The 139,787-nt window shown below is 40.8% G+C and overlaps 8 protein-coding genes and 1 long non-coding RNA gene across 31 annotated transcripts; 7 read left to right on the top strand and 2 right to left on the bottom strand.

The window, feature by feature from the left end:
* The first annotated feature begins 1,903 nt into the window (after window positions 1-1,903).
* IL21R (interleukin 21 receptor) lies at window positions 1,904-22,079 on the top strand. 12 transcript variants are annotated; one of them, XM_050317327.1, is made up of 11 exons: window positions 1,904-2,523; window positions 2,913-3,003; window positions 6,456-6,490; window positions 9,357-9,431; window positions 12,545-12,650; window positions 13,263-13,459; window positions 15,070-15,221; window positions 15,639-15,816; window positions 17,106-17,202; window positions 17,980-18,061; window positions 21,088-22,079. In XM_050317327.1, the coding sequence occupies exons 3-11, from the start codon at window positions 6,478-6,480 to the stop codon at window positions 22,000-22,002; spliced, it is 1,815 nt and encodes a 604-aa protein (XP_050173284.1). In that variant the 5' UTR covers window positions 1,904-2,523; window positions 2,913-3,003; window positions 6,456-6,477; the 3' UTR covers window positions 22,003-22,079. The 12 variants fall into 12 exon arrangements, with proteins under 12 accessions (XP_050173284.1, XP_050173283.1, XP_050173281.1 ...); XM_050317326.1 differs by having other exon boundaries at window positions 1,904-2,582; window positions 2,692-3,003; XM_050317324.1 differs by having other exon boundaries at window positions 1,904-2,752.
* A 136-nt stretch (window positions 22,080-22,215) lies between these two features.
* LOC126641028 (interleukin-9 receptor-like) lies at window positions 22,216-36,769 on the top strand. Of its 3 annotated transcripts, XM_050317337.1 has the most exons (10): window positions 22,216-23,265; window positions 28,803-28,858; window positions 29,741-29,831; window positions 30,231-30,339; window positions 32,124-32,317; window positions 33,022-33,167; window positions 33,500-33,674; window positions 33,911-34,022; window positions 35,237-35,321; window positions 35,799-36,769. In XM_050317337.1, exons 3-10 carry the CDS (start codon window positions 29,753-29,755, stop codon window positions 36,336-36,338), a joined length of 1,440 nt encoding a protein of 479 aa, XP_050173294.1. In that variant the 5' UTR covers window positions 22,216-23,265; window positions 28,803-28,858; window positions 29,741-29,752; the 3' UTR covers window positions 36,339-36,769. The 3 variants fall into 3 exon arrangements, with proteins under 3 accessions (XP_050173294.1, XP_050173296.1, XP_050173295.1); XM_050317339.1 differs by lacking the exon at window positions 30,231-30,339; XM_050317338.1 differs by lacking the exons at window positions 22,216-23,265; window positions 28,803-28,858 and having other exon boundaries at window positions 28,864-29,831.
* Window positions 36,770-38,629: 1,860 nt separating this feature from the next.
* On the top strand, window positions 38,630-69,539 carry PDPK1 (3-phosphoinositide dependent protein kinase 1). Of its 5 annotated transcripts, none has more exons than XM_050317515.1 (15): window positions 38,631-38,770; window positions 50,815-50,874; window positions 50,992-51,084; window positions 52,770-52,812; window positions 53,011-53,148; window positions 54,304-54,448; window positions 56,852-56,949; window positions 57,710-57,785; window positions 59,322-59,390; window positions 59,872-59,968; window positions 61,149-61,322; window positions 61,693-61,910; window positions 62,561-62,618; window positions 63,515-63,667; window positions 64,261-69,539. In XM_050317515.1, the coding sequence occupies exons 1-15, from the start codon at window positions 38,747-38,749 to the stop codon at window positions 64,366-64,368; spliced, it is 1,554 nt and encodes a 517-aa protein (XP_050173472.1). In that variant the 5' UTR covers window positions 38,631-38,746; the 3' UTR covers window positions 64,369-69,539. The 5 variants fall into 5 exon arrangements, with proteins under 5 accessions (XP_050173470.1, XP_050173472.1, XP_050173469.1 ...); XM_050317514.1 differs by having other exon boundaries at window positions 38,707-38,836; XM_050317516.1 differs by lacking the exon at window positions 38,631-38,770 and adding an exon at window positions 44,523-44,555.
* Window positions 69,540-69,608: 69 nt separating this feature from the next.
* LOC126641129 (BTB/POZ domain-containing protein KCTD5) lies at window positions 69,609-101,158 on the top strand. Of its 2 annotated transcripts, XM_050317521.1 has the most exons (7): window positions 69,609-69,952; window positions 77,315-77,423; window positions 78,521-78,612; window positions 79,422-79,517; window positions 82,555-82,671; window positions 88,518-88,643; window positions 95,027-101,158. In XM_050317521.1, exons 1-7 carry the CDS (start codon window positions 69,719-69,721, stop codon window positions 95,054-95,056), a joined length of 804 nt encoding a protein of 267 aa, XP_050173478.1. In that variant the 5' UTR covers window positions 69,609-69,718; the 3' UTR covers window positions 95,057-101,158. The 2 variants fall into 2 exon arrangements, with proteins under 2 accessions (XP_050173478.1, XP_050173480.1); XM_050317523.1 differs by lacking the exon at window positions 82,555-82,671.
* LOC126641132 (uncharacterized) lies at window positions 89,255-105,414 on the bottom strand. Its single transcript, XR_007629204.1, has 3 exons — window positions 105,217-105,414; window positions 89,762-92,802; window positions 89,255-89,455 (listed from the first exon to the last, which is right to left on the bottom strand). It is a non-coding gene; the product is annotated as an uncharacterized LOC126641132 (long non-coding RNA).
* UBE2I (ubiquitin conjugating enzyme E2 I) lies at window positions 105,389-118,440 on the top strand. Of its 3 annotated transcripts, none has more exons than XM_050317525.1 (7): window positions 105,389-105,407; window positions 109,318-109,396; window positions 109,632-109,715; window positions 113,042-113,114; window positions 114,630-114,739; window positions 114,911-114,990; window positions 117,786-118,440. In XM_050317525.1, exons 2-7 carry the CDS (start codon window positions 109,331-109,333, stop codon window positions 117,847-117,849), a joined length of 477 nt encoding a protein of 158 aa, XP_050173482.1. In that variant the 5' UTR covers window positions 105,389-105,407; window positions 109,318-109,330; the 3' UTR covers window positions 117,850-118,440. The 3 variants fall into 3 exon arrangements, with proteins under 3 accessions (XP_050173482.1, XP_050173481.1, XP_050173483.1); XM_050317524.1 differs by lacking the exon at window positions 105,389-105,407 and adding an exon at window positions 105,421-105,552; XM_050317526.1 differs by lacking the exon at window positions 105,389-105,407 and adding an exon at window positions 105,650-105,768.
* Window positions 118,441-120,246: 1,806 nt separating this feature from the next.
* TSR3 (TSR3 ribosome maturation factor) lies at window positions 120,247-124,631 on the bottom strand. The gene is given in 7 exon segments (XM_050317520.1): window positions 120,247-120,575; window positions 120,577-120,691; window positions 120,770-120,833; window positions 122,029-122,202; window positions 122,997-123,190; window positions 123,978-124,194; window positions 124,291-124,631. Coding segments are annotated over 7 exon segments (888 nt in total). The 5' UTR covers window positions 124,373-124,631; the 3' UTR covers window positions 120,247-120,533.
* On the top strand, window positions 124,095-132,001 carry GNPTG (N-acetylglucosamine-1-phosphate transferase subunit gamma). 3 transcript variants are annotated; one of them, XM_050317518.1, is made up of 11 exons: window positions 124,095-124,189; window positions 124,554-124,608; window positions 124,825-124,892; window positions 125,219-125,273; window positions 125,373-125,456; window positions 126,454-126,547; window positions 127,801-127,915; window positions 128,457-128,539; window positions 128,814-128,942; window positions 130,321-130,402; window positions 131,529-132,001. In XM_050317518.1, the coding sequence occupies exons 2-11, from the start codon at window positions 124,577-124,579 to the stop codon at window positions 131,648-131,650; spliced, it is 864 nt and encodes a 287-aa protein (XP_050173475.1). In that variant the 5' UTR covers window positions 124,095-124,189; window positions 124,554-124,576; the 3' UTR covers window positions 131,651-132,001. The 3 variants fall into 3 exon arrangements, with proteins under 3 accessions (XP_050173475.1, XP_050173474.1, XP_050173476.1); XM_050317517.1 differs by lacking the exon at window positions 124,095-124,189 and adding an exon at window positions 124,411-124,477; XM_050317519.1 differs by lacking the exons at window positions 124,095-124,189; window positions 124,554-124,608; window positions 124,825-124,892 and adding an exon at window positions 124,643-124,755.
* A 285-nt stretch (window positions 132,002-132,286) lies between these two features.
* LOC126641131 (protein CCSMST1) lies at window positions 132,287-134,143 on the top strand. Its single transcript, XM_050317527.1, has 2 exons — window positions 132,287-132,403; window positions 132,477-134,143. The coding sequence occupies exons 1-2, from the start codon at window positions 132,378-132,380 to the stop codon at window positions 132,829-132,831; spliced, it is 381 nt and encodes a 126-aa protein (XP_050173484.1). The 5' UTR covers window positions 132,287-132,377; the 3' UTR covers window positions 132,832-134,143.
* Window positions 134,144-139,787: the final 5,644 nt, after the last annotated feature.

The raw sequence follows: 139,787 nt of genomic DNA, 5'->3' as shown, positions 1-139,787 counted from the left end.
TTATCTAAGAAAACCGGTTCTTTTTAAGTGTTGCAGTGATAGGGCCAAAAGAACAAAGTGTTAAGAGAATCAAATGAGAGGGTTGTGACATCCAAAATGCTGTTCCCTAAGGTTTATCTCTGATGGTGGAATCGTGTCAAAACTCCTTAGTGAATAGAGGCTGAGAGGACAGTTTTCATTCTCCTAGCCATGTCTTTTCTGTAGAAAACCCCTTAGGGAACATGGCAAAACCATGACACTTGTGCAGTTTGTGTTCTAGCCCTGACAGAGGTGCTTCTAAAGTGTGTTGCTTTCAGAAGACATACATGTTTTTTACTAATATTGGGGGAACTGTGTGTGTGCAATGCCCAGGCACGTGTGGACATGCACAAATACACACATGGATCATTTCCCACCTGTGCAGATTGCTGAGTACAAGGTCTGCCCCAGGCTCCCATGTGATGATGTATCATGATCTCGCATTACTTGGAATTTGGTTTTTTTTCACCACTCTGCTGTGACTGAGCCATGTTGTGCTGTCAGTGTCTCATCAGCCCTTGCAGCCACATCCACAGCCCTCAAGGCCCCTCCAACTGCGCTGCAGTGACGAGGTCGGAAGCCAAGCAACAGCTCAGCAGGAACTTGCTGGCAGTCACAGCAGAGAGACCAGTGAACTGGTCTGGTTTGCAGGTGCAGGACTGTCATCTCTCAAAGCAGATTGTTCCGAAGCAAAGGAAAAACAGGTGAGGAAGAGAGCACTTTCCAGGTACCTCACTAACACAACAGAGTTAAAGCTTACTGAATTGCCATACCTCAGAGTGTTTTCCCAGAGTGTCTAATAACAGCTGTCAGCAGCACCACTGGTTTGCTAAGTCCTGAGCATTCTCATTCCTTGTGACAAGCGGAGAAAGCAACACTGAGGGGAGCTTTGCATCTCAAGGTGCTTTTCTCTTTTTGTCCCTTTTGCTGTCCTGTTTTTCTATAACATGGAAATTTCCATACCACTGACTGTCTACCCCTCCAGCAAGCCTACAGGATGAAAGTGAAAAAAAAAAAACGGCTGCAGCCTTAGATCAACAGAATGGGGAACTGGCTGCTGTGGCACATTTAGTTGAATGATGGGAGAAGCAGCTGTTTACTTCTTTTTTAGCTCTTAGCAAGAATACTCCCTGTAAAACTCTGACCATATGTACAGGAGACCTAAGTTCCTGTATTCTGAATGCAAAGTGGCAATTGTCGTGGTGAAAGTTGTTACAGTGAGCCACTGCCTTTCTTTGGTAGAAAGATGACGGTGCTAGACCTGCCCCAGTCCATGGAGTGTGACAGGCATCCAGAGGGGCTCCTGTCCCAGTTCAGTGATGGATCAGCTGCTTCCTTCATCATGCTCCGTTGTATAAGAGTAGGGCATTCGTAGCAGGATGATGTTTGTCCTCTGCTTGAAGTTTACTGAATTGGTGACTAATACGTAGCACTGGGACTTTCCTACTTGCTGCTGTTTCCCCAGCTCTTAGACATGGGGAAATTTGCTGTAAGCTGAAGAGTTTGAGGTTGGCTGCTTTTCCCCAGCTCAGCTACTGCTGGTTTCACTTGCAGTGAGCCACCCACACAGCAGAAAGAACTATAATGAGGTGAGAAAGCACTAGACTGTGTTCTGGGGGTAGAATTTCCACATCTGGCTCAGGGTTATAACCACTCCCCAGTTCTTGTCTTGATACCGTAGAGTTGCTGTGAGGACCACAAATGCACTGGCCATGGAGGCAGTGCCTGTGGTGAGTAGCCAGCTGAGGTCTAGAGGAGCTGGCTCATACTGTGCTGCAAATGCTGACCAGTGCATGTGTCTGGGAGGCCCTGGGCTTGAAGGTTGTGCAGGGCAGTTTGCTGCTAGGTGGTCTGTCCCCTCTGCTGCCTGGCTGAGGTGCTCCAAAAGCACATAGTGTGCTCCTACACAACACGACAGGGGCAATGAAGCCATGATGTGCCTTGTTTCCTTCACTAGAGCAGGAATTAGGACCCACAGTTTGGCGTGTGCTGCCTATTTTGTGGCCTCATTCTGAGCTGTGCTGGGCCCCCTGCTACAGACAGCAGGGGTGTCCAGAAGCATCATGGATTCTTCCCACTTCTGGTCAAGTCACCTTTCTTGTTCCTATGACTTGAAAACCTTCAGCTGTGCTCCTATATTGGGTTTCCATAGCAAGATTTTGTAGCAGAGGGGGTCTACAGTGATGGCTTTTCTGAGAAGTAACCACCTTCTCACCTTTTCTTCTACAGACACTGTATACTGCTGCCAGTAACATGAGAAGTCACCAATTGTGTCAGGACTGTGTGTTCTGTGGTTTAGGGACACAGCCAGCCATCCCCTGCAGCTTGCTGTGTGCCGTGTGATCTCTTTGCTTTGCTTAAATGTGCTGCCACAGTCAGAGGTTGAAGACAGCTGGTGTGTTTCTCTCCCTGTAAGAGATACCAGAAGCCACCCGAGGCACACTCCACTGCTGCATCCAGCCCCAGGTGTGGAAGAGCTGCTGTGAAGCTTTGCAGCCAGGCACCGTAAGTGGGACATGCTGATTTTTGACAGCTCTGGTAAACTAAAGCTCCATTGGATCCAGGTGAGGCTCTTGCCATAAATAGCTATGTGGCAGCAGTAGAGCTCTGGTCTTGGTGCACCCTTGTTTGCAGAGATCTGGAGACAAACATGATAGATGTTGCTTCTAACAGGGTCAGGCTCTGCCAACGTGCATGAACAGAGAAAGGAGTTCTGCCAGCTCTGCTGACTCGGGTGAGCTCTGTGGGAATGCATGACAGCCTTGCTGACCTCGTGCAGAGATGTTTTGCATGGTGCAGGGAGTTGGGTTTGAGCCTGAACAGAGCTGTAGGTTTCTGTTCCAGATGGTCAGAGTGAGTTCACAGGCACAGTCATTCCTGTTTCTGTTTACCAGAATGTGTCTGGTGATTTCCTAAGAGAAGATACAAGCCTCTGTGCAATCTCCTCCATGCGTGCAAGACATACATAATCACAGCTCTGTGAAGGTAAGCTTTTTTTTCTCTGTCAGAAGCCAAAGTGATGTCCTCTTACTACAACCTTCATGCAGAATTCATGCAGGTTCAGACTTGATGGATATTGGGGAAAACAAGAGACTGAGCCCAGTGTTGGCAGCTACAGAAAACTGGCAAAGGCAGAAGGGAGGCAGGAGGGCAGGGTGCTGAGGTCTCTGCAGATGGCACTCAGCATTCCCCAGACTGAAAGCAATGCACTTCTCCCTCCCCTGCAGCATCCTGTGTCAGCTCACAGCCACCACCTGGGTAGCTTCGGTGTTTTTCAACCTGCTGCTTTGCTGACTAACACCTCCGCTTTCTGCCTGGCTCATTCATATTTTAGCCCATTTCCTGAGCTTTGAGGTGGTTTCTTCTGTTGCTTTCCCTTCCACTAGAACACTGTTACTCATATCTCAGCTGTTCTCCTGCTATTTTTCACCTATTGTAATGTATGATTATCTTCCTCCTAAATGTCACCAACCAGTAAAGGTGCCTTTGACCCTAGAGTTATGCCAGGTCTGTATCTTTGATGGTGCTGAGGATACTGGTTTAACTCCATTGTGACAGGAAGAAAATACAGAGGTAGTACTGCGTGTGGGGAGTTTTTTCCCCATATCATGAACTTGATAACTGCGAGTGTGACTAGTTCCCTCTCCTACAGAAAGGAATTGTCAGCTCTGATTGTTATTTTCTCTGCATGTATTCTTGCTGATAAATACCTACAGATACCTACCCTTCTTCCAGTCACAGCAAAATGTTTTTGGGTCATGAATAACTCTAGCAGAATCTACAAAGCCTTCCCTGGTGTGCCCTTCCCACTTGCTTCTTGGTGAATATTGCCACTGCAAGTTGGGCTGAGATTACACTTTTAGTGAGTTAAGTTTGAGAAAAACAGGCATTTAGGTGCAATGTATTTAAATTTATAAAGCTATTCGTCTTAGAGTGCCATCAGTGGTTTTGTTTTAAAAATTATCTCTAATATCAAATGCATATAATTGCATGGTTTAAAAGCAGTGTGGTTTGTGCCAGCCAGATTGTCACTCTTTAGGCTGATCACATACCTTTCCCTCCTTCCTCTGCATAAATAACAGTACTGGTACACCTTGGAGAGTCCTGTGTAATCAGGGAGTAAAAACTAGTCCACTGTCCTGGTCTGCTATCCTCACAACAGAAAGGTATTACTAACTGCCTAGGGAATGTCTAGCTTAGCTGCTCAGCCTCACTGACCCTATGCTGTCCCACACTGCACCCAACAGTGGTGACAATCTCCATGACCCACAGGCAGCATCAGCTAAGGCAAGTCTTTTCTAGAAGCTTGGGCCTGACGCTGTGCCTGTAAGTGATTCATAAAGCATACAGAAGGGAGAGCTAGTCTCTTATAGAGACTGCTCCAAAACACTGTGAGGAGTAGCTTCTGCACTAAGTCATGGGATCTTCTGTATGCATATCCTAACAGCACAACCAGCCCAGCTACCAGCAACTACCAGGAAAACATGGTCAAGAGCCACTTGCCCTGGACTGAAAGGTCTAAAACATCTGTTTTTCCCAGATGGGGAAAAAGAGTGGGTCATAGGCATGGAGGGCTGAATGTGGAGCCCCCTCATCCTTCACCCTGCTGCTTTGTGCCAGCTTTACTGCTGCAGTCTTCTTGGGTTATTCCAGCTCCTTGTTCTGTACCCTCCTACCACCACACTATGCTGTGTGTGCCAAATCCCTCCATAGTGCTGCTCATTTCCCTCTTGGCCGAGGACACAAGTGTGCATGGGCTCCTTGCAGCCCCTTTTAAGGTAGGTGTAGGTGAGTTGGCTGGACCTCCCTCAGTGTCAGCCTTGCAACCCACAGAGCCCCAGCCCAAACAAAAGCTGTAGGCATGAGGTACGGCAGGGGTGAGCCCCTCACCTGTGTAGGAGCCAGACCACATCACTGTCAGTCATCTGAGGATTGGTGGTGTTGCCCTGGTCCTGGGGCCATTTTGGGGATGGATGGAAGCTGAGCACAGTGGTGCTTGGCAGTCTCCAATGTGGCACATGCTGTGCTATGCAGTTTGGCTTAGCCCTCTAATACCATGACACTGATGCCTCCACTCTGCAAGGGTCTTATTCCACCAGCCCCTCTATGACCTTTTAGCTATGTGAGTTTTTATTGTCTCTCCCACCCTTTTCTCATGTAAGAGATCAGAGCAGTACAGTAATAAATATTGCGTGGGTGTTTGGACCTGAATTCATCACCTCCCCTCACCACATCCTTCTGTCAGCACAGTAATACTGATACAGTAGTGACGTCAATCCCCATTTATCGCTGTGTATTCCAACACACAACAGCCCTTGGTTGTTCACAAGTAGGCTTTGCTCTTAGTGCTGATGAGACCCCCCTTCACCCCAGCTCCTGCGCAAGTGGGGTCTGCAGTCACAGTAATGATTTAGCCAGGCCGGCCATGGAAGTGTTGGAGGGCTGAAATGCACAGGACAGGGCAGGTAATGTCCATGTTTCCACCAGTTTTCCCTGCTGCCAGTTTATTGCTGCTTGATATCTGCAACTTCACTGTAAATCTTTCTTATAGCTGACATACCCTTTGTGGCCTGCCTGTCATTGCTGTTGGCCTCTACTGAACAGCCAGAGCATTCCCCTGTCTCCCTATTGCTTCAGCTTTGTGATTAGATGACAGTGTATATTGATAAGGAATTTTTTCAAGAAGAGAGCTTGTTTGGGCATATAACTGGTGGACTGTGTCTTCCACTCTTTTTGAGCTTGGGTGTAGCAAAACTCATTTTCTCCTGCTTGGAAATATCCTCTTTTATTTTTTCTTTTTTACCGAAATTGAGTTTTTAATTAGTTTTGGTTTGGATTGTTTTGGGACTTTTTTGTGCGTTTTGTTTGTTTGCTTGTTTGCTTGGGGAGGGGGTTGTTTGCTTCTGTTTTTGGGTTTTGGAGGGTGTTTGTTTGTTTTGGGTTTTTTGTTTTGTTTTGTTTTTTGGAAGTTTTGTAAGTGCACACATTTCCTGAAAATACTTCAAATTGACAGCTTAAACTGCATCCCTCTTTGGCAGCTTATAGTATTGTATTTCTATATGCTTAACAAAAAATAATCTTCATAAATGTCTGTGTCTGTATTGATCCTATTTCCTATTCTCTAGTGTATTAAAACCTTGTAGCATCATTTATATATGCATATCTATATGAATGCTGATCAGTTCTATTGCTGTGGTCTTGCACACTGTGCCCTAGGATACTACAGAGTTAGCAGCAGTGGCACTCAGCAGCTGTACAATGCTTGATGTTTTATAAGAATTAAGTGACTATGTTTCAAGGCTGCGTGAAGCTGACTTGGAGTCCCCATTTCATAGACAGAGATGGTCTGAATGAGGTGGTAGAAAGGACTTTTCTAATGCCAGACTGGGAACAAGCTCCTACCTCTGCTCATTGCCCGTTGCCGTTCCTCCTTCCAGGTGAACAATCATGTGCTGACAGATGGAAGCAAATGGTAAGCGTGTAACAAATGGAGGGGTGTAGGAAAGGTGGGGATCTCCATCACAGACTGCGATTGAGGTTTGCAGGGGGCCTGACTGGAGGAAGCTTCAGAACAAGGGCAGCTGTACATCTCCATTGAAATAATGAGGTTTTTCAGAAACTGAAGTTCACAAAGACACTTCTGCAGAGCTGCAGCTTTCCCAGCTCGTCTGCCCATGTGTCGTCTGCCCATGTCTCGTCACAACCTGGAGCACATCCAGATCAGACGCAGCATTGACACTGTCTATGGTGCTCTCAGAGATTGCAGTCCTTTCCCACCACAATGAGGTTGGAGAACTCTGCAAGAGGAGGAGATAAGTGTTGTACTAATCTGTGGGCACTGGCAAGGGTAAGACATGGTAAAGTGAAGTCCCAAGTGAGGAAGTGTTGTCTCCTTGCTTTACCTATGTTAGCAGATCCTACTGCTTTTATTTTTATTTTTATTTTTCCACTGTGTTCTTATTCAGGAACCTCCCTTCTAGATTACAATGCTGTCTGTTAATCTCCATAAAACATCTTCCCAATGAGCTACTTGTGTTTCTTGCTTTGAATTTTCCCTGTTCAGTCCTTCCTGTCTCATTGGGTTGATGGTACTGCTCTCTGAGGAGTGGAAGGAAAGTAGGGGAGACACTTGAAAGAAACCATAGTCCACTAGGTAAAAGCAGCAGACCTTCCTTCATTGCTCTGTTCATTTAGGCAAGATTGGGGGTAAAACGAGGGAGGTACAGCAATCTCATGAATATAAAGTGGCAGAGGCCCTGCCAATTGGATTCTGAAACAAGTAGTGGCTCTGCCGACCTCTCTGAGGACCCAGCCCTTCCTTCCTTCCTCTGCTGAAGAAGAGGCAGCAAGTTGCCTTTCTTGGCCTTCCAGGGTGGCCAAGACTGTGGAGTATGACAGTCACAAAACAAAGTGATACCGAGATGGGCTCATAGTACAGCCAGTCTTGGCATGAGGTTGGATGAGCAGGTTTCAGATGGCAGGATAACAACACGTCTTCCTCAAAGGAATGGGGATTTGGAGCAGAGCAGTGGAAGGATGAGTGGGAGTACAAGGTGGGGTTAGACAGTGGGCTGTATCTCAGCGACCAGAAAGTGCACCCCCAGAAGTACTGGTAACAGCAAGACTTATTATACAGAGGAAACTTGGAGAGCTGGGACCAGAGGGGTCAAGAAAAGGTGTTTCCTTGAGGTGATGTACGATGCAGAAAGAAAGACTGGAGTGTGGGGGAAGAGAGTTTCTGTCCTGCCACTGGCAGCAGGTGAGGGAGGCTGGCAGGATGCCTGGGGCTCCTTGCTGAGCTGGAGCAGTGCTTCCTGGGCAGAATATGTTTGGCAGGAGAGGAGGGGCAACAGCCGCACCCTGCAACTGCTCCCACTGCAGGGCTGAGTGCTGCAGCCACTGAGAATGTCTGTGGCACCTCCAGAATGAGTCTCGCTGATCTGCTCTGGCACCTGGGGAGCACATCCCTGAGCTCACTCAGGGCTGCAGGGGCTTTCTGCTGGCTGCTAAATTTATTTGCTTTCATTATTTGAGTAAACCTGGGAAATTTTTTAACACCACAGATGTTCCCCACGTGGTAAAGGCCTCACTGGCTTCTCTCTGCTGAGTGACTGTTTGGGTGTTTGCTGCTGGTGGTAGAGGCAGCACAGGTACCCAAGGACCTGGATACCTGCAATCCCCCCATATCAGTACAGGCTGAGGGATAAATGGATCAAGAGCAGCCTTGCTGAGAAGGACTTGTGGGTGCTGGAGGACAAAAAGCTGGATATAAGCCATCCATGTGCACTGGTAGCCCAGAAACCACCTGTGTCCTGGGCTGCATCCCCAGCAGTGTGGACAGCAGGTTGAGGAAGGGGATTCTTCCCCTCTACTCTGCTCTTGTGAGACCCCCACCTGAAGTTCTGCCTGGAGCCCTGGGACTCCCAACATGAGAAGGAACATGGAGCAGCTGTACTGAGTCCAGAGGAGACCATGGAGGTGCTCCAAGGACTGGAGAGGCTACAGACAGGTTGAGAGAGCTGGAGTTGTTCAGCCCGGAGAAGAAAAGGTTCTAGGGAGTCCTTATTGCAGCCTTTCAGTATTTAAAGGGAGCTGGTAAGATACGGACAGAGTTTTTAGCAGAATCTGTTGTAATAGGACAAGGGGTGATGGTTTTAAATTAAAAGAGAGTACATCAGACTATGTGGCATGGCACCAAAGTGCACCAACACAGCTATTTCCTGCAGTCAGTGCTGTACATTGTTCTCTTTTGTGCCACCTGGGAGGTGGGGGTTTTTTCTGGTATGTCTTCCTGGAGTCCCTTAACTAAATATTTCATGTTTATTTAACCATGGGTAGTCCAGATCAATGACTTCTCACCAGCCTTGCTCATACAGATCTACAATGACCCTCAGACTCTTTTTGACTAATTCACTGCACAGATGTTTAACCCTCAGCAATGTCGCTTCTCATAGTGGCAAGCCATTTCTAGTTGCAGGAAACTAATTAATGAAAAAATGGGTTAGCACTTAACCCAAGAGCCTTTCCTCTTGCATGGATAGCCTAAGGCTGCAGTCACTGCTGCTTTCTCTGTGCACATGCTGGCAAGGAACAAGGATTTCGCTGACCTCACTTGTGGCCAGTTGGCAGGGCTGTTGGTCATCCCTTCCTTAGCCCGTGAAATAGATACATGACACAAGAGAGCTGAAATTACTCGCCTAAATAAAGGACTTTTAGACAATGAAAGCAAGATTACTTCTGCCTCAGCCTTCATTGTATTAGTAGATGTCTGAGCTGAGCTTTTAATTGATTGTGGGGGTTTTGTTTGTGTTTTTCTTTTTTTCTTCCTTCCCCCCCAGGCTATCCAGTCAGAACCAACATGAGGAACAAACGGTGGCTCCAGAATATTTCGTTCTTCCTTTTATTTCAATACAGTAAGTTCTCAGATATTTCTTCCAGGCTGTACACCTACAGGATTTATCTTGGTGACAATTGTTGCCAACTCTGATGAGATGTGCATGAGACAAGGTTGCCATGGGACAGCAAGTACAAGATAAGGTGGCAGGGGAGAGAGTTCCATGGGATAAGGAGTGGAGTACAGGCATAGGAAGGTGCACAACTGGGCAGAGCTCAGCCAGGCTGCAGACTGCTGTGGGGAGCAGCACCAGCAGGGAGAGTGCAGAGATAGTGCTTGGCTTGCACTGAAATGTCTCCTAGTGACATTAGAGTAGGATTTCCCCCACCAAAAAAAACCTTTGCTGTAGCAAAGATTCTGGTGGCCAAGACCACAGCTTATGGTTGCTGTTGGCAGGCCTGCCAGGGACAGTGGAGTGAACCTCTCCTGGCCTGAGCCCCTTAGCTCAGGACTGGACTGTGCAGAAGGTCACCCACCCTTTTTTGATGGTTCCTACCCACACTGCAAACTCCATATGACTCAGAGCTGACTCTCTGAACGGGTCAGCTGGACAGGAAAAGGCAGTGACAACCGTGTCTGCAGGGAAATTTACTATCTTACATGCTGCTTCTAGGCAGAGCATTGGACCTGCTCCACTTAAACCTAAGTTAACAGAAAAGATGCATTCAGAGTTATATCTTCCTGCCATATGGGACCATTGTGATGTTTGGTCTGAATGTTTTGTGATGCAAGCCAGGGAATTACTGTGTACTAATTTCAGTTTGGATCAATCTAGATCTTACTGTTAGAAGTATTTGAATTTTGTTTCTGAAGCTGTCAAGGACAGACATTTCATCCTAGATATAACTGTGTTTAGGACACTTAATTATTTCTTTCCCAGTAAAAAGTTGTCCTCTTAATTTTGTTAACAGGTTCTTGACTAGACACGCTTGCAGCTTACCAGCTACCTAGGAATGGTAGTGCATTTGACTAATTAACATAATAGCATAGAAGAATGCTAATTACTAATGCTAACAGCTTATTAGTACTTGCTGCCCTCTCTAAAGGAAAACAAGAGATTTCTAACCCCATTTTTGTAGGAGAGTAAAGTTAGGCTAAAGGAGAAAAACTATGTTGCTCAGGACTTTGGACCAAACAGTGCTTGGACCAGGACCCTCAGAAAAATCTATCCAGGGCTCAAAATGAAAAGAGAAAAATTAATGAAAATTTTAGAACAAAATTCTGAAGTCAGTGTGAAATGAAAAAGTCAAAATGAAAAAAAGTGACACCCATATCATTTGAATAATTTACAGTTTAAAAAAACATATGTACATCCTTGGGGCCTCTCTGTTGCAAATATCCCCAAATTTCTTCTGTCCCTATCCTAACTCTTTGGAGAAATGGGTCTTGTATACAACTCTGAGTACTGCCCTGAGCTCACATATGGAGAGCAGGGGGACTGGGAAGTAAATGTTGTGATGGGTTACATCAGCAAGGAAAAGTTGGACTTTGTTTTCCTTTGAACTTACCCTGGCCTAGAAGTAGGCTGCTCCCTCCACTGGACACCCCTACTGTGCATTGGGACTGTAAATGCAGAGACAGCTTGTTTATGGGGACAGTCACTTGATCTGGAGGGTGGAACAGGTGGTTTTGGTCCATCAGTGCACATGCTGCCTGCATTCCATGTTGTTGGTGGTTCTCTGCATACAGCTTCAGCTGTAAAATTGGGCATTGTGATTGTTGAGCATATTGTATCAGTCTGCTTTCATCATCTGCAAACAACACTGAATACAAAGCATGTTGCAAAGGGAAAGGAGGAAGCAGGGAGTGCAGCTTCTCTAACCGAACAAGCAGCAGAATGACAATGAGAGGAGAGCTTGCAGCATGATCAGCTTCAGAGGATTTGGGTGCCTGATGGCTGTGAAGTAACAACATATTCCCATGAGTCTGGGGGCAGCCCTGATGGTAGGGGAGGACCTATGCTTGATTTAATCATGGATGTTACAAACTTGAGTCTCATTCTAGCTGACAACAGTTTTATTCCCATCCAAAAGGGGTGATACTGTACATGTCAGAGATGAACAGTCACTGCAGGAGGCATGGTTTGCACCAGCATGGCATGCTGCGTATCCTGCAGGCCTTTCCTCACTTAGCCATTCCAAGGGTACTGGTGATAGTTTCAGTCAGTCCAGGGTGCTGTCAGGAAAGGATTCATCAATGCAGACACTTCTCATTGTGCTGCGTCTTCCCTGCCTTGAAATCCAGGGAGATAAGTGAAGTGTGTTATGCATAGGATGGTGCTTTTGTACAGCACATGTCGGATACTGATCTGTGAGCAGAGCTCCTGCAGAACAATTATAAGAGCATAAATGCTGCTTTGTGACCACTTTCAAATGATTTAATTTTCTTAATGACCAGTGTAAATTCTACAATTGCCTCTGAAGTTCTCTTTAGAAGTAAGTAATTAAATTGTGCCTATCAGAATGATTTACAGAAATTATAATAATTATAAATTTGCAATTTTTCTCCAAAATTTCGTGAAAAACATCAAACCTCTGGAGCTGGACATGAGACGTATTGATGCTGCAGGTATCATGCTGTAGCAAATAGATAGGCAATGAAAGAATTGCACATTTAAAAAAAAAGGTTGTATTTTCGTGAAGTGCCATGAAGATGTTATACAATAAAAACTAGACTAACAAAGAATAGTACTCAATTTAGGAAGTGGGATCATAAAAATGTTTGAATATGGTACTGCTTCTTGCTCGGGTATCATGCCTATTCTATGTGCCATATAAGTGAAGATCCTTGCCAAATAAGTGACTCTGCTGTAGTGAGTGTATGAGAAGGGACAGGGATAAATCTGAAAATTCAGTCACAATTAGAGCACTTTCTGATTTTGGCTGCCACAGTATTTTTAATAGATTTTTGTTTGACACTTACCTTGCTGTCAATGATTTGTCATCCTGTAGAGCTGGAACACATCTTACACCCCAAGACTAGAAATTTTTGTAAGGGCAGGAGGAGAGCTGTCACAGAGTGATCTGTTCCCTTCAGATTTAGTGAGAACCCTGGGACTGCATATGTTGATATGAAGTTCTGCTTGCTTTATCATGGAAGTTGATATTGTGTTTTGTCTTTCCAAATCTACAGCTGTGTGTGGTGAAAACCTCACTTGTTTTGTGGACTACGTACAGACCCTGTCCTGTATCTTGAGAAATGACTTGGGTGCTGGTTCATACAACCTCACTGCAACATGGTATGTCTTGGTAGGATGAGCAAAGTCCAGTTAGGAGGAACCTCTTCATGGCCATAGCACAATGGTGACTTTCTGTCCCCTTTGTTGGGTAGAAATCCTGTTCTTGCTGATATGCTGGTTTTTCACTTGGTATTTCACACTTCAGCTACCAACTGACTTCTCCCATAGCAAAGGACCCTTGGTTCCTGTCTCCACTGGCTGCTTTGCTGACTCCAGCTTCCTTAGCGTTGCCTGCTCTCTTGCCATGGGAATACCTTGCCCTTTGCTGCTGTTAACAGTGAATTTTCACCCATGTACATTGGCAGGGCTCATGCAGGTTGTTCAATCGCATATGGCTGCTGTTCTTCCCCAGCAAGGGAGTGGATGCATTCCTGGATTGTGCAGCCCTGAGGAGCATCTTTCATTTTGACAAATACTTTTCTACTTCTCTCAAAGATACTAAGCTGAGCAAATAGAAAGGGGAAAACATCTGTCAAAGTTAAAAGACAAATTATTATTTGAACATGTTGATTTTTTTTTTTTAATCAATTTCTATGCCTGATGGTTCAGCAACAAATTAATACAACTACAGCATGTGGTAGATGTGGACTTATCTCTTCTGGATTTTTTTAGGATTCCTGAGGAAGATCCAGAAAATACTATGGCTGTGTGCAGTCTCCTGGAATTGTCCAGGAACACCAGTCACACAGAGTACACATGCACTGTGGACATGACTGAACTCCTAGGAGATACCAAAGTCCAGGTGGAGGTTACAGAGGTAGCTGATAGACAGCAAGTGATTTCCAAAGACTTTTATTTGTCAGACAACAGTAAGTACAAAAATGGTGGATTTGATAAATGCTATCTGACTTTGTGCCAGGATAGTCTGGGCAAAGAGTGACCATGGCAGCAAGTAGTGGGGGCTACATTTGGTGTACACTCATTTACACAGAGCACTGTGCTCTTATTGCCACTATTATGCTTGAGGCTGAGCTTAGAGCTGGCTTAGTCCATGCCTTTCATAGAGAAATTCATGAAGCAGTAGGTGATAAATTTCCACTTAGACCAGTCTCATACCTAGATTATTATGCAGGAATTTGTTCTTGGCTGGATTCTAAAGGGCAAGAGGAATTGTTTTATTGCAAATGTCACCAATCATAGAATCCTTAAAATGGTTTGGGCTGAAGGAACCTTAAAGATCATGAAGTTCCAACACCATGCCACGGGCAGGGACACCTTCCATTAGAGCAGATTGCTCCAAGCCCTGTCCAACCCAGCCTTCAACACTTCCAGGGACGGGGCAGCCACAGCTTCTCTGGGCAATCTGTGCCTCACCACCCTCACAGCCAAGAATTTCTCCCCAATATACAATCTTACCCTGCTCTCTGTCAGTGTGAAGCCACTCCCTTTTGTCCTATCAGTACAAGCCCTTGTCAAAAGTCCTTTTCCAGTTCTCTTCTAATCTCAAAGAAGTTCCAGAAGGTTCTTGCAGTGGACATCTGACCTAGCATGACATTATTTTGGGTGGCACAAGGTGTCCCAGATGAAATGGATGTAGCAGTTCCCCTTTATGGGGCAATTCCTAATCATCTTTCCTGCATGACAGGAAGATTGAATGCAATCATGTAGCTGACTTGGAATGCTGATATGTTCTGGTTGTGTAGCAAACTGAAGAAAAGTGGTTAGTCAGGCAGATGAGTACTGTGCAGGCATATGAAAAGGATTTTTCTACTTGGATTCTTCTGAAATGAAACTTTACTTGAGAAGTGTTTTCTTTTTGACAAATGCCATAACATTTCAGGAAGCCCCCTTGACTCCACTGACAGACTACAGATTGGGCAGTAGTGCTTTGCATACCTCCTGAAGGTCCCCATCCAGAGGCATTGTAGCTCAGTGGTAGGCCCTGCTGGAGTTTTGCGTTACTGCTTTTCCATACATGAACATGCCCTGCAGGGATATAAAAGCTTGGGTTTTGGGCACTTAGGACAAAAGGAATTACGCTGAGTTTATGCAGTGTCCCCTTGCCCTCAGCTCTTCCTGATGCCTGTTACATTGAGGGGTATTTCCCCAATTTTTCAAGTGATCATGACCTCATTGAGTCCTCTTATGTCATGAGAAAAACAAGGTGCTCTACTTTTTACATCTGCCGGGAGTTATTATCCCCTCTACTATCTTCTCCTGCTCCTTAAGCAATGAGGAGGTTCAGAGACAGGCAGAAGGTATATTCAGTGAAAACCTGGGCCTGACTTCATTATGCTGCTCAAGTGTGAGGTTCTGTGCATGGCTGAGGGGCAGGAATGCTGTGGATGTTCTCCTGTATGAGGAAGGCCCACCTGTGCCAGGGCAGTTTTGCTCCCTACTCGCTCTGCATTGCTGATACCAAGCTGGGCCATCTTGTCTGTAGTAATGTTACAAAAGGTAACACCATCCTGTCTTCCAGTCAAACCACAGCCTCCATTCAACCTGACCACTTTGTTCTCAGAGGGTTACAATATTTCTTGGGAAACCACCTACCAGAAATCTCCCTTCCACTTTTTGAATGAGGAGCTGGAATATCAGCTGCGTTATAAGAGAAGAACCGATACCTGGGAGGTAAGTGAGATGTCAGTTTACCATCAAGTAGGATGTACCAGAAAAGAGGAGGCCAGCACAACCAGGATGGCAGCACTGGTGTGGAAGAAGTGTTTTCATGGTTTAGAAAAGATGTGTTTTTTCTGTTTGACTGGACTGAAAACAGGCAAACCCAAAAATGAATCAAGAAGCAGAATTTGTGTGAGAAGTACTAGTTCTATTCCACTAGTAAGGAGAGTGATAATTCATTTGATTCTCGTGCTGTGCTGTATGGAAGGCTCCCCAGTGGCCGCATGCAAGACCAGCCAGAGCATGGCCTTGAAGAAACAACATAAAAGCAGGGGAGGTTACTTTGCAGGGCTCCTCACTGTGCAGCAGTGAGGGGAAAGTGAGAACAGTCACTCTAATCCTGAGCGTTTGGTGTTTAATCATTCACAGACTCAGAAGACTAAAGCTGTTCATGAAGATAAACGGACACTGGTGATCCTACCATGGGAACTCCAGGTGAACACTGAGTACGAGTTCCAAGTGAGAGCCAGACCCCGGGAAGACAGTGGCTACCGTGGGTTTTGGAGTGAATGGAGTCTTCCACTGTCACTGAAAACCAGCCCTGCCGGTACATGCTAACTAGCTGTCCTTGCCCTTCCAGTTAGTCCAGTGTCAGAATGCTTTCAGAACTCTAATCAAATCTAAATAATCAGAACAAATTCTAAATAGTCTAGACAGGTATGTTAGCTTTCTTGCTGAGTACAGGAACCCCAGGCCTGGGCTGTCAGTATTGATGTTCTTCCCTGGAAAAGGATTTGGTGGGCTTGGCTGTAGGTTTGGGTGCCACAGCAAGAGTGTAGCCTCTAGCTTCAGTGTCAAATGTCCAGGGTCCTGCTTGAAGCTTTCAGAAATGAGGGAGATCTCCTTCTACTGGGGCTTAGTGTTGTCTTCAGCTGAGGGGAGGGAGATCCTGCTCTCAAGTCTGAGTTCTGGGTCTGGACTCTAATGGTTGGTCATGCTGGCCATGGGTTTTGTTTAGTAGCCACCACTCCGCAGCACCATTTCACAGTACCTTATGCACAGAAGTACACTGATGTTTATCGCCATGGAACAAAGGCTATGAAAACAGGGAGTCTTTGCTCCAAGAGCAGGGCAAGATGACTGCAGTCAATGTCAGCAGCATGCACTGAACTTCCCTGCTCTCATTTATCTGCAGCTCAAACTGAAATATTACAGGGTTTACATGGTGCTGTGGCAGCAGGGCCAAGCTCTATTTGCTCCGTTTCCAGATATCCAGAAGGGATTGGATCTTAAAGGTGCACCTTTTCACCACAGGTGGAGAGCAGCCACCAAGCAGTCAGTCAACACCATTTCTTCACATGTTTCTGACCAACTGCTCTCTTCACTTCATGGGTCATCTTTGAGGTGTCCCTAAACAAGGAGTCAGAAACACCAGTCTTTGTGGAAGAGCTGTCCTACCCCAAATTTTTTGGCTGTCTGTGTGTGGTGCAGCCAGGCCATGGGGCAGCTGATGCATTGCTTCTTTCATTGGTGCAGTCTCCTCTGAGCATTCTCGTTCAGACCTCATGTCTGGATACTGGGGCCCAGGTAACAGCCTCAATGTCCATATGAGAGAAATTGAGTAGGGGTAGAAATTGAGAGTGTCTCAGAATCATTTATGTTGGAAAAGACCTCCAAGATCATCAGGTCCAACCTGTGACTGATCATCATCTTGTCAACCAGAGCACATCCAGTCATTCCTTGAACACCTCCAGGGATGGTGACTCCCCTGGGCAGACCCTTCCAGTACCTGACAAGCCCTTGCATTGCAAATACCCTTTTTCTCCTCACCATCTCCTGCTTATTGACCAGAGGATAAATACAAGGTGAGCCTGAATGACCCTTCTCTTTCTTCAGCAGTAACACAAACAGCAGGCATGGGATGGCTGCTGCTGTTTGGTGTTGTTGTGTCAATCATGGCTTCAATCGCAACCTTTCTGGCCAAACAACAGAGGTAAGAATGCTTCAGGAAGCGTGAGTAAATGCTCTTATTCTATCTTGATAAAGATGGGGGTGTTCACAGGCAGACTTCTTTGTATGGGGAGCATGGGCTGCTATGGTCTTGTGAGGACCAGCCGGGTATGGTCTCTAGCTGATGTCCTGCTGGGAACGAGCTGCTTTTCTCTGGGGCTCTGCTGCCATTCAGCTGGCTGGGACAAGACAGTGGCAGATAGGGATGCAGCAAGGGCCACCCAGCCTCCTGAGCTGTTCTCCTGGTCTTGTCTGTGCTCTGCAGCTGCAAGATGGAGCAGTAGCCAGGACTGGCCTGCCCCTTTTCAACATAGGCCTCTCAATGCTGGCTGGGGGCTTCTCTTCCTTTTGGGGTGCTGACACAGAGGGCTGGGCTTGTGCAGCAACAGGGCTAGCACAGCCCGGGTCCACAAAAGAATTGCATAGGGCAGAGACCTGATGTGTAGACCACTAGCCAACTCAGCCTGAGGGGAAAATGCATTTCCAGCACTTGCTGTTTTTCCAGGAAGAAAAAAATTGGAATCTCTTTCCATAGCATGAATATATGTGTGTGCAAGTGCTGAGGTCTCACCTCCTGTGAGGTTCACAAGAAAGGCCATTAGATGGCTCTGGCAGCACAAGGCATCCTTGGATCCTCAGCCACTTGTTAACTCATGAGGCTGGGCAGGTGATTTCAGTTGCTTGAATGGATCTAGAGATGCCTTGCTTTGCATGGGTAACATGCTTAACACCAAAGCCTTTCTTTTTTTTCCTCTTCCAGCTTTTGGAAGAAGATGGCTTGCATCCCAGACCCTGCTCCCTTTTTCAAACCTCTTTACCTGGCGCATAACGGAGATTTCAAGGTATAATTGGGCTACATAAGAACGTGTGGAGTGGAGTGGAGCACATGACAAACTTACAGGCCATTGTGCTATCCTGGGCAAGGGATTCTCTTTAGGGCACTAGGAGGGGAAATCTATCTCAAAGGAATGCCAGAAGGCTCTAGATATAGGGACCAGGGCTCTCCAGTGTCTGTTCTGTGCCATGAAGACTTTTATATCATGTCTGTACTGCTTATTCTCTGTAGGTGCTGTCTCAGTGTATGAGCTGAGTTCATGTCATTTGTGAAGACTGGGATCCTGATGGGAGTCAAATACCCTGGGATTTTTCCAAAGCTCCAGTCCCATGGAGACATAAAGGCCATGGAACAGACTTAATTGTAAAGCCCAGATTTCCCACTCCAGGCTCTGATGTGACAAAAGCTCAACATTAAGCATTATACTTCTCTCTGAAGAGTCACTCATGTAGGCAACATTATGCATATTGTCCTGAAAGGATGTCCAGAGCTTTGGGGGGAAATCGCTGTGATAGTACAGTGGAGCTTGACTTCCTATGAAGGAATTGTCTTTGAGTAACTTTGCCTAGCCCTCCCAAATTGTCTTCTCACCAGCCAAACTTGCTTTTGTAACAAAATAGTTTGCAAAAGCTGCAGAGTTTTCTGGAGTCCTCAGGATGCAAAAGTAAAAGTACATTGAGCATCCATAAATAATTATTTTATTAAGCTGAAGAGCAGCTCACAGTCCTGTTATCAAACTGTAAAAGTGCTGGCATATGAGTGCAGATATCACTGCCTCTTTCTGAACAAGTTCCTGTTGTTACAGCAGAACTGATCAGAGACACTTCAGTGTCTGCTTTTTCTGTCTACTTTTTCTTAGACATTCTGGGAGATGGCCCTAATGATCTTCATGTACTTACTTTCCCACCGCTGCAAGGCTGATGTTTGTAATTAGGTTAAACAAGTAGTCTTGGAGGGGTGCTATTCAGCCTGAAGCCAGTAATGACTGTCTCCCTTCTTTCCTTCCTCTTTCAGGCCTGTTATGCCTTCCTATATCTGCACCAGAGGGGTACTTGCATCCTCTGGTGAGGCAGCTGGTACTAGTTGCTCTCAGGGGAAGGACCAGGTGGACCCAGTGTGTGAATTCCTGAGCGTCATGGGCTAGTGCTCACGGTTAAAATGAAAGCTCCCTGCTATACCAAGAGCCATGCTCCTCTAAGGTGAAGCCTTGGGCTTCTCTGTTCTGTAGGAATTATATTCTAGTTTCTACATAGGTTGTTCAGTGCTGCGGGGAAGGGAAGGAGTCTCAGTTGCTAAAGCTGAGTTACTTCCTAGGAAATTTGCAGATCAAAGCAGCAGTTGCTCACACAGCCACAGCACAAGATGCACAGGCAGGGGTATCAAGAGAATGTGGTGACATCACCAAAAAGTGAATGGACTTGTCATTTTTGGCCAACAAAAACCCAGTTGATGTAGGTCTTATTCAACTGCATCCTACCTGCATCAAAGAAACGCAGGTTTTGTTACGTTACGTCTTGTGAATAATGTTTGGAAATTACAGTAGTAATGCTCTGCTGACAGCACTCTTGGATTGGGTAGAAAGCAGCGAAAATGTTAGAGAAAAATTTGAAACATAGAAAGGAAAGCTAAGGAACGTTGTTGTATGTATGTGAGTTCTTAGGCTCATATGGAGTGGGAATTTGCAAAGAACTGTCAAGAGGGAATAAGAAATATTCTGCCCACTCAATTCTAAGAAAAGGATTTTCTACTGTTTCTCCAAAAACCCTTTTGCACCTCAGATGCCTTCCTGTCCATTATAGCTTTAATACTAAGTTCTCTTTAGCTTACATTAAAAATTAATTAAAATAGACTTAGTGCTTCCTGCTGTAATGAAGATTTTTCTCCCCATGCTCTCTGTCAGAGGGTAATAAACTCTGTCAAGCTGTTCTCTTCCCAAATATTTTGCTCATGTACAGTTATGCTGAGTGCAGTTTGGGACAGGGGGCCAGTAAGATTAAGGCAGTCTGACAGATGTGGCAGCACTCAGTCAGAAGCCTTCATAGTGTTTATGAAGTGCAGTGTTCTTACCTATTTTATACACAGCAGAAAGCAATACACTTAGAAGAGCCTTGACACAGCTCAGCCATTAGGTAAGTGGAAGACAGGGAGCAGAACCAAGTCTTGAGTCTGTGCTGTGCCTAGCCTCAGGACTGCAGAATCCTCAAGTAGGACTTGCTGGCATTCATTAGCGGGACATGTCTAAAATTTGCTTTGATCTGAATGTCTGATTCAGGGACTTCTTCAAAAGGAACATAAACTTTTACTGTTTTCTTAAACCAGAGAAATCCAGGAGTGCCTTTACTCTCAGATGTGACTGAAGGCAAGGGATGTGTGATGTAGGGAGAATACCTGGGACAGGGCACAGTGTGATGCTAATGGTGATACAGAAGGGCAAGATTCAATGTGTGGCACTCCTAATAATCTGAATAAGTATTGCAGGTGGTGGCTACAGTTCTGCGAGGACTCCAACCCCTGCCTACTGCTTCCTTCTTTTTACTGTGAAAGAAAAGGCTGTTCTGGTGCCTACAGCAGATCAGAGAAGCCTTGTCCTGACCCCATTCCCAGGAAACTGAGGCAGGGGAAGTGAGAGAGCAGGACTATGTGTGTGTTGGTTGCAAGTGCAATACACGGGGAGAAGCTGACCATCCTCCCCAAGAGAAGCAGTGTCCAGGATGAGAGGGTAGGGGCAGCTTAGTGGCTTGGCCTGGGACTTCAGGCTGATTGATGACAGAATGCTGCTATGGGCAGTGGCATCCTTTGCAACATAGAGAAAATTGCAAAGCCATGCAAACCTCTCAGAGCTAATTATTTTCGACTACTTCAGTCAGTTCTCCTGCAGCTGTGTCTGGTAATAACAGCATCTCCTACCCTGTTCTATTGGAGGAGTCAGTGCTTTTAGAGTTTGCCTCTAAAAGCATAAGAACTTTGGTCATTTTTGTGGAACCCCAAAACTTGTGATACTAACCTCTCTCTCCCGTTTGCCCTTTTCTGCAGAAGTGGGTTGGTGCATCCCATACGAAAATGACCTTTGATTTCTTTGAATGGGGAATAGTCCTTCCAGAAGTCCTCGAAGTTTACACCATGCATCCTTCCAACAGCACCTCACGGGAAGAGCTGCATGAGCTGAGAAAGAATCTGCCTTGCAAGACCTGTGTGTCTTGCCTGACTGCTCCAGGCCACGATAGCCAGTCCCTGTGGTCTAGTGTAAACAGCAGTGGTGGGACTGAGGAGCAGTCATACGGGCATTTGTCCATTGATACGGTTACTGTGGCTGATGAATTTACATCCTGTAACTGCCAGTGCAGCTGTAACCATGTGTATAGGGAACACGAGCATACCAATGAGGAAGATGATGGTACTGGAGGACCTGGTTACCCCAAGGTTAACATTGATGAGGAAGACAGAAAGATATCCCATGACTTGCATCTGGCTGACCTGAGCACGCAGGACAAAATACTTGCTTCAGGTTCCGTGTCCACAGACCACTTGAGGAGCACAAGTGTCCCAGCCCACCAGCAAGTAGAAAGGTCTTTAGAAGCAGGAGTGGGGAGCATCCTAGAAGCCCTTTGCTTGCAGCCTCTTCGGTGGGATTTGGAAAATCCAGGTTCTCTACCTTCTCCTGATGGTGACAGTGTTTCCTACAGTGAAGGCTCCTACGACTTCTTCCCTCACAGTACTAAGCCTGGTGACAGTTACCCTATGATCTGCATTGATTTGGACACTATTGACAGTGGCTTTGTAGACTCAGACTGTGGAAGTCCTCTTGACTGTGAATTTGGGCAAAACAGTCAGACCAACTGTGGGCCCATCTCTCTTGAGCAGGAGGGGCAGGACTTTCCACGGAGCTACGTCAAGCAGTGGGTCTCCTGTCGCTCTGACAGCCCTGTCAGTGGGACACAGGCGAACTGAAGACTTGATGTTGCTTGGTAGAGCGTGGGGCCTTTCCTTACTGTGCCAGGAGCAAAGTGTTAGCAAAATTCAGAAGAGAAACAGTTTACTTTGTGTAAGCTTTCTTGCCTACAACTGAAAACTGTTAGGTCCACAGAAATACATGCCTATTTCTATTGCCACTTATCCTATTAATGTCTCAAATTTGTTATGATTGATTGTTTCTGGGTTTTGTTGCTTGCTTTTTCTCTTTTTTTTTATTTTTTTTTTTAAATTTTTTTTAGAGTTCTAAGTACCTTGAAAATTATCCTTTGGGTTATGTAGATGTGCAATTTTTTTTACAGTAACCTTTTGAAGATTACAGAACTTTATTTTCTCTGGTATTCTCACATGACTTGGGAGTTTGGCTGTACATGCACTCTTAGAAGCATAACCCATGGCAAGCATGTTTGCTACATTAAAGCACCCCTACCTATTCCAAATAACTTGGTATTACTTTTCCTACTAGTGTCTTTTGGGTCTTTAAACCCAGCTGTAGTAGTTTATTAGTTATGGAGGTCCCAGACCTGTCCATGGGATATGATCAAAACGAATTCTTATGTAATCATCATAGAAATCTATGTCCAAGAGAACAAACACAATTCAGGTTTCAGAAAGACTTTGCCTTTCCAGATGGAGTCTGCAAATGAAAAGTCTTCAAAACATATAATTCCAGACAAACTCTTTCTACTAGGCTACTGAGTCAGCTTATCTCTCAGCACTTTTCAAGCACGTTAATTGAGCAGCTTTAGAACTATTTCAAAATTTCAGAAATGTTGTCCTAGCTGGATGTGTCTGCAACTTCTGCCTTGGACTTGCTCTACTACTGTTAACAGGTCGATAGCACAGATTTTGAGCAATTTCAGCTAGCCATTAAAGCCAACTATGAATCTGCAATTTCTACTGTAATTGTCAGTCTGTTTCCCTCTGACATCTCTATCTCTGATTTGTTTAGGATAATTGTCTTTAAAAGTTACTGCAATACTGAAAGTGAATATGAAGACCTACATCTTATGTAAGCATAGCGCTACTAACCTAGAGGCTGCTTGGCTGTAGGAGGTCCTATCCTGAGAGAACCTTTGTGGTGAATGAGGTTTGTTTCCAGTGCAGTAATAACCTGTTGTTGCTGTGATACCAATAAACTCTCTTCCCTCTTCTCCATCTCTTAACTGACACTATAGGCAACTCCACAGCTCCCTAAACAGAAGGGAGTACTGTAATGAAGAGAAGCTCTTTCTTTCACAGGTGAGTGCTGTGACTGTACTGCTATGCATCCACCTCCCTGGTTTGATTGTTCAGAGCAACCATGGTATCTGCTATGTTGATTTTGGACCTACATGGCTTAGTTTTGCCCATGTTGTTATTACTCTCTCAGTATACCCCTAGATCAGTGGCTTCCTGGGCATTGCTCTAAGATATTAAGCTTTTTGGTTCCTTCCCTCCTCATTTTCCATTTTTCTTGTCATGAGCTTTCGTAAATTGTGGGAGGTCTTCACATGCTGATACATCCTCCCTGCTGCACAACCAGTCCCTCGCGTGTCCTCCATGAACTGCAGAGGATCACCCCAATGCCCTGATGAGATGAGCCTGCCCCACACTGTCCTACAAGAGCTCTTGCATCATGCTCATGTCAATGCAAATGTGTACTAGGCAGAAGTATTTCTGATGGTTTCAACACAGTCTTCTACAGCTTCGTCTACAGCTTTGTTCTACAGCTATTTTCACTTCAGAAACTACATTGTGGTAACTGACTCCAGCTGCTTAAGGGAAGAGGAGAAACTTGCCTGTCTTTCTATGGCCCTTTACATCTCAGTTCTTCATGCTCTTTGTCTCTATTTGTATCACTGGCCCCAGAACTGCTGAAGGGGCTGTTTCTATTACTGCAACACTATCAGGCCGTACATCTGGTAGAAGGTGGTGGTTTGGTGCTATGTTGGGCTAGAAATTACTTCTGGTCACCCTAGGAGGCAAATTTTGTGGGCAGGTACCTAGCATAAGGGTATTAAAATAAGGGAAGGCCAATCCCTTTGAAGCAAGCTGTAACAATTGCCCTTTGCCCAATGAATTGTTGTCACTGTGAATGTGGAGGGGTTCGAGGCGGGAGTTTTCCAGTCTCTTAGGAGCAAACTGCAAATGTCCCTTAGCTAGCAGTATCTCATTTGGAAAAATTATGTTTTCCCAGGAATGCTAAGGCCAAAAAGCAGATACTAGGAGAAGCACCATAATTCGTTCCAATTTGGAAATGTCCATCTCCATTTCTGCATGGCCTCTGCCTCCTTGTCTCTTGGCCCCAGAAGCTGATACTGACAGACCGTTACTCAGTCAATTCTTTGACTGCTTCTCTCTCCCCCTTCTTGGCACTAGACCCATGTACAGGACTGACTTGATGGATCCTGGCTGTAACACTGCCATTGCAGCTGGGCATGGGAAGATCTGTTCCTCATACACTCTGGGATCAGGACACAGAAACACTACAATGCTTATTTGCCTTTGCTTCCAGAATTGCCCTTTGAGCACAGTGCAGCAGTTGGCTGTGGGGGAAGTGCAGGACAGGGCAGCTCAGGGTGCTCCAGGAATCTGAGCATAGTTGGGCAGAGGACTTGGATGGAAGCAGTTTTGCCTCACATCCAGACAGGGCTAGAAAATGGCTTTAGATCACTTAGAAACCTCTTCTGTTGGCCTTTTTTTATATAAAAGTTGCAAGCAGATACTTTTATATTCAGCAAATTGCCTGGCCTTTTAAATGTTAACCCTTTAGCAGAAATTCCTCAGTTTCTCCATGACTAATGAGTAATTGCAGATACAGCTACTTTAACTCAATCTGATAATCTGAGCAGTTTTTCATTGGTTCTTGAGATTATCTTTAAAATCGGGCACAGTATGCTCTGCTTTATTATGCCACTGCTGCTACTGCATGATCATCAAACCACAAAGCCCAAACTATCAAAGGACAGAAGCAGTGCGAAAAGTGACATTTTCTTTGAGCTGGTAAGACAGTTTAACATATTTCTGTTTCATGCATGCCAGTATCTAATGTTAGGATACATCTACTAAGCTAAGATGTTGAAAAATATATTCTTTACCTAAATGTGGAATTATATATTGTTTCTTGTACTCGAAACCTAGAACAAAAGAATCATGAGAAGGGTCTCTGTGCTTTTGTTCTACTAGTTTGCTGAGCACAAAACAACACTCTTGCATTAATTCTGATGGATTGTGCTCAAAAGAAGGACCACCTTGAAGAAATTATTTTTTAGGTACTCCTCTCTGACTGCAAGAGATTAAGGTAAAGGAATCCAGCCAAAATAGTCCTCAGTATTTGAGACTTTGCAGGCAAAAATATACTTTTTTAACGTATGTGTGTGTGTGTGGATATTGCTTTATTGCAGTAGTTGTCCTTTGTAGCAGGTTTTTCTCTCAGATCCAAGCATGTCAAATCTAAAAGTGCAAGGCTCTCCAAAGATGAAGGGAGAAAAAGACTGGTTATATGGGGTTCTCTCTGATAATCTCTGTAGCTGAGAAATCCAACCCCTTTTTCCTTATTCCGCAGCAGTTGGCATTCTGATCATGTGAGTCTGCTGTGTGCACTTGATGTGCTTCTGTCAGGCATGTGCTCAGAGGCCTAGGTATTAAGAAAGTAGATAATTTATGGCTAATTTTTCTTAAAGGACCTACAAAAGTCTTTCCTTATAGGCAGAGAGGGTTGTTCATAATGGGTATCCCTCTAATCACACCTAGTAGGATAAAGGTGAATGTACACTTACGTTAGCCCTAATCGATGGATGGATGGATGTACCTGTTGGTACAGACGTGCTACTGCTTATCATTGTTTTATCATTTCATGGGTGCCAGTCAGTGTCCTGCTTTTCTGTAGTGCCTGTTAGTGCTTCCTCTGGAAGAGATGTAAGCAAAGGAAGGGATTATGGCCAAGGGAGAGCAGGTCATTTATCACTAATTACTAAGATGTAATGAATAGAAGCAGTGTTCAAGGGTCCAGGTCTGCTGTGTCTGCTCCCACTGTGCATCACGCATTGTATCATAGAATCCTAGAACAGTGTGTGTTGGAAGGGATCCCTGCCATGGGCTTATGCACACATCTTCATGTCAAATTCTTGCTCATGCTCTTATATGACACTTCATGTTTTGTCAGGCCTTTGTAAAACTAACCTTGTCTTACCTATAATCATCCAAAAGTCAGAGATGCAAAGGTCCTATTTTGTGTCTGTCCCTTTGAACCTATTACACTTGTTTACACAATTCTTCTATTTCTCTTTCTCTATCTCATCAAACATAAGCTTCTTGTCCCCCACTCCCAAAGTCACTGGCAGCCTCTCCTTGTCCTGTTGTCATCTCTCCTTTCCCCATCAAGAAGGGAACTCTATGATGTCAGTTTCCACCTCCCACTAGATTGTTAAATCACCTCCTCCTAATTATCCTTTATGCTACTGCTTACATACTGAAGGTACTGCCTAGAATTCGCCTGGGCTACCTCATTCTTCAGGTCTTCCTGTAAAGCTCTGCTTTACTGAGTTGCTAAAACCAAGATGATATCTAGGCTACCCACATGCTGGGACTGTGTTGTCACCTTCTTGTTCTACTTCCCCTCCCAGTGTTATCTATCAAATAATTTATTTTTCCTTATAAATTCTTAAAAGAAAATCTTTTTATTGTGTATTCAGCTGGACCCCAAATGTGGGGGTGAATCTGTGAATATGAATTCCTGGTAATAGATCTACCAATAAGAGTCAATGATGTGCCTTTCTGTCAGTAAGCAGCTGAGAGCATTTAAAAGCAGGCAACCTGGCTAAAAAGTTGATTTATCTTCCAGTGCTGGCAGCTGCTGTAACAGCGCCTGGGCTGCTGGCACTGGGTTTCCATCTGAGCTAAGGAGATTTTGTATTATTTTTTAAGGTACTTAAGAAAGATGTATAGACTACAAGTCTTGCATCATATGTTTAGGCAAGAGGTTCCAGCAATAAAGGTAGTTCCACTTTGTACAAATTCTGCACTTTGTTTCTGTCTAATTGTATCTACCTTCAGTGTCCAACAAGTGCATTCTTTCCATCTTTCTCTAGGATATTAAAAAAAAAATAAAAAAAAAAAGATTTTTCTCTTATGTGAAATCACCTTGCCATGTAAGATACTTATGGCTGGTGTGAAATTACTATTTAGTGTTTCCTTTGGTTAAGTTAAATAGATTTAGTTGGTCTTTAATTGTTGATTTCTGAGGAAAGTTATCCAAGGTGATATCATTCTTATAGCCCTTTTCAGAACCATTTTCATATTGACAGCAACTCTCTTTTAAAGTATGGATCCCAGCAGAAGAAATTATTCAATGCTACATGTAGCTACAGTAACATTTCTTTTAACTCATATGCTCCCACAATCTGTGTGTTAGCTCCTCTAATTGCATTAATGTACTGCAGAATCTTGTTCATCTGGTTATGTGCTATTTTCTGAAATAATTTTCTGATAAGCCTTTCAGAATTCAGTGTTCCATGACCTACTTATGACTAACATTCATGGCTTCTAACACAAAAATTTGCATTTAAATATGCTGTATTTGTTTCCAGGTGAGCTAGAGAGCAAGAAATGTCTGACACATTTCAAACATTGCAGAACTGAACAAAGAACTTCTTGTGTGGGGTGGGGAGAGTTTATAAAATTAATAGCAATTACCTGGAAACGTTCTGTCCTGGTTTTCTTATCTTGACCTATGTTTGTTTATTTGTTTGTGTGCCTGAACAAGTTCTTGCAAGCACATGTATAATTCTACTTAATGCAGCTCTCTCTATATCATATTTAGTCACTATTACTGTATCTATCTCAGGGATCACATGCAACCCTGATCAGAACGATAAGCAGGAGAGGCTTCATGCCTCCCAGCCTCCTGCAGCTAAAATCAGCTAATGGTGACACTTCCTCTTGACAACCCGCACTCTGAAGAAGGTCTGCAGCAAAACAGAGTGCTTACCAAAAACCCACAGATGAAGGGGTGGGGAAGTGGTAGCCAGAAAGATTCCTTTTCTCTTGATAAGTTTCTAAAACATTGTAATTATTTTGCTATTCGGTTCAGAAAAGGGACACCATAAGCACGCACAATCACAGGCAAGAAGTTTTATGTGGATGCTGCTATCTAGCTTTGTGAAATTCCTGACTGGAGAAACTGGTCATGGAGTCCAGTTCTTGTTGTTGTAGCCATCAGATCACTTTATTCCTTCAGTAAAACAATCCTAATGATTTAAATGTCACAATCCTTGCTAAGCATAGGCTTTTCTCGCTCACTTCTATTCAAGATTACTTCAGAGCCTTTGTTGGTTAGAAATCACGATCTTATTCTATAGCCAGGCTATATTTGTTTGGTCCTGTGCTAACACTGTACTTAGTGTTTCTCCTGTGCTGACACACTCTCCCTTTTCCCCAGCTTTTTCTGAGAGATCATAATAATCTCTGGCAAATTTTGGTTCATAGTTTTTGGTTTGGTTGGGTTTTTTGTTTGTTTGGTTGGTTTGGTTTGGTTTTGGGTTTTGTTTTTGTGTTTTTGTTGTTTTGGCTTTTTTTTTTTTTTTTTTTTTAAATAATAACTATCCCAAGCTCTTTTAAGACAGAAAATTCTCACACCCTTATGTTAGCCCAGCCCTAGAGCTCAGTTCAGTGTATGTGCTAGGCAAGGAGTGCAAAGTGTTCCTCCAAAATTCTTTTAATTTTTCAAGAAAGTGGTTTTGTTTATACTTATTAGTGCTCTCTGTCTACAGACTCATTCTATGTTTTCTGGATTTCAGGCTCCTTGGAGCATCACACTCCTTGCAGCGGTGCTGGGCTCATTTGCTGTGTTCAGGTAACAGCAAGTATTGCAAACCAGAAACACCTTTTAAAAACACCATGTATTGCTAAGTAGATCAGGTCCACATCTTCATTAAAATTTGCTGTAAAAATATCAAATCAGAAGCTTTCAGTGAAAAAGTATAGTTTTAAATTAAAACTTCATCGGGAGAGAATTCACAGAACGTAATTTCTGATTAAAAAAAAAAAGAGTGAGTCCAGCATAACACTGTACAAAGGTAGTGTTCCATATTGCAGAATATACACTTCAAACATCCTTACACGACCCTTCAGTGAACTGGGGTAATGACTAGGCCCTAAATATTCTATATTTCTCAATGAGTGCTTTGACCAGGAGCATATCACTTATTCTTTGTTTCTCTTCTCTGAATATGCAGAAATTATGTCTGCTTCAGGAGGCCCCTGAGCTACAAATGTCTGAAGGCTGAGAATGTTTTCAGAGAAGAATATGTATGCTCTATTGCTATGATTTTCTCTAAGCAGCTGGTTTTGGTTACTGTCAGACATGGGATACAGGGAAACACGAACATTTTTTCCAACCCACTGTGGCTCTCTGATGCTCTTAAATTGTCATAAACCAGATGCCAAAAATGCAGGAATAAGGAAAGATGGAACACTCACCCTTTCACCCACCCTTGATCAAATTGCAGGAATTAAAGATTTCCTTTAATGCAGTTTGTGCTTTAGATTCCTGTACAAAGTACTATTTATTGCCATGAGAAGACCAGTTTCTGTAGAAGAAATTATAGCTGAGTTGGTGCCCTCTCTAACAGATTCAAGATAAGCTTGTGTCACACTGACAGAAGCAAGTAGGTAAAGCTTCAACCTGCTGGTACAAATACTGACAAAACCGCTCCTAAAAATTGTTCTGTTTTAGATATTATCTGGAATGGGAAGAGTTGTGTGGCAGCTGGGCCTCCAGCTGTGTATTACTGCTGTGCTGCTCTTTGGTGGAGGAAGAGGGAGAGGTAAGAGGAGATCTGGAATAGGTTCACTGTAGGAAAACAAGCACATACCTGTGCTCATTTTTCTTTCACAGACCCTTAAATATGCAACCCAAGATCTTGACCTTTCCCAGGTCCCAAGAACTGGTACAGCTGGCTAGCAATGCCAAGCCTAGGGAACTGAGCACATAGTGGACAAGCTAGGCAGCAGAAAAAGCGTAGCCACTGCCCAAGGCCCCTGCCCTAAGATCTTACACTCATCTCATGCAGTGAAGTATGGTACAAGAGAGGAAGAACGTAATGGGGAAGATTAGATGCAGTGTCAGTAAAGGAAGCGCTAGCAAGTAATGCATTTATTTAATGTACTGAGCAAGGCCTCATCCAGTGATACATGAATCCAGCTCTGGTCTCCTTTCTCTGCAGAGCTCTCTGGCAGCCTGAGCTGCTTGAATAACTACATGACTACCGTGAGCTGCATGTGGGTGACAGAGAAGCCCATGGGCAATGGACCTTTCCACCTGCATTTCACCAAGTAAGGGCCAGATACCGAGAGCTGCCTGTGGCAGCCCCAGCCCTGGCATGGGCAGGACAGCATGGAAAAGCAGAGGTAGGGTCCAGCTGTGGGCTTTGCTCCCTCCACAGCAGGAGGAGACCTGTGGCACAGCTACCTTCGCCAGCCCATCACCCCAGACCTGGGCTACCTCAGAAGCTGCTCCTTTTTGTGGGCCCACAGCCTCAGCTGGGATAGCAGAGGTCCAGTGCACACAGCTGCATGTTCTCCTGCCAGCTCTGGGCAGTCTGTCCACCCAGTGAACCCTTCTGGCAGGTGCCTCAGCACAGGGAGCCTTTCCTTCCTGGCCTTCAGTCCCTGTGATCTGGGAACTTCCAGAGCCCATCCTCCATGAAGCTACCTAATCAACTGCTAATAATTTCTTGTCTTTTTGCCTAGAAAGTAAACCACTAGTGGTTTAATCTGTATTAGTTAGTATATATATACAAGTCCAGTAAGTTATAAGCTTTAATAACAAATTTACACAGTGCTGATGAGGCCACACCTCAAGTGCTGTGTCCAGTTCTGGGCCCTTCAGTTCAGGAAGGACATTGAGGGGGTGGAGCAGGTCCAGAGAAGACCAGCCAGGCTGGTGAAGGGACTTGAGCACAAGTCCTGTGAGGAGAGGATGAGGGAGCTGGGTTTGTTTAGCCTAGAGGAGGCTCAGGGGAGACCTCATCACTCTACATTGACTTGAAAGGAGGTTATAGCCAGGTGGCCATCGGTCTCTTCTCCCAGGTAACCAGCAGTAGGACAAGAGGGCACTGTTTTAGGCTGTGCCAGGGGAGGTTTAGGTTGAATATTAGGAAAAAATTTTTTGCACAGAGAGTAATCAGACACTGGAATGGGCTGCCCAGGGAGGTAGTGGATTCACTGTCCCTGGAGGTTTTTAAGATGAGATTGGATGTGGCATCAGTGCCATGGTCTGGTAACCACAGCAGTGTTGGATCAAGGGTTGGACTTGATGATCTTGGAGGTCTTTTCCGACCTGGTCAATGCTGTTATTCTGTGAATTAGAATATTATCTGAATATCTCTTATGGAAAAAATAGGGTGAATAGTTTGCTACGTGATAGGATAATTCGAGATGAATGTGTTTAGATTATGCAATAACATTGTCTTGACCACCAGTAACTATTACATGAGGGTAAGCCACGCTGACATTAGATGCCTCATATTCTGGTAGGGTTAAGTCAAAAATAGCCTAGCTTTAAATAATACTGGGGTTTACATCTACGAAGAAATGCGAAGCTGATAAACTGTGATATCCTTGTTTCTTGTGGGATCACATGCAAAGTGAAAAATTTGCTAATAAATGGCCAAATCACAAAACAACAAACCAACTTCCAACATGTTTTGCTCTCAGCACTGGTGTTTGTTCCTAGCAAGAGACCTTAATGTACAGCTTGTTGCTTCTGTGCTGTGCACTTATAACTAACTGTCCGCCCACTTCTTCCCCCCTACCCAGCTGCTTTCCTGGCAATGGCATACAGCCCTCTCACTTTCAGAGGGAGCAGATAATGGGCTCTGTATGCAACTCCTGGAGGTCTTGTGCTCTCAGCAGTGAGGTTATGAAGGCATCTCCTTCCCCCCTATTCAACCCTACTATCCGGCCAGCTTTAGGATTGCTTTCCGTGCTCTCTGCACTAAAGATGTTCATGGTCTTCCAGAGTGTGGTGCTGTGCTAAGCTGCCACGTTTTTCACGAATTGAAAAAACACTTCTTTGTATGACTTAAAAGAAACTTTCAGCGTTTTTATTCTTCTAGCCTCTGGTCAAAGGGCCACAACGCCAGCTGCAAACTGACTGCCACAGAGAGCATGCAGAATCAGTACCACTGCACAATTCATTTAGCCAGCCAAATCTTGGAAACAGATGGTTATAGAGTCTCACTCCAAGGAAACTTCTTTGGACGTAATCACAAACACGTTACCTTTCCAGTGTACAATCCCCGCAAGCACAGTAAGTACGAACGAGGACAGTCATGAGCTGTGGCTCTGCCCAGCAGCTTTGCGGTAGGTCTGATATGCTCTCTAACAAAGGGTGTCTCAAAGACAGCAAGTGGAAACAATGAAAACAAGCCAGACTGCCCATCCCTGGACAGTGTGCTGTGTGGACTGTAGTAGTGAGGAGGCAATCCCTGAGTCTCTCCATTCTGACCTTATCAGGACTTTAGAGAGTGCTGATTCAACAATACATGATGCATTTGCATCATGTTTTCTTGTGCCATAGATAATTTACAGTTATATTGTCACAATTGTTTATTTGCTTTGTTGTTTTACTTTTCCCTGAGAAATTATGTAATGAGAAATCAAAGTAATGGATTTAATTGAATGTCCCATGGCCTGGTACTTCAGAGAAATGCTCTAGTATCTGAAATCTCAGAGCCTGTCTATATCAGTGGTATGTTGTTAATGCAGAATGTGACACCCAGAGTGGTTCTTCGCTTGCAAGATTATCCCCAGAGACTGCTGGAGTTATCATTAATTTATCTCAGTTCTGAAGCTGCTCTGATCCAACCTGTAAACTAATTTGGTTTACTTCTGGTCTTAGTATCACTCTTTGGACCCAGCTTTATCTTCCAAGACTTTAGTCAGTCTGGTATCATGCATCTCCTTTTGTGATGTTCCAAATATTGTGAAAAAACCTGCCTCTTCTATTTACAGTAAAACTTGATCCACCTTTGAACCTCCAGAGCAATGCCACTGCCAGCAAGTGTCAGATATGGTGGAGTGTGTGGAATGTGCCTTGGTACCTCGTTGAAATCCTCCAATATGAATTGCAGTATAAGGAGTACAGCATGTCCTGGGAGGTAACTGGCTGAGACACACAGTGATGCTGCCTTGCTCTCTGGGCACTACAGCCTTGCCAATCAACTCAGGGCTCTCTGCCAGCTGACTCTTTTAAGCTGGCCTTTCTGGTTTCCCATATCAAGTCTGAAAGATTTTATATAAATCAGTTCTGGAGATCAATAACTCTTCTCATGACCCCTACATTCATAAGTCACCCATCCTCATGCAGGTCCTCTTCTTGCATCTAAGAAAAGAGGATTTGGAAAAGGGAAAAAAAATAACAAAAAAAGTATTTGAAAGACCATCCCTCTGCCCAGCCTCGTCAACAGAAATGCTTTGTAATACTTTGCAGGTTGCATTGAACAAGACACCATCCAGTTCACTGCCACAGATAGAAATTGAAGCCACAGAACTTCGCAGTGGCATTGCTTACATTGCAAGAGTTCGCTGCAAAGTTTCCGAAAATGAGAATTCCTACCACAGTCAGTGGAGTGAGTGGAGCCAGACAACAGTGTTTCAAAGAGCAGGTACAAAGAATGTTGTTTTTATCTTAATTCATTTCATGTCCACGTTCCAGAAAAAGGAAGATATGTGGTAAAATGGAGCTTTTCAAAACCAAACTAGCTTTCTTCAAGTATTCATAGCCAAATTACTTTCCTTGGGGACTTTAGCAGCCTGTTTCATTTACATTGCTTGGTTATTTGGAGTTCTATCTTGATTTCCAGACTTTTGTTAAAAATTTTTGTGCTGACTCTTTTCCCAGATTTACCAAAACTGTCTGAGAAGACTCTAAATACCACTATGCAGCTCTTGTTCATTCCTCTGAGTTTTGGCACTCTACTCTATTTATTCTGGAACTGTAAGCTTTCTTCAAGGTATGTGATAGTTTTTCATTAAGTTCCCCTTGATCTTTATGGCTTGAAGAGGATAAATCAAGAGTTTGTTATATCCCTTTTCCTTCCTGTTTCTCCTGCACAAGCTCAGTCATTTTCAAAAGCTCTTTTGACAATCGTGGGACATGACATATTCCTTGGCTGATGATAGTTAATGACTCACTATACAGTCCTTAAGGAGACCAAAGTATCTTTGTGACTCCCAAACTCAGCTCAAACTCATGGATGAGGGTCTCTTGGAGTTAAAGAAATTTAAAGCCATGGAAATTTTTTGTTAAGCTTCATGCAGATACATTAAAAGTGCAAGTACACAGCAATCCATAAAGGTGGTTAAACTGATGTCAATGTTAAGCTACTTGTGACATACCTGGCAGCAGTCAGTACATAAAATACCAATGTAGGCAAGCTAGACTGACTCAGATTCAGTTGAGATCAAGCTTACAGAGAACAAAGTGGTTTAGAACCTTGGTTCAACCATCTTCTGCCATGTTTTATGCTGCCACAGCAAATCTCCTACCTCTTTTTTTTTCTGCCTTGACATACATTATTATGCTCCATACACACATTGTTCTTAGAGAAACAGAATATTTGACAAAACGTGATAAAGTATTTTACAGGATAGGCATTAATAAATGGCAAGAATGTCTGGCAGAATTTCTCTGTCTTCTTTCTTCTTCTTTTGAGAACACACACAGGATCACTCTCGAGGAGAAAAGACAGCGCAGAAAGAATCGCATCTTGTCGATATCACCTAGGGAGTCTTTCTGGTGTGCCTTTTGCAACTGGACTTGTCTATCTTGCATTAGTCTTTTTAGCCATCAGTGCGCTTGTAGCAAGCGTGGGTAGAGCCCTTCTCCAATCTTAGTTTGCGAAGCCCAGCCATGAAAAAAAAATCAAAGAATTCTCTAAAACGCTTCCAGAAACAGTGGTTTAGATCAAGGAAGTTGATAAACAAATATTTCAACAGCTTGCTGCATATAACGAATAATAGACCAGTAATAAGTTTGTGGATATTCCTAAGAAACTTTTAAGACTGCTTCAGGTAAAAACATTAAATGCATGCACAGGTAGCAGACAAACGATTGCATGAGATGTCAGAAATCATGATAAGTGTGAGGGTTGCATCCAATCAGTAACATGGATACAGAATACAGAAAAATTTTCTGGGTTTTTTAAGAGTTGTTTTCTCACTTTAGGGCAAAAAGTCTCACCTGCTTTAACATTCCCACGCCAGCTGCTTTCTTTCAGCCACTCTATAGTTTGCACAATGGGAACTTCAAGGTAAGAAATAAGTTTAATTTCTTTCTTATGATCCTCAGTTCATGATGGGAGGATTTTTTTTCCTGGGATTAATCATTCTAGCTCCTGAGTAGAGCTATTGACAGGTGGTTCTGGTCTTCCTGAGAATTTACAGTTTCTCAATTTCTTGCTTCCACATACTAGCTGACCAGCAGAGCTCCTGTCCAACTTCTTACTCCTTAGAAGTAGAACCCCTCTAGTCACTTTGAACTCTGGCTGAACCTAAAAGGTGCATCCTGTCCTTTCAAAGCCAAAACAATACAAGTAGCTCGTATTATATTTTGGAGGTGAAATCTTGTAAAGCTTTGTGAAATTAGCAGCTAGATTCTCTACCCTATTGCTCTAACTTGGCCTGTTAGATTTGCACTAAACCTCTGGATTATTTTGCCAAAGCCATATACACAGAATATTTTGGAATAACTATGAAAAATGACCCAAACTTGTTGATCCCTTCACTAGGACTGGGTTGGACCTAATGAGGCTTGTAGCCAACTTGGAAGAGAAGAGGCCAGCAATTCAGGCAAAGTGACTGCAGATAGAGTTTCTGATCTAAACACCCAGGAACTGATTTCCCAGATCTCCTGGAAACCTATGGAAAGCACAAATCTGGTTGCTGCAGAAGAGAAACTTGTATTTGCCCCAGGTCCAAGCCAGCAATATGTCCCCAGCAGATACGTAAGAGCTGAAGAGATAGAAGTGAGGCCAGGACTATTGTTTGCACCAAACCATGCTGATGACATAGTTGGCCTGAAAATCTCTGAAATAATTAAAGACAACTTTGAGAGCCCTTGCATGGGAAGGAATTATTTCTCTCACTCACAGCATGGAAAGGGTGGCTTTCCTATGCTTCATGAATCTTTGGAGATAGAAGATGTGTCCTTCAGTGCTAGTGACTATTGCACCTTGTGTGACAATGATACCACAGGAGGTCTGATTCCTGCTGAATTACTGAAGCTCTCCGATGGAAATAGTCTTGTCAAACATCAGAATGATCAGTGACCTTCCCTGAGGAATACTGCCTACAAAGATTCTTGTGCTCTTCTCTCACTTCCCAACATTGTCTTCCCAAGTGGCTTAAATGGTGACTGTGCAGAAAATTGCAAACATGTATAATTTTAAAAATCTTCAATTTCTGTATTCAGAAAAAGATTGTGAACGAGCTCTCTGGCTAGCAAATACTACCCCTACAGGCATGGCAAAGCCTGACTCCAGCAACATCTGTTGCCTCATAGACACATTACTATGCCCTTCCCTAAATTAACCTCCTGGCAGCAGAGGTCCAGTAACCCCCTGGTCTAAGGAGGCAGCAGCAGACCTGCTGTTTTTCCTCAGGAAGAGCTATCGGAATTGTATGCTTCTTGGAAGCAGCAATATTTGCAATGTGATGAACCACAATTTAAACTCCATCATTTTTTAAAACTGTGCCTAATTCCTCATAGAATAATAATAAACTATTTTTGCTAAAGGTGTAATTTTGCTTCTTAATGCACTGATGACTTCAAGAGGTTCCTGATTTGATCAGAATTTGTAATTGCTCTATTTAAAGATCATCAGACAGTGGACCTTGGTGTTTATTATCGTGAATGGCTGTAACTTTTTATTTTGCAAAAACTAAGCCTCATGTACTGCTTTGATTTTAACAAAAATTTATCTCAAGGTTAAGTAGCTAGGCTGATCTAATGGAGAAAGATGAAAAGCAAGAACAGCACACGAGGCTTACTTAATTACAATACAGGCCAGGCCTGCTGGCTCTCCAGGGTGATGAGTCCTTTGTCTAACTGCACAACAGGTACAGCCTTTCTGAGCTGTATATCTAGAGATTTACTTTCTGTCCTAGACACAGAAAATCCTATACATGTTGCTTCCTTTCTTTGCATTGACGACTCTATGTCGTGTAATGTTTAAAATAGCTGTAAACTTAGCTCTGTGCAATTCATACATTTTACTAGTTCTATGATGAGCCTGATACTTTTTGAGCCTTATAAAAATATGCAAGGACATAAACAAACATAAATCCAACTGGTCAATCTGCTGTGTGTTGCGGTCGAGGCAGGAAGGCGACAGGGTTTCAGGATACTAGCTTGCTTTATTGCAACAGTGTATCTACCTTTATACAGTTCTGGGTAACACATGTACACACAGCATTGGTTTACCACTAACATAACAACTCATGACTGGACACACAGCCACATGTCTTAACACAACAGGTTAACATTCCTAACAGGAAACCCACTCTGTGTCACAGTCCTACTGTCCGTGGTTAACCCTCTGCCAGGTGTAAGAAGTTCCATCTTCGGTATCTCAGTTTACAGAGAGCCCAGAACCAGCTGGGCTCCCCCACAGCTGTGTGGACCATGATGATATTATCTAGTCGGAGCCAAAATAGGAGAAAAAATTTTTGCCAGACGAAATGTTAAAGAATCTGCCTTTTGACCAGGAGGATCTCTTTGAGGAGCAGCGTTCAGTAGCCACAAATTTTACAATTACAGCATTAACGCCCTAAGCTACACAAAAGCTTTTTGCTACTTGGCAGAGTTTCTCTGAGAGGCCTAAAATGTAACTACAGTTTGAAAATGAGGGAAGGTAGGCTTACAATAAATAATAAACTACACACCCCTACTGACTCACGCGTCCAACCTATTAGAAGATTACTATCAGTTGTTCTACTCATCTGCTGAAGAAAAGGACGAGAAAATTATACAGGAAAGCTGATCTAAGCTGGCTCTTGTCCTTTTCTGCCTCATCCTTTTGAGTAATGCCTCACAATGCTATGAACTCCCTGACAAATTCAAATTGTCCACTGCAATGGCGTGCTCGGCGGGGTGCCCACTAGGTCCGGCGGGCTCGGGCCGGGGCGACGCTCACACATGGCCTGACAGGGCGCCGTTTAAAGGGCCCCGCGAGCTCGTGGGGGCCACGGGACACACAAAGACCTGTAGGAACCGCCGCGGGAGGGAACTCCAGTTCCCAGAGCGAAGGCCCGCCCCGGAGCCGCCGCGGCGACGCCCCCAGCCTCGGGCTGCGCTCCCGGGGCCCCGCCCGCGAGGTTACGTCACCGCCAACCCCTCCCTTGGTGTCGTGGCAAGAAGCCGGATGTGAGCGCACGGGCGAGGGGCGGCCCCGCCCTCTTCCGCCCTCACCTAGCGCTACGTCTGACAGCGTCCCCCCTACAACTGCGCATGCTCAATCCGGGTCGGGCGCGGAGGCTGCCGGGGCTGCCCTGTCTCGGCCTGCGCGTGAGCAGCAGCTGCGGCCCCCAGTGAGCGCATGGGGCGCGCGGAAGTCCCGCCCGCGGGGGGATTGTTGTGGTGACGTCACGGGCGGGGGACGCGGGTGCCCCTTTGGCTTGGGCTGGGCTGAGCGCCGGGCGCGGAACGGGCGGGGAGCGACCCCGGGCCGGGCGGGCCATGGCCAGCACCGGCAGCCCCCTGGTGAGTCCGGGCGTGGGGGGCGGCTCGCAGGCCGGGCGGGCCATGGCCGGCACCGGCAGCCCTTTGGTGAGTCCGCCCGGGGCCGCGGCCCGAGGGGTGCTGGCGGAATAAGTAGGCCGAGGCGCCGGGGCCGGCCCGTGAGCGGTGGCCGCCCGTGCCCGGCGCTCTGCCGGCGGCGAGCCGCGGTGGAGTTTCGCGGGCGGCCCCGCCGCCTGCGGCCGCTGGAGCGAGGCGGGCGGGCGCTGCCCCTGTGGGGCCGGTCTCGGCGCTGCTGCTTCCAGTCCTCCTTCCGTCCCCCGCTCGTAGGTCGCCGTGGGCCTTGCGTGAGGGCCCCGCTCCCCCTCAACCCCCCGAGCTCGGTCCTTTGGAGGCGAGGCCTTGGCCGAGGGTGAAGGGGCCGCCCCGCGGCCTCTCGCGGAGCTCCGTTGCCGGTTCCGGGTATGGGCCGTCTACCACAGGGAGAGCCGGGGGTGTTGGCCTAAGGGAGGCAGCTGTTACTCTGCAATCGATTTCTTTTGTAGTGGGAACAAACGCGTGAGGAAGATCGTGAGGGTCACAGTAGGACGCCGTTTCACACACAGTTGTTTACGTTAGTCTGACACTGAAACTGTGACATTTTGTGTGCACTTACTAATATAAGGTGGAGTTGTAGCCGGTATACAGGTGCGGTAATGGTAAATCTTAATTCATGTTGTAGGTTGTACAGTTTACTTAGTATAGACCTTCCTTCGTGAAAAGAAAAATAACCCCCAGCTTTCACTGATGCTGGTGTAACTTAACTGGCAGTACTTTGTTCCTCATCCTTGTGTGCGTGCTGCTGTGCTTTTGGGTCATGTGTTCTTTCTGTCAGTTCCAAGCCGCCAAGCTCCACTCTGCAGCACTGTTCTGTGTGCAGACTGGTATAGCCATAGTGATTGTTGACATCGTGTTTCATTGTGCTCTCCTCTTCACGCTCAGTGATTTTTTTCATTAGGGTGTTGCACATAATCATATTTGTTGACTGAAGAATAGAAGTATTGGAATAACCCTGCAGAGCTCATGAGATACTACATCAAGGACTATGAAGCGAAGCAGTGTTTGGTTATTAAAAGCATTAATTTTGCTACTTGATACAGCTCTATATTGCTGTTTCTTAGCATCAGAAATGATTTCTGTTTACTTGAACTCTTAAACAGGGAGTATGCTTCCCCTTGTGCTTCTGCCCTTGCTTATTGCCTGTCTTTTGAGGTTTTTCCTCTCCAAAGTACTTGCATTTCTGTTCCTTTTCTATATACAGTTGCCCTTAAGAGAAACATGCAGAGGGGGAAAAATTAAGAACAAAGTTGACAACCATTTTTGTAAAAATTAAAAGATTTTTTTCCAGGGTAACTAATTCCGTCTCTTCCCTTTTATTTAATATTTCTCTGGTCACGTGAGTGTACTGACAGGCAGCACCAGATAGAGGTGGCTCGATTCAGCCATTTTTTTTAATGCAGATGATATCACACATGGGAGATGTGGTATTTCTGTGGCTCTGAGCAAGTTAATGTTTGTGTGATGGATTTAATGATTACTGTGATGAAGTTCCATGATTTTTTTTATCGTAAATGCATAACAGTGAATGGGAGGGAGGGGAATAGAGTGCAGCTTTGACAGGAACATTCCTGCAATTCTCTGCCAAACCAGTTAATTTCTATATTTTTGTACGTGAGGACAATTGCAAAAACATTCTACTATTTTCTGAAGACGTGGTGAAAAAGGAGGGAATTGTACTTTTAAGAGGGAAACAGTTGTAGTGCTGCTTTAGTTGCAGAGATGAGTGTGGTATTAGTTATTTGCTGTTAATGCTTTCATTGTAAGTATATTGTGTGTCAAATCAAGAAGTGCCCTTTCTCTCAAAATGAAGAGTCTGGAAGTATGGTAATTTATGTCTTTTGCAGCACATCTTCACTGGAATGATTAGCTGCCCTAGCAATTATTAGATACTACCAGTGTTTCTGACCTGATAAAACCTATAGTGTAGTCATGGATCTGTCCAAACAAAAGTGCTAGCTGCCTTTTTTTTTTTCCCCAGTGGAACTAATATGAACTACACTTTTCCAGTAACTGGCTTCTCAATAGAGTAAGTTCTGCATCTATGCTAAGAATTAGATTAGACTATGTTAAGAGTTATGTTTGTGGTTATTTGTAGTTGTAAAATTTCCAGATAGGCTTGAGGGGTTTTCCCTACATACCTATCTACTTAATATATCTTCTCTTGGGTTTTCATCATAAAGCTATGACTAGTCCTTATCACTCATGCACAGGCTAAAAAATTGGGATAACTTTTCTGTAAATCTCTTACCAAACCAGGCTGCAGGAATAGAAAATAGTAAAAGATCTGGATGTTGAAGAGGTACTCAAAAGTTAAAAACCTGAAAATTTTAAGAGGAGCAGTTTTATATACATTCATATTTCCAATGTAAGAAGTGCATGTAGCCCTTAGAAAGGAGATGATCCTCAGAATAATCTGGGTATATTAGCGATGTTCAACTAAACAATGATTCCACTGTGTGGGTAGGCTGTTTTCTTTAAAGCAAATTGTTCTTTGGGTTATTGATCCATTACTTACAGTGCCAGAAATAATGTCTGTTTCATGTAGCTCTTGAAACTCTATAATTAGATTGCTGTAGCTTGCCGTTGTAAGACACCCAGCAGTCTTGGGCTCACTGCGCTTCCCTAACGCAGATCAGCTGGAAGGCAGCAGTGCAGGAAAAACTTGGAAAGGGATGCTGACTATTGAAAGTCTTGCTGGAATTTTTGTACACAAGGCATGAAACCAGGGGGACAATCATTTTGTTGGACTGAAAAATGTAGTAAACTGGCAAAGTAATAAAAATAAGTTTGGTCTATGAAGATGTGAAATATTTTAGTAACCCTTGCTCTTTTACAGTAAACTTGTATTTTATATAGTTTTTTTTTCTCTAGAAAAACTGTAGGGATTGCTGTAGAACTAGTACATCTCTGGCATCAGAAGATATGCAAGTGAATTTAAAGTATGTTTGAAAGATAAAATCCTTTCCCAAGTTGTTCTTGTTGGAGCTGTCTGAAGAATATGTATGAAGCCAAGGAATCGCTGTTTCTGGTATTTCAAATAGGAAAATCTTTCTTCGCAAGTGGCCAGGTTAGATTATCTGTATGTAATAAAGAAACAATAAAGGGGAAGGAGATGATTGTCCTCCCTCCTCACTTCTCTTTCTACCATCTTACTTGCAGGTAAGCTTGTGGAATGTTACCACAGTCTAAAGTGTCTGAAAGGACTGAACACAACATGAAGTTAGCTGTTTGGTCTAGAACCTTATTTTTGACATCTTATGGACTCTACTTAACAGTGCTGGAGGAAATAACTCTTTTGCTGCATGACTAAATACTGAACTTGAGAGTTGCTTTCTGCTTTAAAAAACAAGCTGTAGATACTTCACATGGCAGATACTTTATAATTCTTTATGGTGAAAAATTACAAACTTACCTTGTTTGGTGTTTGGTTCTTTAGTAATCCTGCAGAAATTTAATTTACAGTTTTTGACTGTGCTATGGATCCTTTACAAACTCTATCTATATACTACCACCTCTGTGTGGCTTCTTCTCTGTTCTTCACCCCAAACTGTTCTCTTTGCTTCCTCAAGCTTCTGACGAGGAGCCTCGTATTAGAAGTCCTTCTGTGTGTTAGTGAGCCCCATCCCTGCTGTGCAGCACCCGAACATCCTGGTGCCTCGGGAGGTAGCTGCTGGTGTAGCCTGGGATCTATAGACTACTGTGATCACAGATAGCTTTTGTTTTCTTGTGAGCTAGCCTAGATCTGTTTATGTGGTCTGCACTGGTCTACCCTGGCCTCCAACTGGGAGGCCTGGAGACACACTGCTGCTGCTTCTTTTGAGAACACACGCAGGAAGGATCACTCTCAAGGAGAAAAGACAACGCAGAAAGAATCGCGTCTTGTCAATGTCACCTAGGGAGTATTTCCGCTGTGCCTTCTGCAACCGGACTTGTCTATCTCGCATTGGTCTTTTTAGCCATCAGCGCACTGGTAGCAAGCGTGGGTAGAGCCCTTCTCAAATCTTTGTTCGCGAAGCCCAGCCATGATGATGATTTGGGCCATAGGCTGACTTTAGATTATTTTATTTGGGCCATAGGCTGACTTGGAGATTTTTGTGGTTTCCTGTTTCTGATTTGTTTTGAGGCTTAGGGCAGTGAAAGGAGGCCTTAAATAGTCTCTGTCCCTGAAGGTGCTTGGAACTTAAGTGCCTTGCCTAGCAGTAGAGGAGGTTAGAGTGTATAACTGGCTGTGATACGCAGGTTCTTACAAATCCTTTCATTAGCTGTAATCCCTACCTGAATTTGGAATTAGAAGCCTGGAAATTAGTGATTAGGAAATGCCACTGTATGTAGGGTGGTCAAAGTTAGAGAAAGGCATTTACATTAACTAAAGTTTTGGATCAGCATTGCTCTGTATGTGAAAAATTAATTTCTGTAGAAATAAAATCAGTCTTGTAGATAAAATACCTTTATTCCCTAAATGAAGAGTCAAAACAGTCTCATAATGCAGAGGTGTTCTCTTTGCTTCCAAATCATTGAGCCTATTTGCTATATTTTTGCTGATATAACATGAAGCTGATATCCTCATTACTCACTTATGTATGAACTGTGTTATGGATTTACTGCACAAAGCGAGGAACATCAGTAGACAAACAGTACTTCTGTTTCCCACTATCATAAAGGTGCCAGCCATTTCAGGTAAAATAGTGTCTTTGAAGAATGATCTGTTCCAAGCTTTTCCCTTCCATTAATTCATATAATGTTTAATCTTGGAATGTATTACCAAGACATGATTTTTAAAGATCTCTTCTTGTCTTTTAAATTATTGTTATTTCTATGAAGATATTCTGTTAAGACATTTCTTTGAGGGAACAGTTTTATGCAATGAGTGCTTACCATCCAGCATTTGAGAAGCTTTGAATAACACTGGGCATGAAGGTTGAGCGTAGTTGGTTTGGTGGGTTGGCTCCTAGACTTGTTTAATCAGTTACCATGGCAGTCTGTTTAAACAACAACAAAAAATCCTTTTTATATAGCTGAATGCTTTTGAAATTTACATGGTTTAGTAATAAAAATGGTCTATTAAGCAACAGTTTTTCACATGGCAACTTCTGAGATCGAAAAATGTCACCCCCGATAGATGTATGACTTCAGATTCTTTTGCAAAACAAAGTTGTATTAAAATAGTTTTTATAATTGAAATACGAGGTTTTAATCTGATCATTTAAATGTAGTAATTGGTAACCCTTTATGAACCTTTATCAAAGTACTGATTTTGACAAATTTTTTGGCTTCAGACTGCTTTGCTGACTAATGGTCAGTTTCTTCAAGATGTGTGGAATTGATCCAGTTTGTTGAGTTATGAGCTAAATTTTAAGTTCTGTACAGTCATCTTTGTATACCATTTGTTGATGAGGTTTGAAGGACTGCTGATGCAGCTTTATGCAACATAAATGCAAACCACTGTGCTAGAGAAGGCTAATGTTTGATGTTAATGCTTTTTTAATATCTACAAATAATACTTGGAGTAAGAGTTTGCTGCAATTTGAAGAAAATGGCTTATTATGATCTTCAAAGAACAACTTTGTAGAAAGGAGCATCCTGTTGTCTCAGGAAAATATCTTTGTAACATAGTAGAGTTTTTAATAAATGCCTTTTTTTTTTTTTTTTTTTTTTTGTAGAGGAGTGTTTACTCTTAGGAATCCTGTTGAAATACTGTCAAGCTGAAACTGTAAGCAAAGTACATGTTTTTAAATACCTTCAAATTACTATGATATTTTAATTTTATTTTAATATGGCAGTATGTACTAGAGTGTCAAAGTTAACCTGTTAGGTAGGCGAACAGTTTACTAGCCGTGTGGTGCACTCAGAAGTAGTGCTGAGGCTTGGTTTAATCTATGTTTTGTTCCATTCATTACATGCTTGATTTTAGGTTATAATGAGAAGATAGGGACAGTATCTAGTGAAACTTTCTAATGAATGTTTTTTCTCTTTAGGCAAGTATTTTCATTCCTTAGAGGAATAATATTGTTGGCAGATAGTCGTATTGTTAAATTCTTTAAATTATCTGACAAACTTCTAAGCATATATAAATGGAAACTGGCATGCAATGGAGTTTGGTAAATTATTCAGTATATTGTTTCTCTATGCACAAACATACAGTTGGATAACAGAAAGAGGATGCTGTTGGTCACTTAGCAGAAAGTCTGACAATTGGTTTTTAGACAGAAGTCCAGAGCAGAAATAGACATGAGCATGTAAGGTCTGAGAATTGATGTTTGCTGCAGTTTATGGAAGCACACCGTCTAATGTTGCTCTGGGTTACCTTCATTCAGGGCGCTCTCTCCGGTGTAGCAACAGTTTATGAAAGGAAAACTGGTGTTAAATATTGATAGGGATCACACAATAGTCATTACAGTTCCTGCAAACCACTCCTGTATGGAATTGGTATATATTGGGAAGTCCAACCTGTACTGTGCTTTCTGCACTGAAAGGTGAGGCTTTTAGTTGGATTTTGTTTTTCTGAATCAGTGTTTTTTTGTATCTTAAGTTTCTTGTATCTGACCTACACTGCTTTTGCCTGCATTCTCATTTTAGGTACTAAGAGGCATAGTTTGAGGACATATTCAGGCCTTAGTATCTGACCTGCTGAGTTGCTTTTTAATTTTGGAATATGCTGGAACTCCTGGGGTGTGTTGCACTCTAGCCTTTGAAGTGGAGACTGTCACAAATAGGTATTGGGGAACATAGGGAAGGTAAACATTTTAGCTGTGGCATAAGAGAGGGGAGGAGGCCAGTGGGAAAGCTGTGCATAATATCTGTTAATTGCCCCTTCTGGTCTCTTTTTTAGATACAAGATATGTGTCAGATGCAGTTGCTGCATCTTTGTCAACCCTCTGAAACACTAGTGTGCCATGAATGTATTAAGTATAACTGCCAGCTATTAATTTTTTCCCTTTAAAACCCCAGGTTGTCAGTGTTTAAATTACAAGCAATACAAAATAAAATTTCAATTTCAGAACTTGTAGTTTATACGACAATGTCAAAATAATTTACAAAACCTCTCAGGCCAACCCTATCTAACTTAAACTGTCTATAGCGGAATCTCAGTATTGATAAATAGTGGCAAGTCGGCTTTATTTCTAAAACTACAAAACACCTGTCCAGTGAAAGCAATTGCCTTCTCTTGATGTGAAATAAAAGCTTTTATTCCTTCTTAATTGTGCAGGTTAACATATGGAATTCACATTTTTACTTCAAGATCTATTAGTTTGTATTGTAAGTCTTAGATCTGTAGATTTTGGAAGCTATCCCTGTACCAGAGAGCTGTATTTGGCAGAGATGTAAGAGTATTCCATCACAAAGATGTGATGGAATACTGTGACAGCCAGGGAGGCTCTGTTGTACTGTATCATGTCATTTCTGTTTTGAAAGCCTCTCAGTTTTCATTTGTAAGTGAAAAGATAAATTTATAGATATCTCAGAGTATTCTATGTTGCTTTCTGAATCCCACAATTTCTTAAGCAGACTTTGGTGATATAGGGCGTACATATTTGTATTGATTTATCTTCATGATAGTCTGTGAATTTCTTACAATAATTTAGTCTACCACTCATGACATACACTGCTCCGTAGTTCTTACATCCACTATGGGTTCTGTTGAATTTCAGGTGATCCTAATTTTCAGAGCTCTGTATTACCACATGGCTGAAACAGTCAAGTTCTTTAATAAACATGAGTTTCAGGACCTTAATCTAGTCAGGTGGTTAGATTCCCCCACTCCCCCCACCCCAGGAATTCAGTGTCTTGATTTTTCTCCTGAAACTGGTTTGTTTTGGTTTTTATCCTTAATGTTTGCACTCTACTAGTGGCATTAGGACTTTGCTTCTTGTAGTTCATGCTTTTTAATTCTGTGTATTCAAGTATGGACTAGCTTAAGTTCTTTCTCCACTTGTTTGCCATCATTATACCTAAGGTCTTGGACCATATTTTAATTTGTAGCAATGTTTTGGTAGAAACAAAAGTAAGGTCTGACTCTATCTAATTTACCAAAAGTTTTAGATCACTTTAAGTAAGAGAAACATGGTTTTTTTACCTAATGGTATGCAGTTTTGTTTGTTGGGTGTTTTTTCCCTCAGTCATTAAATTTGTACAGTTATTCTGTTTCTTTCAACCTTTTTGGTTTGAGAGTCAGTCCAGCTGTGAACTGGAAGGGGTCTGTGTTTGGGGATGACTCTTAAATATAAGTTGTTTACAAATTTAACCAATGTTAAATAGTATAGCCTGTGTATATTCCCCTTTCTCCACAGTATTCTGTATTTCAGTTATTATATAATGGCAAGTTAAATGTTTTAGGGATGTCTGTCTGCATTAATTTAGTAGACCTGTAATACAGTTTACCATAAAAACATTCATAGGAGGGTTGGGCCAGTCTTCTAGCTTATACAGTCTCATTAGCATTGTTTGTAATCAACACAAATGTACTACTTGAGGTGTAGAGGTCATGTTGCTTTATATAAATAATACTTTCTGTTAGCAAGGTCTGCTTCCAAAAAATTACCCTTGTAGGTAGCTGGAGGGAAGAGCTTTTGTGATTATGTCTGTCTTACTGCAGCCTGAGATTCAGGAATGGTCAGCAGTCAGACTCAGTGTTATTAGGCAGCTGAGAGGTCTGGACCTCGTTCATGCTGACTTTCTTAACAGGAATGGGATCTTCCTTGTAGAGTTGCAGTGGTAGGATAGGTATTCTCAGGCATCTTCAGGGTTCAGTATCCTATCAGTTAGGAGAGAAGTAAAAAATACTAGAAGTTTCAAAAAGCCCAGTCTCTATAAGTATTTTTTTGTGCTGTCAGTGTTGATAGAACTGTCTCAGCAAAAGTAGTGTTGCAGATTTTGTGGTAGGAAGAAGCTGATAGAGATGAAGTTGTTGTGTTTGTACTTGCTTTAGAGCAGCGTGGTATTTGTTTGATGCATATAGATATGTATAGATACTATACACATTAAAAGGTATAGTGATAGTGTAGTTGTCAAAATGCTGAATTGCAAAAATTATTCCAAAAGGTATGAGTCCATTTAGATGACTGGGAGGAAAGGAAAGGAAAAATGTAGTGGTATCTAGTGGGCTTTTTGCATTGATTCAGGTTTACTTCTTTTAAAGTTTATTTCTCCGGTTTGTAGGCAAAATGGGAAAAGAACCATATAAGAACTTACTTTGTGGCATGTAAATAAAAGGAAACCTGTTTCTAGTGATTTAGTGAAAATTAATGAAGATTTTGATATGTCTGTTGATCTATGATTTCAAATACTGTCAGCAGGTTTGTTATTTTCTTTCTTACAAGGTTTTCAAATTCAGAGTATGTTGCAGTAAGAAGGAAACAATATCTATGTGAATGTAAATGAAAAAGAGCACCCTTAAGGGCTTGGGAAAGTAGATAGTGTTAGAGACTAGTTTCTAAAAACAGAAATAAAATTAGTAGAGCAGTGGTAATCAGGGTGGTCCATGGTGATCCATGACATGGAATAAGTAAGTCTGTTGTCACTTTATGAGTGTCCGTGCTTTCACTGGCTTGCCAGTTGGGAAATGTTGGTAATTGCTAGAAGGAGATCATCCTCAAGCTTCTGAGAACTACAAGTGCAGTTTAGAAGGTTTTAAAATTCTTTAGTGATTGACCTCATATCTCACTAAAAAATGTCTGCATCTAAGCAGACATGTTTTTTGGAGTCTTTCTTTCAAAATACAACTGAGAAGGTAAATAATACAGGACACAAAATACTGAAGAAGAATATGTGGAGAGTGGAAAGACAAGTGTAGGAATTACCTTTCTCTATAAACGTTGAGGTGCAACATAACGGACCTAGTTGCGTGGTTCTGTCATTTCTTAGGTAACTGATCCTTTAAATCTATTGCATCTTCCTCTGTCCTCCTTTTTCTTAATCTTGACTTTCCTTTAAGCAAATGAGGGGACTAATTGATGTTATACACTGGCTGGAAATAACCTTCTCTTCCTACAGAGTCCTTCACTCCTTTCTCTTCCCTTAGGACTTTTCAGTACTTGATATTCATTGTGACTTAGTTTCAAATATGGTGTAAGGAAACACACTGCATCCAACACCTTTTCCCCCCTCTCTCTTAGTGCTCTCTGGTGGATTTTGTGGTGGATTTTTTTTCTTGCTTGTTTATGTTTTCAGGCTGATCTCACTAGCTGCAGAATCTAATCAGACCTCCCTGCAATGCTATTGCTTTATTTATGTGTAAATCCTCATCTGCTCTAGAACAGCATGACTGGAGCCAGTTCATCATTTAAATCCTGATATTTAGTGTGTGTGCATGTGTGTTTTATTTTCTATATTTCGATTAATGAGATGTTTCTCATATTGGCATCACTTCAGTTGCTGAGCAGTCATGCTTGTGTCAGTCTTTTTGGGAAAGGGTACAACCTGTTTTAATTCTAGCTAGTGTGTATCTTTTTTACCGGCTGGTGTTTGAGTAGCTGTCTGAAGGAGAGGTGATTCATCTGGGCTGTGAAAATGTTGGGGGCAATAGTTAGTCTGGGGAAGGTATCAGCTAAAATATATGTATATAAGGCATGAAAGGAACTGTGATTTACAACACATATACTTTAATGTGTATCTGCAGCTCTCATAATAATAGTATCAAGATTAGCAGTAAATAAAGGCAGTATTTTCCTCCTGCACAGAGCACAGCCAAGTGAGGAATTGCTAATTTGGAAGCTACGCTTTAAGACCGTATACGTGATTAAATACAAGTCCGATTCCCTTCTAAAGTGAGTTCTGACAGAAATGCAGAAAATTGTTCTAAGTCAAATTGAAATTCATGAGGTAAAAAATTCTTTTTGTCAGAAGTAATTTTTAATTGAATATCAACACAATGTATGTTACAGACTAGGTCAGAGTTGTAGAATACATCTATTTTGAGGTTAGGAGATTTTCATTAAGTCATTGTTTCATTCTACTATATGTATGTTGGAATACTGAGATAAAAAAATAATGTTCAGACATGGTGTTAGCTTTCTTAAACATTTCCTGTGTTTAGGTACCCTTTAAGTTTTTTTTGTCAGCATCAGTTAGCAGAGCTCTCCTATCGTTTACATTTTCTGTCCAGTTTTAAGTAAAACATCTGAAGGACACTCTGAGAGACTAATGAGATTTTACCAAAAGGGATGGAAAGCAGCTTGATAAGGTTCCATGGCCTTCCTTAGGGAGAATTGATGAAAGGGTACCAAATAATGACTTGCTTTGTATATTGCATGATTCAGTTTTAGGAGCATGTTTTTTGTACTTGCTGTTTTCTGGGCAGTGTCTGGTTCTTTGTTTTGCAGTTGGGTTGTCTTTATGTGATCATATGTACAATTTAAATAATATAATCTCCCTTGTTTTAAAAGGTCATGAACCAGAGCATTCTTAAAAAAAAAAAAAAAGGCATTAGGCATTAGATATTGCTGATTATTAAACCCTCCAGCTGATCTACCTTTTGTATGTTATCTCTTTTCTTCTTGTCCTTCCCCAATAGTACTGAAGAAAGTGAAATTCCAAGTAAAAAAATAGGAATGTGTCCTTTGTCTCCAATAAAATTTTCATGTGATCATTTACAGTTCATTGTAACTTGGATTTCTGAACTAATGTTACTAGTAAAACAGGTGTTCCTGGTATAACTAGAAGTTTAAAGATCACGTTAATTGTAGGAGAATGTACTGTGAAATTTGGTAACTTGGTGTTAGGGAGCATTCTCTTAAGTTTGAAAAAAGCATTCTTTAATAAAGTATTCAGACATTTGACTTATGGCTATGTGACAGCATGACCTAAACAGAGTTGTTTAACAACTTGAAGCTGCTAAAATAAATACTGACATTCCCTCCTAAAGAAATTTCTAATGATAACCCCTACAAAGAAGACTTTACGTGATTTATTTCTGTGGAAATAAAGTGCTGTTTTGCCAGATATGGGAATAACAGTTTAATTTCTCTTTTCAGTATGATGCTGTTCCAATCCAGTCAAGTGTGGTGTTATGCTCCTGCTCATCTCCATCAATGGTGAGGAACCAAGCGGATTCCGGCACTCCCCCTGTCATTTCCCCCTGTGGCAGCAGACAGGGATCTAACATGGAGAGCACGGCACCTGAATCAAGATCTAATTCCAACTCCTTGCAGCAACATACAGGACAGCAGCCTCCACAACCTCGAAAGAAACGACCTGATGACTTCAAATTTGGGAAAATTCTGGGTGAAGGATCTTTCTCAACGGTAACTTTACTTTTTATAAGAGGTGCCAAATATCTTAGATAAACTTCAGAATTTGTTGTGTGTGTAAGATTGCTGAGATTTAAGTCTGGAAAGAACAGCTTGAAGAGTAAATGAATGGGACATAGTGGTTTTAAGGTGAACTGTTAAAATAGTGTTGCACTAAATATGGGGGCTGATTTTTTCCAAGCACCTTCTAAATTAATAAAAAGTTCCATTTTATCCTAATGTCTTAATGCTTGGATTTTCAGTCAACATTGCTTTCTAATGGAAGTGTGATAGCATATTAGCTTATGTTAAAAGTTTATGGTATTGTGGTAGTTTTAATCTAGGCCTTCCTTGGTGACCAGTTTGTAACCAAGGAAGGGGCAGTGTTCCCAGTATTCCATACGAGTTTTATGTAAATCAGGGTATAAATAAGAAGGGAGGAGAGGCCTTCACTCTCTTCTCTTCCGGTGAGGTTTGGGAACAGTGAGTCCTTGCGTTGGTCTCGCTTATCTAAGGCTGAGGCCTGCAGCGACCGCTGGCCTGGCACGTGGAGGTTTGGAGAGTGCTGGCCGTGTCTGCCAATCCTACTTTTCTAAGGGACGTGGTGAGATTTGTTTTACTAGTTATTTTGCTAGTTCTCGGGTTTGATTGCGTATATCTGTTTGGTGTCCCTTTTTGTCCCCTTTTGTCCCTTTTGTCCCCTTTCCCTATCCCTTCGGAGGGTGTTTAGATTCCCGTTTGCTGTGTACATACCATCTTAACTGTATATAACTGTAACATACATAAAATATATATTTTTATATAAGTAGCTTGATTTCGGGTTCTTCAATTTACATAGGTTTTTTTTCCTTTGCCCTGGGGGAAGAAGGGAGGGGAAAGGAAGGGGGGCTGCTACTGTGGGTTCGGGCATTTGGCAGGGAGCCAGGTCTGAACCATCACAGGTATAAAGGACTGGAACTGGTCTAGGAGCTTGTCTTGGTAAGAACTATGCAATTAGTATAAAGTTGAGATTCTAGCAAGGTGTTGAAATGGATATAAACTTACAGTGGGAAAGCCTGAAAACTTTAGTCATTTGTTGTTACAAGATTATTGCATGCATTCATGCAAGGGCACTTTTCCGATTGTCTTTGAAGTTGCCTTTTATAAATTTCTTTCTTGAAAATGAGCTTTAATTTGTGTTCCCCCAAAATCTTTTCTTTAAAAATATAAGCCTGCTTGCCTGAAATTTCGTCTCTTGCTTCTACTAATTGGAAATCCGCCATTCCCTTTATTTAAAGCTTCTTAACACACTGTAAATAGCTAAAAGTTCTGTCTGACTTTCTACTTTTGATCTCTCAGATAATTTTTACCTTTCAATCTTCACCATTTATGTTAAGGAAAGTACTGTGAAAATTAGATTTTTATAAATATTCCTCACCCTTTAAGAAGATTTGGTAATTTACTGTGACTTACGTTACAATTTTCAGAATTCTTCTGGAAAAAAAATAAATCAGCGTTTACCCTCTCAAGTGTGTCTTTTAGCAAAACAAGCATTGCTATGCTGAACTGAATTTCCGTAGAAGTCTTGCTGAAGCCAGCATAATAAGAACACATGCTTAAATATTTTGTTGTGTTCTAAATACCTACTGGAAGATCAAAATCAGTGTTAGTGTATGTCTTTAATGACCAGTTACAATAAGTTTTTTCTCCTCTGGCAACAGGTCGTCTTGGCTCGAGAATTGGCAAGTTCTAGAGAGTATGCCAGTAAGTATTGGCTCCTTTAACATGAACTTTTAGAAAATTTAACATCAACTTAGTCCTGTTACAAAACACCTGTTGAAAAAAACAGAATTAGTGGTTTTATGATAATTTTATCAAACCAAAAAGCCCCAGAACAAATTACTTAAATGCGCTTCATTTGATTGTACCTATTCTATTTTCACTCTCTTTTTTTTCATTAAGTTAAAATTCTGGAAAAACGTCATATCATAAAAGAGAACAAGGTGCCATATGTGACACGAGAGAGAGATGTAATGTCCCGTCTGGATCACCCTTTTTTTGTGAAACTCTACTTCACCTTTCAGGATGATGAAAAGCTATGTATCCTTTGTGTTCTAAAACTTGCTGTAACACTTTCTTAAAAGGAACCCAGTTTTGGTTCCTTTGAAACATGGTCTAATAGGAATGATGAAAATAACTTCAGGTACTTAAAATAACCTAATGTATGTGCTGCAGTACAGTCATGCTTTTAATAGAAATTAAGCAGATGGAATGAGTGGATCCCCTCAAAGAGAAGAGTGGGTGTCTTGTGGGACAAGGGAGAGCAATAAAACAAATTGTCCATGTGGTAAATGTTGAAGGGTGTGAAGGGTGACTTGCATCAATCCTGGTTGAAAGTAATTTAAAAATACTAAATTGGGGTGGTGTATGAGAAGTGTGTGATAAGTGTTTTATTTGTGATATGTATAGTAAAACACCACGATTCCAGTATTTAATAGGGGTAGCCAGCTATATTTACTACTTTTTTTTTTTTTTTTTGCAATTAGAGCTATAATTAAAATTTTTCTTGTGTAAAAGTGCTTACAGAATAATCTGAATCTTCTGTTTGGGCTTCTGTTTCACATGCTCTCTCTCTAGCAGTAATTGCAAATTACAGTTTTGTCCTGGAAGCTCGTTGGTTGGAAGTTGGCTTTATTTTTTTTCCTTGTGAAGGAAACGTTAATTATGTGAACTTCCTCCTAAACTTCCTGCTTCCCGTTGGCTGTGTGAAGGATAAAGGGATAGATCAGTCTATTTTTAGTAGTTGTGATTTTCCCAGAGGCTATGGGCAGTGCTCGCAGGCCCTAAGAGTTCATGCAGCACACGCTAGAAGAGCTCACAGGGGCTCTTTGTAGTGGAGGCACTTGCTCTGGTACTTCTCAGGTGAGGGGGCAATTTTAAACTTATATCAGTTTTTACTGTAAATAATTCTCTTTGAGGACAATTATGTATACCATTTTAATTACTTAGTTGGGTCTCAGTCTGAAAAAACAACAAAGTTACCGCTTTATGTAGTCTTTGCTGTGTTGGGACCTGTGTGCTAGGTTGTTAATGTATTAAAGTGTTTCTTTTGGGCTGCTGCCATGCAGAGTTTCAAATTAACCAACTTCCTCCCTCCTGTTCATGTATTTTTAGTATTATTTTTTCTTTGGAATGAGATGTGGGAATTTTTGTTTTAGAATGGCTTAGAGATAGACCTTAACTACTTACATGCAGATTTTGGGCTTAGCTATGCCAAAAACGGAGAGCTGCTGAAGTATATACGCAAAATTGGTTCATTTGATGAGACCTGTACCAGGTTTTATACTGCAGAAATTGTATCAGCCCTGGAGTATTTGCATGGGAAAGGAATAATTCACAGGTAATACAAAGTTGAGACCAACATGCAGTTGATTATGTTTTTTTCTAGAAACATTCTTTGTGAAGTTTAAAGCAAAGGTGGATTTTGTGGAAACCTAATGAGCACATAGTAGCATTTGATCAGCACTGGTATTGTTAACATCAGTAGCTAAACGTAGAAAACTTGAGGAGGAGAGCCAATCTCTGTTGTTATACAAACTGTTGTAGCAGGAAGAAGTAAGAAAACCTTTTGGTCTAGAATTAACATTACCAAAAGCTTGTCTTTCAAGCTTGATCAGTTAGTCTAAAAACAGAAACTGACTTTTTGTTTAACTACGCTTTTTTTCCTGTGCTGTTATGTAGCAAAGGTAACTAGAATTTTTCTGGTGTGCGATTTAGTGTGTGCTATGTAATCAAGTAAAATTAATCTATATCAGTTTTCACCGAGTGAACAATTTCCACAAAGCTGAACAATAATTAGGTAAATGGTAAAATCTAGCAAAGTTTCTAGTAGTACTTTCACAGTTGTTCTGGGTGTAATTGTATTCTTCGGATAATCATGTTTTTTCATTCGTGTGTATTAAATAAATTAAGCTTTTAAGTGCTAAACATCTGAGCTGCAGATCTTCATTTTGGGTAAGGAATCTATTGCGTCTGTACGTTACCAAGCAGTTGTTGTGAAACAGTAAATGCTAGTTGGCAGAAAGCTGGCTGATTATAATTCTGATAGCATTACTTCTTTCAGTTACATTTAAAAGGAAAAAGTGCTTTTCTAATACTTTTTTGTGTAATAATTTGGAATAGAATCTAAGGAGGATGGATGTGGAGAGTATAAAAGCATAAGATTTTCCACAGGGGTGAAAAAATGTTCGAGAATTCCCAGTTTCATTCCATTTTACAGTCCACATTTTAGGCTGAGAGAAGGCTTATAAAATGAATGCAGCATGATTGTCAGTGTTACTAAGCCTATATTGGAAATGTTATGTTACAGAAGAGCTGCTTTATACTTGTCTTCATATGAAGGCCCTTATGAGAAGCTCAAAAGAAAATAGTGAGATTGTGCAATTAGAGAACTTAGTATGTATAAGACCACAGCTCTAGCAGTGCCTGAAAGCTCTTGGGATTTTCTGCTGCCTAAAGAAATAGGACATGAGACAGAACCAGTTTCAGATGTCAGGCTACTCTGGAAACGTTATTACAGATATATCTCTGTGTTTCTAGATATAGAGCTGTAAATCCATAATACAGTATTAATGTAGGTGTATAATATAAACACTGTGCATATGTGTGTATAGAGTACAATATGTCTACATACAAATGTATATGTAAAAAAGCCTCACATAGAACTGTTAAAAGGGTCCATTCCATTCACGTACTTTCTATGTCTCTCTGAGATTAGTTACAGGAAAATGAAGAGGATTTTTATGGCTTGTATGTCATAATTACTTCATTTTAATTGCTCTGTGCTAATCTTTAAATTGTACAACCCATGCTTTTCCGTAATAGGGGGCTGCAATCTGATGAAAATAATGCTGCACAGTGGTTGATGGAAACAGCTTTGAATTTGCACTGTTTTTTTCTTACCAGTCAACCAAAACAACTCCCATGATCCTTGATTTCTTTATGAGCATTCAGAGATGCTTAGGAGGGAGAAGTACGTAATCTTTTCAGATGAGGAAACTTTGTGCAAAGAAATACCATATCAGTGTCACCTGATGCTCTTTATTTTGTTGCTAACAGGCTTCTTGACATCTAACTCTATATTGCTGTCTATTGTGTTTGTGATACTGTGAGGTTTGGTTTTATTCGGAATGGTGGCAATGTTCATGCAAATGGTAGGTGTAGGTTTGAAAGACAGATTATGTGTGGAGATGGTCTACAGTTCTTACTGTAGACCTGGAGTGGTAGTCTGGACATTTAGCTGGGGCTAGGTTTGCCACTGTTTGACTAAGTGGAGTTTTACACCGAGGAAACAGGCCTAGAAGATCTTAATGCCATATCAGTCTGTTAGGTGTTATTTAAATTAAGACTTTGGAGTGAAAGGGCTTGGGGGTTTGTGTGGGTTTTTGTGGGGTGAGATTTTTGTTGGGATTTGTTGGGAGGTGGTTTTTTGTTTGTTTGGGGGGGATTGTTTTGGGGGTTTTCTTTGTTGTTTTTTTTTTTTTTTTTCATTTCTGTTGAGATGCACAGTAGTGTAGTTTTGAGACAATTAATTACTTAAGGTCTTTTTAGAAAAAATGTTATTAAGGGACTTATGAAAATGTGATAGTCTGCAGGTTGACAGCTACAAGTTAGAGGAAAGTTGTCGCAACAATGTTTATAGAATGCGTGCATCATTTATGATAACATTGTGTACCTAAGTCACTAGACAGTTTTGCAGCTTTCATTTGCATGGTGTTTGAACATATAAATCTGTCTTTTCCAGGGACCTTAAGCCAGAGAACATCTTATTAAATGAAGACATGCACATTCAAATAACGGACTTCGGAACAGCAAAAGTATTATCTGCAGATAGCAGACAAGGTATGCCATTGTTTATTTCATTATGTAACACAGATAATTATAGCCAGTGGTCCTTTGAAAATGCACATATGTTTTATTTACCACATTGTAACTTTCAAATATCATTAACTTCATCTAAGTCACTGAGAGATCTTGAAACAGTTTTGAGTGTCACTGCTTGGATTATGTCACAAAAGGTAATATTTGGTGTAGTGTTATAGCCAGCTGTCACCAAATATAGTGGGAAGTCAAACTACTTCAAATTACTTAGTTTTCATTTGCAAGACAAGAATACAAACAGAGGTACTGTGGCTCAGCTGATACAGTGAGTTTTTACTCTGCTAATGTCTTTAACTCCACATTTGTGCAACTCTGATAGCCACTGAAAGTTACAGAATTCTTGTGTCACTAGTTGTTAGTAATAACCTGTAAATAGATGTTGCAAGCAATGCCTGAAAAAAGCACTAAGCTGAACTGAATTTGATAATTTTTTTTTCTTGAATGTAGTAAGCCTGTGTTGGTAGACTTTATAACTGACCAAGTACCTAAATGCCCAACTTTTTGAACCACATAGGTATCACTGAGACTGAGTTGTTTCTTCCAAGCAGGTTGTGTGGATTGGTAGAGAAATTAAATTCCTATGGATTCTTGGTAGCTTTATGTAACTTGCAAGGTATTGCCTTTGCAGGTTTCTTTAACTGGGTCGGTACAGGGGAGGAAGAGAAAGATTGGCTTATCCATAAGTATGTGTTTGGCTTATTTCTTTCTGTTTCCTTACCAGCGCGGGCAAACTCATTTGTAGGGACAGCACAGTATGTTTCTCCAGAACTGCTGACAGAGAAATCTGCCTGTAAAAGGTGAGGACTCTACATTTCAGAACTTCACTGACTCTGTCAGGATACTGTTAAATGGGGAGGACTGGATAAATCAAGCAAGAAAGCTTAGTATTGTAAAGAAATAAGATGCTTGCGTATAAAGGTTTTTTTAAGAGAGTTTGAAAATTTTTTTTCTTAGCAAGTATTGCTTTTTGTCTTAATGCTGTTTTCCTCAATTCGTCTACCTTCTGGAGTTCTACAAACAGGATTAGGTGTTGTTGCAGGTGTATAATGTGAAATTGGATTTCTTACCCATAAATGTATCAGGTTTTTCTGTTATCCAAATAATATAATTATTTTAATTCTGTTTTATATAAGCTTGCTCAAATAATGGTATTTCCTGCTGTAGTAGCAACCAATGTCGCATGCTGTCAGTTAGAGGAAAGGCTGCAGCTTTCTTTGACTTGTATTTAGATCAACTTGCAGTTATTTTTGCTAAGCTGTACTTGAGGTTTGCAATGCTTTAAAGCTCATCTCTGTGCCTGGTATGAGTGATGCCCTTAAGAAATCTCTTAACTCATTAAAACTGCTTGTTGATGGTAATCTACTGAATGTGTAGATCTGTTTTATTGTCATGATGGAAGAGTAAGTTAATCACTCAAAAGCCATAGGGGTAAAAAAGATCTCTTATAGGAATAACTCTAGTAATTTTTGCTGGCATTTCTTGAAATGATAGAAATACCATCAGACTTTCCACATTTTGCTTACAGTAGAGAGGTTTTAACTGTTTTGGCTGATGGAAAGACTTCATCAGGTTATCATCTCCATTTAGAAATTGCATAATGCCTCATCTGTAATTTGAGTAGTTTTGAGTCTTTGGTAGTATTTTAGTCTTCCATGAGGATTTTGAAACTTTTATCAAATCTGTGTATAGCTTACCTTGAAGTACAGTAAGTTTAAAGTGCTATTTCAGGCCAACACACTAAAACTTAACTTCCCTCACCCACATACCGTATAGTCTGCCTTTTTGTTTGTGTCTTAAGAAGAGCTTCAAGTGAAAAAGCTGTATTGTTTTGTTCTGTGGTTTTTTTGTTGGTTTTTTTGGTTGGTTGGTTGGTTGGGTTTTTGTGTTGGGTTTTTTTGTTTGTTTGTTTTTTTGTTGTTTTGTTTTGTTTTTGTATAAAATACTTGGAGGAGAGGATTTTAATTCTCTGGATGGGGCATATATTGCATTAATTTGGATGCATCTTTGAATTGTCATAGTGGATAAATCAGTTTTCAGACTCATATACCCATTATTTTGCCTGAGAATTCAATTGTCTTGCATGTGTCCTTGTAGTCAGTTGTTGTGGGATTGTTACTGTATAGTTTTTTTCTTAAACAAAGTTGTGTTGCTAACCTAATCTTCTGTCAAGGGCTGAAGTCAGAATAGTACGGAAATTATACAGAGCAAGTTTGTCCGCTGGGTTTGTGCTATGTTTTAAGTAGCAGAAGGTTAAGAATTTTTCTTTTTAAATTACAGTTTAAAGACTTCTGTTATGGAAAGATGCTTTATGTTTCTTCCTCTTTCTTTTGAAGCTCTGACCTCTGGGCTCTGGGATGTATAATATATCAACTTGTAGCTGGATTGCCTCCATTTAGAGCCGGGTAAGAGATTTAAGCTAATTCTTTACACGTGGATCATAAATACAGTGACTCGATTTTGATTTTTACCTTACTGCCAGTTCTGAAGTACAACTTTTCGTGACGCAATGTTGGTGTTAATGTCATACCTGCTATTATTTGTTCTTTTTGATGTCTTGAAGTTGCTTAGACAGCTATAACTAGAGTTCCTGAGAGACATTCCTTAAGTTATCCTAGAATTTCACATGTAATTTGTACCATAGAGATAACTTTATTTGTGAAGAGGGTATAAGGCATCTCCGCATCATTTGAACTTTTCTTGTTATTGCTCAAGTACCTGGTGTTTACAGGATTATAGATACTTGTACTCCTTCTTCTGGGAAGATTTATGGGAATATGACTTAACTTGTAGGTTTTCTGTTTAATATTTGTCCGAGTTATGCAGGCTAAGGTGAAAGAACCATGGAAAACTAATAAGAAGAGTCAATATTTTTCTCTTTTGCAGAAATGAATATCTTATATTCCAGAAGATAATAAAGTTGGAATATGACTTTCCAGAAAAATTTTTTCCCAAGGCAAAAGACCTTGTTGAGAAGCTATTGGTAAATATTTGCTGCTGTTAAATCACTTGATGACACTGGAAACATTCAGCTTATATTCAGAAACATTTCTGGAAATTTGTATGCACTCTATTGCAAACCTTATTGTAAGAAGGGCTGTGAGCATTATTGACTGTAGGGGGGTGTCTTGAGAAATCAATATCTGTTATTAAACAGCATTGAATTTCAATTATTATTTTTTTAAAATCTGAATTCTAAAATGTGGATAGGGAATGTCTCTGAATGGAAGCAAGTGATTCTAGACACTGTGCATTACACATAGACATTAAGATGCAAATACTCAAGTTTATATGGTTCTCAGATTAATTCTTTTTGAGCTGTATAATGGATCATTTAGTTGAAAACAGTTTTCCATACATCACAGGCAGATATATTCATTACAATAAGTAAGTCCACTTACCTTGGCATTAGCATGCACTTTTAACACATCTCGATTGTATCAGCCTAAGAATTACTGTTCATATGGAGGTTTGGCAAGGAGGAAGAGAAAGTAATTCTATCCCATGAGTCAGATCATAGGCATGACACTAAAGTGAATAGGCAGAGAACATCTTGAGTGGTATAAGCTTTTTCAAATTCAATAGTCTAGCATATTAGCAGGGGGTGAGGAGGAAATGCTTATCTTTGTAGATGATGATGGGTACAACCTAAAGGGCGTAGCAGTTCATTCCTGTGTCCAAGGCCAGCGCTATGGCCAAGCAAGTGCCTGCTGAATGGTGAAGTCCAGGTTATATTAACATCCTGAGAACTGCGTCATTTTAGGATGCTTGAGAGGTTGATATTTGACACTAACTACAGCATCCACAGGCTCTTGCATCACTAGAATGTGATGGTGGACTACATTTAAATGAGACGTTCCTTCAGGCCTTCTCTGTATGTTTGCTTCTGTCTTTATGAAAAATCAAAGCCAAAAAATTGTATGGACCGAAAGAAGTGCTCCTTCCCTTAGATCTGTGAGCTGGTTTAATACAAAATGTTGCTGACATGACATGCTGACAAATAACATCTTTTATTATAAGCAGTCTCCTTGTATTATTGATAGATGTGCTTAGGACAGTGAGACCAACTGGTTTTAAGTTTTCACATGCTGCTGTGCAAATGTGAATGGTGCTTGCCCCTTGTCATTATTTTATGCAGGGTAACTTAATTTTGGTTTGCTCAGGTTCTAGATGCTACCAACAGATTAGGTTGTGAAGAAATGGGAGGATATGGACCTCTTAAGGCTCATCCCTTCTTCGAATCCATTGTGTGGGAGAACCTACATCTTCAGACACCTCCTAAACTTACAGCGTATTTACCTGCTATGTCAGAGGATGATGAAGACTGTTACGGAAATGTATGTTTTTCTGTACATATATTCAGCTCTGATGCTGCCTGAGACTTTCATTAAGGCATAATTATTGAATATTAAATATTTTTACTGAAACTACTGATTAGTTATGTTTTAATGAAGACTTTAATAATTAATCTAATATAAAATTGCTGAGTAAAATTTTAAGTCAGCATTTTTTTGTTATAAGAGCAAGTGTTTTAAAAAAATGCTGGTTGGCTTCCTTTTGATCAGTCATACTTTTTTGCATAAGTGCCTGTTCATCTATAGAGAATAGACTTTTTGCCCAAAAGCAAAATAAACAAAAATATGCTTTAATTAAAAACCAAAGTTTAATGCAAAACATTTGATTACTTTGTTTTGTTTCCTCCTTTAGTACGACAATCTCCTGAGTCAGTTTGGTTGCATGCAAGTTTCTAGTTCTGCCTCTTCCCATTCACTGTCTGTCCCAGAGACAAGTACACCACAGACATCAGGAGGAAATATTGAACAGTATATTCATGATCTTGACAACAATTCCTTTGAGCTGGACTTACAGTTTTCTGAAGATGAGAAGAGGTTACTTCTGGCAAAACAAGCTGGTGGAAATCCTTGGTAGGATCTTTAAATGTCGCTTGTCTGTTACTTGCACAGCAATAAAGAATCTTGAAAAAGAAGTGATTTTGATTTAAATTAATATTTGTCAATCTTAGTACGTTCAAACAATTAGCAACTACATTTTTCTTGACTTCTGTTTTTAAAGCAATAGCAGCAAAACCCTAATACTATATTTCTAAAATGTACCAGATCTAGAAGATGGCATGGAGCGTGTTTATAAGATAGGCAGAATGACATTATCCAGTGCTGAGGAGTCTTTGCTCTGCAGTCCTAGAACTAGAAAAAGTTCCTCCTTTCTTACTGATGCTAAAAGTTGTTGGGTTTTTATGCGTGTAATATTCTGTTGACATCTAACCAAAATATCTCCAGACTATGTAACTGATAGCATTTCTTTGCATGGTTTAGAGAAGTTTCTCATGTGTGATTGTGATTTTTAAAAATTTTTTTCTCTACCCCTGTCAGGAATTAGAAAGAACTCCTTGGCCTGGAATGAGGAAGAGTACAAAACTCATCTAGTAAAGTTGCTCAGGACTCTTTGGTGGAAAAGGAGACTCTAGGGAGTGACATGGAAAACTGCTTGATATTAATAATAACTGTTCCTATGAAAGAATTACTTCTGGAGTAATAGTTATTTTTCTTTTTTTAAGGCATCAGTTTGTAGAAAATAACTTAATCCTGAAAATGGGTCCAGTGGACAAAAGAAAGGTAAGGGTTTTTTTTTAAATTTTCTATAACAAGATTCAGCTGTCACATTTTTTGTGCAGTTGCAGCATAAATAAGGAATCTGTTTTAAAGCTTACTTGTTGAACTTATTTATAAGTGGCAAATTGTCTACTTTTAGAACTTCTGTGTTTTCTTGTCAGTAGATTGTTTTTTCCTAATTTTATGATGTGCTTTTGGTTTCTTGGAAAAGCTAAAAGTAAAGCTGCTAATGATGCTTTCATTTTGAGATTGTAGTAAATGAGTTTTTGCTCCCCCTCCTCTTCCCAATCTGATATAGCCCACTAAACACTTTGTCTTGATGCGTGTCTGAATGTGGTTTGAGCCACAAATACCAAAAAAATTAAATACAAGCTCATGTTGTTCTTAACTGTGGTGTTTTTCCTGGATCTGACTTAGTGCCTTTATTCTGAGAGGGGCAGAGGTGGCATTGGAACAGCTTTAAGTATTAACTTTTAATATTGTACAGGTGAGCAAGGATAGTCTGCATCAACTTTCCAGGAAAGAAGGTTCTCTTTCAACTAAGTTAGTACCTGCTTGTTTGTACAAAAGCACAACTGTTGGTTTCTGTGCTGGAATCTTTGAATAGATTTTGCTTCACTATGTACAGCTAGGTATTTTATGTTTTACTAGAATTTGAAGATGTTTTCCTGAAATAGTACTTGTGTTTTGCCACATAGTAGGAAGGCACTGCAACCCCCTAAAAAAGGAGTGAGGTCAAATAGGTAAAGTAAATGGAAAATTGAAGTCCCCCAAGTCCAAACATACTCTCTTATCACTGAGCTGGTTTTATTCTACCTCTGTTGTTCAATTCACAGATCTGCACATTTATATTTATTTCATGCCTGGTTTTGTATTGCTGCTGCTTCTTTTCTCACTAGGGATTGTTTGCACGTCGGCGCCAATTGCTGCTCACAGAAGGGCCCCACTTGTATTATGTGGATCCTGTCAATAAAGTTCTAAAAGGAGAAATTCCATGGTCATTAGAGTTGCGGCCAGAAGCCAAGAATTTTAAGACGTTTTTTGTTCATACGGTAAGTTTCTTTCTTGGATTTCTTTGTAAAATGCACTAAGGTCCTTGGGCAGCTATTATATGTTGTTATCAAATAGATTTTTCTGGAGAAAATATAATTACTTAAATACAAGGGTTGATAGTCTTAATTTAAACCAAAACAAAATCCTGAACAAAACCAACCAACCCAAAAAAGAGCACAAAACCAACCCCCCCCCCAAAAAATCAAATAATAATAATTAGAAAAAACCCACACAAAACCCCACCCTGACATACACATTATTGCAAAAATACAACTGTATTTTTATTGTTATTTAAATAAACTATATGTGGATTTGGGGATTTTAAGGAAGCTTTAAGAAGGACTTTGAAAATTTAGCCCTCTTTATATGTAGTGAATTATGAGGAATATACCAACAATATATTGACTGCTTAACAATGTGCCAGATGTATGGTTATTCAGTGATATATAATATTATATAGCTGTAATTCAGTTTAACTTCTAGAAATTTTATGAACTAATTCTGAATAATTATTTTATTGGTAGGTGCAGAATAATTGTCTTTTTGGTTAAACTGTGTTTGGAGTAATCATTAAAATATTGTTCACTTATAGCCAAACAGGACATATTACCTGATGGACCCAAGTGGGAATGCTCATAAATGGTGCAAAAAGATACATGAAGTTTGGCGGAACAGATACCACCAGAATGCTGCAAAATAGTAAAGCTCATCCAAAATTTCCCAGTTTCCCTACTTGCTGCTAGAACTCCGTGTGCAGCCGATCAGAGGAATCTTTTCAACCCACCTATTACCATCTCAAGGGGAAGCATATGTTTGAAATGTTCTCTTTTTTTTTTTTTTTTTTTTAAAAAAGGAAAAAAAAAAAAAGGAAGAAAAGCAAAAACCTAATGGAATTCAGGGTTGCTTTGCTCGCTCTTTGTGCTTATTTTGAGGCTTCCACATGCATATCATTGCAGTGAAGATCTTGCTTTTGTGCACTTCAGCTCAGTTTCTGCTGCAGACTAGTGGATAGACCTTGCATTACCAGCTTCACTTAAGATGAGTTAAAACCAATCCACACGCACACACACCGAATCATGTACCAGCCTTGCATTTCATGGGGCTGGAGTTTTCTGTGACTCTCAGATTATCATTAAACTATATTTCATCAGGGAGCTTTTATATGCCTCTCCTAAGCACCACCTCTTTGTTTTCTCTTCCTTTCCTCACAGTCCCCCAGCTTATTGGTATATGGCATTTGTAGGCAGGTCAGTTGCACCCTTGTGTAATCCCTAATATAGTTCTGGTTGCAGGATTTACGTGGTACTTTAGTAATTACGTGAATGAATCAGATGTATGTGTCTGGCAGACAGGCTCCAAAGATAAAGGTTTTGAGAGAGTAAAATGCTGAACATGGCACTGAAAGTTTCCTAAATTGAAATGTTGGCTTCTGAAGCATATAAGATTTTAAACATTCAATTTAAATTTTAATTTGAATGATATGTGTGTTTAATCAAGGGACGATAAACTTACCAGCTTGCTTTTAACTAATGCTAACTAAAAAAGAAGCTAGTTAGTATGGGGGGAAAAGGTTACTGTTGAAGTAGTAAATAGTTTTTCACCTTTTCAGCAGATGAGAGTTAGAAGCTTTCTTTCCAGGGTGTGCATGTGTTGTGCATTTTAGTGGGGCCAACCTATTTACCTGGGTAGAGAAGGAAGTGTGAAAGCTTTGTACAATTCATTACTTGACTTTTTTTGTCTCATTGTATAATGAGATGGCAAATAATGCTATTTTTGGTCCTTGGCCAAATATTCAGGAACTCTAGAAAAAAATGCAAACAATTGAAATATTAGATAATAAAGTAATTTGGTTAGAAAATAAAAAGAAAATATTCGTACAAAGGGGAAAATACATGGTACTAAAGCATATCTATAAAATGAAAATATTTTTCATATCGATTTCCTTTATCCTCTTTACATTAAGGCTTTCTTGTGGTCAAACATTTCTCATAGTGTTGCAAAGACACAACTTTGTGTGCTAAAACCAACTCCCATAATGGTATTTTCAGCGTGCTTGTGTTCCTGAACCTTGCAGAGAGGAATGACCAAGGTCTGGACAAAGGCATTTTTCCTTTGTTTAAAAAGCAGTATAAACATCACACCTATTTATCCACTTTCTACCCATACCATCTCTTTGAATTTGGAGTTGTCATACTGTGATATGCTTTTCCTTCCACCAAAGAAAAATTTCACTACAATGTTGAAAAAACTCATGGGTTGCAGTATTTTAAAGGCAGTGGCTTATCAGGATTTCTCTGAAAACACATGCATGTCGAATATTTTCTTGTACAGGGTGAAGGAGATACATTATTGATCTCTTGAAAACTGTGGTTGAACTTGATGGCAGTTCAGCTTTTCCGGTATCTTTCACTCTTTAAAAAAGAGACAATGCAGTTGCCTTTTTCTTTTGGAGGAAGAGCATTCTTGTAGTCTTCTGTATCTCCCACCACGTCCTCAGACCTGAGAGAAGTAAATCCCTGGCTTACAGTGCCTGGTGTTAAGGGCGTAAAGGTGTCCTGTAAATGGCTGAGATGAGGAAGAGAGAATAGCAGTCCCTTTGCATCATGACAAATTTAATCACATACAAATTACTCTCCTTGTCACTCAAATTTGAATAGCACAGTGCACCTCTGATCTATGTCTGTATTAAGCTATATTTGCCATTCTAACCAAGATGACAGGTATTTTAAGTTTGTTGCAATGCTATCCATTTGTTCTCTGGCTGTCAAATTCCAGCCATATATTGTGTCCACTGGAGGCAACTCTACCACTTTTGGATTTAGGCTTTGGTATAGAGATGTAGACGTATTCCCGACTTTATACAGGAGAGTTTGACAATAATGGAGTTTCACGGTGCCACTGCTGTGCAGTGTGACAAACCTTGGCCTCCCATAAAAGTCCGGCAAAATGATCTCCATTGGTTTGTTCACTAGGTGGAAATCTAACTATGCTTAACCATGTTTTCTGTAATATGTAGAGTTTTAATCATTTTGCCATAACAAAGTAATTACTATGCTTTTTCACACCTTGAAAATCCTCTCTCAGTAGACTTCTCTCCTGCCCAGCAAAAGCTTTCAGCCAACCAGATCTTGGTAGTAGGAAGCTGTCAAGAAGGCTAATGTCTGCATTCTGGTATCCCTTTTTTTAACTGACAATGCTGTCATTAGAAAAGTGAGCATCTCACAACAGTCATCCCTCCACTTAGAGCTTCAGTGTTCCTAATCCAGTCTTACTTAGCTGTTGCTTTTTTGAGAAGGATCTAGAACTTTTCTGGGAGAGGTCTTTGTATTTCTTGTACTGTAAGTGAAATCTCTGGTTTTGAAAGGTGGCAGAAGAACAGAGTGAGGCAACACAAAGCAATTGTGGGTTCAGGTATGTTTTACCAGTTTGTCCACTTAAATGTGTATTGACAGGTGCTGCATACTATGATGGGCTGGTTCCCATTTTAAATGCTTATACCTGGGGTAGGTTCAATTCTTTGTCCTGAAGATCACTCCTATGGTTCATGAAAGTTCATGGAATGAAATGTACACAGGAGATTCTTCAGAGCTGCAGATAAGCCAGGTGATTTTTCTGCTTTTAATCCAAGGTTTTCAAAGCATAAAAAAAAGAGGTGTTAATCACTCTTAGAAGACGACTCTTAAGATTCTTCCTGACTGCAAACCTGTTGAAAATCCAATCTATTGATTCATTCTATCTTTTGCAATTTGAACAATTGCCAATTATTTATGAAGAATCTGGTCAGGAGTAGTATAATTTTTGATTGCTGGGGATTTAAACACCAGAAAGGTGTCTATTGCATGAGTTTTCTGTATTGTGGAGCTTAAGAAAGGATGAAATACTACTTCACAGAAGTCATACATCTATTACTACTAGAAAGGACTTTTGAATAACACTGTTTTATTCAGCATCCAGCCCAGCTTCAGGAAGTTTAAAACTACTTCAATAAATTGGAGAAAGTAGTTTATTACCATTGGCCTTAAAAATCCAGTTTTGTAAAGGCTTTACATTAAAGAAAGACTTGCTTCAGCTGTGATGTTGAGGCATTGTGAGCAGACTGATATGACCTATAACAATTCCATTTGCTAAGCACTTAGATGCTAAAAACATCAAAGTATCTGTACTGTGCTCCACTTTTCTCCCTCTGACATCTTTTAGTTGTGAAGTATCTGCTATATATGGTCCTGGAAATAACTGTTGATTGAAACAAAGATGTGATGATTCTAATCAGTTTTCATAGTTCAAGATTCTTAATTTAATGTGCTTGATATCATTACAATTTGTGCTGGGAACTTTGAAGAATCATGAGAATTTCCCACATGTACATTTCCTTTTGAATGATTTAGTGAAGTCAAGAAAATTACTTCATTTGGCCTGTGGACAAAACGTTCGATTTCAACACCTTACTGAGGAGAGGACTTGTCTATTAATAGTTGCCTAAAGATGTGGCCTGTGGATTCTGATCACTTCTACTAGTAAATTACACAAATAGGTGTGGTATTTATATATGAAATTTTGCTGAATACCTGGTCTACTTTGTGCAAATATTTTATTAATCAAATGGAAATACTCCTGCAAAGCTTCGTGATGCAGATTGTCCATCAGTTGATCAAGTGAGCTTACAAACAAGTAGTTCTGTGACCCAAAATGGCATGTTTTCTTTTAAGACTGATAATTTAAGAATGTTTCGTCTTTTGTAGAAGAAATATGACTTTTATACAATAAACAGTTGGAGAGGTCCTTAAGCACCCAGTAACCTGGTTTTAGAACATAATATCCTAGTTGGAAGGGACTCAGAAGAATCATCAATCCATCCCCTGGCCCTGCCCAACATCCTAGTAATCCCACCCTCTCCCTGGCAACATTGTCCAAACACTCAGTGAGCTCTGTCACCCTTGGTGCTGTGACCACTGCTCTGGGGAGCTTGTTCAGTGCCCTACCACCCTCTAGGGGAAGAACCTTTTCCTGATACCCAACCTAAACCTCCACTGACTCAGCTTCAGGCCATTCCCTTGAGCCCTGTCACTGGTCCTGAGAATGAAGTCTGTCTGTCAGCAGGGCACTGAAGGTAGATGGTTGCTATTTGACAAAGCTTCCTGTGACCATGTACTAACTCTGATTGGATGTGGCAAAAGTTAGAAATTGTAACAGAATTTAAAGTTACTATATCTGACAAAAGAGAAAAAAATTGGAATCAGGAACCATACTCAGTTTTGATAGATGTATGCTAGCTTTTTTTCAGGTTGGTCAGTTACATGTGTAATATGCTCTACCTGGTTTATAGCTGTAACTGTGACTTACAGATTTAAAAAAAACAACCAAAAAACACACCAAAAACCAACAAAAAAACCCCACAAAAACAACCAAACAAAAAAACCCCAGCCCCTCTCAACAAACAACAATACAATCTCCCCTCTTCCAAGAACTTGTGAAAACAGAAGCAAATAATGCAATGATATAAGATACACACTTTTGTATTTTTATTCTTATAAGGTTATTTGCTGGCTCTTGTTGGCCTCTAGTTCAGTCTGTGTTATTTAAATTCTAATATATGAATTATTTGGATTGAATTCATGTTCGGGGCCATGGTGTTGTATGTATTGATGTACAGCCTTGAATGTGAATAATTATTGTAAACTATATTTTACACCTCTTTTCTGGCTTTATTATATAAATTTTCTATCGGTCGATGATTTAATCATATCTCATAATTTAATGACTGTTTATTCTCCTCTCGAAGATCTCTGTGCTGTAGATGTGTAGTTAGTGACTGGATGACGGATTTCACTTATGCTTGGTAGTCTGTAATAAAGGCATGTAGGGTCCTGCGCAGCCTCCGCCTCTTCGTTCCGGTGGGTCGAGGTGGGAAGAGGGGTGGACTCGGGGCTCGGAGGCCGCGCCGGGGTTTCTCCCCGAAGAGAGAGGGCAGGGAGCGGCTGCACCGGGCGCTTCCGGGGGGCGGTGCGCCCGGGGCCGGGCCGGTGGGGCGGCCCCTTCCGGCGGCGGCGAGGATGGCGGCGGAGAACCACTGCGAGTTCCCGGTGCCCGTGGCTGGCGGCCTCGGCACGGGCGGGCCCTGCCGCCGCTGCAGCTCCGCGCCGCCGCCCGGCGCGGGGCCCGGCAAGTGGGTGCGGCTCAACGTGGGGGGCACCTGCTTCCTGACCACTCGGCAGACGCTCTGCAGGGACCCCAAGTCCTTCCTCTTCCGCCTCTGCCAGGCCGATCCCGACCTGGACTCGGACAAGGTGAGCGCGGGCCCCGCTGTGGGCCCTCTCCCCTGTCCCCGTTGCGGGCCCGCTCCCCTGTCCTCGCCCCGGGCTCGCTCCCCTGTCCTCGCCCCGGGCCCGCTCCCCTGTCCTCGCCCCGGGCCCGCTCCCCTGTCCCCGCAGTGTGTCCCGTCGGGCGGCCGCCGGAGTGGAGGCAGCGCTGGGCCCGGCGCTGCCGTGAGGGGCGGTGGGAGCGGCTCTACCGCCGCGAGGGCAGTTTCTGAGGGGTGCAATTTAACGAGTCCGTGAGCTTCAGGGGAGCTGAAGTGTAAGGTGGGCTGATGCCATGTGAAACCGTTAGGTTTGTGAATAACACTAATTGGTCATAAATACAACAGAGAGCACAGGATTGTTCATACATTTGTGTGATTTTTTATGTTGTTTGATGGGGTTTAGTTTTAGCATTTTAATGGAATATCTACGTGCATTAACATCTTGTTATTTTTGCACTGTCATCACTCTCTTGTTCAATTTCAAGAACCCGATCAAAGTACTTTTGATAATAACCTCTCACTTGGGCATAGCATTCTCTCTTTCAGCAGTCTGAGAAAAACATTACATATTCTGCATAGATTGCAAATGGTGGGTGATACTGAATATTTCAATATTCATTCTGACTCATTTTTAGTAGGGAAAGAAGAGTTATTAAGATATTATCTATTGTGTGGTATGTGGTAACAAATATAAAGTATTTGTATATAGTACTGGCTCTGGAAATGATTTTGGAGCAACATGAACAAAAAGGGTTTTCCAGTACAGTACTCTTAATGAAAAGAAAGGACACCTTATAACCCTTGAATATATAACCAACACATTTAAAATAAAGAGTTGCTTTTTATATATGAATTTTTTAAATTTTGATTTTTTTAAATATATATCCATTTTTTGATACATAGCCAAGTGAGGCTTGTAGTAGATTTCATTATTTTCTCAGGTATAACTTCCTGGAAGGATATTTGAACACTTAAAAAGGTAGGGAACAGGACCTAGTTCCAGATTTAGAGAAAAAAAAAAAACCAACCTCAAATGTAGTGGTGTGGGAGTGTTTTTTTTTTTTCTTGTTGCCTTTGGTTTGGCTTGAGTGTTTCTGAAGAGCTTAAACTAACCTATAAAAGTAAATTAAAAAATGTAGATGGCTTGCTGATAGGTCAGAAATTGTCTTTACTTGGGAGAGTAAAGGTTTCTCTTAAATAAAAGATAAGGCACTGCCATATGCCCTGGCAGATTGGAAGGCCAGCCCTGGGGGGCATCAGGCACAGCATCGACGGTTGGGCAAGGGAGGGGATTGTCCCGCCTTGCTCTGCACTGGGGCAGCCTCACCTCAAGTCCTGGGCGCAGTTTCGGCACCACAATATCAGAAGAATCTAAAGCTTTTAGAGAGCATCCAAAGGAGGGACACAAAGATGGTGAAGGGCCTTGTGGGGAAGCCATGGAAGGAGCAGCTCGAGTCACTTGGCTTGTTCAGTTGGAGAAGAGGAGACTGAGGGAAGACCCCATAGCTGTCTGCAGCTTCCTTACAAGGCACAGCACCAATCTTGCTCTCTGTGACCAGTGACAGGACCCGAGGGAATGGCTGGAGCTATGTTAGGGGGGATTAGGTTGGATATCAGGAAAAGGTTCTTTTCCCAGAGGGTGGTTGGGCACTGAACTGGCTCCCCAGGGCAGTGGTCATGGCTCTAAGGCTGACAGAGCTCAGGGAGTGTTTGAACACTGCTCTCAGGGACAGGGTGGGATTATTGGGGTGTTGTGGGCAGGGCCAGGACACAAGGGTCATTGATCCAGCTCAAGATAATCTGTGATTCTGTGATTTCCTTAATGATTGCTGCTAAAAAAACTGAAAGACTTAAATAAAGGGAGCAGGTTTGCTTTCAAGCTACCTTCAGGTGCTAATGTTGAGTAGAGTGGAGCAGCCTACGTTGTCAGATACGTTTCCACTTGCAACAGAGGAAAGATTAACCTTGGCACTCCCTGCGGCAAAACTAGTGTTTAATGGAATGAGATGGTGACATAGGTTCTCTGAATTTAGTATGTGTCACAGTGTCATGCTCACGCACAACTTTGTATTTAAGACCTTTAGAGAATCACTTCAGCAAAGGAGTGGTAGTAGTCATACTTACTCTTAACAATAGGATTTGTTTTCTGGAATATTTAAATCTTGCTTCAGAAATGAATACATAAAAATAGAGAAGCAGAGCCTTGCTCACCTTTTCATCATTGTTTAATTTCATGCTTTTACTGCATTATTGCCAGATATTTGTCTATTTCAACACCTCCTACTTTAGCTATATACCAGTTTTTCTTTTACAAACTGGTCTATCAGTCTTTTAACTTTCCCCTAAGCGAGAAGATTGTCAGACTTTCTTAATAAGGTTTTGGCAACAGTATTCATGCTTGATTTTTAGTGCCTTTCTAAAGTTAGATGTATTTGTACTGAGGTGGAATCTGTAGGGGAAGGAAGCAAGCAAGCACTGAATATTTTAGAAAAATCAAAATCTTCCTGGCAGCACATCCTTAACTGTCATTGCTAAGAAATATCTAAATTGTAGTCATTATTCTAAGAAATAACTGAGATATTTCTATATTTGACTAGTTAGTTAGGTTGTGTTACTGATGTAGTTTTGATAAGTACTGGCAGTCTGCTGACACTCAAAGTTTTTAGACCACATAGTTTGTGAAAAATGTGCTCTGGGCAACTAGCTCAAGATTTAAAAAGCACAGAGGGTAGGGGATACAATTATTTCTAAGTCCAGATATAGTGCCAAATATTACTATATTTCTGTGCATATTACTGCTTTAGCAGAACTTGTGCTTGCTCAATATATGTAAATGATGTAATTTTTTAAAATACTCAGCTTGGTGGTGTGGATTCTGAGTGTATCCATTCTGGAAAAGTATTGGTCTCAATGAAGATAATTAACTGGAAATAAATTTATGGCATTTCAAATACTGTTTTAATGCAATTCTTAGGGAGATTGTTAAATGGGATTGGGAAGGTGTATGTATTTGGTCCACTGTTTGAGTCCTACTGGAATCCTGAACCGGACTCTAGTATCCACAATTCAGTGTCACACTAATAAAGAACAAAGCTGTTTTGTTGGCAAGGAGTTTAAGGAGTGACTTCTCAGTCCAGAAGTACATAAATGGAGACTAGAAATCTAATAGTGAAGCCTGTTCAGTCTAGCAAATGTCTATTGTCAGGTCCAACTGTTGAAGTGTCAAACTACAGATGTCCATGATAGAAAGCACATAATGTTAACAGTGAGAGTAATTATTTGTTGGAATGGCTTGAACTAAATGGTTAGGTTTCACTACTTATTTCTAAAGGTTAAATTTCACTATAAATAAATTGAGTCCTATGTGTGTTTTAAACTAAGATCAGGGTAAGTGTTCATTATGATTCTTTTGAACCTCAGTCTCTTTAATTGAAGTGGAAATGTTTGCAACAGGAATACACAATCATTTAAATATTGTGGGCAATATATTTCAAATTCTTTGAAAATACTTGTGTGTTGCTCAACTAGGTGATTGAAAATTTAAGAGCAAATTATTAGGGCTTCCTCTAAAATTCCATGGTATGGGAGAGTGGTGATAAACAAATGCAGGTTCACTGTACCTGAGCAATGCTGTCTTTTAAATGGTGCCCTCATAAGTGCATGTGGAAGAGGTTCTAGGACTTATAGACAAGAAAGGAAAAACTTGCTAGAGATGTAATGCAAAAAATAGAACTGGGTAAAGATACAAACACTTGTGTGATTAATTAGCACTTTTGCTTTGAGTTTTCTTATGAAGAGTGTCAAAATTTGCATGAAACACCTCTGGGGTCAAAATCTGGGGTGATGTGACTACTGAATAGAGGGAAAGTGAGTTTCAGCTGCTGTTCTGGTGAACATTATCACCTGTTTGCATTACATATATACGCACAAGAGAAAACTGAAATCTTATTAGAATATAGATTTGTCTGACATTTGTGGTATTTGCTTGAAGTTCGGGCGGGAAACGTCTTTTAAATACCCACACTAGTTGTTGTCAGTGAAGATTCAAACTTGCTCGAAGCTTGTAGAGGCCTAATTTACTAGTTAGAAGAGGAAATTGCTTAGCTGGGACACCAAAGTCTATTAATATTTAAGCTAGCAACCTAAGGGTAGTTATGTCTGTGCAGACTGTAACTATGTATTTAAATTTCTAGACTGCATGTTAACTGCAGTTTAATATTCTTATCTTAAAATAAAACTTTCTTTTAGAAATTGTCAAAATGCTAATTACACAAGAGAATACAATGTGCTTTCATGTACATGTGGATGAAAACAATCCTGATGATATTCTGATAGACTTATGACCTGTATTTTGAGTGTTCTGGGTAGAGCAGATAACTACACTTCTGTGTCAGATTTTATTGGATTTATGTTTACATAAATATCCTTAAAGATCTAGTGTAATCGGCTTTTCTTAGTGATTTCAACATGAAGTGCTTAGCATATATTGAAGGATATTCAGGCAGCTCATTCTAAAGGAGGAACAATAAGGCATTTTCTATAGGAAGATGCGGAGAAAGTAAATTTTGTGCCCCTTTTGCCTGTGCGTTTTTTGCATATGGTTACACTATTCTTTACTGATTGGTTTTCCTTTTTGGGTGACTCCCTGCTGCTAGTCTGTAGCAAACCGGAGCTGCGAGGTCAGTGTTCAAGACACACATCTTCCTCTCTGGAGTAATGTTAATTAATGCGTGTTTTCCATATCTGTAGACATGTTTGGGTAGGCAGATTTTGCAGGGAATTTACATGCTAAAGTGAGTGCTATTGACAGAATTTGTACTGCACACTGTTAGCATTTAGCCAGAGTTTATAAGTATTGATATTTGCTAATTTCTATTGCATCATAAATTATAAGACTTGTGTGTGCCACCTTCTTTTTTATTATTTTTCAAGACACATTATTGCCTGAAAGGCATCACAGAGTAAACAATGACACTACTGGAATTGCATTTAATTCATATGTAACCTCTCATAAGGTGGAAGTTTAAAGAGAAGGCCTGACATAGCTTCTTCCCTTTGTGATTATGTTGAAAGCTTGTTTAGTGTATATAGAAATCTACTTATGGAAGGGAAATTTCAGATACTGTAATCTGTTTAAAAAAAAAGGAAAAAACAAGAGGAAAGAAAAAAAAAAAGTTCGGGTCCTTTTTTGCAAAGAGTGAAGTAGCCACTGTTACTTGAGATTTCGTTTAGAGCTTTTAGTTACTTTGCTTCCCAGACCCACCTCTCTGTCTCTGTAGTGGTGTAGAGCTGGTGACCAGTATTGCTTCATAAGGTGATGTGAGCAAACACTGTAGTGTAAAGAATTACAATAATCTTATTGAACAAGATTATTTCTAGAGATTTATTTCTCTTAACTGGGGGGACTTCCAGTTTTGTAGGCCCATAGGTTTCTCATATTCAGTTCAACTGATGACCAAATACTGCGCTTTTCTTCTTTAAAACAGTGTTTCTTTTTATCTGTTTTAGATTATACTTTTCAACTTGACTGGTTTCTATTCCTGTACGGAATAATACATTTCAGTTTATAATTCATACAGTTGTCAGCTAATTTAATTTCTTCGGGTTTTATCTGTAGATTGTTCATTCTTGAATTGTTTTGGTAACATAAATGTATTTAAATGTGACATATTAAAACTATACCATCTTATGCACTTTGTCTATCTACTGGTTTTGGTGCATAGCCTCACTTCTGTGAGACCTTGAGTTTAGATGAGAAGAAATTGTGATTAGACTTCATCGAGCATTGTTTGATCTGAGTGTAGGTTAGCTGACATCATGTTTTAATGTATTAAACATTTTCTCGAACAGTTAATTTTATATAAAATTAAACACCCCTTCAGTTCTTCTAAAGTGACAGTGTGTCTAAGTGTGTACAGCATTTAGCTTGTGATTATAGAAAAGTGTTTATGGCTTTTGTAGTTCAGGCTCTGGTCTTTCTACATTCTACCAACCCCAGCTAGACAAGTGCAGTTATTCAGAAATGAAATCCATGTATCTGAAAATATATCCACCATCTTTTTTCCAATTAAGCATTTTTTGGAACTCTAGGTCCTGTTAAGTAGAAAGAGTTTTCAGGTATTTGAGTTCAGTAAGCAAACCTTTATATATAAGCATTAATGTTCAAATGCAAAGGATCGGGTCAGTAGAATTTTCTTTTTTCATGTGGAACAGCAAGTATCACTAGCATATGTGGTTTCCAGGGAGAATGATTCAAATTTAGCTAGGATTGCTAGTAATGATGCTTTTTTGAGTATCTCCTGTAAACTACTAGAATATTAAGAATAAGTAAAATGAGTGTTGGGGGTGCTGCCACATCTTCAGTATGTATTGGTAAGATATTTATTGTGCCAAAACCTAAAGGATTAATACTGTCAGTGATCCATTTGGTAGTAGAAAGAAGCAATAGATCTGTTAGACATATATCTTACGAATCTTCCTTAGACCTCTGGCCAGCGCAAAATATATCAGTACTGCATTGATCACAGGAGTTCATACATAGATTGTAAATAACATAGGAGATACCAATTTTCTCTTTGTCAGGAATATCAGCTCTGGATTTCTTGATATTTTTTGCATTTCACAAAATGCTGTACTCTGTTCAGTAAACTGAGTGTTAGTTAATTTGATCTATTCCTTCACTGTCTGCACGAGGTAGGTAGAAACTGCAACTCCAGTGTACTTTTTTTAGAAAATCCACATACCCTTGCTTGGTACATGGCAGTTCTCAGTACCCTGAGTTTTTGTACATTGGAGCTAAGACAAAACCAAATGATTTTAGAACAAAATGTTGAGGTTAAAAAGAAGTAGGTTTGTTTGCCTTTAATTAAAAAAAAAAAAAAAAGGAAAAACTGATATTTGAACCTTGCTAGAATATAGCCCTTGTTCAGATTTCAAAAACAAAATTCCTCACTTTGTTTTATTTTTAACCTTAACTTTCAGTGTTTTCACTTACTACTTAGATCTTTCATGCTAGCAGTATTTGATACCCTTTGATAAATGGTTGTGGGTGATTAATCAGGTAAGAGAAGTTTTGTATTACATGATTTGAGTGATCAGTCTGGTAAAGTTACAACTACATTGCTGAATTTCTTCCTTTTAATGTCTTTAATAAATTTGACTTTAATGAATGTGGCTACATCTGAATATCTGCTTACTATTCAGATGCCAAGCTGAATATTAGGTTGCAATTCTCACTTGGATGTTCAAATCATTGTGGTTTTTTTGGCTTGTTTGTTTGGGTTTTTGTGTTTTGTTGTTTTTGTTTGGGGTTTTGTTTGGGTTTTGTTTGTTTGTTTTTCTAATCTAGGATGAAACGGGTGCCTATTTAATAGACAGAGACCCAACATACTTTGGGCCAGTGTTGAACTATCTGAGACACGGGAAACTGGTTATTAACAAGGACCTAGCTGAGGAAGGTAAGACATTCCTAAATATCCTTTACCTGTTTACTTGTCCCTTGCTTATTATTTTCACTGCTTTTGAGTCATCAAAACTAATTTAGAACTAGATGGTAAATTTTAATCAGTGTAGCATTTCAATCTGTTTCAAGCAAAGCTGATAGGCATCATACAGTTAATAGTATGTGCTGTTAGCTGAGTGTTTTGAGTATGATTCCTAATTGCACAACACCTGTAAGTATTCAAACAGGATAGGAGATGGCTTTTATTGTGTAGTCTTGTATCTTTCATCTGTGACTGTGTGAAATATTCGGGTTTAGTCCTCTTCAAGCAAAAGAATCCTGCCTGGGAAACAAGATTGGGAGGATGTAAATCAAAGTAAGGGTGAAGGTCTGGGATGTTCAGAAGTGTGGAATATGCTCTTGAAGACTAAATTCTTCCCTCAGCTTCTTCCTCCCTGTCCCCAGTTTGTAACAATTTTACCCTAATGGAGGATGACTGTTTTAAAACATATAGTACTAAAACTGTATTGATAAGGTATGGAAGAAATTTTTCAAAGATAAATACAATTTAACAATATTAGTGGGAAATAGTATGAAATATAATTTCCACATGCATTATTAAGCTCATACTACATGTGGAAAACAGGTAAGCCTTGAACATGTGAGTTGAAGCAGTAACTTCAAGCTTTTGTTTCAGGATCAAATGACAGGAAGAAAAATTTCCTGCATGCTAGCAGCTGCAGAGCTTTTCAGTAGGATTATTTGAATTTCTCTTTTGCATTCCAGCCAGAGGCAGGGCCTGAGCTATGGTTGTCTATCAGTTTGCTGTGGAATGGTGTCTGTGCTCCTTTTTTTGTTTCCTGCCTCATTCTGTGTGTGCAATGGCTTCCGTTTCCTTTGAGGGTTTTTTAGGACAATTTTTTAGAATGAGTTAAACATTGAACTACCTGTGCCTGAAGGAGGCAAGAATCATTAGGTTGGTAAATTATCTTATCATAGGGTAAAATAAATAATTTTTTATAGCTGTAGAGAAGATAATCATAGGAACTGATTGGTGATTTTGTTATGGAATCTTTGGTTGCACTGTCTTTCCAAAAAATGTTTTCATATTAGGTGTACTGGAAGAGGCTGAATTCTACAATATCACGTCACTAATAAAACTGGTAAAGGACAAAATAAGGGAAAGAGACAGCAAAATCTCACAGGTAAGGCTGTTTTCTAGTGTGCTTTTGATTATTTGTTCTATGACAAGCACTGGGTGGGTTCCATGTGTTTTTTATCTAACTGCTCATTTCCCTAGTAAGATACTGAATGGCTCCCTCCATCTCCGGATGAGCTGGAACCCTTAGTATACAAGGATTAATATTCTTAATGGCTGGCTCCTGCCAATCTACTTGCAAAGTTCACAAATCTTGTACAAAACATGAAACAGTCTAAATAATTGCTCCAAAATGTCTGGTAATAGTAGAATTTGTCATATCATTTCTGCAAATACTTGTTTTAGAGAACAGCTTTTTTAGAATATATCTTTCTCGTTTACATTTAAGTACTCTGAATATGATGAAGTTCCCTTATTATGGTACAACTGCTGTTTCTACAGTGTGTTTACGCAGCGTACATACAGATGCTATTTAGCTCCTTTTTTTGTAGCAAAGTTAGGTTCTTTATTTGTAGCGCTCTGTGGTTGAGAAGACTGCTTCTTCTCATAGCAGCTCATGAATGTTTCTCCGTGGAAGTGAATACAATAGAGAAAGTTTGTTCTGTAACTTAGTCTTCGTGGAGATATTCCAAACTCATGTTGCCAGATTTCTCTTGAAGTCAGAATGTGGGATCGCAGGGTTGCTCTGATAGCATTTACTAAAGGTCTCACCTAAAATGGTCCTAGTTATCCATTGCTCCGTATGAGTTCCAGGTGGTGTTGCTTATCATTTCTAGAAGGTAAGGGCTGCTTCAGACAAGTCGCAAACATGGTGAATTCCATGACCTATTGAGCATCTTATATTTCTTCTTGAAGGTGCCAGTCAAACACGTATACAGAGTGCTGCAGTGCCAGGAAGAGGAACTCACTCAAATGGTTTCCACAATGTCCGATGGCTGGAAATTTGAACAGGTAAAAAACCCATTTGGGTTTTTATAGTTACAAAAAGTCTTCTAAAAGATCAGTTTTGTGAAAAAGGAGTATAAAATAAATTAAATTCTGTGCATCTTTTGTAACTCAGTCATTTTCAGAATTTGAGCATACATACACAGTTAAGTTAAAATGTGATACTTGTGTTTGTATTTGTCATAGAACAAAAAAAAAAAATTAGCTTTCCAGGAGGTAAATTGTGCTGACTTTCTTTAGAAACATCTACATCATGTCTGAAATGTAATTCTTCAGTGTCTACACATGAGCAGTTGAAGGGTGAATCAACCAAAATTATCTAATACAAGTTTATGTGAATGGTAATGTAGATATAAAGAGCTCTGAGTAAAAAAACATGAGCTTGGAAGATAAATGTTTGTCAGGCCCAAAGAGTGATTCTTCAGATAGAAAACTGATAGACATAGGAAAGTGGACTTCACCAGTGTGGATGTGGAGCTGGATAGCTGTGAGCTGTGTGAATGTTCTTTGCACTGTATAAAAGTAGCTTTGTGTGTACATTCAAGAATGCATTGTAAAATTGCAAGATGATCTTTGTGTTATTTTTGCCAATCTCTGTAAATAAGAAACTAACTGTACAACTTCTTCATCCTTCACATTCCTAACCTAGCAGAATATTTAATTGCATTGGAACAATGAATCTGTTAACTCTGAGACATGAGTGCTCTGCCGTCAGCACCTTTTTCAGTGTCTGATGCCTAGGAGAGATTGGAATAAGCACAAGTCCGTTATCCTGTGCAGTCTCATTCTAATAATACAACAAAGCAACATTTTTAAAATGTTCAGGACACAAAGGTAAAAGAGAACATTTTGCTTATATTTGCTGAAATACATAAGATGCTGGTGTCGTGGAGACATCCTGAGCAAACAGACAGCTTTTAATTCTTCACTTCTCTGGCTCAAGTATTACCAAGTCTGTTTGCCATGCTAGGAGGTGAATGTTATTGAAGTTCCTGTAAAAAGCCCTCACTTAATGCACAGGAGAAACTAGCTTTCATTATGAACAGAGATTCTTTACTTTTTAAAATAGTAAATGATACCATGGCTTTTACCTATCCTGAAGCCTTACAGTCTTTGGGGATATTTGTATTTGGGAGTAATACTGGTTTGACAATGCAGCTTCTGAAAAAACTGTTATAATCTCTTTTAGAACTGGAAAATTCCAGTGGTTTTCTTGAACATTACGCCCTTGTTTCATTCAGCTTTCTTCCCACTTCCCTCTCTCATGTTGCACTCTTTTAGACACATAGTTTAGAGTAGATAAACACAATAGCTGTGTAATCTTATAATGCTCAGCATCTCATTACCTCACACTAGGCCATTCCCTTCTTTGGTTGTATTGGAGACCTGCTTTTAGCATCCAGCATTCACTTGGAATAGGATTAGTATATTCTGTATAATGTGAACAGTTTTATTGTGAAGATCTGAGAACACTGTAGCATTTCTGTAATTTTTTATCTTTTCTAAGCCCGTGTTGCTCAGCAGCATGCTTCCTTCAGGAGTTTTTGGGGTGGCATCCACCACACTTCATACATGAAAAATGCTGAAATCATCAGCTTTTTCAGAGGAGTGATATTCCTATGGATTGGGAGTCCTTGTGCTCTGAGCCCCATGCAATATGTCTAAATGGTTGGTTTTGATCAAAACCATTTCTTTTCCCCTTAACATTTCAAAATTTTATTGTAAAATATGATTGGATGTGGTAATTAAATAGGAGTGGAAGGTGCTGAACTTTTGGTGCAGTTGTGCAGATGTTTTGATGCCCTTTTCCAAAGAATGTAAGAGAAAGCTTTGCTAGAACAGTACAATTACGTATTAGTCCTACTTCAAAATCTATTACCAAAAATTATGGTGCCCTACTTTTCTGATTTCAGTGGGTTATTTTGTAGAGGATTTTTTATCTTCAATTGTTACTTCTTCAGGCAATCCGAAAAAGCCAATATTTTGGCAATACAACATAAGAAACTTTGGACTATACAAAATTGGTACATACAAAGGCTTTAGACAGCAGTGGTGTTGGTCATGTAAATTTTAATGATTAATGTAACCTGAGCCTGTCACCATAATGCACTCTTAAGCACGTTCACAGTATGAGGAGGACGGTATTTTGCTGCTACCTTCAAAATTATTCACATAACAATATCAGGATGTATATAAATTTGCTGTTCATGGGCCTTCTTATCCATGTCAATTTCAGTTGACGTGTTTTAGTTTACTCAGAATATAGCAGTTGTTGTCTAGTTCTTCACACTTAATTTAAGGCTCTAATCTTTCTCATGGGCACTGACAGGTATGCTTTAATTGAAATGGGCTAGGAATTGCCAAGGATTATTAAGGTAAAATATTTTTTGTAATAACAAGTCTGAGGTTATGCTGAATTTTGAATTATTAGATGGTTGGCAAGTATGACCAGAGTTCTTGGTAGTGGTTTTTATGGGAACAAAACAGACCTTTTTTTTTTTTTCCACTCCAGTTATTTTCTTGGATCTTCTGTAAATGACCCCTTCTGAAAGCAACTTAGAGCACCCAACTTTTAGTCCTGTAGATGACTTCATATGTTTCCTTAGCTGTATTTTGTTGATCAGTATTTGGAACAAGATGAAGCTCTTTCATACCCAGGCTTGATATATTGCTTTACGTAACACCTTCTATCCACGTTACCTTCTCCATTTGGCAAGTGTGACAGGAAAATAACACTCGCTTTCATAGTGCACTGAACTTTATGTTTTTAGAGTAGTTGGCTACACCACAGTGACACGGGGAGTTTTCTGTCTTACTGTCGGTAACTCTTAACTTCCCTTGAAATTACGAAGGTCTTTACAGCTGCCACAGTAATTATTTTTTGTGGAAATGAAGTTGTAGCTTGATAACAACCTGTTCTAGTGCCAAGTAAATGTAACCTGAACGTTTCAGCTCATCTGTTAATTGTACAATTTGGATAATGGTATGTGCTTCAGCTTTACAAAGGTTTCTTTTTGTGTTTTGCTTTGATTGGTTATTTCAGCTTGTCAGTATAGGTTCCCAGTACAGCTGTGGCCGGGCTCAGCAGTCAGAGTATCTGCTGATAGTGTCACGGGAAGTGAAAGGGGAAGAGAGATGCTTCCAGAAATGCTGCAGTGAGGTGTGTCACACCATTCTTTTTTGCCCTCACACTGATATGCTTGGCCTCCTTGCGTTTCTGCTGCTTTCAAATCATTCCACTTTATTCCTGGATGTATAGCACGTAGTAATTTGTGTGTATTTGTGACTGGTTTTTATTTATATTCATGGTATTTCATTATACATTATGAATGTTCATATTGTAAAAAATAATAAAAAATCAACCAAACAAAAATCCCCTAGTTATTTAGTTAAATGTTTTTTTTAGGAAGGGTTCTTACCGTCTCAATAGGTAACTTCTTTTCCTTAAATCTTCCTCTGAATTTAACAGCCTGTCATCCATACTTGTTAAGTAAGAGGAATATAATTCAAACCTTAGGAACCCTTTGAGTTCAGTGGGTTCAGAAGAAGAACACAGATTTCTGTGTTACGGTCAAACTGGGACAATGATTATTTCATCCACCAAATAGCCAGTTAAGTTCTGAGCTTGAACCCTTTATTTCTGGTAACTCAGAACTTAACTGTTTTTTAGATGGATGAAATATGTTCGAACAACAAATAACAGGAATTTTTCATATGGCGGAGTGAGGGGAGAACAAAACCAACAGTTTTAAATTTTGTCTCAAGTGAACAAAACCATCCTGGGTGGCTTTTTGGCTTTATTGTTTTGTTGTTTGGGGTTTTTCTGTCCTGGGACATTTTCTTGAAACCCAAATGGAGAATCCTAGCTTCAGTCATTGGCTTTTTAGGCTCATCCTTCCTTCTCCCCTTGTTCTCTTTTCACTGCTTTTTTAATTGCTTTGTTGCTTCCAAATATTCATGAGTTTGGGAAGGTTTTTTGCTAACCAGTAACATTGGAGGATTTTTTGCTTACCAGTCACCATTTTGCTAACTGGTTAGCAAAAAAATCCAATCTTTTACATGTCTGTGCTCCATTTTGAAGTGTCATATATGAATTAATTTGTGAACCTTGTGCTCTGTAGTATTTTTCATCAATAAAATGCTTGGAGTACTTGTTCTTTTCCTTCCTATATATACGGTTATTCAGTCTGAAAGATGAGTATAACATCATGAAGATAACATGATTGTGAAGCGGCTTTATAAAAGCAGAGTTTTGCCTCTGACTTTACATGGATGCTTAGCCATGCAATTCTAGATTTTAAAAGTGGACTGTTACCCCACTGTATTCCAGAATCTGCTTTTGATGTATCAAGCACTGTCTGTTTCTTTCAGTTGTGTAGGGAACATTTGGAATGTGGAATCAATGCTGTGAGTTTGCAGACTTTCTGGATTAGAATAAGCATTGCAGCTCGTTAGGTATGTGTAGGGTACAGGCAGCATGATGTTATTCATGTGTTCATATCCTAGATAGCTCAAAGTAAAACTCAGCATCATAAAATGGAAGATGGGGAAGGCAGTGAAGAAATTATTCAGGTAATAATAAAATAAAGGTAAAATTCAGGTAAAAATAAAAATAATAATTAATAAAAAATAATAAATTAAATAAAAAATAATAATTAAAAAAATTGAAGGTTTGAAGTCTGATAGTTACTTTAAGAGACCTGTAATAAATGTGCTTTCAGGCCTGGGGTCAGTCATCAGTTCTGAGTTTAAGAGCTGATGTGTCTGTATCTTTATAAACTTTTGCAAATCCTTTGAGAAGGCAATAGAACAAATGCATTATAACTCTAAAAGGCACAGAGGCCATTCTTAGAGTTATACAACTTGATTCTGTAAAAAAATAATGGGGGGAGATGTTTCTTTTATTCTGTCAACTCTTAGTGTAATTAAAAAACTCCACAAGCTTTTCAAGACAAGCTTGCTAGTGTGGAAGAAGTTCAATATATCTGAAATAGAAGCAGTAATATTCTAAGTACAATGATATTTAAAATAGAGTTTGAGAAAAATTTACTTGGTTTTGAGAATTGGGCCATCACAAAATAGAGAAGGAAATTGGTAGTGGTGAAGTAGAAGAGCTGGTTAATATGAGTAACTCCACTGGGAAGCAGAGGAAGACAGGGCTGCTTTTTGTGCAAGTTGGAGTGGTTATGTGAGTTGGTAATACTATTCCCGATTTGTCTGGTAAATATACTATATAGATTTGGAATCAATATTGCTAAACCAATATAGTAAATCTGTATAGGCAGTTACTGAAATGTGTCTGGTTTTGAGATAAGTCTCAGTTCAGTTAGGCATGAGATTTTTTCACTTCGAAAATAAGGTTCCTTACTATGAGACAGGAACTTCCTTATTTTGATTTCTTTGTCTTCTCAGGAAAATCTTTTCAGGACCTCTATTGGCACATCAAGCAATAACTGTATTTCTGTTGATTTAATAATAATAATAATAATGCTTTCCATTCCTGCCTTTTTTTAGTTGTAGCTGACAGCCTGTTAGTGTCATCACCCTTATTCCATTCAGATGGTGAATGGAGCAATATTTATTGAATTTTCTGTGTTAACTAGCATTGGCATTTTCCTGTGCTCAGTTGTGACACTGTTGGGGCTAACAGGGATGCTTGATGAGGATCACACAGCTTTAGTAAGGAGTGTAATGAAACAAGTCATGGAAGGAATAAACCAATGAGGAAAAATAGATACATGTATGCATACATATGGGTATATATAACACCACACAAATCTGTGAAATTCAGAGTTTCAAAACATTCTTTTTTTCCATCCTTAAGTTCTTGGTTGTTTAAGCCCCATGAGCCAAAAAGAGGTTATCTTTTCAGAAAGTCTGGATAATCTGAAATACTTTGACTATGCATTGTAACACCTGTTTTGCAGACCTCAGATTACTCTGATTTGTTGTGGGTTCTTTTTTTGGGCGGGGCATGAGGGTTGGTGGTGTGGGGATGGGTGGACATGGTGGGGGGCAGTCTTCTAGTTTATCAGCATCTTTCTCAGTGTTGCCACCAGCACTGGGAACAATGGGGTGACTTTTGGAATAGGAGTGCTAAAACATTGCTTTATTTTTGATCTTAATTCCTGACACAACAGTTCAGTTCTAATCTGCAGTCATTTTCCATTGTTTCTTTTTCTGCCATCAACCTTATTGCTGATGCATTTCAAAAAGCTGCAATGAAACTTCCGGCATGCTGTTGATACTATGCAAATACATATATATTCTTAGCTGCACACCTACAAAACTGCTTATGGGAGTATCATGAGTTGGAGTTTTGGGGAACCTGTGTTTAATGTTGCAAAAGTGACTTTATCTTGAAATGCACCAGCTGATCAATAATGGCAAAAAAAATAAAATATTTTGCAGTCAGACAAATCCGTAGTCCTGTCCAACTGGCTAATAAGCATTCATTCTGCCATGTCTTCTAAAAAGACTTAATGTGCAAAAGGTTAACTTACCTGGTTGTATTATGAAGCATAGCAAGTAATTATCAACTGAGAACCTGTCAGCCTGGATGAACCAGGATTGGTGATTTGGCTGATGTTTGGATTTTGTATGGTATCTACTTTCAGAGAGATCATTTATTTCTTTAGAGAGTCAATAAGTAAAGAAGTATTTTTTCTTCTGCTAGTTATCATAGCTTATCTGATAGCTGTTGCCATTTTGAAAGAAGAAAAGTTGACTGTATACTAATCCCATTATATGCTTGAATTTTATTCAAATTTCAGAGAAAGTGAATTTTTTTTGGCTTTATTTAAACATGTATTCAACTTTCTGAAGATTTTCTAGCCTTTAAGTGGATTAAAAATACTGTTTAATGTTCTATCTTTTACCTCAATAATTGGAGCAGTTACTGTATTTGTATTTAATGGTTTGTAATTGCAATATAATATATAGGATAAACTTCATACCACTTTGTTGGGTTTAGAGCCAACTTAACTGCTGTTTTTTCTGAACGTTTGTGTGTTATATTTTTTGTTGATAGGGAAGACAATCAACAAATCATCTCAATATATGATGTAACTTTGTGTTGATTTTCCAGCTCTTTTTTCTTAGTCCATTTTGTTCCACTAAGAAACTAGTTACTTTATAGGTTTTGTGATTCTGTATTACTCAAATATGGTATGGTGCAGACTGCAGAGTATCCATCGTGGAAGATTAGCTGACTTAATGTCTCAAGGTAAATGGTGCCTTTATATTGAGTTTGCATTGGTGCTTCTAAAAAACTTCGGGTTTAGTAACTTCATTACACAGTTTTGATGGAAAAAATGTCTTTAGCACATTAATTTTTTGGTCAGTCTGTGTTCATTACTGACTGTGTATGTATTTTGCAGAACTAGAGCGATGTTAGGAGAGGAGGAGGGAGGGAAAGATTTCTGGTGATCACACCCAGACAGTGTAGTTAAAGTACATAATTTGAGAGGATGAATTTTGATGGCCAGTTCTGTTCATGGAAGGCTGAGCTTTGCATGCTGTAATACCATAAGGGTCCAAAATCTTTCACATTGCCTAGGCCTGAAATCAGCTTGGTTCTTTGTGCAGACACGGTGCCTGCTGATCTCTGTAGCCATCGGCTCTGTCCTTCTGTGGAGCTGCTTGCTTAGCTGTCTTAACCACAGTGCAGGAACATTTGGACATCTGTCTCTTCTCCTTAGAAGTACAAAGAGGCTTTAATTTCTCCTGACAGTGCTGTATGGAAGCTGCTTTTAACCTTGGTCTAACTTCCATTTTTGTTGAGGGAATAATCAAGTACAGACTCTGGATGAAGATTTCATACTGACTGCATCTTCCATTCTTTAACAAGGCTTTTACTCTCTGTGATGTTCTACTAGACTAATGGTAGTACAATGTTTGTCTTTACAAAGATAACCACAGTTTTTCAAGTGCTTTTACCCTAAAAAACAAGTCAGGCCTTTTCTACGGGGCCATTACCAGAGCACTTTAATGATATAGTAGAGATTGTGGAATATTTGCCTTATTATATGTGGGTGATGATTTGGTAGGTGGATTCAATATAGTTTTGGTAATGACATTCAGATACAATATCTCTGCAACTGGTTGATTTTTAGGATTGGATCTGTGTCAGTGGTAATAGCATCATACATTATCTTGTCATGGTTTTGAAATAAAACTTTAATGTAAGTGAACCAGCTACATCTGAATTGATTCTGTCTTGGAAAGACAGGCTATGTAAAGCTTCTAGCATTAGGTAAGTGCATTGTGTGTAAAGTAAGACAATTTCTGCCATTTGATAAACATCTGTGTGAGAGGTAGTACTGATATTGAGTATATCCTTTCTCAGTAAATTGTCATTTATCATTCAATATAGAGACTTGTAGAAACTTGTAAATTTGTCACATTTCATTATACATGGCTTTCGCTGGTAGCGCTTCCTTAATTAACTTCCTTGTAGCAGTACATATGAATTTCAGATGTTAATTGGTGTCCCACCATGCTGTGTCTTGCTGTTTTCCGATCAAATGCAAATTTTGTCTTTGTCCATTCAACATATGTCTTAATAGAAATACCATTATTCTGTAAATGGTGGTGAGGATCCCTTCAGCTTCCTGCATGCAGGTGTTTACATGTTAAATCATGCCATGTTAAGATACCATATACAAACTTTTAGAAATTAACTTTGGAGGATATGAAGGTTCCCAGTAAATAACAGAAACAGAACAAGCTGCTTCTCCACTGGCCTGCCTCTGTAGCCTTTTCTTTCACAGTAAAATCATAACTGTAAATCATTAATTCTGTAATTGTTTAAAAAGAAAAGCTGTGTTTATCTTATCATCAGTGTCAATGTATTTGTCAACATCAAAACGTATTTGCATTGAAGTGGAGAATCGTGCTTCAGGCACAACCAACAGTGAAGAGTAAAGATTGTTTTTACTAATGGTGAGACTTTATGGGATTTTTTTAATGTGGAAATGTAATTGACTTTTTTTTTTCATCTTTCAGCTGGTCAGTATTGGTTCTTCCTATAACTATGGCAATGAGGATCAGGCTGAATTTCTGTGTGTTGTCTCAAAGGAATTGCATAACACTCCATATGGCACAACCAGTGAACCCAGTGAAAAAGCAAAGGTAAATTGCTAGACATCGAACTAAAAAAATGATGTTGAATTGGGTGGGCTTCACAAAGTCGTGCTAGATCTACCTCTGCTCTGGACCATTAGTTTTTTCCCCCCCTTGCTCGTGACTAACTCTCTGTCCATTGTATGAGAGACTGTGAATTGTACAGGTAGCGTGCATTACTTGTGCATGCGTGGATTATTTAAATACAATACTCTGTACATTTTCAATACCTGTTTTTTACAGTTGAAAATCAAGGTTTTGTTTCTTATATGTTTGAATGCTTTCTTATTCTGCCACTGGTTCAGTTGAAAACTTTTTCTTGCTTGACTTCAACTGAAGAAATCTTACTGTCAAAAATGGAGCTTGTAAGATGCTATCTCTGTAAAAGGGTCATGTTCAATATGTTATAAGATGAAGGTACTTGTTTGGTTAATGTTTTCAGGGTTCTACCTAATTACTTTTTGTAACCGGCTTTACAAAAGGATTGTAATGGGCACAGTATCTTAGCATTTTACTCAGTTGTCTTTCAGAGTTTGTACAAGGGAAAATGTAAAATCACAGCTGACTAGTGATAAGGCAGAGCAGTTCAGTAATGTAAGAAGTGTATTTTCTGTCATGCATAGTGAACACCTTTTATTATTGTATTGCTGCATTGTATGAGGAGATGACTACAGACAAACTAAACACTCCTTTATCAAAAGCCTTTGATTTCATATATGTAGGTGGAAAACAGTTGGTGAAACATCAAAGGTTGCTTTCTCAAGAATCACCATTGAAGAAATTAATTTTGAAATAATGGATCCAGGTCTTGGCAGTGAGGCCTAAAATAGATAAAACCTCATCACTTTCTGTGCTTTGTAACATGCTTATGTAGCTATGCATATGGAGTCATTTTATAATATGCACTATAAAAATACTCCAAGCTTTATGTTGGATTTCTAGTGAAATTAATAATGTATGTTCTTTTGTCACTGTTGAGATAAAACTTCCAAAGGATTAATGTAGTTAAGGGTCAACAGTGAACCTGGTACTCTTTTTTCAAAACCTTAGTCGAGGTCTACTTTTGCTTCAGGAAAACTTTGACAAGTTAGAGCTGTGTGGTAGTAATTTAGGACTGAGATACCTACCTGAAACAAACCATGGAATTCTAGAGCCTAATAAACATCTTCATAAGGAATGGTAGTACATCTTCAGGGAATTTCAGAAGTTGCCAGAGTTCCAGTGCATCTTTAATGTAAAAGAAAATATGTGTCAAATGGAAGTGTTAAAGGCTAAATACAAAAGCTAGTTCAGACTGCAGTTCAACTGTGTAAACTGAGTAGCTCTGAGAAAAACTGTCTTAGACCTCTTCATTGATGTGCTGCTTGATCATTGTTTCAGAGATGGGAGCAGAGCATAATTTGACCAGCGTGATGAGTAAGAATTACTGTTAATTTTGGTTGGCGATAAAAATATTCATTCCTTTTGTCCTGGAAGAGTTTAGCTGTTGCTAGCAACTAATAGGCAGTACTCGCAGAATAATTTTTATATATTATGTTTCTAATAGATCAGATTTTTTTCACATAGATATATGTTGTGACTGGTAAAAAAAGGGAAAAAAAAATTATTTTGCTTGAGAGGTTTCTGGCAGCTGTGTTCAGGAATCTTGACTGAACCTCTGGAGCTGTTATGCCCATAGTTCCTTCTTAGCATTATCCTCTAGTCTACAATCTGTTCAGTAGTGTCTGAGTTGGTCTTCATGAAGTTCATGTGACTGAAATTCTGGTATCCACTGATATATACAGAATAATATGTTTATGTACTGGGACTGACTTTTAGATGCCATGATAAAGTCTTCCTATTACTTTTATAGCAGATTGGGTTAGACAAAAAAAACCTGCCAGCATGTAATTTTTGTTGACAAGCACTTCAATTTTAGTTAATAGTCCTGGACTTTCAGAATTGAAAAAAGCATTTTCTTATAGTCGTCTATTCACCTTCATTCCTTCTTAGAGACTTTTTCTTGTGTTTTGGTTTTTTGGGTAACAGTGAGCACAGTAAGTTAGTAGATGATTCTGTGTAACCTTGTAATTTACCTAAGCAAAGAAAATTGAACTTGAATGGTTCCAGTGGCTTTTACTGGTAGCTGTGGCACTGTCCCACAAGCATTCTTCTCTTTCATATGACTTTATTGACCGAACACTCTTGGGACTAATAAACAAAACTTGTTCATAATGTCTACATCCAAAGTTAGATACTAGTATTATCCTTTTGCATCCATGGCGAAGAGTACACAGAGTTAAGGTACCAGCGTTACAGTTTTATTTAACTTTTCTCTATACTTACATTCCCTGTTGTTATGTTGCATGGCACTATTGGCTTCTATCTGCTAATTTTAGGACATTTGGAAAAGGAAATTTTCATGAAATCTGTTATGTTCGTTCTTGAAATTGCCAGCTGTTATACTTTTTTACTAAGAGTGGAGGTCCCAGGTAAAAGTAAATAAATATCATTACCAGATGCTTCAGGTGTAAGTGGACTGTACTTTGTTGCAGCTCTGACTCACTTGCAATTTCTTCTTTTCCCTTCCTTTTTCTATACTTGCTGCATGCTGCATGACACTCAGAGTGAGGATGAAGAAACGGATTACGATATGAATGACTCAGATTAAATGTAAATGTCATGGTGAGCACTAGCTGCCCTAGGATTTTAACCAGGTGCTTTTCTGCCCCATCCAGTTCCCACCCCCACTAGTGCTGTCCTTTGGCTAGTCCTGGTGGTGTGTGTGTGTTTGTGATTATAGTTGTAGCATGGTTAGCAAAGATAGAATTCATGTTCTGGATTATTGCTGCTTTGACAGAGTAATAAGTGTTGTTGTTACAAACTGTATTGTGATTCATTCCTTTAAAGCTTTGCTGAGAAGGAAAGTTCATCATATAGATTCTAGTAAATGTCTGATTGGGCAATAATTTAGCACACTTGACTGAAGTGCAGCGTAGTCCAAAGGTGGTCTTATCTGATAATTTTGAAATTAATAATTTTTTTAATTGAGATGTAGCAAATAGAAGTAAATAGTGTGATTGTGGTGCAACAGGAAACAGCTCTCTGGGAAGGGATTCTTTCCACTGTTGTTTGACATTTGATACAAGATGAAGGTACTTTAAAAGTCACAAGTGGAAGAGCACCAAAAAACTTCTATCTGAAAGAACCTTTTCCTAACATGTCTGCAAGCACTGCTCATATTTATTCTGCTCTCCAGTTTCCAGAAGATAACATACCATTGAATGTTCAGTGGTACAGTGTGGGTAGTCACATGAACCTGTATAAATCAGACATTTATCATTGCACGAGATTAAACTTTAGCTTCTTACCTATACACCTGAAATTTTTAGCTGTAAAGCAGCCTTATATTTGTCTCTAAAGTTTGGATAATGCTCCCAAATACGTGGTGTGATTCTTGAGGTTTTCCTGTGCAGGACCGGGATCATCACTTGATGATCCTTGTGCGTCCCTTCCAACTCAGGATATGCTATGATTCTATGAAGTTGTTTCACATAGTGAAGAAAAACCTACATTATTTTCTTAAGTGATGCTAACAGAAAGTACTGCTACAGTAGAGGAAGACCTTTTGCCAAGTCTTCAGGAATGACTGAAGGGAATTAATCAAATCTGAAGTTTTATTGAAAAAAAATAAACTGGCACTATGCTGGAATCAAATGCAATATTCTTAAGCTGCCTGAGGGGAAAACATTCCCTAAAACACTCTTCTAGCAGCAGCACCTTTATTTTGAGTGGGAGGAAATAGTTCTCGTGTTTTGCTTCCCTAAGAAGAATCACGCTCGGGCCTCTAGAATATGAGAGTTCATTAAGCATTGTTTAGAATGTGTAAGTCAACTTTGGATCTGGTGCACCTGTAGGGGAAAACAGAACAGAAACATGAAAACTAGGGTTGGGACAGTCCGAAGTACTAGTACAGACTGGTGACAAATAGGTTGACTGAAGAGGACTTGGGGATACTGATGGGTGAAAACTTGGATATGAGCCAGCAATACTTGCATATTAGAAAGTCTGTTATCCAGGACTGCAACAAAAGCAGCGTGGCCAGCAGGTTCAGGGAAGTGGTACTCCCCCTCTACTCCATTCTCATGAGATACCGCCTGGAGTGCTGCGTCCAGCTCTGGGATTCCCACTACAAGAAAGAAATGGACTTGTGAGACTGGGGCCACAGGAGGGACATGAAAATGGTCTGCGAGCTGGAATATCTCTTCTGTGAAGACAGGCTGAGAGAGTTGGGATTTTTTGGCCTGGAGAAGAGGAGGCCTAGGGGAGGGGAGATGTTATTGCAGCCTTCCAGTACTCAAAAGAACCTTATGAGAAAAATGGAGAAAGACTTTTTTACTGGGGCTCATAGTGAGAGGACAAGGGGCGATGTTTTTGAACATTGGGTTCAAATTTTTGAACCAGTTGTTTTTGACTGGGTATAATGATGAACATATTCTTTATTATGAGGATAGTGGGGCCCTGGCACAGGTGGCCCAGAGAAGCTGCGGCTGCCACATCCTTGGAAGTGTCCAAGGCCAGGTTGGACAGGGCTTGGAGCAACATGGGCTAGTGGAAGGTGTCCCTGCCCATGGCAAGGGTTGGAACTTAATGATCTTTAAGGTCCCTTCCAACCCACCCCACTCTGAGCTTCTTTGATTTCCCCTTTAGTAGAGAGAGAGGTTACCAAAGAAGTAGCAAGCAAAGTGTGTTAAAATATTGCCTATGATAGAATTTTACGTTGAGTTTAAAAGTGTGCAAAGTTCAGTGTCCAGATCTGGCTTAACTTTATCTTATTGCGTGTGCTCCTGACGCTACAGAAAATAGTTCTAAGTATATTAATTTTGTAAGTACTTTTTATCTTCTAGGAAAGAATGCACTCAACTGTTTCAATATTAAATTTGAAAGATTAACAACATTAATAGATCGAATATTATTTTTCCAGCTGCAGCTGCACAGGTATTTGTGTCAGCCATGGTTTTGTCTCTGTTGGATATGGTTTCACTTACTGACCACATTTGCTGGGTCAGACCGTTAGCCATTCTTCTACTCCAGGACCTTGTTCTCACCTGTGACCAACAGCAAATAACTCGAGGAAAAGAGTTTTAAGTATGAAGCATTTATGGTATTTACTCCTGATACATTTCCCCACCTTCCAGTAAACCTCAGTTTAGGAATTTTGGCTTCATGCCTTCATCCAAAAGATTGTATGGAAGCTACAATGACACTGTAACACCATGAGTCAGTATCAGTGGCACTATCTTCTGTAAGTTTGTCTAGTCCCTTTTTAGTTTATTATACAAGCAGTTGCTGAGTAATTTACAGAGGCTGGCTTTTCTTCACAGAATTCACTTGTATCATTCCTATAGTTTCATATGAAATGCTTTTTGCTTAGTACATGTAGTAAGTTATCCCCATGAAATAAGCAATGTTTTCATCTAAAATATGCCCAAAAGCATGTTGTGGCCCAGGGAAAACATCTTCCTGTATCAAGAAGCAAAAGAAAATGAAGCATCATGAGACTTTTACCTACAGATTAACAGTCTTAAGTACTTGTGCTGAGTACGTTTGAAGCTTTGCTTAAATCTTTTATTGGCTGCTGTCATGATTGGTTCTATAGCCTGCTGTCACAGTTCTAGAGTACCTCTCAGCCTGAGAATTAACCTCATTATTGACGGTTGCCATTCAGTTTACAGCAACAGTGTGAAAATACTGTCCTAAGTCTTGAGCCTTTTCTCACTGGAGGGAACCAAACAAAACTGAAACAGAAAAGGAGAAAAAACACTCAGACTGGAAGTAGAATAGGTGGTCTTCATGTTGTTGGTTTAAATCTTGCTGGGTTGTTTACTCAGCCTTTGAAAACCTCTGCATCATCTCACTCAGTGGGCCATTTTTGCACATTTTGATTTGCTATTTCATGTTTTCAATACTAATTTGTGGAACAAAATTTGCATCTGAAACTTCAGAAAGTTAAGGATATTTTACTGGAACAGGAAAAATGCAGATTAAATTAAATTTTTAATAAAGTACCCAAGTTCATTTACCACACAGGACCTAAGTATGTTCAGAACTAGGATGAGGTTCAATGGCTTACTTTTTACTTTTGCCAGCTCTTAAGCTTTGGTTATATTAATAATACTTAATTCCTAGCAGTCTTTTAGATCTGTTTTAATGGTGTCTGATAGTAGACATTGTACATATCAATCTGTCTTTTTTCAGCTTTAATGCACAGACCTCGGGAACGTCCTTGAACCAGATTCCTGACACTTTACAGGTTATCTGAAATAGTCATTATGTTGCTCTTTGACCTCCATGTTTTAGGAATGACATTGAGCTAATTTTCATTTATAGATTTTTTTATTGGTCTGTTTCAGATTTTGCAAGAACGGGGTTCCAGGATGTGAAGACAGTATTGAATGGTGACAATTTTTTCACTTCTATTCGAAGATGCAGTGAATTGTCACACTGAAGAGGCTTGGCTGCAAAAGGAAAAACCTGATTTAGACAATTTTCTGTTGATCTGGGTTCAACCATTTTTGCCTATAAACGGGGTGTCAACTGGCTGGAAGCATTGCAAGATTATATAATGGGAACAGATGGTGTGGGAGTGTGTGTTAAGTTTTGGTTGTAGTGCATGGTCGTACTCTCTTGTGGGCTGATTGACACTGGTCATTTGAAAAGAAATGACCATGCACTCATATTTTCCTTGAAGACATGTAGCACTTAATGTCTGGTGCTGAGTGACCCAATGTTGATCAGTCTGGAGACATTTTCCTACTAATCGATGTAAACCTTAAAAGGACAGTGCAATTGGTGCTACACACACACACACACGCGCGCGCGCGCACACACACACACGCGCGCGCGCGCACACACACACAAGCGTTACAGCCCACAAATGCAAGTATTTGGGCCTACATTGTTTCAGAATCAGTGGCAGCCCCAGCTGACTGTGTTATACTGCACATTCCTTTTGTCTCTGTGACATACATACTCTATTATGTAATAACAGCCTAGGAGATCAACTGAAACTAGCATGTGAAAAAATTACACAACAGAAAAAAGGTTTCTCTGAAGGAAGGGTGTATATATTGACTGGATTTATAGCATATTTTATCACCCAAAGGGAAGACTAAACTCAGAGAAAATGGCCTTTATCTGAGTTATTCTTGATGTTCCTTCTGTTAAAAGTCTTCTGCTAAACTTATGCTCCAGTCTTAGCCAGATGCTTGGAAGGGGAATCAAAATTCACTTAAAATGACCAACTGAACATTCTGTTTCTTTTGAGATATTTATACTCATATGTGTGTTTGTGCTTTTAGAAAATGCCTATGAGCATTGAACTATGTGGATAATGGCAGAGAACTTTCTAGAGCTGGAAGTTTTACAGAAGTATGGCAGGGTAGTCCTTAGGTCCCTGTCACTATGACTGGGATTAAAATCAACCTTAGTGTGAACCCAAGCTCATCCAACTGAAAAACATGATTACTTTGGACATTCAGGATACCTGTAATCAACCTTTCTCTTTCTATACGGTTTCAACTATGCAGTTAAAGAAGTGTTTAAAAAAATCTGGTGCAGCTTTATTAGTTTGTCCTTGATGAAGGCTAATACACTAGACTGGAGCTTTTTAATACACTATGTTTTCAGCAAAATCTTTAGCACATCTTTAAAACACTTAATGAAATGGACAGTATAAAACTTGGCTTTGTTAACTTATGGAAGCAGTGGAAGGGAGTTTCAAAAAGCTACAAGATTGTTTTGAATTCTAAAGAAAGACATTACAGTTTTCATTCTCAGTAATTTCAGAATTTATGCATATACTGTAGGTAATAACTTTACTCAAAAGCCTGATTTTCAAACATCTACTCTTTTTTTTTTATTACTTTTTTTTTAAAGGACTTACACACTGATAAAAGTTTGGCAGTGAACAATTTGTAAAAAACATTTCTACTAAGCAGGTTAAGCAATGGGCTAAATGTTTTGTCCATGTGCCTAATGCTTGAAAGGGTTTGTACTGCGTTTTGTGACTTGGATGTGGTCTGCACAGGAAGCTGCTGGCCCCTCCACAACACATACAATTTTTGTCTTTTTTTTAAGAAGTTAAAACGGAATTTAATTTACTAAAAATGTAATTGTGTAGGGGGAAATGTTTATACTTTTATACTTTTTTAGGCACCCATATTTTATCAGCTTAAATTGAACACACAAATTTCCCCTAAACAGTAAGAGATTATCTTGTGTATCTGAAAATAAGCATAACAGTTGTCTGTGTTAACTGCATATTAAAACATTTCCTCTGCTGCAGTAGTCACTGTGTTTTTAAGCAGTATGACTCCACTAAATTCTCTGAGCTCCCCAGCTCATGGATTTGCAGCCAACCACGTTACTTGTTGTTTTCCTGATGTGCTCTACAGAGTAATTCAGCGTTGTTTTTTAATGCCTAAAATGCCTGTTTTACAGTGATCCTTCTGAATCAGCATTTCTGGGTTTTATTTAACACAAAAAAGATTATTGTTTGATAAAGTGAAATTTTCTTGAATGACATCAACAAAGCATGAGTAACAAACTGAGCAAACTGAACAAATTTAGAATGTGTAAAAGAGTGGGTTTTTCTAAGTACGGGGTTTTTTCACTGGAGTATTTTCAGTTCTAAAACATGCTTTTATTATGAGATTACCTGCAGTCTAGTTTACATTGTATTCCTGTCGTAGCAGATTTTGGGGAAATGAGTGTTTATAATCATTTTGCACTTTGTTTCCAATACCTCACAAAGAAGGAAAGAGAAAAAAAGAGAAGTTTAGTAGGCAGGTACCTTGTCAATGATTTTAAATATGCCTTTGTTTGAGACCACTTGAACTAAAAAAAACTACTTTTCCGTTCTTGCTAATGTCATTATTGTTTTAGTTTTTGTGAACATGTGAGGCTTTCAGGTAGTTGGAAATGCTATTGTCAGCCTTTTTCAAGGCATTAAGAATTGATCCCTAAATAAGTTTGGTTTCTTTTTATTTGACTCTTGCAGTTTCAATAAAGTTAGCTACAGTAACAAAGTAATTGCCTTAGAGTCCTATCCACATCACCAGGGTTTGCAAACACTGCTTCCTCTTTTAAGATCTTGCAGGATGAAGTAATGTACCAATACAGTTTAAACGGGAGTCCTTTGTTTCTTTTCTGCCATTTGGAGAGTACCTACCTGAGAACTGCCTGGGACTCTGAAGAGCTGAGGGTTCACTGACAGGCTGCAGCTGAAAAGCACTCTGAATTTACACTTACATAAGAACAGTACTCCAGGTTAGAACTTAAGATGCTAAGCATGAAGAGATCGTAGTGGAAGGAGTTAAAGCAGGAGGGGAGAGATACTAAATTCCTTAATGGCATGACAAACATGACAAACTTCTTGCAAAACTTGTTTAAAAGCTGAATTCAGATTTGCCACAGGAATTTCTTGCTTTGAGTTAGGAAACAGAGAGCATATTGTTGGCCTTAAGTTTCCTCAGAGGCCATTTTCCTTTATTGGAAATGACATTTTTATACTATATGCTTTTGACTTGACTTCAAGTGCCAAGTGAATCAGAGTTTATCTGCAATGAAGCAATTCTGAGGCCTCCAAGGTGTGAATGTCATATGGTCCATAATAACTGTCCAGAAGTTTAGTCTGACTCAGCAGCTCCCACAGTAAACAGACAAAAGGTTACCTGGAATTTTGTCCCACTTACTGTGGGATCTCCATGGATTATGGCTAATTGCAAGGGGTTTATCCCACAGGAATTTGTGTGTCAAAGGCCTGATTGAATTCAGAAGCTCATATTGACTCTTTACTAGAGTGTCAGTCCTCAGAATCATATACTCATAAAATTTACAAAATGTACTGTGTTTTTTTCAAACTCAGCTTTCTTGTAATGATAAAAGTTCCTTTCATCTTGCATTGTGGTGTTAGGAAAAGATATTTCTTTAAAAAATGAAGCTCAGTGTATCCATCCATCTGACTTTTTTGTTTTCAGATTTTCTTTGGACAATAGTTGTGTAGCTCCATTTCCAGCAATGTGAATGCACAGTTACGATCAATTAGAAACAGAACTATTTCCTGCAGATAACAAAACTAAATCAATCTCATTTTTCTCTGACAGAGGTGTTTTGTTGTTTTGTTGTGTTGGGGTTTTTTTGTTTTGGTTTGGTTTTTTTTCTCCCGGGAGAAATATGAAAGCTTCTGGCAGATTAAACAAAAGAAAACTTGTTTACAGGCATGCTTTTGGAACTAGTCTGTTGAGTAGGGTGATGGTGTTATCAGAAATGTGCTTCTCAGAATGCTATTCTGTGAATATCTCTTGAGATTGTTGAGAATTGTCAGTCTTTTTTTGAGCTGTAGAGAGCTACGACCAGCAAATTAGCATATGTTTATTAAAAATTACTGGGTTTATTATTGTTACAAAAATGACCTTGGACTGCAAAAATGCAATAGTACCTGCTTCAATGAAATAACATAGAAACTGGATAACAATCATGCAGGTATACTGGGATACATTCCTTGAGAAGTACTGGGAGAAGAGTGAAGTCCTGAGCTTTTCATGAAGTCAAAGTCAAGTGAGAGTTGGAGATGAACCCTGGAATCCTGTTCACTTGAGATGTGATAAAATCGGAAAATGTCGCTCTCCTATTTTATTGTGTTTCTCGCCATATCAAAAATTTCCAAGTTTTTCAAATTAACTTCTTCGATCAGCCCTGAAGTATGGGGCTCTCAAAAAAGATATTTTGTTTGGCTCAAGACAGTAGGATTAAAACTTGAGTGGTCATTGGGAAGTGTCTTTTCTAACACAACAGATTTTAAATACTTACAGTCTGAGGATGCTACCTGTTACTTCATTGTAGTTTAGACTGCAGTTATCTCCAGCTTTAAGCACAATCTTGGGATATTACCTGGGTTTGTGTGTAGAATTATTGATTCTTAAAATAGTATAAATATTCAGTTTAAAAAAAAAGGTGGAAGGCTCTCTGAACTAAATGTCATATAACTTTTAGCTCACAAAAATCACAAACTGTCTTTAAAGGTTTTTTTACTGAACTGAGGCTTTAAAGGGCTAAATAGATATTACTGTTCAGTTTGCCTAAATGACTGTCAGAAGGAACCCATTCAATTTTTAGTGCAGAAATGTTAAGGGCTAAAATGCTTTCCAGGGCTAATGTGAAGTTGCAGAGACATACAACGTTCAAAAAGTAACTAGTCTGTTTTCTGCTCAACTCCTGGACTCTAAAATAATTTTTACAAATGGCTGAACCAATTGGAGATATAAGGGTTCCTATATGGCTTGGAATTTCAGTATCTAGATTGGATATAGGAGCACACTAGAGAAGATAGTAGACTTGCCTACGACTTTACTACTGGCCATGCTGAAATCTAAAAACTTTTATGAACCGCACTGGCAATGGAGAGGCTTTGAGGAAGATTCTGCCCTAAGAAGATGTCACAGAATATTTCTTTGCAACATAATTGTCCTTTACTTTAGCAGGGTCTACCAAGGTATAAACTTCTCAAAAGTTCAGTGAATAGATACTGCTGCAAGTACAGGTTTCTGAATCCATCAAAGAGTTCTCTTTAGGATGTTGTATATTAATAACTACTGTAATGACAGAAACTTTTTAGAAAGTTATTTAGCTACTTTGGGAGTGGGTGGAAGGGGAGGACATTCTGTGACAGTGCTCTCCTTGCCTTAGAAAGCTGAGCCTAAATTTTGACCTGACTTAAGTTGCAATTTTGAGGCCTGGTCATCTGAAATGTAAGGGTTAATGTATTTATGTACGTGATTCTTGCTACTTCTGAAGATTTTCCAAAAGCTTATGCACAACTTTACTCACAGGAATTTGGCTTTTGTACTTGCTAGAATGAAGCAAGTGCCAAGGCACTGTAAGAGAAGTGTTGCCAACCTCTCTACCTGGAACTGAAACAAGATCACCAAACTGAAGAAGTATCAAATGGCAACTTTTTCCACCTGCTTCTGACCTTAGCCTTGTCTGAATCCAGCTATGAAAAATCTATTTCCTATGCACTCTCTAGGCCCACCTACCCAATTCAACAGATGTTCTTTCTTTTTCCTACAAATCACTGCTCTCAAAATTAGTTGTGCATCAGCTGTTTGTGCTTATATCCAAGCCGCCATACTTGCAACATGTTATTTCCTGGATAGTGGATTAGCAATAACACTTTATTTTGTGCCAATTCATTATCTCTGAAGTGTTCTTACTGCAGCAAAATTTGAGTTTTGATTTGGTTTTAATGCATTTGCATTAGCCAAAACTCTTAGCACAGGCATAAACAAGAAAGTGAATCCAGGGAATTTCCCTGGAAAAAAATCTGCTAGGGCTTCCCATATAATTTAAAGGTGGTTACAGTTAACCATCACTTTTAAAACAAGTGTACAATTAAAATGTGTGTGGGTATTTTTTTAAACTCCTTTTCATAACACTGGTGTATTGTAAACTGCATGAAATAAACCTGGGTTTTCCCTTTTAAAGTCTCATGTCTTAAATCTGTTTTTTTCCAAATGGATGAATTAACAGTGTAATATCACTGATAATTCCTAGTTTAGCAATTCAGATGTAAACTGCAGTTGCATATTTGTGCAGTGATTCAAAGCAGTAACATTCTCCTTTGTAAAGGAGATGTATCCTTTACTGCTGCCCCAAAGACTTGGTCACAAAAAAGTCATGTTTATTCAGATATATCACCAGGGAAACTACTTTCCTTTGCAGTTGTTATGACTGTTGCTGATCGTTCTTAGAGGAAATAGTTTCTGGTATGGATATATATTTACACAAAAAAACCTGTACCAAGTTTTAACTAATCACTTTGCATACATTTTCTTTCACGCAGCTCACAGATCACCCTGCCTAACATCAAAGATTTTAGAATCCTAATTGCTTTTTGACAGAAATGCCTCTTCAGTCTGAAAAATTAAGCTAACTTAAACTGATGCTTTGTAATAAGGCCAACGTAGAGTATAATAAATATAAACAAGAAGCCACTTAGTACATGTTCGCTGCAGAAGTTTCAGAGATAGAAATGGCTGAAGGAAGTAAATTATTAAGTACCAAGTACAGGTTTCTGAAGATATTCAGGAAGTTTGAGAGCTGTATAGAAAAGTTCGTAATTCAGTATTAGTATTGAGAAGACCACAGACTGCTGTTCTTTTCCAAAGAGTTCCAGTAAGAATTTGAGAAGTTAAGACCCATGGTTTTTAAAATCTTAAAGGCTGTACAGTTATATATGATGTAAATTTCATCTCAACAGTTTAATCACTTTTAAATGTAAAGCACATTCTAATATTTCCTTATATATCCCGCAACTTAAGTAAAATGGTGTCATTTTACTTAACTGATTTGCCGCATTTTAACTGCATTTTATTTAACTAAAGTGCCAAGTACAAACATTGCTCTAGTAGAAATTAATAAATGTGTGCATCTGTATTTTTAACAGACTGTCTCACTAAAAGTATTTGCGCTTTACAGTCAACCAGCACTACTTCCAAACCAAATTCCTACACTATGTATCTGTTGCTTCTACTGTCTTTAGTCTCTTCACTGAGCAAAGGTGAGAGCATGAAAGGGACAAGTGTGTACCTGAACTAGAAACCAGTTTATAAAGGGGACCTAAACAAGTAAGTCAATAACATACTATTTGGATCTTTTAGAACATTTAGGGGAGCCTAATGGCTATTAGAAAGAAGTTCTTTACAGAGAGAGTGATCAGGCATTGGAATGGCCTGCCCAGAGAGGTGGTGGAATCACCATCCCTCTTGTCCTCCTGCTGATAGCCTGGGAGAAGAGACTGACCCCCACTTGGCTACAACCTCCTTTCAGGTAGTTGTAGAGAGTGATGAGGTTACCTCTGAGCCTCCTCTTCTCCAGACTAAACAATCCCAGCTCTCTCAGCCTCTCCTCATAGGACTTGTGCTCAAGTCCCTTCACCAGTCTGGTGGTTCTTCCCAGGACCCGCTCCAGCACCTCAATGTCTTTCCTGAACTGAGGGGCCCAGACCTGAACACAATGCTCAAGGTGTGGCCTCACTGGCGCTGAGTACAGGGGAAGGATCGCTTCCCTACTCCTGCTAGCCACACTGTTCTTGATGCAGGCCAGGATGCCATTGGCCTTCTTGGCCACCTGGGCACACTGCTGGCTCATGTTCAGCCTCCTGTCAATCAGCACCCCCAGATCCCTTTCCACCTGGCTGCTCTCCAGCCACTCTGTGCCCAGCCTGTAGCGCTGCAGGGGGTTGTTGTGGCCAAAGTGCAGGACCCGGCACTTGGCCTTGTGGAACTTCATCCCATTGGAATCAGCCCAACTCTCCAGCCTATCCAGGTCCCTCTGCAGAGCCCTCCTGCCTTCCAGTAGATCGACACTCCCTCCTAACTTAGTGTCGTCTGCAAATTTGCTAATGATGGACTCAATCCCCTCATCTAAATCATCCATAAAGATGGTAAACAGGACTGGGCCCAGCACTGATCCCTGGGGGACACCACGAGTGACTGGCCGCCAACTGGATGCAGCCCCGTTCCCACCACTCTCTGGGCCCGGCCCTCCAGCCAGCTCTTAACCCAGCACAGAGTGCCCCTGTCCAAGCCATGGGCTGCCAGCTTTTCCAGGAATATATTATGGGAGACAGTGTAAAAGCTTTGCTGAAGTCCAGATAGACTACCTCAACAGCCTTCCCCTCATCCACCTGATCATAAATAAGGAGATCAGGTTGGTCAGACAGGACCTGCCCCTCCTAAACCCATGCTGGCTGGCTCTGATCCCTTGTCCATCCTGTAGGTACTGTGTGATTGCACTCAGGATGATCTGCTCCATAACCTTGCCAGGCACTGAGGTCAGGCTGACAGGCCTGCAGTTTCCCGGGTCCTCCTTGCAGCCCTTTTTGTGGATCAGTGTGACATTCGCCAACTTCCAATTATCTGGGACCTCCCCAGTGAGCCAGGACTGTTGGTAAATGATGGAGAGCGGCTTGGCGAGCTCTTCTGCGAGCTCCCTCATCACCCTAGGGTGGATCCCATCTGGTCCCAAGGACTTGTGTGGATCCAGGTGGCTCAGTAAGTCTCTATTTCCTCCTGGAGTACAGGGGGGCTTCTTCTATTAATATCATCACTGCCAGCCTGGATTACCAACAGTGGATAGTAATCTGAGGTCTGAATTAGCTCAGGAAGTCTCCTACCAATGTCCCTCCCCCTGACTCCAGGAAGGCAGCAAACCTCCCTGTGGGATGGGTCTGGTCGACATATAGGGCCCTCAGTTCCCCTCAAAAGGGAGTCACCTACTACAACTACCCTTCCTTTTTTTCCTTATAGCTATAGTTGTAATCCGTCTGGTAGACAGGGTGCAACCTGCAGACAGATCTTCCTCTTGCCTGACCTCTACTTGACTTTCTGAGTTTAGGGCCTCATATCTGTTGTTCAAGGGCACATGGGGAGGTGATTGGGGTCGAGAGGGTGTTCTTTTACCTCTCCGAACAGGGACCTGTTTCCATTCACTCGGTTTGCTCCATCTGCCTGGCGGCAGGAGGGGCAGGGCATCACTGTCTCCTGCTGACTTCCTTGGGGGTCAAAAGGGTATGACTCCACCAGTCTATTTCCCTTTCACTTTCCCTAATGCTTCTCAGCCTCTCTACCTCTTCCTTGAGCTCTGCTACCATGTAGAGCAAATCACTGACCTACTCGCATCGCACACAGGTGCCTCTCACAATGTCCTCTGGCACTGCTGCCAGGGTCAAACAGTCTGCACAGCCAGAGACCTGAATGGCTGCATCCTTCTTGGAGGGTTCTGTCTGTGTCAATATACTCCTAGTGGTAACAGTAGCGATGGCTTTAATTTTTTTAGAAACCATTACTGGCTTTAGTTGATATACGAGGGGAAAAAAACCTCCAAAACAAAAAAACACCTAGAGTTCATCTGGAGCTAGTTTTCCTTTCAGTCGGAAGTTTAACTTCAGAAAGATGAAAGTGACCCTGCAAATTCATCTTTCAGTGTGCTGCAGTCTTGCCCGGTAGTAATAAACACATAGTCCATATTTATGTGATGTTCTCCAAGACTGCAGTCTTCGCAATTTCATGAGATAGATCTTGTCAGCCGAGTGGGAACAGTTTCCACTGCTTTTGATAATATCACTGAAATTGCTAGGAAAGGTGCACAAGGGGTGTGTGTTTGTCCTGGGCTGCCGTGGGTATTTGCTGCCGGTACAAGTTTTTTCAGCCAGAGGGACCTTCAGCACACGCTGTGACGAGGGCTCACTCAAATCTACGTGATTAGTTATTGAGACAGTCAATTCTAGAGTTACCATAACCCCTGTGGACTCTAATAGTACCCAGCACACAGTTCCAGAAGCACCGACACAGCGGAAGGCCCAGCCAGGCAGAGCATCCGGGACTAGATATTCCTCCATTAAAATCAGAAATATAACTCAAAAGACGAGATCAGAATGTGACTCATACTCTGACACTAAAAATGCGTTCTTGGAAACCGACACCAACCACCCACCCTCCAAAACCCGAACGGACCCAAACCCCACAAAGGTATCACGGACCTACTGCGTGGTCGGAGCCCGCCCCGCGCCCTCCCATAGGTCGCGCCGCCTGCCCATCACCAGAGTAAGGGTCCACCCTCCAATCAGAGGCCCGGCTGGACACAGTGGGCGGGGCTCGGCAAAACCGCGCGCTCCCGCCCGCCGAGGGACTGGGTGTTCTCAGGGTGTAGGCGGGTCCCGCGGCGTCGGAGGTAAAGGTTGCCCCAGTTTTCGGCTGGAACTGGCGGGAGCTAGGGGTGCGAGGAGGGATCGGTCCTGGGGGAGTGCCGCTTGAATTCCTGCCGGCGCTTCGTGCTCAGGCATCGTCCTGACACCTCTGGGTCTTGTATCGCGAGGGTGCGTAAAACGTGGCGAGTGGTGGGCGGTGCGCGACGCGGACGGGTCGGTCCGAGGGACATAACAGTGCTGTCACGCTCCGCTCTCGGGCGAGAGGGAGGGAAACTCCGGAGTGGAGACAAAAGGGGGAGGGGGGGGGAGCGGGAACATCCGGGTCATTCGCGCGGCCTCGATCCGGGACACGCGCGGCGGCGGCGGCGGCGGCGGCGGCTCTCGGTGAGGCCCGGCCGGGAGCGGGGCCGAGAGCGGGGCCGAGAGCGGGGCCGGGAGCGGGGCCGGGAGCGGAGCGGAGCGGAGCGGGGCGGGTGTGGGCAGGGCCGACGGCTCCTGCCTGCGGCGGGTCGGGCCGGGCCCGGCGGCCACAGGCGTGCGAGCCCGGCGGCTCCTGCCCTGCGGCCGGGCCCGGAGCGCAGCGCTGCCCGCCTGCGGCTGCGAGTGCCCCGCGCGTCTCGGTGGCGGAGGTCGCCCAGGAGGGCCGGGAACCTCCGGGCCTACGCGAGCCGGGCCCGCCCCGCCGGGCACTCGCCCGGGATCTGCGGGCGGGCCCGGGGTGCCCCGTGCAGGCCTTGGGCCGTCCAGCATCGAGCCCATTGGCGCGCGGCATCTCCTCTTGTTCTCCGTGCGGCTCCGGTCGCCGCTTGGCGTCTTCAGCCTTTTTCTTGCCGCAGGCAGAGAAGACTTTCTATCCCAGTCCAGAGTTGGCTTTGATTAAATCTCAGCCCATGGCTTTCTGCACCCTTATGAAAAATAAAGTCTGTACAGTTTGGGAGCAAACTATTCCCATAATAATTTGTTCCTATGTCAGTATTTAACCTGCAAAGTAAAAATTTGAGGCTGGTAATCTGAACGTTTTGGGGTTTCTTTCTTGCTGTTTAGAATTAATAAGACCTATTGGAAATTCTTGAAACTTATGATGTATTTAGATATATGATGTTTTTGATGTATTTTTTTGATATATGATGGTTTTGATGTATTTAGAGACTTATCTGTGGCACTGGAATGGTTCTTTGCAAGAATTGCATTTTGTGTGTGGCAGGAGGTTGTTCCCTCCCATAAGAGGATGTAAATGGAGAAGATGTTCTATAATGGAACACAGAAGTTTTCACTATGATGCGTGTATTGGGATTTCTTTGTCCTTTTTCCAAAATAGGCAGTAATAGCAGCAGGGATAAGCAACTGAGTAGATCTGGAAGTTTCAGTTAGCTTTCTGAATTGATAGGAGACACTGCTACCTCTTAGTGCCAAGGTGTGTTTGGGAGATTAAACTCACAGCGCGAAAACTGGTCTCTTAGACTTGTGTGGCATGTACAGGGTAGGGTTGATAGACTTCCTCTGATGCAAAATTATTTCCAGTGATGTAGGACATAAATAGATTGGGATATAGAGAGTAAATATTGGCAGACAGATTGCTTTTGAGGGGGTGCTTATCTAATGAGATCTTAATTTTTGGAATGGGCTTTCAGTCTCCGCTGTCTAATCTCTATTTTCTAGTAGACTGTGATGAGGTTTTAGATGCTTTTCTGCCCATGTCAGTATAATTGAAGCCTATGGAAACCATACACGTGAAGCCTGTTGTCTCGCTCATACACTGAAACCTTGGATGTAGCCTGTCAGTGCTGAACTAAGTCAAATGCCTCAAGATTTGAGAAGATATTTGTAGAACATAAGAAAATCTTTAATGTACTGGGCACAGTATAGTGCATAACAAATGCAGGATGCTTGGCCTGAAAACTGAGTGGTTTGTCCTGAGAAGTTACTTGATTGGCCATGTTCTGTAGGACATACACTGGTTATATGCCCTGTGAAAAACTGACATTTCCCTTGGGGTACATGTAATTAATTGGCTATTAGCCACAGGAAATGGAATTCATGTATTTGAAAGCATGCTGTAATGTGTCTTTTGGCAGAAAAGGTAGCTGATTTACTAATCTAAGAGTATTTGGATAGTTTATAAGCAAAAAATAGTTTTCTCAAACTGTGATGGGAAGGTTGGTATTACTGGACCACCTAGTACCAACAGAGCAACTGAAATCTTGCTGTACAGTCAGTAGTTTGTTTACATCTGTTGCAAGTGTGTGGGCTCACAGCATATTTAAAATTATTCCCTGTATAATTTGGTTAAGGGAGAGGGGTTTTTTTGTTCCACTGGTACCTTTTTCCGTGGCTCTGCATCTCCTGCGTGTGAACAGACTAAAACCCAAAGTTGTGTACTGTTTGTGTTGACAAAGTCCTGCAAATCTCCTGACATAACTCAGATACAGGTGCATGTGTTGGGAATTCTAGAGGAAAAATTGGACAATATAGGATTTTTGTATGTGCAAGTTCACTGAGTGTTAATGGTCCCTTTTAAAAAGCTTTATCTGACATTAATTTAGTGCTAGTTTGAAGGTGAAATTAGGGATTATGGCCCTGCACGCAGAACTGACTGTAAAAAAGAAAAGAGGAAAAAAAAAGGTGGAAGAAGGGATTTGAAATACCCATTGTCCTAGGAACTGCATAAAATGTTTAATCTGGTGCTTTTAAAGAGCTACAATCGATATAGTAATTGTAGACTGCAATACTCTTATAAGTAATCTACATGTTAAAAGACTAAAATTTTGCATAATGCTTAGCAAATATTTGTTTCAATAGAGTGGTAATACTACTTTCATTAATTCTGAGGTGGTTAAGGGTTCTAACAGTAAGAGAACAATAAGAGTTCTACTCTCCTGGCTGTCATAAAAGCTTGTGAGCGCTACATGTGGAGTTGAGAACAAGTTGGCCTGACTTCTCCCACTGCCAATTATCAGCTCATAGGATGGGTAAAAGTGCAGCTGGGAGGAGGATAAAAAACCTTCATTGGTGATTATTTTGACCATGTAGCTAATGAAACCGTGAGTTTAGATAGTTTGACAATGAAAAATAAACTCTTGCTTTGGGTACTGTTGTGGGTAGATGGAGAATCCTCCCCTGTATTTGAAAGCACCACTCATGCAACCATCGTGTCTGGAACTGCTCTGTGTCACGCAGCAGTGACCTGTGCTCTGCATGTTTCTTCTGCAGCCTTGGTCACTTTGCTTGGCTGTTACTGAGGCAGTGAAGGTGCGGAGATATCATTCAGTTGATACTGGAATTGAAAACCTGTCTTGTGGAATGAGCCGCTGGTTCTTCCTTAGCTCAATTCTGTATTGCTGTCTGTTCCTGCTGTTGTCTAGAAGTTGTATAGTGGCATCACTGCAAAAGTGATGTGACTTTGCTAAGTTCTGTGCCTGTGTTGCTTTTGTGTGGAATAGTGGCTTTCAAAAGGAATTTACCCTAAAAGTAACATTTCTTATTCTCATTTGCCCGAAATTGGAGAAGTACAGGTGTTTGCCTGCAGAAGAAAACCATTCCTTATGTGGTGTAGGAAGGAAATAAAGACACATTTATCAGTTGCACAAGTAGGAAGTCTGAGCACTTTTCCCATTACTAACAGAGTTTGCGTTGTCAAGCTGCTGTCAAAGTTGCTTCTGAGATGTAGTTCAAATATAAAGCAACTAGGTAAGGATAGAATTTTGTAGATCAAGTCCAGTAACTAAGAACTTGATGACATGGGGAAACTTGATGTTATTCCTGATGCTAAATTCCGCATGGTGTGCAAAAACGTGTCTTCAGTTCAAGCAGTTACAGAACTGAAAATCAGAGACCAAAATAATTCCTAAGTGAGCAGGGCTTATAAACAGATATATAACGTGTTGTTTACATATAAGTAAAAGTTTATGCTAAAAACAATTACTTTTGTTTTAGAGGGACTCTGAATATGTCTGGCATAGCTCTTAGCAGACTTGCACAGGAGAGAAAAGCCTGGAGGAAAGATCATCCATTTGTAAGTATGAGAACTGCCAAATTTCTGACTTTGCAGCTGTTTTGGTGTTCTGGTGATGATTTTTCTTTACCCTGATGGGATTTCTTTAAAAATATTTTTTTTTTAATAAAAAAAAGCTACTTAAAAACTACGTAGTGCAAAAAGAAGTAACTCTGTGTAAAGATAAAGAATGTCATGAAATATTTTAAGTGCATCTTCTGAAATCCTCACCCTTTGGCTTTTTGCCTTAATTCAGGGATTTGTAGCAGTACCTACAAAAAATCCAGATGGCACAATGAATCTAATGAACTGGGAGTGTGCTATTCCAGGAAAGAAAGGGGTAAGACTTACTGTTCTCCTAACTTCTCATTTATGGTGAAAAGTAGCATAAATCTGCTCATGCATTACACCAACAATAGAGAATACAAATTACATTTAGTTTAATAAAAATGTCTGGATCCTGCTGCTACTTTAGAATCCAAGTGCAGTGGGGTGAGAATATTGGACAGAATACACTATGAGCCTGTTCAACCTGACCACCTTAAGAATAAAAGTTTTCAAAGGAGTGTGTAAGAATCTTGGATTGAACAAACTGGAGATTGTCTTCTGCTTCATGTCAGGGTTTTTTGTGATTTCTGTTCTTACTAAATGTTGTTTTAAGCCCTAAATGTTGAAAATAATTACTACCAAAATGTTGCCTCTGCTGCGTTAACTGCCTCTGCTAGTTAATAGTGAGATCCCTCAGAGAAGTGCACCATTTTTGTCTTTTTGGATTTCATGGAAAATAATTTGTGTTATTTACGTGGAATCTCATTGCTTTCCATTTTATGGAACTCTCTCTTTTTGTATTGGGGAAAGAAGATAGAGCTCTCTAATGATGTTTCTTTTTGTCTGATTTCACTTGTGCTTCTGTGTCCCTTTCCTTAAAATAACAAGGGAAAGGAAAAAGTCTGTAGAGACCAGAATTGTTAATTTTTATCAACTTGATCTGGTTCTGGAGGACAGGACAAATGCAAGCTTTCTAATGAAAATAATCATTAATGTGTGAAACTTCTTTGATTTTGTACACTGTCACTATAAAAGCTCATTCTAAGCAGAATCTTTTTTCTATTTTCCAAGATGTTATTTAGCATGTAGATATTATTCTTGAATTCATTGGATGCAGTTGTTTCTTCTGAGATACTACTATTAATTAGTTGGTGGTTTGAATTCTTTGGGTCTTCAGTGTTTTGCATTGGACATGGGACTTTTTTGCCTTGCAAACTTGCTTAAATTCCCTAATGATCTTGTTTCTTAGATTCTGAGAAGACACTGTAGGCAAAATCTGCAGGTTATGTAATGTATTGCTGCCTTAGTTTAATGCTGAACGTGACATTGCTGTTACAGTTACAGCTTAGTTTTAGTAGTTGTCTGCACAGCTCAAGTTAGTTCTTAAAGAAGCACCTACAAATAATTTAACAGTGTAAGGAAAAACTCATCCCTTTGTGTTCTGCCAAAGCAAGATTATCCCTTATAATTTATGTACCTTATCAAGATGTCACCTTTAAATACTTATGTAAAGTTTTCATGCCATACCAAATCTTCATTCTACTGCTTTGAAGTTTTGTAAACCACAAAACAGAACAAGACCTTAGAGGCGGCTTCTTGCTTACTAGAAAATGTGTCACGCCAGGAAAAGATCAGTTATGCTGATATGATTCCTACTATTAAAAAAAAAAGGTGTTTTTACTCAAGTAAAAATGCTGTCTCTTTAACAAGCAGCAGCATGACTTGCTCATCTCTACGAGACCAAGCAGTCCGCTATTGCCTTTATGCTGTGCTTCAGCTTCTTCCACTGAGATAAGTAGCTGAAACCACCAAAATGCTTTCTTGCAGCCAGATCAAAAATAGAAGTGGTGTTAGTCCTGGGTTGGATATCTCCATTCCCTTTTTTTTGACAGCAAATTACTTGTGAACTACCTAGAATTTGACTCAAAGAACATCTGCAACCAGCCCTGTAATGCAGCGTGGTGTTGGTGACACTGCTGTCACACTGCTTCTTAGTGAGGCCTTTGAGTGTCCACTCTCTTTCACCCATAAAGTATGTTGCTCTATGAGAAAGATGGTAAAAACTTTGTCGACTCTTCTGGTCCCCCTCCTACTTGAAGAAATTATTAAAAGCTGTTTGTCTTCCTTTATGACTGAAAGCAAACAAAACAGGTAAAGTTTATTTTGTCAAAAAGCTCCTGTTTCCTAAAGAGGGACTCCTCTGACAAAGTATGGAGAATAGATTTTTCTAGTTGTTGACAACTGACTACAGCAGTTTAGAAAAAGTTGCTTAAATACACTATAGCAAATGTCATCAAACTCATTCACATTTGAAAATGTGGTTATCTTATTATTTCCTAGTATGACTTTTTTGCTATTCTATCTTGAGGCTTTGCATAATGAATACCAATGACAATGGAGTGGTTTTGTTTTTTCCCTGTGGATTATTTGGGGTGTTCTCTTTTGGTGTTGTGTTGGGTTTTTTTGGTTTTTTTTTTGTTTGTTTGTTTGTTTTGTTTGTTTGTTTGTGGTTTTTTGTTTGTTTTTGTTGTTGTTGTGTTTTGTTTTGTTTTTTTCTTTCAGCTAAAAACCACGTAATTCAGATAGGAAATAATTAGGAATTTTTTCCTCAGGTGCTCTTCAAACATATCTGTCTGCCTGTCACTTTTTGCTCATAAGATGTGAGACCATCTTTACTCCAGTTGTTTTAATGAATGAACTCAACATGCATTTCCATTGCAGTGTTTACATAGCAAGGGCAAGTTACAGAGAATTGGTCCAAATTTTACATCTGTAATAATATTTTTGTATTTCTGCACTTCTTACCAGAACTCAGTTTATCAGAAGATGGGGTCTTTTCCTTGTTTACATGTTTTGTATATTTGAGACAGCGTTTTTGTCTATTGCTAGATGTTTTTTCTTGTTTAGGTGACCCTTTTGATTAGTACTGTCGTACTTGGTTTGCTCTGTGCCATGATAACTGCTCCTATCAGTGCTCTTCCTGGTTTTGGATATGGATAAAGAGCTTCTTAGAATTTCTGTTTTACAAAAGATGGAATCTGAGACTCTGTGCTACGAAATGCAGACAGGGCTAGTTTAGACTAGTGAACATCATGTAACTGTAGCAATACTACAGTGCTGTCCACATTTTTTGTTCATTTGTGGTTTTATTTGCCACATTCTCATAAGGCACAATAGAAGCCCATTACATCCACGTGCGTAAGGGGTGTATCCATGTCCCATTTTCTCAGACTTAAGTGGGGGTACAACAGCCCCTTCTTCATTGCATGTGTATATCATGTAAAACTTCAGAAGTATTCTGTTCTTATGCACTATGAAAATTTTACTTTTATGTGGAATTACTGGTGATGATCCTGACTCTTGTTGATGACTCAGCAGCACTTAGTAGCTGTAATCAAGAAGAAAACCCCTGCTTTCCCACTTCAGCATCTTACATAGTAGAAGTGGGATGACTCCCCTCGGTGTAGACAGGGTGCTGTAGTGTAGGACAACTCCTTTCTACTGCGTAGCAGAAAAATGTCTTGTGCTTTGCTTGAGAAACCGTATTCTTGGTAAGCTGTTTTCCACAAGCTTGACTTCTCCTTGCCGTAACCTAAACTTTACCTTAACTTTTTATAGACGCCATGGGAAGGAGGCTTATTTAAACTACGGATGCTTTTCAAGGATGACTACCCTTCTTCACCCCCAAAATGTAAGTAAAACTACTGAAAACCATGGCTTTGTTAGAGCATTGTTGAATTAATGCATGAGGTTCTACAAATGGTTATTACTTTCTTACAGTTTTTTGTTTTGGTGGGTTTTGTTTTGTTTTGTTTTTAAGGCACACTGCTTTGCTTCTCCCTCTTCCCCCTCTCACCACTTTGCATTAAAAAAGTTGTGATGAACTCAATTAAGTGGTCAATATAAAAAAATTGGGAGGGGAGGGAGATTGCTATGTGGGTTTCCTCAGAGTTTGACACAAGCATTTGCTTGAAGTGTCAACTACTTGTTGAGTCCACTCCTTGGAAGCTGGTAGGTAGGGATGGTCAGGCCAAATCCCTTTGTGTATTCTTACTGCTAACTTGGTCTTCTCAGCTAAGAACTCAGAAGACAAGAACTTAGTGAAAAAGAAGGTTCCATGACTTGAACCTTATAATCAGCTTGCTCTAAACAACGAATCTGTTCTTTTCTGCCCCTGTGCATAACAGAGATCTTCAGATACCTAATTTCCATATTAAGTCTCATCACATTTGCATATTTCAGCTCTATCAGTTGTTTTGGCTATTCCTTTTGGTTGTTACCACCTAAATACATGTGACAGAGGGGGAAGCGTCCCTTTTAACTAGACAATATTTAAGGTTATTATCTTGAGAAACACCAGTTATCACATCCTGAAACTGTAAAATGAATTGTCATGCCTTCAAATAAGCCACATGTGTATGTGACTGGTAAGATTCCTTGCCAGTGCAGCTTCTGAGGTACCACTGAACTTTACTGAACAGCACAATTGTTATGTCATGTGAATACTGTGATGTCGGATGAGAAAATTGCACTAACATGCAGATATATCATATATTGATAAAGAAGTGTTCATTGCTTTACTCAAGATGGTGGTTGTTACATTTATGTCCTGTAAAGATTAAAAGAAATGCCAGAATATAGATTGAGTGGCAGAAGAAAAGCTGCGCAAGCCTTAAGTCAGTCTTGCAGCTTAAACTTGGTTCCTCTTGTTCAGTGCATCTTGATAACACATAGGAAAAGTGAAACTGAAAGAAATGCTAGAAACTTAAGTCTTTCTTGTATGAAACTTTCAGTTTTAAAGTAAGAAGAGAAAAGACGAGTGAAGGGCCATATCTTTCCTTTATATAGTAGTATGTCGGGCTGAAGAGGCAGAATTGAGTTTAAAGGGTCATTATCACAAAGCTACTACGAATTATTTTGTCAGTTTCTAAACCAGAAGATTACTGGTCAAAATTGTTATCTTAGATTGCCTGGATTAATACCACAGATGTGATGGAGTTCCTGCTTTAGGTGCAGGATGAGCCAAAAAGAAAACTGATATTGATAGCTCCAGAAATCTGTGGGTCTTTTTTTTGGAGGCACGGGGGTGTCTTTTGCCAGTGTTGGTTTTGGGGGATTTGGGGTTTTGTTTTCCCCTACTGATCTAATCCAGCTCTCTGATCTTCATCTTAGCACTGCATGCAAATAATTCTCTCTTCTTTATCAGGTAAATTTGAACCACCTTTATTCCACCCAAATGTGTATCCTTCAGGCACTGTGTGTCTCTCCATCTTAGAGGAGGATAAGGACTGGCGGCCCGCAATCACAATTAAACAGGTCATTAGTTGTATTTACACTTACTCTTTGCCCTTTTATTTGCATTGTGTGCTTATCTGATGTGAATGTAAGATGTTCACTCTGTATTTCTACTGTTGATTTCTATGGTTATTCAGTGAATATCTTGTAGTAATGTCTATGCCTATGTTACTTCTACTCCTTTTTCCACAGATCTTGTTAGGAATACAAGAACTTCTAAATGAACCAAATATTCAAGACCCAGCTCAAGCAGAGGCTTACACAATTTACTGGTAAGCATCTTTGTGTATTAGCTTGAAAGCTGTCATATTGCATACAGCTCTCTGTTACTTAGGAGCATAACATGCAAACGCTTTTAGGAATGATCAGGGGAATTCTCTTACCTTCATGACTATATCCTGTGGAGATGCCTAGACTGTGCTAAACTTGAACAAAATGGTAACCAGGCTAGTGGAGCTTTTAATAGCAACACAACAGCAATAAAGTGTGAAGACTCCTTCAGTTAATTATGATTCTCATCCTGGTTCTAACCCAGCACAGAATCCCTTCCCCTAAAGGCTGGGTAGTAGTAATGAGGCATAATGGTGTCATGAGACTGGGGTAGAGGAGACTGAATTAGGTGACAAGTAACATTTATCAGTCTCGGAGTAACTTACTTCCCTCCAGGAGTGGGTACCTGAAAACACTAGTGCCTGAAGATAAATGAGAGCTGTGAGTGCTATAGGAAACAGGGTGTTTTGTGAAAGTTACATTTCCCAAAAGAACGGATTAGAAAGTACAGACCACCTGTAGCTTTAGTTGAATGAAGTTTGCATTCATTGGGAAAGTTGTTGGAAAAATTTGAGCTAAAAAGAACTTTTTTTTCTTTTTAAAGGGTTAATCTTAATAACTTTCCCACCTTTAAAAGTGGGCAGTTGTTCTATAATCTTTAGGGGAGAAAACCACTTTAAACAAATGCTTTTGGCACTGACAGCTACTGAAATAATGACCAAGATAGAAACGTGGAATTACTGTTCTGGACAGAGGCGGCCTCCATGAGATTGCCACGCTTGAAAAATAGCATTGTATGAGACTGCACGTGCAAGATGTGTCAAAAATGTCTTTTTATAGGATCCTAGGGAAAAGAAAATATAGGGATGTGTAGCTTGCATTTAATTAAAGGCTTCACTCCCTGTTATTTTTTTAAATACTTACTGAAGACTTGTTGGAGCCAAGTGCATACAGAGGACAGTTAAGTGGCCACAGTTGCAGGGAGCACCTTTGAGAGCCAGGAATGATGGGACAGGCCTCATCAAAAAAAAAAAAAAAAAAAAGCCACTCTGAGGGAATCTTGGGCAGGAATAATATACTTTTATACATGTATAGTCTTTATTTTTTTTAATCACCTCCCACAGGCACATATGGGAGTCTTGACTAGTCTTGTTTCTGCTTTAAGACCTTCTCAGGGGGGAAAAAAATCTATTGAGATTAAACAAGTACATGATTTTTGTTGCTTCATGTATAGTCTTCATTTATCTTTCTTCATGTCTCTTGGACGTGCATTTTATTTTAGATGTGTTCCTATAATTTTGCAGTCTGAGTGTCTCTTACTACTTAGTAACTTGTAGACAGAGCAGGATTGCGCATGCATCTGTAATGTGGCATAGTTGATCAATTCGGGGGAAGATACAGCATTGTTTAAATAGATGTCTTTAAGTCAAGCTGTTCATTTTCCAAGAATAAACTTTGTATTTAAGATGAGAGTACTTGTTCTCATTCTCAGGATTGCTTTGGTAATGTCATTCTGTAACTTTCACACTCCTGATGTGCTCACCTGCTTCCCCCTCTGCTGCAGCCATGCAGGGTCTACTAGGGAAGGCATTCTTCTGGGTGCATTCTGTGGGTGTGAGACTTAACAGCTACACTGTGTTCTTTTATGACAATGAAATATAACTTACAGAAAAAAAAGAATAAAGCTTGTAAATATGTATAGAGTATCTTCAGTCTGTTTGCTGGTAATTGCTCATTGAATCTGACCAAAATTTGTTTCATTTGTTTTTCCCCCTTAATTTGTCAAGTTTTGAGGGTATAATTTGCTGTCTTCTTTTGTTGTTTTCACTGCAGCAAGCCTTCATAGCCGAAAGTAATTTAAATTTCCTGCAAAACTGTCTGCAAAATCTAGTCAGTGTAAACTACCTTTGGCACAAGAGTAATGGTAACAAATTTTTGTTTAGCTCTTGACTGACAGCTAATACAAAATGGACAAATGAATGTAAATGGATGCTCTACTAAGCTACTACCGTTCCTTGTTGGACGAGGAATAGAAAACAAAGAACTCGCCCTTTTACATCTTGAGTCTGAGGCTTAATGACTGGGCAGAGTTCCCTCAAGTAATACTTGCTTGTTTAATCAATCCTGTTGCAAGTATGGTACACTTAGTGAACTGTGTTGAGCTATCTTTTCGGTTTTTTTTTCCAACTGAAGATTAGGATCCTAACCCAAAGCTGTGAGTCAAGGTCTGCAGAGATTCAGGCTGAAATTACCACACCACTATTATTTTCCCATTTCTTAAAGAGTAGTTCCATTCTCTCTCCACAACAGTAAAGGTGATACTTTAAAATCATTTTAAGTCCACCAACTGTTAGTGAACTGCTCTCATCGACGACTTTGTGCTGTTGGGTTCCTGGAATTTGTTGTTAATGACCTCATGTCTTAACACGAGTGAGGAGTGGAAAACTTGAGATGAAAGAGAATGTTTGCACGTGAGGTACCGCTGGCCTTGAGAAAGAGCAGGCACAAGCCTGTTTGTGGAGACAGGAGTAGTATGAAGTCAGGTAGTGCAGTCATTTGACAACAGGTGATGTTTGAGAAGTGATGAGTTGAACAGTACCATACTTCTATCCAAAGTAAATTATTAAAGTAATGGTCCAGAAAATCTTTTAATCTATTGTAGTGTTCAGTGAATTCCTATCTGATGGTTTGGCCTTCAGCAAAGACTTACTCTTCTATTTCCCTTCAATATGAAACTAACTAACTCTCTAATATGGCCTCTGATTTCTCCAGCTGTAATTACGCTTTCTCTTTTCAGCCAAAACAGAGTGGAATATGAAAAGAGGGTTCGAGCACAAGCCAAGAAGTTTGCACCATCATAAGCATTTGTCATGCAGCATCTTAAAAAGGAAGGGATTGGTTTGGCAAGAACTTGTTTACAAAACTTTTGCAAAATCTAATGTTGCTATGTACAATTAATATCCACTTAGGGGAGGGGGTTGTATGTGTGCCATTTTCCATATTCGCCACTTGTATACAGTTCTAAATTTGCTGAATTGCCCCCAGTTTTTTCATACAGGGTCTCTTCCTTCAGTCTTTTGTATTTTTGATTGTTATGTAAAACTTGCTTTTATTTTAATATTGATGTCAGTATTTCAACTGCTGTAAAATGATAAACTTTTATACTTCTATAAATTCACTAGTATCTCTAGTTACTTTGCTATCTGATGCAGGCATGCTTTAAAATGTTAGAACTGTATTTAGCCTTTAGCTGGCTGTATGAAAAACATCATGCCCTGCACCCCCTTCCCTCCCTGAATTTGTTTTTTTCTATCTTTCAGAAACTAGGTTGTTATTGCTTAAGAGCCTCCAAGATCCAAAGTTAGCCAGCATCCTTATTCTGCATCACTTCCTTTGTGTTTATATGGCATTGTCTGTGTTGCTGTTTAGAGTAAATAAACTGTTTATATAAAGGGCTTTGTTTCATTTATCTTCATTAAAATGACTGAAAGACTGCCATTTAAGTGGCTCTAAACACAATATAGTGCAAGTCCTGTCTTTAAGGCCTGTGATGCTGCAGTTACCTTTTGTTTAGACGATGTCTTCATTTGTTTTCCCTGCCCCAACCCCCAACATGAATGTGGCCCTTCACTGTGTGGTATCTGCAGCAAGTCACCTCTGATCAGTTCCTTTAGGCAGCACACAGAATTCTGACTCACTGGAAACCAGTTGTTTACTGTGCATCATCATGGGACCAGCAAACTGGTGTGACCATGTTAGCATAAGCATTAGACTGATACGAACAATAATAGAAGTCATCCAAGGAATTTAAGGGAACCTACAGAAACTGGAGATTTTAAATGGTTTTGTTTATCACATAATTCTGTGCCTTGTTCCGTATGTCAATGTATATAGCTTTAAGGACGAGGACGTGATCTATGCAATTACAGTTTCCTTCTGTAAAGGAAATCAGTTAAATTATGTAAGTTATTTTCATGTATGTCAAGCTGATATGCCCTCTATTAAACTTTCACTGCCTTTTTTAATTGTATTTTTTAGTCAAAATCATTCTGCAGAACAAATTGTTAAAAGCTTTGTTCCATCTGAGGCATAGTTCCTTCAGGGCTTTTGTTACTAAAAAATGGCTATTGCTCAAGACTTAAGTTAATCTAAGTGTTTTACAGCTCAGTTCCCAGATCTGTTTTGCTTGTCTGCATTTTGATTACTATGGCTTTATAATATAAAAGTGTTCCTCCAAATTAGAATTGCTAACACCCTCATTATTCTCAGTCCTTAAAAAATTTTGTAGGATTGCTTTGTCCCTATCTAGAAATGCTTGTTGAAACAGCTCACTTGGAAAAGACTTCATATGGGTGGGACAGTGAGTCATTCAGAAACTGAATCAAAGGAAAATTTTCCCTGCTGAGTTACTTGTGCTTCTTTTTTAAATTTTTTTTTAAAAGGTAAATTGAATATTTGCACCACTCAAACTTCTGCTGTTCCTCTCAGCTCTAGCTCCAACAGGGCTGGCATTTAATCTCTCTAGTGGTAGAGGGTTAAGAGGAGAAAGTCTTGCTGTGACTTGAAGCACTTTGATCTGAGAAGGTGAGTCTACAAATTGCCCTTAGTATCTCCAATTCTGATGAAGGGTTGCTGAAATTTAGGTTTAAGTAAGTTTCAGTTGGGTACTAGAAACTTCAGCGTATTCTATTTAAAGGTACAGAAAAAAACCTGCTACTGGCTCACTTTCACTATACAAACTGGCAGCATGTGGAAAAGTGGCCTAAGGTACGAGTGCTGGTACGAGTCTCTGATTCAAACCTTTAAGGGCCAGACAGTGTGTATTTATGACTTGGTGCAGTGTTCTCGGAGTGCTGAGAACGCACCGAGACAGCACTGCTAAACCTGCCACGTGACATTTTATGGCACAGTTCTGAATATGAAGTCCCAAAACATCGTGTTACTTAGGACTGTATGAGAGTAAACAGGAGCAAGTAAAGTTACTGAAGACACACTGAGATGTTAAAGGAATTCCAGGAAGCATTTTTTCCTTTTATAAGCTTAGGCAGTCAGTTCTTAAAAACTAGAAGAAGTGGTTGAAATACACATGGCAGGTTCAAGCCTGCAAAGTCAGAGGCACCTTATGTGGCAGGTCCTCTGAACAGGGCAGTAGCTTAAGTCATGTTTTCCTATCGAAATACAGCCCAGAAGTTAGAAAGGTTTACCTAATATATCATTAAGTAAAATAATCCCTATAAACCACTTTCCAGACACATTGATTAGAATAAAGGAATTTTTTTTTTAAACTACTAAGTAAGCTTCAGGCTCCTTACAAAATAATTAACATTCCATAGTTACCTAAAAATTAAATAACTGGAGCTCTCATGAAAGACCTATATATAAACGCACACAGAGGTTAGCTAAGCACCAAGTTACAGGTGAACAAGACACAAGTTCATAATGAAATTTCTTTATACAAGATGTTACAACTCTTCGGGATTACTGGGGATGTTCTTGTATGTGGAAGTTTTTGTTTCTTGAGGAGGATTAGGTTTGATTTTGTTTGTCAGTTTTCAAACAGTTGATTTATTGGCAGCTGTTGCAGTAATCTTTACAGTACCATGATCTTCTGGACTGCTCTCATCACTGCTTTCACTGCTTTCAGTGGCATCCTCTGGAGTGCTCGTGCTGTCCTCCTCAGAGTCTTTCTTGCTTTGTGCTAGACTGGAAACATTTTTCAGGGTTATAAAAGCAAAGTAACTTATAATAAGAAAAACTAGTATTTAAATTAAATTTCATTACCCTGGGGAATTGACTGGCCTGTTGGGATTAGAATACTCTTTTCCTGAGTCAACATCAAATGGATCTGGAAAAAGGAAGAAAAACTGCACATGATGAAAAAGATTTTTTTTTTTATTTTAATGGTCTGCCCTCATTTTCACAGAAGATTACTGGCAGGGAGGGGAAGGCCTAGGAAGTCTGGGTCAGTCTTTCTGATAAGTTTACCGCAGTTGTTTGATCAGAAACCAGGGGAGCTGGAAAAGAGAGGGGAGGTGGCTTAGACACCTGGGGAGAACTGTTACCACATAAAAGTCAAACAAGGCATGATAGCTTTGGTACTGAAGTCCATCCAGAAAGTGCATAGGTTCAAGTGTGCTTTATTTGGCATAGTCTTGTTGACCCTTAAGAACAATCTTCAGTTTAATGTAACTGGTTAGGCTTCCACCAAGCAACAGGATGGTTTCATTCCGTCATGTTCTAGTGTGTAATGGCAAAGAAATCAAAGTTCAGAGCAATTAAAGGCTCTCTCCTTACAGCCCCTGGCCTGTTTTACAGGGCTTAACCACTGTGACAGGAAAATATTAATTAGGAGCATCTCTTTTCATATGTTCTTGATTACTTGATTTTTCTTTCTTTGTGCTGTCTTGAATGAGACCAAGCAGTCACCTGTGAATATAGCTTGAAATACTGCGATTCGAATAACTTACTGGAAGAATTTGGGAATAAACTACTTGTACTTATTATAGATGATTTTAATTATCTTGATAGGTCTGATCTGAAACATCTTGATTGGGGACTATATAATTGTGTTAATTGAAGGTCTTTCTTAGATTTATGTATAACTAATTTGCTGTCAGACTGTATGGTCGTATTTTTATTACAGTTCCTTCTCAATTACTAGTCTTTTTACTCATATTCAGCTTTTAACATCTGTGGATAAAAAAAGGATGCATCATATTTTTGCTCCTTAGTTTTCTTACTAAGTATCTTACTTTTTTTCTTACTTAGTATCCTTACTTGTATCAGGGTATCTGCTTCACGGTTCAGCTGGGAAAGCACTACTCTATGCATTGAGTTGCTTTAGTCATTTTCATCTATTTTAGTTGAAAAAAAATGGGTAAAATTTCTTATAAGAATACACAATACAAGGATAGCAGAACATATCTCAACAAGGCACTTATCTTCCACCTTGCCAATATTTTCATGAGATCAAAGCAAAAGACTGTAAGGAAAGTAGTTAGGAAAAAGGGGTGTGTGGTGTCCCTGTTTTTTTTTCTTACCTGCTTCTTCATCTTTTGTTTCTTGGACACTGGTTAAAAAGTCCTTCTCAATGCTTAGCACATCGTCCTGGCTACGACAGGCTGCATATTTTTCCAAGAGATTTTTGTTCAAGTCAATAAATGCCTTACCCCATTTAAATTTCCTCAGAAGAATGGTGGCTAGGTCTGGGAAGCCTAAAATAGAAAATAAATTATCAGTTTTCTTTTTCAGTGTGAGATTTCACTCAGCCTACAGGTTTCTAAGTTCAGTACATACCTACTATCACTAAAACAGATGTTTGCCAGCATTTTTTTCAGCGTTAGGGGATTAAGACTCTGAAAATGTTTTTAATATTTTTTAAATTTCAGTTTAACTTGAAATATCTAACTGAATCCAAGAAGAGTTCATAGCCTTTTAGTGAATGTTACATAAAAATACTTAGTACAGGTAACAAATGATTCAAGCTCTAGGTCCCACAGTCCTTCAGTACAAGAGCATGTGCACATACAGTATGACCAGAAAGTAATATTTGTCTGCAATGTGGTAGAGTATTTCTCTTCAATTGTCAAGGTTCTGTGATGAGTTTGCAAAACATCACAAGAAGGTGCAATTTCTTTTGTTCTTACCCAGAACCCACCCTGTAACAGACAGCTGCTACCTCTCAATAAGGCAAAGGCGCCTAAGGATTCATATTCTGTCTTCTCTGGCTTTTTTTTAGCAGTTTTTCTAACATTATGCACCATCAAGACAACAACAGGATTTAGTTCATGTGTCCTGTTTAGTAGCTGACATGAACACTCCACAGGTACCTCAATGCTACCAGATGCAAGAACTTGGAAGAAAGCTAGGCAATCTGATCCCAAACTCAGCAAACTGATAACCAGTGGGACAGCATTACAGTTTATTTTATTGCTGATCATCTCTTCTGATTTATTAAGGATGCAAGAGTTGCTGGCAACATACTTCACATCAGACAAACTGAGCCTACCAACAATGCAAAATGCTGCAGCGAAAGCTTCCACACAGGACAACTTGCACGGCCGACCATAGTTTACAGGATTTGCAGCCACCAAGTAAGGCAGCAACCGAGGATGATTCCCCCTCATTCTCTTAAAGGGAGTTTCTTCTAATTTGGCCCATGAGCAATCTATGACTGCAATTCCACTCTGAACAATGACATGCCTAAAAAAAAGAAACATCACTGTATTTGAAAAATTGTCACCATTATATTGATGAAGTGAGAATTCCAATTGCCACTTTATACTAGCAACAAATTTGCATACAATCCCCACTTGTGTCAATCATGACCTAAAATAGAGAACAGAGAAAGACAGAATGAGAAAGAATTATAACATGGGTTTCCTTCAAACATGCATGTGGTAAAAAGTTTATCCATATGTTTCAAAGTAAAATGTGAAAGCCTCTAGGTTTAATAATGTGACAGACAAGTGCAATTAATAGTAATGTTCACAGTCGTAAAGTACACCAAAATTCAAACTGAGGTTCTCTGCTAACTTCTAAAGACAAATCTTTTCTCTGAGGAAATACATCTTTATAAAAATTCTGCAGGCACATTTGAAAAAAATTCTCATTTCCCTCAAAAAGTTTTTTAGTTAATGCATTGTGCTGCCTAGTGTAGAACTTAAATATGGCATCATAAAAAGACAGCAGCTATAGGCCCGTGCTCTGAACAAATTAACCTACTACGTGTACCTTGATTTCTCATTCAGATCTCCAGAAACTTTTCTCAGCTGATACCAGCTATGTAAAAGTGTTAACCTGATTTGAAGAAATGGCTCTGTTTCTCATGTTCATGCATCAGTGTAATGTCATGGGAAGGTCAAATCTATTCTGTATCAGAGTTCTGGCCACGAAACTGGTTAAAACGTTCTCCCTAATACAGCATCAGGACGGTACTTGAAACAAGTGCTTCCCCTCACAGCCCGCGACAGCAGGTACGGGGCCTCACCTGTCAGCGGGAGAGACGTACTCCGTGGCCAGCGGACTGAGGACGACGCCTGGGAACCTCTGGCGGAGACGCATGGTTCGGAGTAACCCTTTCCGGGCCAGTTTTCTCCCGGTGCACTTCTTGGGATCGCAGTGTCCGAGCTCCCACATGGCAAGGGGGCAGGGGAACTTCGCCTCTGGTCCACCTCCAGCCGCGGCCCCCTCGCCCTCCAGGCAAGCTGAAAACAGCGGGCACACATCAGTGTCCAGTGGCCGCAGGCCCAGCCCTGCCGGACCCGCCGGCCCAGGCCCGCGTCCCGCGGCGCCTCACGCACCTTTCAGCGCAGCCTCCGCGTCCGCCGCGAAAGTGTCGAGGCTTCGAGACCCGCACCGGCCCCCACGCCGACCCCGCACCATGGCCGCGCTGAGCGGAGCGGCCGCCCTAGGCCCGCACGCTTCCGCTTCCCGCGGAAGGGACGATGGCGGCCCGGCTGCTGCTGGCGGCGCTGGGAGCGGCGCTGGGTGAGGCGGGGGCCGCGGCGGGAGCGGGCGCCGCGGGTCGTTCCGTGCGCCGTGGCCAACGGCTCTCTGCTCGCAGGTCTCTTCGCCTCGGCGGGGAAGATGAAGATCGTGGAGGAGCCCAACACGTTCGGGTACGTGGCCGCCCGCTGTGTCCCGCGATCCACCCGCACTCGGTGGGCTTGGGCCCGTCTGCCGCTCCGCCCGCTCCAGCCCGTCCCTTCCTCCGGGGATGGGGCACCGGGCCGGGGCAGAGGCCCTCGGTGTTGGGACACACACAGGTAGGGGAGGATATATCCACGTCCAGATGCGTAATAGCCTTAAACGTTTAACTTTCTTTCTTTTGAAAGGTTGAATAACCCATTCTTGCCTCAAACAAATAGGCTCCAGCCAAAGATATCCCCGTCTGCAGTATCAGGTATACGCAAGCGTTACTTTTTTTTTTTTTTTTGTACGGTTTTCATCATTTAGCAACAGTTGTTTGCAATGCAAATTGCCTACTTTGACTTTGTGCAGCCACAACCTAATTTTGCATGTCATTCTGTAAGCATCATAAGATTATGATGGAAACCAGTATAGGGCTAGTGGGAACTTACAGTAAGTAATACGGAGGATAAGAATTTCCTTATGTACAGCAGAGACCTAAATTTGTCACATACTCCTTGCAGTTTTGTCACCACAGTAACTTTCTTAAATTTAACCAAAACATTATTCTTCCTTTATGTCATTTTATGGTGTTTTTAGGCCCTGCACATCTCTTTAGGCTTGCTGGCAAGTGTTTCAGTTTTGTGGAATCCACGTGAGTAATGGATTTGGGTCTTCGTTTTCTTAGTAGGAATTAACTAGTTTTCCATTTCAGTCTGAAACATTTCTTATTTTCTTTTTCTTTTCTTTTAAGGTACAAGTATGAGTTTTGTCCTTTTCATAATGTCACTCAGCATGAGCAGACTTTTCGATGGAATGCCTATAGTGGGATTTTAGGGTGAGACATTTAGATCTTTAAGTTTTACCTATGTTGTTAGCAGGCCATTTTATAGACTGTAAAAAGGAGGCAGTTTTAAGATTCTTCTGTGGGTTAGCTTAGGTCATTATAGTTCCTAGTATCCTGTCTTGAAAAATTCAGATTTCTTTTTGTTTGGTTGATAAATGCTAACCTCCTGTTTTAATTGGAGACTGATTAATAACCAGTGCCAACTGCAATATGTTCACGTGAGAAAATTAATAATGTATAACTACGGCTTATGTTTATAGAGATTTCATGGCTGTTAACTATTTTCAGTTTGAGTTAAATACAAAAATTACAAAATGAAAAGAGGGCTTTATGCCTAGTGGTTGTGTTTAATGAAAGGTTACAAAAGACTCAGTGTAGATCCCTCAAAAAATTCCCATATTCAAAGACCCCAGATTATAATACCCCCAAATCATGAGACGTAAAATAAATCTAATTCTAAACCAGAGCACTGCTTTTCTAAATATTTTGCCTATAGATGTCTTTTTTTTCTGTATGCAAAATGGTGAGCCAATATGTGAGGAAAATGGTACATCAGCATGCTGAGGGTATCATTTGCTTTAGGACTAGCAGAACTACAGCAGATTTTTAGGTGCTGTCACCAGCATTAAAAATCCTGCAAACAATCTGAATTGCACAGGGCACTTAGTGTCATGGAGTTTTTTGTGGGATTGATCTATAAGTGATATTTTACTGGATTTAAACGCAGATTTTAAGTGCAAATGGTTTGCAAATTGAAAGTTGATCCAAAACTGTGCTCTCAAAAGTGATACTGACATGCCCTATAAAGCAGCCCGGATAACAAACTACGCTGCATGTAAGGTGTTGGCTGTAAGAAATGGAAATATTAAGACAACAAAAATGAAGTATATACACTTGAATTGAACATGGTATAATGTATTCCTGGTTTTCTTCTTAAGTGTTCAAGTTTTTCTTTACAGTAACCCAAAATAGTGTCCTGTTTTTTCAGAATCTGGCAGGAATGGGAAATTAACAACAACACATTTGTTGGAATGTGGATGAGGGAAGGAGACTCATGTGAAACTAAGACCAGACAAACAAAGGTATAATAACCTAGGTTATGCAAATTCAGACAGCATGGCTACACACACACACTTGTGACACTCTACAAACTGAAACATTCCTACCCTGAAAAAGTCCTTATTTAAGCTATGATAGAAAAAGATAAAATTCCTGTAGGAGCTACATGAATGGATGGAGGAGGGAAGCTAGATTCAGGATGAAATTTTCAAGAAGTGTACTTATGCGTTCTCATCGATTACTTAAACCTCTTTTTTTCCTTGATAGAGTGAAATATTCTAATTATTACTATAGAAATATACTTGTAATTTGTGTCAGGAAAAATAAAGAAAAAGAGCTGCTGGTTGAATTCAAGCTACCAGCCTATTGTACTAAGAACATCCATAAAATAGGAGGGAAAAGAATTAGGCAGTTAACAGTAGCATTCCCAGAAATTAAATACGATGTTAAAAGAAGCACCAAGGGCATTTCAAGAAGGACACTGAGGTGATGGAGCGTGTCCAGAGAAGGGCAACAAAGCTGGGGAAGGGTCTGGTGCACAAATCTGACAAGGAGAGGTGTCAACCAGCACCCTCAGGTCCTTTTCCACAGGCAGCTTTCCAGCTGTTCTTGCCCAAGCCTGGAGCAGTGTGGGGTGGTTGCGACCCAAGTGCATGACCCTGCATTTTGCCTCGTTGAATCTCTTGTGATTGGCTGCCAACTTGGCTACCAAGGTGAAAATGTTCTATACTGTAGTGGAGGTGCCTTTATCTCCCATAGGGGCTGCAGAAAAAAAATTAATAGTTTTGTATGACCTTTGATATTATGATTGAAATCTTTCATAGGCATTTTGTTTTGACAGACAGAAAATACTGGTGCTACAAATGTAATGAAAACAGTTTTATACTGTTTTGTCTTGTACTCTTTGTTTAGCGCATTGGTCAGAAATAAAATTTAAGCAAACTGTGTTTACGTCAGATAAGGCTCTAAAGGGTGTCCTATTCCCCCTCCTGTTTACTCATTCTTGCTGGAAATATGGCGCTGGGAGTTGAAGGAACAATGGTAGGTGGGGAATCATTTCCCATTAGAGGAAGCAGTGTTCACATTTGATAAAATAATTTGACAGTGTGCTTGCTATGATTCTTTTTCTGTGGAAAAAGGAAAAAGGACTGGAAGCTTTATGACAGTATGTATAGAAATGCATCTGCTAGCATTGGAACACAGCAAATTGATCATCAATGCTGGTCCTGTTTCATGTGGACCTTTTTTGCTCATCTTTGTTTTTATTGATGTTTAGGTTCATCTTGTTTGTGGAAAGAGCAATAAATTGGCTTATGTGTCTGAGCCAAGTACTTGTGTTTACTCTGTGACATTTGAGACTCCTCTTGTGTGCCATCCCCACTCTCTTTTAGGTAAGATTTAGAAAATCATTTGTGGAGCAGCTGGCATATTACACTAACCTCAGAATGTACATTTTTAGGTTCTTTAAGTGTGTGCCTTGATATAAATGAGTATTACACGTAACATATAATACAAAGTGTATTTTAAATCCCAGTCATTAGAACACACAGATATTTCTCAAATAAATTGTCACTGCTGATATAGACCCAGTGAAGGATTTTTTTTTTCTTTATTCTTGGCCTGGTTGTAGGAATCAGCCCTGTAGTATCTGCTCATTTTACAAAGAGGCAGAGCTCAGAATCACATTGAGTGAATAAATACAAGGCCTTGCAGTTGGATATAAGAGGAAAAATTTCTGGTCAGAGGCATTTTCCAGAAACTTTGAATGTGTGAAGTGCAATTTAACTGCAACCCTTGAAAGTAGTAGAGACTATGTACTGTATGAAAACAATGAGTTCTTAGAACAAATATGCTTGCATGTTACTAGAGGGGGAATTAACTAATGCAGGACAGTGCTGTTGGTTTTTACATGGTTTGACTTCCATTTTTCAGTTTATCCAACTCTGACTGAAGCACTGCAAAGGAAGTGGGATGAAGCAGAGCAGCTTCTGTATGACGAACTAATAACTGACCAGGTTTATTAACTAACTTTTTCCAACTCTATTCGGTGAAAAAAAAAATTACTGTCAATAGCCAAACCTGGCTTCTGCAGTTTCTCCTTTTGGAGTAGATGCATTTATTCTGCAGTTGGCAAATAATAACTTTGTGTTCTGTAACTGCTGTGTGAACTGGTAATTGTAATGTTTTCTACAATGAAGCTTGAGGACTTGGAATGGCCATTGCAAAATACAAGCAGAGATCAGAGTTGAGTGGATCGATCTATTGTCTTTTGGAAACTTTCTTTTTTAGGGTTACAAAAAAATACTGAAAGAGATTTTTGAGGAAGCAGGACTTCTAAAAGCAACAGAAGAAAAGGAAGCTGAGAAACAGAGTGAGAAAATAAGTCTGAAATTCAAAACAGTGGAAAAGTGCAGTAAGGTATATAGCATAATATTTACAATAATAAATTTGTGGAATTAAGTTGCCACCTTTATCACAGTATCAGTGTGGCAGCATTATGTAAATGCTCTTTGGATTCATCTGAAATCTGTCATGGGATTATCTTTTCTGTTTTCAGTACGTAACACTCTGCATACAGTGTGAGTTGATACCTTTATTGTAGGCCTTAAGTCAAAACCAAATCAGTTCAGATGAATGCCCGGTAAGAAGATGGGGAGTATGTAGGAATTAGTGTATGCACCTGGGTTATGAACACCTTGTAGGTACTCTTTCTGGGTAATATCAGTCTGGAAATAGGAAGGAATTAATAGTGCAAATAGATGTGTAACCAACCTTGCGTATGCTGGTGCTTCTCTCTGTGGATAATTACCCACACTTGTGTCAGGACACATTGGCTGTTACACAAGCAAAAGGCAGAATGACCTATGCTGTGTCCATTTTGGAAGGACTTCTGGGTGTGTGAACAATTCTTCTGCAACAGAGTTGGAATAAGGAAAATAGAGGTAGAAGGGGTGCTCACTCTAAAAGAGTGCAAGCTGAACATCAAAAAAAGAGCACAGAAGGGAATTAATTATAATGCAGAGAAGAAGTTGCTGTTATTTTATTTGAAAAATGTAGCAAAGACAAAACGTCAGATAGTAATTAATATATAATCAGATACACTGTGGCTAACCTGAACATACACATATAAAGATTACTGTTTTGAGCTTATACAAGCTCACTCATTAACAATACAGTACTTAATAATTTGTACTACTTTTTCTGGCTTCATCATAGCTTAATTGACATTAAATTGGCTGTTCTGGTAACCACAGAATTTTAAATATTTTCTCTTTTGCTCTATCTTTATTCATGTAAACACCAAAAGACAACAAAAAATTTGGGCTTCTCTTGAGATTTCAGGTATGTGTTTTGAGTGTCAAAACTACTAAGCAATCCCTCTCTCTGCAAGTTAACAAAAACTGAAGTTACATGAAGTTACTAGGTCAAGAGTTGAGGAGGTGACAAATTTCCAGACAGGAGCATTATGATAAAATAAAATAAGGCTAGTTCTAAAGCAAACTTAAGGATGCTATTTTGTTCTATGATAAAATGCTACTTAGAGGACAAATTCAAAATAGTTAGAGAAAGCACTCCTAATTTTTACACTCAGGCTTGAGAAAAGCTGGCTCCTCTTTTGGCAACATAGACATGTACCTTCTAACATTTGCACTTTGTTTTTGGAATAAGCAGTTTACAATCTTTTAAGTCAAAAGCTGTAACAGGTGTGCACAGACCCATTATTTTTTATAAACTCCCATTTTAGGTATGCATTTGGAAAGTGGAAGAACCACTTTAAATGTATTTTCTTTTTTAGGAATACAAGCAACTTTCTGAAGAAATAAAAAACCTTAAAGTTTTATTAGATCAGCATGGTATTTCATACAAAGCTAATTCTGGTGAGTTTTTTTGGTATTGTTCTTTTTTATTGTTGTCTATTCAGAAAGTGAATACCCCAATGCTGTTTTCAGTTATAGCAACAATTAAATAATCTGGGTTATATGGAAAAAGAATTCAGTAGACAAAGTATCTAATAGGTACTAAGGTTTTGATTCCTGTGCAAGAGGACTTAGTTTGCCCCCCAAAAAATCTGTTCATGACTTGAAATTCTAGCTTTATAGAAAAATGTTGACTGCTGTTGTACTTGAAGTTTGTCTGCAGTCCTTAATGTGCCAAATTAAAAGGAAATCAGTGTTACAGCATTGATAACATAAAAGTGTCATCTAAGTAATTCCACTTTCTGTATGTTAACCACGAGGTCTGACTTCTTCCGTAACGCTTGAAGCGTTCTCTATATCTGTTTGAATTGTTTTTTTCCTTTACTAAGTCACCTGTTTCTTTTTCCCTCTCTTTGATTTCTGTTAGGTAAGTACCATATCACATGCAGTTTTTAAAAGAAAGACTGGTTCTGGCTATGAAGAAGCAAGGCTAATCTGGATTAATTCCAGACAAGTTGGGGTTTTTTGTTTTGTTGTTGGGGGTTGTGGATTGGTTTTTGTGGGCTTTTTTGTTTGTTTGTCTCCTCTCCCTCATTCCTTCCAGGCCATCATGCCCTTTATTACATGAACTGTTTGTTAAAGGAAAATAAAATAGATATGATATATTTACACTTTTTATGTTCAGAATTGGCACTTCAAGAAAACAAAGAACCTTTGAGCTAATTAAATTAGCTTAAAATTAGTGATTTTTTTTTTTCTTTTTGCTTTGAGAAACTTTCTTACCTGTTTCTTTTAAATTAGTGACTTTCTTTTCTAGGAAAAAAAAATCTTTAAAATTTTTAAAAAACATTTTATCTGCCCATTTTAACTATTAACATATAACTTGCACAGTATTTCTGTGTGTTTGGTAGTTCTGTTAATTATTGCAGTAGTTCTTTTAAGTATTGCAGATTAGAACTGTATAATCAAAAGCATAATTCAGTTTACTCTGGATGACTTATTTCAAAACTATTTAGTTAATTCTATGACAAAAACGTTTTGGTGTTTAAAAGCAAAAATAACTGATGTCTTAAACTACATTTTACAGCTGAAAATACCAGTGTTGAATATGTAAGTCACAAACTGGCAACTGCAGTGACAACAGTTCGTAATGGCTTAAAGGATGAGCACCTGCATGGCGGCACAGGAATTTGGAACTACACTGTATGAAGACACTTGGGTGGTTCATATGGAATGTCAATTAAATTGAACATACGTCATGCCACTAAAATGATTTACCTTCTTGCAAGTATTCTTGACTTCATGAATTTCTGCCCTAAAGCAAAGGAAGTTTGAGGGCTCACCATTATGAGAACAGCTGGCTAGTTTCTGAAAACATTTTTAAAACTTCTTTGCTAAGACTGGCATTTGGCACAGGTTTACAGATGCTATGTGTGTCCAATCTCAGCTTTGTTTTTATTGATCAGGTGTGGTAACAGGTGGTGAAATAGAAAACAGCTCAAGACCAGTGCTGTTAGATGTTGTACAAAAGGTAATAAATACAATGTTAAGAACATGTTATTTCATCTGTATGCTAAAGTGTTTTCTGCCACAGGAGTGCATAACACACCACCCACCCATAATCAAAGGTTGATGTCATCTTTAGTGATCATGTTAAATGAAAGCCGTTCAGGATCTGACTGAAATGTGCAGTGAAATCGTTGAATTGTTATAAAAGCATAACTGTGGTAAGGGAATACCTGGCAATTGTCTCTATGTAATACGGAATAAAGTGGACTCTGCGAGCACCAGCTGTGGAACCACCACTGCCGCAGACGGAGGACGCCGAGAGTGCCGTCCGTGCTCGCTTTGGCTCCTCCTCCTGCGCTGTTCGTGATCCCCTACGGCTGTGGGAGGCCTCGCGCTTCCCCTTCCGAGCGGCGCGGGGCGGAGCGGGATGATCTGGACGCTGGGCCGCTGGCGGTGAGGAGCGGGGCCGGGCCGGGGCCACTGGAGATGAGGATTGGGGCCGCGCCGCTCACTCGTGTCTTTGCAGGGCTCGGCCACCCCCGCGCCTGCCTAAGCCCCGGAGGGGGCTCGCACGACGGCGGGACCCGGAGGGTGCGGCGGGCGCGGATCTGGAGAGCGGGGGGCCCATTCCCTTCTCCGGCAGCAAGGCCAGTCCGCGGGTGTGGAGCGTCAGCCGGTCCATGGGGAGCGACCACGAGAGGCCATGGCTGAAGGTGTTGCCTTTCAGTGTGCTGTGCACGGGGATGTTGCTCTGGTGTGTGTTCAGGGAAAAAACGGAGATCGATGAGCGGTTGGAAGCGGTTTTCTCCGGCCAGATCGTGGACTCTTTAGATATGGCCCAAGAAAGCAGTGCTCCCGTGGAGCTGCCGAAGGAGAAATGAGGACGGGAGTGCGGCTACAGCGAAGGAGTTGCCAAAAGTTTGCTGGCATTCACCTGGTTAAAAACTGTACCGACTCATTAATGGAAAAAAACTTGGTTTTTTTAGTCTTTCGGCAGCCTTATCTTGTAAGCTTGGTTTCTTCACGCTGCTTTCTGTGCTGGTCTTACCTTAGACTTTGGTAGCAAAAGGCGAAGTTTCTTTCTGGGTTGCACGGTAGGGATGAACAAGACATACTGCAATGCAACTTGAATTTTAATATAAGTTTTATATAATCCATCACTTTTCCATGGATCATTTTTCTTAGATGCTCGGTGTATTAAAAAATATCAAATCTCAATGTCTTTAAAATCGCTGCTGAAGGTGACCTTCCTTTGACATTTTGGTAGTCAAAGAATACGTTCAGTTTATATTGCAGACCAGCTGTAAATGTAGTCATTAATATGCGATTGTGTTCTGTTTGTTTTTTGTTTTTTTTTTTTTTAAATTCGGCTAAATAACGTGCATCTAGTCCTATGCTTTTGGGACTAGAACTTTTTAGGCATGGCTGATTCAGGTGATCATTACTGGTAGGAGAGCATTTTGCAGAGAATCAAAATGATTGGTTGCATTATGTTGGGGAGGAAACCCCTGGTTTCCTTGAACCATATAATGCCTAGGCTTTTTATGCAGATTTATAGATGCACACTCTGGAGACTTTTCTTGGAGAGGAGAAATGTGAGATACTAATACAACTTTGTTCCCTTCAGAATTAGAGGCAATTTTTTTAAGCTTTCAAATGTAAAAATGGAAGATTGGTTTTATGCCATTAAAATCTGTAATTAAAAACCAAAACCCCCTCAAAGATGGCAGCAGCTTGTTAAGATAGGCTGGAGCGGTGCAGAAAACTGGTGTAGGATCATGTTTGTCTGATACTGCTAATGAGTCTCTGAACAATACACACTATCGTGGCATTTGATTTTGCCATAGAGTCCCTCAGTTTAACCACACCATGCCTAGTAATTGAATACACTTGATTTGGTACTGTCACAAGGTTTAGTCTTGGTATTCAGCCTATACTACGGTAGAATGTTCCAAGTGAGGTTATAAGCATTGGGGGTGTTCTGCTGAATAGAAGAGTGATCCTGGATTGCTTTTATATTGAAACTAAGGTGTAACGCTTGTTGCTCTTGACTAGTTTTCTTACTCCAAGTTCTATGAGAACAATGAACCCGGCAACGTGCTGCTCTGTTTAAGGAAATACAGAGCTGCCCCTTCGTATGTGCCTTGTTTTGGGTCATGATAAGCGTTTAATAATAAAACTATTCTCATAGTCTCTTGCTTTCACGGTGTTGTGAAACTTGTCTGCGGCATTTTGTTTTTAAAAGCAGAGTACAGGGTCATCGGCCGACGCTCCCTGGATCAGCTCTGCGTGCTCTTAGTACAACACCCCTTCTCCGGGGCGACGGAGGGATCCCCGGCGGGGAGTGCGGGCCTGCGCGCTTCTGTGTTGGGGTCGCGGCAGGCGTGGCCCCAGGACGATGCCGTAGTTTTGGAGAGCGGTGTTGCGGCACGGCCGCCTTGCCGGCAGTCCGGCGCATGCGCAGTTACTCTTGACTCGCCAGTGCTGCCCGCTGATCCGAGAGCGGCACTGCAGCGAAGGGACCTGCGCACGCGCGGTACCCGCCGCGGCTCGCCTTGGGGCCCCGCGGGCCGCGCCCTCACCGAGGGGAAGGGTAGCGGAGGACGGGAAGCGGGCGGCGGCCTGGCGGGGCCCGGGAGAGGCTCGCTCAGGGCGGTGGCGCCCGCGGCGGGGGGAAATACTGGAAATACTGGATCTCCTGGCCACGAGGAAGTACGCGTCATCCTCCTCATCACCTGTGGGTGCTGTGACTGATAAACAATGACAAAACTCCCCAGACAAAGAGAACCACTTAAGCACAAATTTGCTTCTTGAAAACAGACCTGACAGCGATCCATTTCCTGTTCAGGGACTTTGGGGGCTTTTGGACCTTGAAGGGACTAAAGCCAACAATACAACCCATCATTTCCTTTGGGAAACATTAATGCTGGTCATAAAACGTACAGAACAAGTGTTAAGCCGGTTTTGCTTTGTGATGCTGGGTTCCTGGAGTTGTTTATTTTAGTGAGTTGGTTCCTTTACTAAATAATCTGTGCACTTGCCTGTTAAAAAAGGAAGTTCTCTTACAGTTCCTCCTCAGAACCCTGTATTTTTATAATCTTTTATTTAGTGGAAATGAATGAGCTTGTTAGAAGGGAATAGTGTGAGATCTTGCCGAGGTGTAAACTCTGAACCAGTCATGTATCTAGTTTCTGCCTCATTTAATCAGACTCTTGGAAGTTATATTAGGCATCACCAAAAGGTTATCCTGGCTATTTCAGGTCCCCGGAGAAATAAAGGTGGTGAGTGGGATCTGGTCAGGAGCTCTGGTTTAAGTGGCTTTATCAGAAATTCTGATTCCTTAAAGCGTAAGCACTGTGTGAGAGTCCGGCTGTTGAGGACAGAGATGGACTCAGAAGATATGGGTTTGGTGCTCTCCTGCCTGCCAACCATTGTTCTAATTCTGCTCTAATTCTTATTTAGTCTACACGGGGAAAGTATATACTGGGCCAGGGAGTAAAAATGAAGATAATTAATCCTCACTTTTTCGCCCATTTCTTTGGTGTGATTGGTGGGGGAGGCTGCTTAATGTTCTTGAATGGCAGGAATAAATTCTCTCAAGCAGTTTGCAGTGGGAGTAAAGAACAGCCTCTTAACTTTTGGTCCATATGTGTGTTAATTCACCAGACAACAAAACACGGCTCTAAGAATATTGCTCTACTATGCAGTGAATCGAGCTATTTTCAGTCCAACTGCTTTAGCCCAGGCTGCAGTTTGATGGCCTGTTGTCCATCAAGCCAACAACTCCTGTCACCTGTGTCACTTTTTCTGCTCCACTTTGGGAGAAGAGGGGAAATATGGTTCATTAAGGAGATAGAAGGCACTTAAATTTTTTTGGAGTTTAAATTCAACCCTTCTTAAATTCAATCTGCTGGAGTCTGTGAGGAGGGAGGAGGGTGCAAGGACCAGCACAGAATCAGAGCCCACCAAGGCTCAGCCAGGGAAGGTCTGCAGGAGCCAAATGCCAGCTGAGGGCATTTCCCAGAGAATCCCAGATCCTGACATCTCTGCCCAGTTAAGGAAAACTGACAACATTGCACAGCTGTGCCATGCCAAAGCACACTCCTCTCCAAAAAGCAGAAGCTAGGGAAAACATCTAGGGAGCAAAGGGAAGAAAAGCTACTGGTTTCACAGGTGTGTTTTCAAATGCATTTTATCCAGGCTGGGATTTTCCCTACCTGTCCAGCAGTGATTGCCCTCGTTTTTAACCCAAAATGTCCATTCTCTCCCCAACATGTCCCTTTTGTCCCCTCCAGAATCCCCCCCACCCCGTGAGTGGGGCCCCGGGAGCCCGCAGGGGCAAGCGGAGCCTCGGGTGGACCAAGCCCGCAGCTCCCGGTGCCACCGCCTTCTTGGGAATGCCACCGGGACACAGATCCCTGCAGCGGGTCCCCGGGAGCCATCCAGGCCCCCGATACCGGGCCACTGATCTCTGCCCCGGGACACCGAGCCCCCCGTAGCCCCACTCCGTCGCCAGGCAACCCTGCTCGGTTCATCCCCGGGCGGTACCGGTGCCACTCCTGCCGAGCTGCAGTGCCAGGGGTTCTCAGAAGACGGCAGCACTGAGTGCCAATAAAACAGGTCTACTCGCCTAAAGGAGAGCAGGTCTACCCATCAGAAAAAGGAGAGCAGGTCTACCCGTCAAAAAAAGGAGAGCAGGTCTACCAGTCAAAAAAAAGGGAACAGGTCTACCCGCTTAAAAAAGGAGAATGAGTCTACCCACTTTAAAAAGGAGAACAGGTCTACCCGTCAAAAAGAGAACAGGTCTACCCGCTAAGAAAAGGAGAACAGGTCTACCCGCTTAAAAAAGGAGACCAGGTCTACCTGTCAGGGTCAAATTAGCAATGGGAACGACTCCAGTGTGAGCAGTATGGGAACTGGTGAGGCACTGGGAGCACTCGGAGTGACACTGGGAGGAGAATAGGAAGGGACTGGGGGTACAGGGGAAACTGGGAGGGAAGTGGGAGGGGACTGGAGGCACTGGTGGCACTGGGGGGGGACTGGGATGGGATGGAGGGCACTTGGGAGGCATTGGGATGGGGACTGGGGAGGGACTGGAATGAACAGGGATGTGATTGGGATTGGGTTCTTCTTCTAAGGACAGAAAGGCATTCAGCCCCTTGCTCAGTTCCTCACTGACCACACAAAACCAATAAACTTCACTTAATTTTGGGATGTATCCAAAATTCTCTATGCAGAAGGGAACTTGCAATTCCCTCAAAGCCTTGTCTTTGTCCCTATGACAAATTAATTTTTTTCCTTTTTTCCCTTCTTTTTTCCCTCCTTTTTTCCCTCCTTTTTTCCTTTTTTCCCTTTTTCCCCCTTTTTTTCCCTTTTTTCCCTTTTTTCCTTTCTTTCTCTTCTTTCCCCCTTTTTTCCTCTTTTTTTCTCTTTTTTCCTTTCTTTTTTTTTTCCTTTTTTCCTTTTTTCCCCCCACTTTTTCCTTTTTTTTTTTTTGAAATCCATTCCGTACTCTGGAAAAATCCATTTCGGGTTTTCCTCCATTCCGTACTCCAGCAGAAATCCAGTCCGGGTTTTCCTCCATTCCGTACTCCAGCAGAAATCCAGTCCAGGTTTTCCCCCATTCCGTACTCCGGCAGAAATCCAGTCCGGGTTTTCCCCCATTCCGTACTCCAGCAGAAATCCAGTCCGGGTTTTCCCCCATTCCGTACTCCGGCAGAAATCCAGTCCGGGTTTTCCGCCCCCCCCTGCCCTCCACCCCGTCCCGCCCCCCTTCCCCCGCCATTCTCCCTCAGCTTGCTCCCGGTGTTCCTGGAGGACGCTGCGGGACCGGCTGTACCCGGAGCTGTGCGGGGTCCGGCGGGAGGGGCTGGGGGGCTGCGGTGGCGGCTCGGGGCTCGGCTCGGCTCCCGGGAGTGGCAGGGCTCGCTGCCAAGCGCTCGGTACCCGTTCCGTGCGGGGGCTCGTGGGGAGCTTCCCGTTCCTCGGGGAATGACCCGTCCTCCGGCTTCTGGGGGGTGAGCTGAGCTCGGGACAGCGCGGGGCGGCTGGGATGGGCAAAGGCAGCCTCCTGCTGCTACTGGAGCGCTTGGGAAACCAAAGAGGGAGGTAAGTTTTGTCCCCTGCTTTCGGAGCACGATATCGGGGCTGAATCGTTCCCAGGCAAGTGTCCGCTTGAACGAGGTGTTTCCCAGCCACATTCCAAGAGCCCTAAATGCTGGGATTTGGGTTTTTGCAGCAATTGCTCACTGGAAGCTCTTTGGACAGAGGGGAGTCAGGCAGGTGTGCTGTCCCACACTCGGAGGGCAGGCGGCATTGCTCCCAGGGAGCAAAGAAGGGGGTAGAAGGAACTCTCGACGTGCTTTCTTTACTTCTTCATCCCACAGCATTGGCACGAAAGGAAATACCTCAGGGGCTCGCCTCCAACTAAGCTCTGAATATGTCAGGAGGTTTCAGCGGGGAGAGAAGAGCTGTGGAAGAAAAGCACCCTAAACGAGAGCCAGTAAGGATCATCGGGTTTTGCGGCCAAGAAAAACGAGGACAGAGATGAGGGAACGGGGCTCCGATTATAATGATTTGATGGGTGTATGAATCATTCCCGGCCGTTCACAGTTCCCGCGCCGCCCCCCGGCTCGCGCCGGCACCGCCCCCTGGCTCGTGCCGCCGCTGCCCGCGCCCCCGGCTCGCTGATACTTTTTGCAGTGGGCTGTGGCGTGGAAGCTGCACAGACCTGAGGTAGGGGATTGAAAGGGACTAACCCAGCCAGGTGAAGAAACAAGGAAGAAGGGAACGGAGGCAGCAGCCAAGCAGCACCAAGTTCCTCTGTCAGCAGGTGAGTTGTCTTGAGGTTTCTAAGGCGGGCACTCAGGGTTTTGGGGGCTCCAGACAGAGAAGACATCGGAAGCCCTTCGCTGAAGCCCCTCAGAATCTTTATCAGGGTAGGTGTGTATGGTTGTAGTGCTGGGGAATGTCCTGAGCGTGGAACAGGTATGCAGGGAATAAAATGAACCCTCATGGAATGCTGAGCTGCAATGGAGGTACCTCTGTGTGCACTGTGAGAGCTGATGGCCAGGACCCCTGGTGGGCTGGGATCACTGCAGGGTGTTGTCAGCAAGGAATGCCTGGCTTCTAAAACTCACCAGCTGAGTCTTAGAGGCTTCTTTGCCAAGCTGTTTTCAGGCAGCCAAATTGGCCCCAGGCAGGGACTCTGAGCCTGCTCTCCTGGTGTGCCCAGGGATCTCTGGGCCTTCACGCCGGCACCGAGATGTTCTCGGGAAGGCCCTCAGATCCCCGGAGCAGTCTGGGACACGGGCAAGATCCCCCTGCATTTCGGGGGAGATTGGGCCCCCCTGGAGAGACAGTGCTGTTGCTGCGCCCCCCCAGGCTTGGGGACTCAGAGGACTCCAGCGCGCACCGAAAGGGTTCTTCGGGGAGCTCCTCCGAGTGCCCCAAGCTGGGGAGCTGAAAGCAAGGTCCCTGGAATGGATTCAGGCATTCCTGAGAGTATCAGAGGTGTAGCTGTCTGTCCTGGCCATGCAGCTCTGGAATGGACTGTAACTGGGTTCTAAAAGTGGTGCTCCAGCTGCAAAAGGAGTGTGGGATTGGAATTAAGGAGTGAGTGGTGATGGTACCGTTAGCTGTTTTCTCTTGACTGGAATTGTGAGAGCTGCAGGAGTGCAAGGTGTGGGTTCCAGTCCCCACCGTTTGGTTTGCACGTGTCCTGGTCAGACACAGGTCCAGCTTCCTCAGCCCTTAACAGACCAGGGGGAGAATTAAGGGATGGCACTGGGAAGGTGATTGGTGTGACAGGGGTTAAACTGGGAAAACACTGGGTAAT

The sequence above is a fragment of the Myiozetetes cayanensis genome, unplaced genomic scaffold, assembly GCF_022539395.1.
Source record: "Myiozetetes cayanensis isolate MyiCay16 unplaced genomic scaffold, myiCay2020 scf20-37, whole genome shotgun sequence".
In the NCBI taxonomy this organism is placed as follows: Eukaryota; Metazoa; Chordata; class Aves; order Passeriformes; family Tyrannidae; genus Myiozetetes; species Myiozetetes cayanensis.
The sequence above is the reverse complement of the archived record's forward strand: the minus strand, read 5'-3'. Positions and strand labels throughout refer to the sequence as shown.

Excerpts from the sequence above, each read along its gene's own strand:
- IL21R (XM_050317327.1), top strand. Across the intron at positions 12,651-13,262 it reads TACAACCTCACTGCAACATG|GATTCCTGAGGAAGATCCAG; the intron begins GTATGTCTTGGT and ends GGATTTTTTTAG. Across the intron at positions 15,817-17,105 it reads ACTGAAAACCAGCCCTGCCG|CAGTAACACAAACAGCAGGC; the intron begins GTACATGCTAAC and ends CTCTTTCTTCAG.
- LOC126641028 (XM_050317337.1), top strand. The coding sequence starts at position 29,753 with ATGGGAAGAGTTGTGTGGCAGCTGGGCCTCCAGCTGTGTATTACTGCT. Across the intron at positions 29,832-30,230 it reads TGGTGGAGGAAGAGGGAGAG|AGCTCTCTGGCAGCCTGAGC; the intron begins GTAAGAGGAGAT and ends CTTTCTCTGCAG. Across the intron at positions 33,675-33,910 it reads AACAGTGTTTCAAAGAGCAG|ATTTACCAAAACTGTCTGAG; the intron begins GTACAAAGAATG and ends CTCTTTTCCCAG.
- PDPK1 (XM_050317512.1), top strand. The coding sequence starts at position 38,747 with ATGGCCAGCACCGGCAGCCCCCTGGTGAGTCCGGGCGTGGGGGGCGGC. Across the intron at positions 53,149-54,303 it reads TCAGGATGATGAAAAGCTAT|ATTTTGGGCTTAGCTATGCC; the intron begins GTATCCTTTGTG and ends ACTTACATGCAG. Across the intron at positions 63,668-64,260 it reads AGACGTTTTTTGTTCATACG|CCAAACAGGACATATTACCT; the intron begins GTAAGTTTCTTT and ends GTTCACTTATAG.
- LOC126641129 (XM_050317521.1), top strand. The coding sequence starts at position 69,719 with ATGGCGGCGGAGAACCACTGCGAGTTCCCGGTGCCCGTGGCTGGCGGC. Across the intron at positions 69,953-77,314 it reads CCGACCTGGACTCGGACAAG|GATGAAACGGGTGCCTATTT; the intron begins GTGAGCGCGGGC and ends TTTCTAATCTAG. Across the intron at positions 82,672-88,517 it reads TCCAGAAATGCTGCAGTGAG|CTGGTCAGTATTGGTTCTTC; the intron begins GTGTGTCACACC and ends TTCATCTTTCAG.
- UBE2I (XM_050317525.1), top strand. The coding sequence starts at position 109,331 with ATGTCTGGCATAGCTCTTAGCAGACTTGCACAGGAGAGAAAAGCCTGG. Across the intron at positions 109,716-113,041 it reads CTATTCCAGGAAAGAAAGGG|ACGCCATGGGAAGGAGGCTT; the intron begins GTAAGACTTACT and ends AACTTTTTATAG. Across the intron at positions 114,991-117,785 it reads GAGGCTTACACAATTTACTG|CCAAAACAGAGTGGAATATG; the intron begins GTAAGCATCTTT and ends TTCTCTTTTCAG.
- GNPTG (XM_050317517.1), top strand. The coding sequence starts at position 124,435 with ATGGCGGCCCGGCTGCTGCTGGCGGCGCTGGGAGCGGCGCTGG. Across the intron at positions 124,609-124,824 it reads GAGGAGCCCAACACGTTCGG|GTTGAATAACCCATTCTTGC; the intron begins GTACGTGGCCGC and ends TTCTTTTGAAAG. Across the intron at positions 127,916-128,456 it reads CCATCCCCACTCTCTTTTAG|TTTATCCAACTCTGACTGAA; the intron begins GTAAGATTTAGA and ends TCCATTTTTCAG.
- LOC126641131 (XM_050317527.1), top strand. The coding sequence starts at position 132,378 with ATGATCTGGACGCTGGGCCGCTGGCG. Across the intron at positions 132,404-132,476 it reads TGGACGCTGGGCCGCTGGCG|GGCTCGGCCACCCCCGCGCC; the intron begins GTGAGGAGCGGG and ends GTGTCTTTGCAG.